This window comes from Plecotus auritus (genome assembly GCF_963455305.1).
Source record: "Plecotus auritus genome assembly, chromosome: 9".
NCBI lineage: Eukaryota > Metazoa > Chordata > Mammalia > Chiroptera > Vespertilionidae > Plecotus > Plecotus auritus.
The window spans coordinates 127557064-127701242 of record NC_137783.1 but is presented as its reverse complement, the minus strand read 5'-3'; the positions used below and the strand labels follow the sequence as shown (position 1 = coordinate 127701242).

The 144179-nt window shown below is 38.7% G+C and overlaps 2 protein-coding genes and 1 pseudogene across 8 annotated transcripts; all 3 read right to left on the bottom strand.

Moving 5' to 3' along the window:
* Positions 1-23097: 23097 nt before the first annotated feature.
* Positions 23098-54737, bottom strand: SLC17A6 (solute carrier family 17 member 6). Its single transcript, XM_080640482.1, has 12 exons — positions 53807-54737; positions 50862-51114; positions 49132-49250; positions 39726-39840; positions 38219-38306; positions 37579-37665; positions 34572-34714; positions 29788-29937; positions 26882-27014; positions 26382-26492; positions 25767-25894; positions 23098-25068 (listed from the first exon to the last, which is right to left on the bottom strand). Exons 1-12 carry the CDS (start codon positions 53890-53892, stop codon positions 24733-24735), a joined length of 1749 nt encoding a protein of 582 aa, XP_080496608.1. The 5' UTR covers positions 53893-54737; the 3' UTR covers positions 23098-24732.
* Positions 54738-73094: 18357 nt separating this feature from the next.
* Positions 73095-138601, bottom strand: ANO5 (anoctamin 5). 6 transcript variants are annotated; one of them, XM_080688139.1, is made up of 23 exons: positions 138071-138572; positions 131417-131463; positions 125181-125228; positions 124480-124521; positions 122204-122317; positions 121481-121516; positions 117651-117719; positions 115099-115383; positions 110654-110767; positions 107564-107679; positions 105454-105588; positions 104986-105091; positions 104838-104898; positions 100763-100914; positions 97233-97307; positions 94779-95001; positions 92593-92762; positions 91836-91933; positions 88339-88469; positions 83603-83808; positions 81295-81473; positions 78906-79011; positions 74638-76779 (listed from the first exon to the last, which is right to left on the bottom strand). In XM_080688139.1, exons 1-23 carry the CDS (start codon positions 138108-138110, stop codon positions 76558-76560), a joined length of 2775 nt encoding a protein of 924 aa, XP_080544265.1. In that variant the 5' UTR covers positions 138111-138572; the 3' UTR covers positions 74638-76557. The 6 variants fall into 6 exon arrangements, with proteins under 6 accessions (XP_080544264.1, XP_080544265.1, XP_080544261.1 ...); XM_080688138.1 differs by lacking the exons at positions 74638-76779; positions 124480-124521 and adding an exon at positions 73095-73972 and having other exon boundaries at positions 138071-138601; XM_080688135.1 differs by lacking the exon at positions 124480-124521 and having other exon boundaries at positions 138071-138601.
* Positions 138602-140257: 1656 nt separating this feature from the next.
* LOC308233721 (ferritin light chain-like) lies at positions 140258-142478 on the bottom strand (annotated as a pseudogene). The gene is made up of 2 exons: positions 141886-142478; positions 140258-140311 (listed from the first exon to the last, which is right to left on the bottom strand). The product of its transcript is annotated as a ferritin light chain-like (transcript).
* Between the last annotated feature and the right edge of the window lie 1701 nt (positions 142479-144179).

Genomic DNA, 144179 nt, shown 5'->3' with positions numbered 1-144179 from the left:
CTCCAGGAATAGAAGCTATTGTTTTTCATTAAGTTTTACTCCAGAATATAAAACATTACCTGGTTTATATATATATTTTTTCTTGACATGTAAGGAAATACATGTATCAATATAGTACACAGTGAGGGAATGTATACTTTGAATAAAATAAAATCTAAAATTACAATATTATAAAAGATTCTTCAAAATTAAACCAATCATAATAAAGTTGAATAATTTTTAAGAAGATAAAATTTTATTGAGCATAGTCTGCACCTAATTAAACTTTTCTCCCCAGAGATGTTCTCATGCATAGGAAGAACCATTGGAACAGATGCTAAAATGAACTATCAGATGTGAGAGTGTGTGTGTGTGTGTGTGTGTGTGTGTTGGACTTTGTGAGCCTCACTTCTCAGCTTGATGGAGAAGACAGTGTGTCTTTTTGTGGAGACCATACCAGAATGTTTTTGAATTATTAGGACTTTTGGTAAAGTGTCTTTTGTACAGGTGAACTGTGCTGAAGCTGTGAGTCTGTCACCATCCTCATTAAATAAAATAGTGAAAGATCAAATCCTCATGCAGGTAGGGACCAGAAGGGTTCCAACAGCTACTTTGTGGCCCACAGCGATCCAAGTTGTCCTTTGAAAACATTGTCTCCTAAGTGAACAGAAGGAAGGAGACAAGAGTTCTTCAGCACTACAGAGGATGGAGCAAACAAAAAGATACGTAGTGTGAGGCTTTCAGAACAGTGCAGCTTAGCTCGGAACACGTGAGATGCCGCCTTTCTTCCTGCGGGCTGGGGGATGGGAGAATGGAAGCAGTCGCAGAAGCACGGAGATTGACATCCATAAACCAAAGCTCTCACAACAAAAAGAATAGAATTTGAGGGCAGGAACATATTCCTCAATCACTGTCAAAAAACTATTTTAAACAGGAGCTTTATGGTTCTCAAGCCTGGGAGACTTACTGTATTTAAAACCTTCCACAAGCTGTGTTTCCCTTCCATGAATTTTTTTTTTTTTTTTTTTTTTTTTTTTTTTTTACTGAAAGTTGCTGTTTCTAAATTTTGGTGAGAGGCAAGAATCTGTTCAGCTGTAGCTCATTTGCAGATTATAACAAGGAAAAGATTAGTTGTTTCACAAATACAGTTTATCATGAAAGGTGCTAACTCACAGAGATAAATTAGACGGATGTTTGTCTTTATTGCCATGAAGATGAAAAGAGTTACTTGGAAATAAGCTGCAAACCTCCAATCAGAATGCAAGTGGAAATCAATAATTCATTCCCATACATCTTCCTGCACTTTGCTGGCAATTGCAGACAAAATTAACAACAACCCTGACAGCCAAAAAGAATGACTCTACCACGTTTCCCCAGGAGGCCTACACCATTTCAGTCCCAGGGACATAGTCTCTACATCTTTCACACCTTTGCTCTGGGTACTTATGAGTCAGCTATTTCCTGTGACAGCTTTATCTATAGTCTGGGGAATTATTATTTTCACATAGCCAAAAATAATGCTTCTGTTTGCAAGGAGCGGCCATTTTGTGGGCACAGCAGAACCCAAACTCAATCTAATTAAATTAGTCAACAACATTTATCAGCTGTAGGAAGAGGCATCAACACTTCACAAGGTAGGTGGGCTGCAGTAAATGCGGGGTCATCAGGGGTCATACGCAGAGATCACTTGATTTTCAAGAACAGAGAGCCATTACAACGAATCTAGATAAAGTAGAGTTACAGGGGTGGGCAAACTTTTTGACTCGAGGGCCACAATGGGTTCTTAAACTGGACCGGAGGGCCGGAACAAAAGCATGGATGGAGTGTTTGTGTGAACTAATATAAATTCAAAGTAAAGGAGCGGAGGGGAGAGCAAGAGAACCGGATAGAACAGCCGGAAATGGCCCGCGGGCCGTAGTTTGCCCACGGCTGGTTTAGAATAAGGTTAAAGGGAAGCAATCTCATAACCACCTAAGGAGGAAAAATGGGGAAAATATGTCCTAGCTTAACTAAAATGTCAGAAACCGCTCTCTATTTCTCTTGTGGTTGTGTCATAGAAAGAGAATAGATTCCCTGTCTAAAACTTAGTTCAGGTGTTGAAAGTGATAATATCACACACTCTAAGAGACTATAAAAAGATTTATTGTTCACATAATAAAGCTTCCTGGGGAGAGTAGGGCAGGGTCTCAAGCAGTTCCAAAAATGGCTTGAGAGAGCAGGGATGGGCAAGTGGCTTTGAGGCTTACAGCAGTTAAGGGGTGGAGCTAGCGTGAGGGGTCTCAAATTGGGACTTTGCACTAGTATGAAGGGAGGGAGCACTGGGCTCTCTTATCAGTGTTTCTAGATGTGGGGCAGAAGAGAAAAGAGAGGGATACTTGAAAGTTGGCAGTAGACCAACATAAAAAATGTGCTCAGACTCTTTATTACACTGTCCCTCCCCCATTGGGCCCAAATATTCTGTGATTTCAGATTCTCTCTGGACATCTGTTCTTTTATCTTTTTTGAGGACCCGCTCCCTCTGTAAGTCTCTTATTTTCTGTATGTCTCTCAGGGCTCTGTTGGGGATGGCAAAAACTATAGCCATAACTCTCAGTGACCTTTTAATATTAGTGTCTATCACCACGTAAAGGACTAAACCTCTGCATTAAATTCAGGAGTGAGATAAACAAAAGGAGACAGGGAAATAATAACACAAAGATAGAAAGAATGAATCCCATGTTTGGTTTTTCCCCAACCGAGTATCTACTCTGGCCCATTAGATTCTGTTCAATGAGGTAGTCAAGTGGTTCAAATATGGCCACTCAAATGCCCTCTCTCTGAAGGTCCTGTGGTCAGGGTGAATTTTAATTAAAAGAAGGCTAACTTAGGAGTGCTTCAAAATACCTTGGTGGTTTCCTTTAACGAAGCCCATACTTTGTAAATAAACCCTGTAATAAACCCTTTTCATTTATTTTGTTTGTGCTGGTTCCAGATACAAACCTGGCTATGTATATGCACACATAAACATACATTTTAAATATACTCATATATTTAAAGCAATGACTAGAAACATCTGGAAATTATTGCTTAAATAAAAGCAAGTGTTAATTTGTTTTTCCACATTATGTGAGATAAGCTCAAAATTTAAAGTGCTTATTTGATGATCAGGAAATACGGTCCATTGATAACAAAGCCAAATAATAAACATCTCCATGGTTAGCCCTGACTTCTTAAGAGATTAAACCCTAGTATATCATGTAGGCATCATTGTGTTAATCAGAAACACCATTCTGAACATTAAAAATGCTCAGGTGCTTAAATATTTATTTTATCTCACTATATCACTGTGTGTAATATATCTGATTTATAAAATTTCTGTTTTTTATTAAATATGTTCCCCATAAATCCAAAGAATAGGCATATTGTTAAATTTTATTATCACTGACACTGTCAGATGACCTAAAGTCTTACAGAAAGACAAAGACAAGAAATCAAAGAAAACTGTTGTCATATCCAGGCTCAGGTGCGGCCCTCAGGAACATTGTGAGTTTGACAAGGTCTTGGGAGCTCAGACTTCACCACCTTCTCATTGTGTGCCTAACATCCTGTTTTTCTTTCTCAAAACTTACTCTCAAATCTTATTCTTATTCAGATTTTATTAATTGATAAAACTTGAAATTCCATCTTAAGTAATTTATTCTAATACTCTCCTCTATGTTTCCTTGTGTGTTTTTTTTTAATTTTTGGAAAATACAATAAACTGAATATCTCTACCAAAATTTTTCATGGATAAACACTTATTCTTCAATAACTTCACACTCCAACAAAGATGTTTCCATTTCTCTGAAGTCACATAAGTGGTCCTTAATCAGCCCAAGAACTTGGCTAAAATTTTATCCAAGTTACAGTTTAATAACTGGATTTTCACAATCCATTATGTTTTTTAATCTTCTTTGTATGGGCCCATCAAAGACCCCCAAGAATCTTGTCACTTATCACTAAATTTCCAAGTAATAGCACTGTTTGTTTTACTGGTAACCTTTGTTTACTGAGTACTTAACTATGTAACAGTCTCTGCCCTAAATCCTTAATGCAGTCTCTCACATTTCATCTTTACGACCACTATCATCCTACTTCATGGAAGAAGTTTTTGAGGCCCCAGAGAGGTGTTTTGCACAAGTTCTATAGCTTTTAAGTGGCTGAGCTAGCGAAAGGAGCAAATGTATATCTGCTTCACATGTGAGATGGTGCACTTCTGGGTTGTCTCATGGTCCTCATAACTGGCACATGTATGTTTAATACATAGATTTTAATATCAATTACCAGTTCATCCTGATAAAAAAATTGTGGAAATTGTTAGCAAAGAAATATTTTCTGTGTCAGTGAGACCTGGATTTCTCTTCTTTATTTCAATTGTTTTTGCAAAGAAAAGCAAAAGTGCCTTGTGGACCAAAGGACTAATTGTGAAAGTTCTCTTGATCATGATTTTATAGACAATGCCATTCACATCAAGTGGGCTTGGAAAATGGCAGAATTTTAAACTGTCTTCATCAAACCTTTCCTTTAAATATACAGTCTTTTCTAGTATTTAAAGAGCACATATTGCTGTGGTTCTTAAGCTTATCAAAAGGTCAGACCAAGATAAATTGTAAGTGGAACAGAGGAGAAATGGCAAGGGAAAGGAGGAGGGATTTGAAGCAGAGAGAAATAGACCCAGCGGGAAGACATTTGTATCATCGGGGGATAGTCAGGGTTGATTAATATAAGGAGGAAAGCAATCTAATTTCTATAAATGACCAGGACTGGAAAGGCAGGTCCAAGCACAGTCCCTCCAAAGCTGTCTTGCTTACTGTCTAGGAAAAGACCCTGCCTGAGAAGGACCTGCGCCCTCCTCCTAAGCCCTATCTGTCATTTATTGGGCAGTCTTGCCTGCAGGGTCCGCATCTTACCAGGATATCCAAGACCACAGAGCCCAGGAAGCAGCAGTCTTAGCATCAGGATATTTTTCTTGTTTTACCTTTCTTGGCTACTTTTTATATTATCTGTTTGTTTCTCTGAATCTCCTAGACATAAAAACCTGAATGGTTGGCAGTTTCCTGATATCCCTTCTGCTCCCCATTCTTCCAAAATGCATATCAGATTTTTAAAAAATATATATTTTTATTGATTTCAGAGAGGGAGAGAGAGAGAGAAACATCAATGATGAGAGATAATCATTGATTGGCTGCCTCCTGTATGCCCCCTACTGGGGATTGAGCCCACAAACCAGGGATGTGCCCTTGACCAAAATCGAACCCAGGACCCTTCAGTCTGCAGGCTGATGCTCTATCCACTAAGCCAAACCAGCTAGGGCCATATCAGCTTTTGGAGCTAATTAGATTTCTCTTCAGGTTCAGGTGTAGAGTAGAAAATTCTTCACCAATATTATCATGAGAGGTTTAAGCAAGATTCCTCTTTCTCCCTCACCTCATCATCCAATATCCATCAAGAAATCTGTTAGAATTTCCTTCAGAATATTCTGAAACTCTAACAGCTTCTCATCTTTACTATGGCTACTTTCTTCAAGTCCAAGCCCCATTATCTGTCATCTGCACACTGCAGTAACCTAACTGGTTTATTGTCTCTGTTCATGCTTCCCCTACAATTTATAAGAGCCTCATATCTTATTCTGAAATTTAAGCCAGATCATATCACTTCCCACTGAAAACCTTATGATGAGTTTCCCTTGGCACTTACCCTAACATGCATACACATCCTGGTTCCCATCTGCTTCTCCAGCTGCGTTTCATCCCAGGCTCCACATTCCCAATGAGCCCCAGAAGCACTGGCCAAGCTCATTCCCATGATGGAGATCGACACTTGCCCTCCCTTCTGCCTGAGGTACTCTTCTTCCAGATACTTTCATGAACAGCTGTTTCATCCTTCCAGGGCCAAGATCAAATACCACGCCCTACTTAAGAGTCCTTCTCAGAGAGGCATTGTTCACAACCCAATCTAAGGAAGAACTCCCCCCTCTCCTCAATCCTCTCTGTCTCATTACCCTCTTTTATTTTTACCCTAACATATACCATTCTGAAATTGTCTTTTTTCATTATATTAATTTTCATTGAAAAGTATAAGGTGTTTTCATTTTTTAAAATGTACTTTTAATTAAATTTATAGGGGTGACATTGGTTAATAAGATTATATAGGTTTCATGTGTATATTACTAGGATATATGATCTCTATATTGCATTGTGTGCCCACCACCCGAAGTCAAATAATCTTCTGTCACCATATAGTTGGCCCCTGTTACCCTTTGCTACCTCTCCCCACCCCTCTTCCCTCTGGTAACCTCCATACTGTTGTCTGCATCTATGAGCTTCAGTTTTATCTTTTTTACTTATTTATTTTTAAAAAATATGTCTCCTGGACATGTAATAAACTCTATGCCATACATACATATACTTGGAAAAGCACCTGCTGATGTGTGGTCACAGTCAATATTTGTTGACTAAATGGAAGGCAGACTTTATACTTGGATGAGGAGGAAAATGCTTTCTCTCTCTGAACTTCTATCTCTCAAGTCTGGCGTGTGAGGTGGGTAGCTGTTTTTGAGCACAGCTGCAGGATAAGGGGGAAAGGTGACCTCTGCCATGGGAAAAAAGGCTAAGAGCAGGGCAGGAAGTTATCCCTAGATCTTGCCAGGAAATCAGACCTGTAATGAATGTGGGACATCCTATAAGAGATGCCTAAGGATTTCCCAAGCCCTATAGCCCCTAAATTTGCCAGCCCAGAGGTTGTCAAGTGTGAGTCTGAGGGCCAAAATGGCCTGGAGATATTTTGTTTAGCTCACATTGTTAAGTTGCCTTTATATTTGCTGACAAAAAAAACCAACAGTTGTGAGATGTCACAGAAATACCTGGATTTTTAACCTCTCTTGAAAAATAGTGACATTTCCACATAGCTACAGTCAACTGGAACCGAGAAACTGCTGCCCCTTTTCAGCTGGTCGTGGTGGGTGTTCCCTGTCAGCACATCCCCACTAGCCTTCCTCCTTCATTTGCATATATGCTTTGTCCTTATAAGCCTTTGAGTTTCTAATTCCAGTTGAAAAATTGTATTAAACTCTTCCATAATCCTGGGTCCTTTCTCTGATGAACCTTTGTAAACTCTTCAGTTTGCCTTGAGCTGTGCTGTAAGTAAAGGAAAGACTAGAGTGGCAGCTGGAACAAAGGGACAGGCCACTAGGGTTGTCCAGAATTCATGCCAAGCAATGTACGCTGACACCAGGCAACCAAAGCAAAAGGTGTCCCTTTCAAATTTCATTGGCCTCATAATAATTCATTGGCCAAGAGCAGCCCATATGTAGAGGGTGAATGATGGGTAAGCAATGCCCAGTCAGGCCAGCATGGTGAGAGCAGGAAGAGTTCGAGCTGAAACTTTTAGTAACATTGGGTAGATCAGTTCTTTCTCACCAAATGCAATAGAAGCCCAGTCAGTGACTCAGATGGATATTACAGCCCAGGGGAAGCCCCCCAAAATGAAAGTTCGGCATTGAGTCAGGAGTAGACTTTAGGTTTAACTGCTGTGTGACCTCATTAGAACTCAGAAGCAGAATGACTTAGAGGGGTTCTGTTTTATTGATTTTTGGGCAACTTACCAGTTTCATATACTTTGAAGATCTCACATTGAGATATATACCATTGTTGATTCTTAAGTAAATACCTACTCTAAAGAATAGCTCTACCTCCTGCAGTGACTGAGTTGTCATTATATTGAATTGCTTCACGGAATTTCCTGAGTGATGTTAAGCACAGACTAAGACACAAACCACCAAGTGGAAGAAGTCAGACTCATGAATGATTTGTGATACCAGTCACACAGCCAAATACACTTGTGTTATGCTCTGGTCTCTGGTGCTCATTTTATTTCTTGCCCTTTGATCTAGTACTTCTGCCATCTAATTCTTGAGGGGATCGACAGCGTGTCTTGTCAGACTGACTCCTTGTCAGCAGGATGGCTGCATAGCATTTCTGTGATGTCTTCCTTGTTGTCCAGATTGCAAGTTAAGTGGGACAACCATTTGCAAGTCTCAGTACCCACAGTAAAGGGGAGAAATCGAGACATTGAATAGTTGCTTTCTAGTCACTAATCACACAAGCTCTTAAACACTTAAGACCAAAGGGAGGTTGTTATGAGTTGTATTGTGTGCCCCCCATCAATTTATATGTTGAAGTTCTAACCCCCAATACTTCAAAATGTGACCTTATTTGGATATAGAGTCACTGCTGATGTAATTAGTTAAGATAAGGTCATACTGGACTAGTCCATAAGCCAATATGAGTGGTATCTTTATAAAAAGAATATTATGTAAAGAGACAGACATGCACACCAGAGAGAAGAATGCCATGTGGAGATTGGAGTTATGCTGCCATAAACCAAGGAACTACCCAAAACTAGGGGAGAGGCCTGGAACAGATCATTCCTGAGCACCTTCAGCAAGAATATGACCCTGTCCACACCTTGATTTCAGACTTCTGACCTCCAGAACTATGAGACAATATACTTTGTTGTTCTACTCCATCCAGTTTATGATACTTTATTATGATAGTCCTAGGAAACACCTACAGAGGTGTTCTGAATCCCCCTCCACTTGATTCTGTATTTGTTACATGAGAAGTATAGTTTGGGTTCTGTGTGAACATATGAAGATAAATAGGATGTGATTCCTACCTTCAGTGATTTTGCTGGGGAGTACAATTTTTAATTTTTAGAGTATGTTTTTATTGATTTCAGAGAAGAAGAGAGAGGGAGAGAGGGAAAGAAACATCATTGATGAAAGAGAATCATTGATCAGGTGCCTCCTACATGCCCTCCACTGGGGACTGAGCCCACAACCCTGGCATGTGCCATGACAGGGAATCGAACCATGACCTCTTGGTTCATAGGAAGATGGTCAACCACTGAGCTGGGCATGGGGAGCACAAATTTAAGCACAAAGAATAAGACACTAAAAATTAGGACTACATGAAAATAAAAGTATCTTGCTGCCAGAGAGCAAAGAATGACATACCAGCCTTGTAGACCCATCCCCCTCCTTCTCAGTGCTCCCTCTCTCCTCACCCCACGCAGCGCTTCCATGAAGTCATGTGGCTGCTCCTGCACACATCCACCCAGGGGTGCCCCTATGAAACCCACCGTACCTGAAGAGCAGCTCTGTCCAATTGACCACACATCTTAGGACTTATTTCCCTTGGGTTTATCCTATCCAAGAATGAGTACTGTGGTATATCTAAATTAGCACTAGTCCTGGGTTCTAGCCCCAAATTGGACAGATCAAAGACTATCACTAAGTCTCAATTTTCTGTTTTGTTTTATTTGAAAAAATGGGAATGAGGACCCTTCTCCATTCTATGTCACAGCACTAGAGTAAGGATCAAATAAGGGAGGATGTCTGAAGGCATTTAGCAAACCTGTAATTTATCATAGTTACTAATGCTCTAGTATGTTTACATCCAGTTAAATACTTTCCTTTTACTGGGAGCCTCTTGCAAAGAGCTCTACCAATTCACCCAAATGGACGAACAGATCTACAAAGATCTGTTCGTCTTAAAGATCTACAAAGCTTGCAAATCAAGTTTATCTTTCTTGATGTTTACCACAATTCACAGAGCTATGCATTGTTAAGCCTGTTTTGCAGATGAGGATACTAGCTCCAGAAATGAAATGGTTTGCTCATAAGTGGTTAGAAGTGTGAAGTAAAGCCAAATCCAATGCTCATCTCACAGTACTTGGCAACCCCTAGTGAGGGGGGTGTTTTTGATTACCCAGCCCTTTCTATGTTTTTAAAAATAAACCCTTAATACAGGCAACTATAATGTCCACCATTACTGATGAAGCACAATTTTGACAGTGACAACCCTCTAGTGATACATCAAGGTTTTATTTATGTTTCCAGGCACATCATAAAGAATCATGTCTGTCCAGAAAGGAGAAAGAAATACAATGAAAAAATGTGCAAAAAAATGATGGGGATATGGTCAGAGCTTAAGTTGAATCCACCATTAAGAGTCTATTGTTCCCTGGGTTGAGTGCATTGATTTCCTTGAGAAAAGAGACTAACTTAGTTGGGTATACCTCTGGAATAAATCTGTCCCTAGATATGAGAAAAAAAATAAAGTAAAAGATTGAGACACTTTGTCTTCTCTTGTGTATAACCTTGAATTTCAGACAGTATTTTGAAAAAGAAGAGAACAAAAATGTTATCTCATAAATATTGCCTGTAGTTCTTTCTGAGTAGTTTTGGAAGCCAGAGACAAATAGATCACTCTACCTTGGAATGATTATGCAAGGGGCAGAAAGCGTGAATCATGTACTTGTGAATATATTTTGATTATCCACATCTGCTCTTGGGTTTGAGTTGAAAATAGGTAGATATGGAAGGAAGGAATATGCCAGGCCCTTTTCTTGACATCTGGAAAGCATCATTGTCCCCAGGGCAACCATCCCTCCTCCACCCAAGTCTTCCATGGCACTCTTGTATAGAATCTGCTCCTAGTCTCTCCCTACTCCTTGCAACATTTTGCAAGACAGATCTGATAATCTCAGCCCCACTAAAATGCCTTTAATTATATGATAGCATCTGAACACTTTAGTCTGCCATTTAATGCACTGCACAGTCAGCTTAATTGTCCCATGTAGGCTCATATATGCTCCTAAGTACACTTGATAGTTCACCACACCACCTGTTCACACCTCCAAACTCACCATGAGAGCTACACCTTCAGGATCTGCTAATGATGTAGCCTCTGCCTCTGTCTTTCTTCTACTTATAAGGTGGGCAAACATCTATTTCACTTTCAAAGTCTAGTTCAATGTTTTCTCTCTGTCTTTCTCTGACTTCCCTGAAAAGAATAATTAATTTAATATGGAGGATACTATAATTTTGCTTGCATACCAAATATGCCATGCATTCTTCCATTCATTATTTGTTGAGTTTCTAATCTACGTTTAGTTGTGGATGCACTATGAAAAGCAAAAGATATGGATTATATAAAAAAAAAATTCAGGGAGGAAAAACTGGCAGCGGAATAGACAGACCTGTCCAGAGCCTTGTCCCAGAGCAGATAGAAAGAACAGCTGAGGGTTGCATGGGGAGTATTTGTTGGTGAGATGAGGGACAGCTATACTCCAGGAGATGGTGGGGGACTGCTGACGGGGCTCCCCTGACCGGGCACCCCCACTGCTGCTGGGCTCCCTCCCAGAGCGACTGGCTTGGATGTGAAGACCGCGCCATCTTGAAGGGGAAAGTGGATGTTATCAGAAGCCTGAAAATCTACAATTGTGGAAACCACTGAACAGCTGCGAACCCCAGAGCACCAGTCCCCAATTGACGCAAACACGCAGATTCAGAGGAGCTCTACACTCCACCACGGATAGGTCAGATTTCACCTGGGATATGGAGAGAGAGAACTACATAACCAGACACTTGGAGAAGAGAGACCATGGGGAGACAAAGAAACAGCCTGCATATGAAAGAAAAGCAGGTATCACCAGAAAAGGAAGTAAACAAAATGGAGGCAAGCAACCTGCCAGAGAAAGAATTCAGAGAAATGGTCATAAGGTGGCTGAAAATCATGGAAGACAAATTCGACAATATGTGTAAGAACCAAGAGGAAATGAAGAAGAACCAAAAAGAAATGAAAAATGACATTGCTACTGTAAAGAACTCAATAGAAAGCATCAAGAGTAGACTAGAAGAAGCAGAGGACCGCATCAGTGAGGTAGAAGACAAGGTAGGAAAAAATACCCAAGTAGAGCAGCTTCTAGAAAAAAAAATAAAAAGCAGGAGGAGAGCCTAAGGCCATGGTTGGCAAAATGCGGCTCACGAGCCACATGTGGCTCTTTGGCCCCTTGAGTGTGGCTCTTCCACAAAATACCATGGCCTGGGTGAGTCTATTTTGAAGAAGTGGCATTAGAAGAAGTTTAAGTTTAAAAAAATTGGCTCTCAAAAGGAATTTCAATCATTGTATTGTTGATATTTGGCTCTGTTGACTAATGAGTTTGCCGACCACTGAACTTTGGGACAACATGAAACAAAACAACATCCGCATAATAGGGGTTCCAGAAGGAGAGGAAACTCAGTAAGGAATAGAAAACCTATTTGAAGAAATAATGACAGAAAACTTCCCGATATAAGGAAGAAAAACCCCACACAAATCCAAGAAGCTCACAGAGTCCCAAGCAAAATAAACCCCAAAAGACCGATGCCAAGGCACATTATAATTAAATTGGCAAACACCAATGACAAAGAATCTTAAAAGTGGCCAGAGAGAGACAGAAAGTTACCTACAAAGGAACCCCCATCAGACTAGCTACTGATTTCTCAACAGAAACTCGTCAGGCCAGAAGGGAATGGAATGAAATATACAAAGTCATGCAAAGGAAGGGTCTGAATCCAAGAATACTGTACCCAGCAAGGCTATCAATCAAAATTGAAGGTGAAATCAGGAGCTTCACAGACAAAAAAGGACTAAGGGAATTTATTACCACCAAACCAGCAATGCCAGAAATGCTAAAGGGTCTCCTATAAAAAAAAAAAAAAAGAAAAGAAAAGAAAAGAAATAGGAAGCGAAGAAGGGACACAGGGGTAAAGAATAAAAATGGTGACAAATAAGTACCTACCAATAATAACTTTAAATGTAAATGGATTAAATGCCCCAATCAAAAGACATAGGGTAACGGATTGGATAAGAAAACAAGACCCATATATCTGCTGTCTACAAGAAACCCACCTCAAAAAAAAAAAAGACGCACACAGACTGAGGGTGAAGGGATGGAAAAAGGTTTTCCAGGCAAATGGAACTGAAAAAAAAGCTGGGGTAGCAATACTTATATCTGACAAATTAGATCTCAAAGTGAAGGACATAACAAGAGATAAGGAAGGCCACTTCATAATACTAAAGGGAGCAATCCTACAAGAAGAAATAACTCTGGTAAACATATATGCACCCAATACAGGAGCACCCAAATACATAAAAAAAGACTTTAATATCCCACTATCACCATTGGACAAATCCTCTAAACAAAAAATCAGCAAAGAAACATCAATCCTAAATAACTCACTACACCAGATGGAATTAATTGACATCTTCAGAACATTTTACCCCAAAGTCACAGAATATACATTCTTCTCAAGTACACATGGGTCATTTTCAAAGATAGACCATTTGTTGGGTCATAGGCAAAGTCTCTTCAAATTCAAGAAGATAGAAATTATATCCAGCATCTTTTTAGATCACAGTGGCATAAAACTGGAAATCAACTACAATAAAAACAATCCAAAAATATCAAACACATGGAGACTAAACAGCATGCTATTAAACAATGACTGGGTTACCAGAGAGATCGAAGAAGAAATAAAAAACATCATGGCAACAAATGACAATGAAAACACAACAATCCAAAATCTATGGAACACAGCAAAAGCAGTCTTGAGAAGGAAGTTCATAGCTCTACAAGCATACTGCAAAAAACAAGAAACAATGGTAATAAATTACCTAACCCTACAACTCAAAGAGTTAGAAAGAGAGCAACAAGAAAAGCCCAGTGTAAGCAGAATGAAGGAAATAATAAAGATCAGAGCAGAGATAAATGGCATTGAGACAAAGAAAACAATACAAAAGATCAACAAAACCAAGAGCTGGTTCTTTGAAAGGATAAACAATATTGATGAACCTCTAGCCAGGCTCACCAAGAAGCAAAGAGAGAGGACCCAAATAAACAAAATCAGAAATGAAAGAGGTGAAATAACAACAGACCCCACAGAAATACAAAGGATTGTTAAAAAGTACTATGAACAATTCTATTCCAACAAAGTGGACAACCTGGAGGAAATGGACATATTCCTAGAAAAATATAACCTTCCAAAACTCAATCAGGAAGAATCTAAACATCTCAATAGGCCAATAACTATGGAAGAAATTGAAGCAGTCATCAAAAAGCTTCCAGCAAACAAAAGCCCAGGGCCAGACGGCTTCACAGTGGAATTTTACCAAACATTCAAGGAAGAACTAAAACCTATCCTCCTCAGACTATTCAAAAAAAATTTAAGAGGAAGGAACACTTCCAAGCTCCTTCTATGAAGCAAGCATCACCCTAATACCAAAACCAGATAAAGACAACACAATGAAAGAGAATTACAGGCCAATATTCCTCATGAACATAGATGCCAAAATCCTCAACAAAATTCTAGCAAATCGATCCAGCACTACATCAGAAAGATCATACACCATGACCAAGTAGGATTTATCCCAGGAATCCAAGGATGGTACAATATCTGCAAATCAATAAATGTGATACATCCCATAAACAAATTGAGAGATAAAAATCACATAGTCATCAATTGATGCAGAAAAAGCATTTGACGAAATCCAACACCTTTCTTGATAAAAACTCTCAACAAGGTGGGAATAGAAGGATCATACCTCAACATAATAAAAGCTATATATGATAAACCCACAGCTAACATCATACTCAATGTGCAAAAACTAAAACCATTTCCCCTAAGAACAGGAACAATACAGGAATGCCCACTCTCACCACTCCTGTTCAACATAGTACTGGAAGTATTAGCCATTGCAATTGGACAAGAAGAAGAAATAAAAGGCATCCAAATTGGAAAAGAAGAAGTAAAGCTGTCCTTATTAGCAGATGACATTATATTGTATATAAAAAACCCAAAAGACTCCATCAAAAAACTAATAGAGTTAATAAATGAATTCAGCAATGTATCAGGATACAAAATTAATGCCAAGAAATCTATGGCATTTCTATACAGCAATAGTGAACTTATAGGAAGAGAGACTAAAAAAGCAATCCCATTTACCAATGCAACAAAAAAATTAAGATACCTAGGAATAAACTTAACTAAGGAGGTAAAAGACCTATACGCGGAAAACTACAGGACATTGAGAAAACAGATAGAGGAAGACGTAAACAGATGGAAGAACATACTATGTTCATGGATTGGGAGAATCAACATCATTAAACTGTCCATACTACCCAAAGCAATCTATAGATTCAATGCACTCCCCATTAAAATACCAATGGCATATTTCACAGACCTAAAAAGAACTCTCCAAAAATTCATCTGGAATAAAAAAAGACCCCGAATAGCCACAGCAATCCTGAGAAAGAAGAACAAAGTAGGTGGGATCTCAATACCAGATTTTAAGCTGTATTACAAAGCCACTGTTCTCAAAACAGCCTGGTACTGGCACAAGAACAGACATATAGATCAATGGAATAGAATAGAGAACCCAGAAATCAACCCAAATCACTACACTCAATTAATATTTGACAAGGGAGGCATGAACATACAATGGAGTCTAGGCAGTCTCTTCAATAAATGGTGTTGGGAAAATTGGACAGATACATGCAAAAAAATGAAACTAGACTACCAACTTACACCATACACAAAAATTAACTCAAAATGGATACAGGACTTAAACGTAAGATGGGAAACCATAAAAATACTAGAGGAATCCACAGGCAGAGAAATCTCAGACATATGCCGAAGCAATTTCTTCACTGATACTGCTCCTAGGGCAATGGAAGCTAAAGAGAAAATAAACAAATGGACTAAAATAAAAAGCTTTTGCACAGCAAAAGAAACCATCAACAAAACAACAAGAAACCCCACTGTATGGGAGAACATATTTGCAAATGTTATCACTGATAAAGGTTTAATCTCCAACATCTACAGGGAACTTATACAACTTAATAAAAGGAAGATAAATGATCCAATAAAAAAATGGGCAAGGGACCTAAATAGAATCTTTTCAAAAGAAGACAGAAGGAAGGCCAAGAGACATATGAAAACATGTTCAAAGTCACTAATTATCCGAGAGATGCAAATCAAAATGACAATGCTGTACCATCTCCCACCTGTCAGAATGGCTATCATCAACAAAACAACAAAGGACAAGTGCTGGTGAGGATGCAGAGAAAAAGGAACCCTCATGCACTGCTGGTGGGAATGCAGACTGGTGCAGCCACTGTGGAGAACAGTATGGAGTTTCCTCCAAAAACTAAAAATGGAACTCCCATTTGACCCAGTAATCCCACTTCTAGGATTATATCCCAAGAAACTAGAAACAACAATCAGAAAGGATTTATGCACCCCTATGTTTATATCAGCACAATTCACCATAGCTAAGATTTGGAAACAGCCTAAATGCCCATCAGCAGATGAGTGGATTAGAAAACTATGGTACATCTACACAATGGAATACTTCGCTGAGGTAAAAAAGGAGTTCTTACCACTTGCAACAGCATGGATGGAGATGGAGAGCATTATGCTAAGTGAAATAAGCCAGGCAGAAAAAGAAAAATACCACATGATCTCACTCATTTATGGAAAATAAAGAACATTATAACCTGATGAATAAAAAGATAGATACAGAGGCAGTAAAGCACCAAACAGACTGTCAAATTACAGCGGGAAGGCTGGGGAGTGCTGGGGAGGGAGGGAAATAGATCAACCAAAGGACTTGTATGCATGCATATAAGCACACCAATGGACACAAGACACTGAAGGGGGGGTGGGATGAGGGCATGCAACAGGGGGTAGGGGAGGCTGGGGGAAGGTCAATGGGGAAAATAAAGGAGATATATGTACTAATATATGTAATATTTTAAACAATGAAAAAAAGATATGGCCATGGCATTTGTGGGTTAATTGAAGAAAAAATATTTTAAGGTTGAAGTCACAAGCAAACAAATAAATGCCTAATTGCAAATATTGGCAAATGACATGTAAAAGTGTTCTGAAAACTATAAAATGGTGTACTTACAAAAGGAATGAGTATAAATACATGTTGATATGCAGAATTTGCTGCCCAAATAAGAGAATTTCTCCCTCTCTCTCTCTCTCTCTCTCTCTCTCTCTCTCTCTCTCTCTCTCTCTCTGCTTGGATGACATTCTATACTTATTTTTATTTATATCCATATTTATTTGAAACTACAAGTTTCCCAAGAGCAGAGACCTGCCTAATTTATTTTTGTATTTACACAGTACAATTAATAGGCCTGCACACAGTTTAATAGATGTTGAATGTAGTAATGATGGGCAAATATAGCTCTTGGAAAGATGTCTTAGTATGCTATATTTAAGCTTTGCTGATTAGCACTTCCACATAATAAATAAATCCCACTTTTTCTATATGTACACCCACTAACGTTTGAGTAGCTTTAACATTAAAGTACTTACCAAGTTCTTTCTAGCGTGCGTCTTGGCAAATACCATTTTCTCTTTCTGAAACTTTCTTCCTGTCATGCTCTTCCTGGCGAACTCACACTCACCTTTGAGGTCTCACATTACTTTTATATGTCACATCCCAGAGGGAATTTTCCTCAATCCATAGATTGGTCAAGTTCCCCGTTTGAAATTATCAAAGCACCTATACTTCTCTTTCAAAACATCTACCGTATCACAACTGTAATTGATTTTTCTGTTCATTTCTTCACTGTCACTCCCACTGTATTTAGAGTTCTATGAAACATAGAATTTAGTATTTTTCCCCATTGTATTCCTAGTACCTGCCACATAAAACATTCTCAATAAATACTTATTGCTTGAGAAACTCTCTAACTTAATGAGAGTGGTTCTCAATTATCTCAAAAGCACTGTTGTGAATCTCTAGAAGTAATTTCACGCTACCCCTCCATTACTAACTAGTTGGGTAAACTTTAACCAGTCACTTCACTTTTCTAGCTGCAGTTTTCTTGTCTACAATGAGTGGGTTTAAGCAAGCATTTCCATCATTTTCAATGCCAGGACTTTATAATATATCCCATTAAAATTGTAAAAGTTGAGTGTGACCTGTTATTAAAACTTAGATTCATGCTTTCACATAAGGATTTCAACTCATTGCAGGGTGTTTGGTTAATGAATGATCCCATGATATTCTCAAATCCCAAGTTCTCTAAGAATATGCAAGGTGTTCCCTATGAGCCAGGAAGAAAGGAGCATCACAGGATGAGAGGAGCCTCCCATTTTGGCTGTAATGTTAGCTCCATTCCTAATTTAAGTCAATAGGAAAGTAGGCAGAAAGTGAGCATTTAGTCTTATATTTAGTGGAATTCTGAGGGCAACTATAATACTTTTTCATGTTGGCTCGAGGAACTCAGCTATTTGTCAGCAAGAACAAAGTCAGAAAATTTCAGAGCTTCAGAGTTGGGAGGATCTTTAGAAATGATCAAAGCTAACCAACTCCCTTATTTTCCAGGTGGGGAAGCTGAAGCCCAGAGAGCTAACGTGACTCACCTTAGATTATATAAGGGGCAGTGGCAGATCCAGGGCTTGAACCCAAACAATTATACTTTTTCTGCTACCCCACTGCAACTGGAATTGAAAGAGTTAATATTCCTTTAGACTAATGATGTCATACTAATTCCCACACTGCATTCGTGGGCAGAGATATGTCCCTAACACCCCCTTTTTAAAATCTTTGAGAAATAATCCAGCAGACTCTGACAAGATATGTCAGAAAGATGGCTTTCATCGGTGACATTTATTCTCAGGCAGACTTTTGTTGGCTCTGTGCAGAAGAACTTCATTTGGATTCATAACCCTGCTCATAAATGTGAAAAATTCTACCTTTACCTTGACTTTGTAAAATAAAAACATTCTCCCAAAGTGGTTGCATTAAATTATATAGCTTCTGAAAACTGTCAAATACGCTTGAAAATCATGATATTATCTTCAATGGCAGCCCAAATATTAAAAAAAAAAAAAAACTGGAGAGAAATAAGACTTGTGTTCACTGGAGAAAATATTTTCTCTGATTTTTGCTTGCTTTTCCATTTTACAATAGAGAGAAGTACCATAAAAATATAATAAAATCATATATAAATTCTAAGAATAAGCCAATATTATTTTCTCATATTTGCTTTATATTCAAAATTTAAAAATAATAATTTTGGAGCTTCTTTAATGCTTTTCCAAAGTTCATTCTTTCTTCCTCTCCAGATGCAATCACTATGAATATTTTTATGTGTATCCTTCGAATTCATGTCTTTATCCTCACATTGTTAGAATTATATATTATATCGTACATATAGCACCCTATAGTACCTATTATTCTGTGCCACATAAAATCTATAAAATACAATTGGAAAAATAAGTTAGGTAACCAACCTGAGTAATTTTTTATAAGAATATAAATATCTCAAGATAGTTTCCAAAATGGCCCATTGTGATGAATCTGACATTGAAATTATAATTGAGTTAATACCTTATATTTACTTAGCATTATGGGAAAGGGGGGGGAGTCACATTTGTTAAACTCTTACTAATGTTCAGGGTGCTGAGCTAACTACTTGATATATTATTTTATTTCATTGCAAAAACAGCTATCAATTTGATATTAGAGTGCCATATTATAGATGAAAAAACTGAGCCTCAGAGAAATGAATTTACCAAAGTCACACAGCTACTTAACAACAGTGATGAAAAGCACAAGGTCTGGAGACAGAGGGCTTGGGTTCACATTTAAATTTACTCCATTAGCTGTGTGACGTTGGATAAGGTACTTAACTTCCCAGTGCTTCAGTGCCCTCATTTATACGATGGAGTTAATAATAGCACCTAAAACAAAGATTTGTTTTTTAAATATTTTTAAGATTAAGTGATTAAGTATAAATATAAATATAAATAACCATGAGATCAGCCCCTAGCTGGTCTGGCTCAGTGGAGAGAACGTCGGCCTGTGAACTGAAGGGTCCCAGGTTCGATTCCAGTCAAGGGCCCACGCTGGGGTTGCAGCTCAGCCCCCAGTAGGGGGCATGCAGGAGGCAGCCAATCAATTATTCTCCCTCATCACTGATGTTTCTATCTCTCTTTCCCTCTCCCTTCCTCTCTAAAATCAATAAAAAATGTATTTTTAAAAAATAACCCTGAGAACAGTTTCTGGTGATTCATACCACATATGAATAATTCCTATCATTATTATTATTGAATCCCTCATTCACTGCCTCTTTTAAAATAAAGTCAAAGGTAAATAGCAACTAAACAAATAAATAATGAAAAAACAGAAACCAAATAAAACTGAGGAAGGGAGAGAAAAACATCAATTGAGCCAAAAAGTGTGTCTCTAAAGCTTCTTGTGGAGACAAAGGAGACGTGGTGGCCCCGTGCCCTTTCATACCTAATTACTGACAGTGCTGTAATGCATCAGGACAGCATTCTTTCAGCTCCTAGAACTGCAAGGATCTTCATCTACTGCACATTGAGCAGAACAATGAAACAGGTCCTCAAATGTGATTTAACAAAAGTGGAGAGGTCCCTTCATTTTGCCTGTTCTTGGTGAAAGCCGAGGAGGTGTTCATTCAACAAGAGCTGCTGAATTTGGATAAGGGACAGGGTAATATATCCAGATTATGCAGCTTTTAGGTGCCTGGCTGTAAAGAGGGTGTATGAAGAGGGGAGAGCATAGAGAAGCTTGAGCATTTTAAGGAACTGAATAGTATAGATCAACCTACATCAATAAAGTATTTTTGATAGCAGCTGAAAGACAATTCAATTTTAAGGTCTTGCATGAGAATAGAGAGAAAAATAATAAAAAACCCTCACCCTGATCATTACATCAGTATAGTAAGAATGAAATATCAAAAGCCACTATTTGTTGTTAAAGCTGAAGGAGGCAGCATGTACTTAAAAAGGGGTGGAAGGAGGAGGGAAAATGGATAGATTATTAGAAATCCAGGGGAGAAACAGAAACAAAAGCAATTTGAAGAACTGGATGGAAAATGTGTTTAATCAGTTCAGCCCATCCATCTGCTCTCCTGCAGATTCAGACACTGGAGAAAGCTGATGCTGATCTCCCCTCAAGGCCTAGCCTCCCTGCTGCATGGGGATGTCTGAGGCTGGGGAAAGCATTATCACCTGAAACTTTTTTTTAAAATGACAAGGAAGCACCTCAATAGCAGCCCAGCCTTGGGAGTTGAGGGGTTTAAGAAAAATCCTTCCTCAGGGGATTGCAAGGGCCGCATGTCCAAGAAGAGTCTCTTGGTCACACATGTGTGGCCTGGTTGGGCACAGCTGGACATGCTGCAACACCTCAGGGAGGAGACTGGGCTTTAAGGTCCATGATGGTAGAGACTGGATCTGTTTTCTCACCACTATATGCCCAGGGACTTCTTCCACGATATCAGTGCTTAATAAACACCTGTACTATTGAGTGAAGAAGTGAATGAGTAAATCCTAGAAAAGCCAATAACCGGTAGTACTCTCTATAGACAAACACAGGAATAGTAAACTATAGATAGTACCTTAAATATCCATCATGATTATAAATGTTAAATGTATATATATGTGACTTTGCGTTTCCCCCATGCAGAAAGAAAAAGAGAAAAGGGTGCAAAGAAGAAAGGAATTAGATAAACAAATACCTTGAATATTCATAAGTAAGGAATTAAATAAACAAATACCTTGAATATTGCTCATGGTATGTAATATTAGACTACAGAACTCTATTACTCAAATAGAAATATTCACATGCTGAGATGTCAAATGGAAAAAGTAGGTTGCAATAATAGAGCAAGTGTGAGTTCAAATTTGCAAATTACAAAATATATGTGAGTTTTCTGTATATATGGTTTTTATAGAAAACACTAGAGGCCCGGTGCACAAATTCGTGCATGGGTTGAGTCCCTCTGGGTGGCCGGCAGGGATCAGGCCAAAATCTGCAATCCAATGCCACCTGCAGCTCCTACCTGCTGCTCCTGCTTATCCTGGCCCCACTGTGCCTACTGCGGGCTTGTGCCCAATCAGTCCCGATCGGGAGAGACTTGCGCTGCTGTAGCAGCACTCGCCAGCCATGAGCCCTGCGTCTGGTGCCCTCTCAAGGGGAGTGGCCTGCGGGGTCGAGCTGAAACCGTCTCTCTGCCATTCCCCGAGGGGTCCCAGATTGCGAGAGGGCGCAGGCCAGGCTGAGGGACCCCACTGGTGCACAATCAGGCTGGGGAGAGACCGGGGGAGGGCTCCAGGGCATGTCTGGCCCATCTTGCTCAGTCCTGATCAGTTGGACCCCAGCAGCAAGCTAATCTACTGGTTGGAGCATCTGCCCCCTGGTGGTCAGTGCATGTCATAGCGACTGGTTGGCCAGTTGACTGCCCCCTGGTGGTCAGTGCACATCATAGCAAGCAGTTGAGCAGCCTTAGCATATCATTAGCATATTACGCTTTGGTTGTTTGGTTGTTCTGCAGTTCGGTCTATTTGCATATTATCCTTTTATTATATAGGATTCTGTATACATGGTTTTAACCCTGATTATGTCTGAATCGCAAGATTATTGATTAACTTAATTTTTTTATTTTTAATACTCTTCTTTACCTAACAAAGGTCCCCTCTTACCCCATACTACATTTATAATCAGGGGATTAACAAAATGATTTAAAAGTGAAAATACTGGCGCTGAAAGAAAACCCTTTATTGCATCCTTGCCTGGGATTGTGCAAGTGGCAGCTGTCACTCAATAGCACAGAGGGGAGAAAAGTGAGCCCTAGCTGGTTTTGCTCAGTGGATAGAGCCCCGGCCTGCAGACCGAAGGGTCCTGGGTTCAATTCTGGTCAAGGGCACATACCTTGGTTGCAGGCTCCTCCCTGGCATGGGTTCTGGTCGGGGCATGTGCAGGAAGCAACCACTTGATATATTTCTCTCACACGGATGTTTCTGTCTTTCCCTCTCTTTTCCACTCTCCCTAAAAATCAATGGAAAAATATCCTCGGGCAAGGATTAACAACAACAAAACAACAACAACAACAACAAAATCTCTCTACAGAACCATATCTCACACAATTTAAAGAATGCCATGTTTCTACATTAAATCTCAAGTGACTAAAATAATGTTCTTCTTGAGCCTAGATTTGGCTTCATTGGATCATACACAAGCTAAATGCACATTAAAGCTACAACCTAAATAAAATCAACCCAAATTAAAGTATTACTTTTTTACAAAAGGATAAATAGAGCATTTTATTAACACTTTTTTTTTGCAGCAACAAAATGATAGCCCACAGCTTTTCATTCAATACAACAAAAGCTGTGATTACAGTACACCACTTTGAGACACAAAGCAAAAGATATGGTTTGCATTTTTAAAACAGACTTTATGTTTTATATTTGCAGTAGCAGAGCCTCCAGTCACTAGCACAATACAATGAACAGATCAAATATCCAGAATAGACAGTTAAATACACCAATAATATTTTGAGTTGAATTGGGAAATGCATTATTATCATTTTAGAACATGAAAATGAGGTCTGATGTTATTTTATTAAAAAGAAAAAAAAATCATTCCAACCACCCAAAAAGCTACCACAAGCAAAATAAAGAGAATATACAGACAGGAAATTTTATGCATTGCACTTATTGCTTGGTACACAAATGTTGCAATTACTTTTGAGTTATATTAAGAAGTGACAAGCAAAATGCCTCTGCCCCCATCTAAAATTCTATGACTCTATGAAAGTAGAAATTGCTATCCCCTAACCCAACATTAGGTGTATGCTATTTTTTTGTGTGAAGATTGTTTATTATGTTTCTGTGTATGGATATGTATAAGATATACAGATATATATAGATATAATTTTAATATAATTTGTTGTCCTATATAAGACAAATATATTTTAAATGGGACTTTAAATAATAAAATTATCTACTTACAATCTCTCTATTAAATTTATCTTTTTATATTATATATAGCTCTGTGGCACAAGTTTTATATAGCATTTAATTATTAAGGAAGAAGAATATCTTAACCATTTTCTATTTCTTTTGTTGTTAATATTGCATTTTCAGGGCTCTATTTCCATAGTAAATTTATCATTAGATTCTTCATGGTGTGTGCATCTTTTTTTTCCTAATTCAAGTTACAACCTGTACAAAGTTGTAATAAAAATACATTGAAGTCTTTTTCTAATTTTTTTTGCAAAAAAGTTATGTGATATGCTACATGAAAAGTCTGATTTATTAAAATGTGAAGTGTTTTATACTGTCAGGTAATGAATGGAAGAACATGAAGCATACCCCACACTTCACAAGTTCTCTTTCACAGATATGTGTTTGTGGCCAGCATTTCATATAAACCACTGCAAGACATTCCTTTTGGTAACCAACAAAATAACCCACATTATGTAATAGTAATTATTTAGTATGCCTTGCTAGTTGCTAGCCCACAATGTTCTTCTCTAATTGAGAGATATTCCAACTTCATGATTTACACCCAATAAACGTTGTCAACATCTGCGGCAGCCGACATGACAGCATTACACTTTTTGGTGTGTTTTTTTAAAACACAACTTCTGCGTGAGATCTTGCAATACAGAGTAACAAATATATAAGTGCATTTGACATGATCAAGTAGCTTTGGCTTCCTAACTTTTGTAGGATGAAATGTGCCAACTGTTTTAGCTGTGCTTTATTAAATGGTGATAAGTTTTAGCTCATATAAATCCAATGAGTAACTACTTGTTTCTACAGTTTTTGATCAGTCAACCTTGAAAGCACAAATGCAAGAATAGATGACCTGAATGGAAAAGATGGAATTTCACAACTTCTACAGATTGCACTTGATGGTAACTTCATGAGTTTGTTTTCATTTCATTTTTTACAGCAAGACTTGCCTGGTTGATATGTTTACATGTTCACACCACATATTTTAAAAATGTTTGTGCAATCACAATTAAGTTAATCACAGACACTAAAAATAAATCCAGCAATTAGTTTTGTTATGAATACTCATCTCGGTCCTTATAGGTGTATGTGTCTTGTCCTTCTTCTTGTACAAATTCCTCTTTCTTTTCCCAGCCGTTGGGCCAACCTCCATTGGCCTGTGTTGTGGCACCATAAGACTTGGTGGTACCATAATTAATATAATTTTGAGTAATGTCCCCTGTTTCTTCATCAAGTTCATCTTCATGGATAAACCCACATTTTTCTTCACTGGTTTCCTCAGGGTCTGCCCAGGGTTGCTTCTCTCCTGAGGCAAATATTCCATAAAATATCACTCCACCATAGTGGACAAGAGCAGCAATCAGGAAGACATATTGCCACTCCTCGCGTGACTGCAGGGACAGAAGTGACCAGGTGAGAGCAAACTCCCCGTGTGTGAGACATCTTCCCTAAATGTTCCACTATCGCGCTTTCCATAAAATGCTAACCGCAGGGGAAACCCCTCTTCTTGATTATATGAAGCAAATCCTGTGACAGAAACTTTCTATAACACTGTAACTTTCATTACTTTAAAGATAATTTAAATCTAATGTTATGAAATAATTCCAAATATATCTGTGGTCGCCTAATTTTAATAATATTTATCATTGATTTGCTTAATATCCCTTTCTCACGCATTTATTTTCCTCTAGTAAACCATAATTTTGAAGTTCTACACATAAGGACAAGTAGCTGATAATTATATTCTTCCACTGATAACTGCAGGGGGGTCTGAATTGAGGTTTGTAAATAAAGCTCAGGAGATTTCTGCTTGCCTATTTTAATAAGCTGGAAGCAGAAGGTTTTATTTGTTAACTACATCAGAGGCATCAGAAATATTTCAAGGTGTTGAGAAGCATGTTGCTTATTGGTTGGGAAAGAGGGCTCACTCAGAGATCTTAGATATTTTCTTCTGAGCCTTAATCATCTCCCCTACTCAGAAGTGTGGAGAGTGGACCAGAAAAGAAATGCCAATGAGAATATATTAACCCTTTCCCCAACCATGAGAGAGAATCTTCTACAACTAATCATCTCTTTTGTTCCAACTTACCTTATTCTTTGTCATTGCACCCACAATGATAGGGCAAACCATTCCTGACAATGTGCCAACACCATTCGAAATGCCCATTAAGATGCTGGCATATCTTGGAGCAATATCCAGGTGGTTAACATTGAAACCTGAAATACATGTACAATCTTTAACTCAGAGAATCCCAAGCCTCTTAGAAATGCCTATAAAATATTCTCTACCATATTCACCACCCTCCTTAAAAGACACTAGGTACACAGCAGGTACTTAATAACTACTTTTTGCTAATCTAGCTCAGGGATATAATGAGAATAAAAGGAGGTATACTTTCTTATATTATGCTTAAAATGTGATGCTTACTCCACAGAAGGAGATATGTTCTCATAACCAAAAAATAAATAAATTAAATAAAAAGAGTAAGAAGGGGGAAAGTGGGTAGTAACAAGTCTAAGTAATGATTTCTAAATGTTTTATTATTTCTAATTTAATTTTTAGTGAAAATATGTTGAGTAAATATTCTCAAGTCAAAATATTTAAATAGGAAAGTAGAATATATGGAGATAGATGGATAGATCATCTTATTATCACCAGCCAAAATGAGATGTCACAAGTACAAATTTTAGAAATGTATGTTACCAGATATAGCAAATCCACTGAATCCCACTGCGAGTACCAGGAATGAGATAGCTACCCCTCTAGTGTGAGAATAGCCAACGACCAGGAGCAGGGTTGCTTCCATGCCAAAACCTTCAGAAACAAACACATGAAAACACTTCAGAAATTTGTGTAAATTTTTCCAATGAGCTAAAAATGCCCTTGCAAACCACTTCTGGCAGTCTATCTTAAAAATAATAATAACACTAACAATTTATACACAAAGACTCCTGAAACCTTCCTTGTGCTGAATAAAAATATCAAAACAACCTTCAGTTTCAATGGTGGCAAGGGTCAAGTTAGTTATACAGTTATTTAAAAGTAGGAGCTATGAAAATCTAAAGTAAGATAGGAAAATATTTATAAATGAACAATGAAGACACAAATGTAATGGCATATTTGATATAATTAGAAAAAGTTACTTATGCAGATTAGAACTTCATGAACTAAAAATATGTTTTTAACATCACATAGGTACTTACCACCACAATTCATGATCTTTCTTACTGTAGTAGTTGAAAGAATTTGCCTGCTTCTTAGAAAGTCTGCAATCTGCCCTCCAATCGGCACAATAATTGTCATTACTAAGTGTGGCACAGCAGACAGCATGCCAACCTGGTGACAAGAGGGGAAAAATATACACAATTGTAAGTAATGTGGGCAATTTAATGGTCTTCATTTTCTTGAACCTCATCATTAAACTCTTCATGGGCAAAGGCAGGAAGAATTCTGTCTCCAAATGACCACTTACTCATTCCTAGAATAAGTAATAACTTGAGAATAATGAGAAAAGCTAAGTAATTTTATTTGGATCCCTTTTTGTGTTCCGGAGGAGAATACTTTTCTTCTGTGCTATGAGTCAGTAAATTTTGAGTTTATGAATAAGCTACCTTGAATCTTATCATGGAGTGATTCACATTATGTATAAGGCACTATTCTCTAGAAATTATGGAAACAGGAAGTATAAATAAAATGCATTTTAATTATGTATTACCACATGTGGACTTAGTAAATTTTAAATAAAAACATATAAGGAGGTTTTTTACTATGTATACTTTGAAGGACAGTTCCTGACAAGTGCTGGATAAGTTTATTATTTGATGTAACTATGTCTTTCAAATTAGACTACTGAAGGTGTGAGATAAAGATTGTGTTTCATTTTCCAAGTTGTATAATGTAGCGCCATGACCAAAGACTTGGGTTGTTTGGACGATTAATTACAATGGTGAATGACTCTAAAATAGATTAAATGTCCAAGCTATTTAATTCTCTCTTTCACTTTGGATAGAAATGTTTTATATTATCATTATTATAGTTTATTGTAGAGTTTAGTTCCTGAATCATGTCAGCCTAGATCCAAAGCCCATGATCTATTTCCTCCATCACCTCCTTTACATGTTTTTCAGGGAAGTCAAGAGTCTTTTTTTGTTGTTGTTACCAGTATAATCAAAATCATCAAGCCAATCTGTGTGTGTAGAATTTATCTATAATTTTAAAATATAATAAGTGAATCAAATCAACCCATCTGGTTATTATATTTAGTTGTTGTAAAATACCATTGTTTTCACTCATGCATTTTCAGTTAATTTGGATCTCCAGGGCCAGAATACCATGCAGTTTCATTAACATCAGTTGGTTCCTTCACTCTCCCCGAGGAGACCTGACTTTATTAATAGCCTCTCAGTGTCATAGTTGGCCTAGATTATGAAAATGGACTCACACCTCCAGCAGCCTTTGTTGAGAAGTGTAACACCTCTCAGCGCTCCCAAAGGCTACTCTGCAGCGTTTGATCAGCTACAAGGAGAAGGGCCTTGTCTAAAGCAGCATTATTCTTCTCAATAATGGAGGAAACAGTTTCCTTAGAAACAGGGATTACAAAAGGGCTCTTAGAATAGCTACTCCTAACTCAGGTTTCCTTCACTTCCAGGCCTCAGATAATCTTTCAAGTAGAGGCATAATATGAATAGTGAGCCCAGCTGGACTTATGTAATGACATGAAGAGAAATGGCAAGTCCATTGCTAGCACAGACAAGTGTATTCAGGACAGCAAAGGGCTTGGCACAGAGATGGCATTCAACAAATACTTGCTAAATGCCTAAGTTAATATGTGGTTTACCTGAATTTGAATGGCACAGTAGAGGGAATTGAAACAGTCCAAGGATCTGGGCTTAAAGTTGATTCTGTCATTTATTACCAGCTTGGCTTCAGGCAATTTAAATATCATCCCTAGCTTCTGGTTCTACATCAGTTCAAGAGAAATGGTGATAGTTCCACCCTATTCAATCACACAATGTTGTTCATGAATATGAAAGGACCTTGGAAATTTCAAACCCTTATATAAATGTAAGGTAGTAGTATTATGTTCATTTTATCCTTATAGAAAACCTCAAAATTATTATATGATCATAGCTATGAATATATGCATAAATACAATATCATTTAGCATACTGTGCTGTAATTGGTAACTTCCTCCTTTTTTTGGGGGGGGGGTGTTCTACACCAACAAGCTATGAATCCTTGAGGACAGAAAACATATTCTTATTTCTGAATCTAACACAAAGGTTCACATATCATGTTCAACAAATGTTTGTCAAATGAATAAATTGGAGAAACATCATATAAGCATGTTTTCAGATATTTTTTGTTATCCTCAAAAATTTTAGCCAGATGAATTTCTGAGAGCATTGACAAAGAGTAGATTGGTAATAGCAATTCCACCTTAATGAAGTTCTTTTTCATTCACTGTTACATAGTCTCTGATATGATATTTAAAAGAAGTTATGTTTGCCCTGGCTGGCCAGTGTGGCTCAATTGGTTGGGAGTTATCCTGTGCACCTTAAGGTTGTGGTTTGATTCCCAGTTAGGGTACATGCCTGGGTTTCGGGCTCAACTCCCCCGCCCACCCCGCTCCCGCCCCCCTGCCCTGGGGTCTGTGCAGGAGGCAGCAGATGGATGTTTCGCTCTCATGTCTCTCTCTCTCTCTCTCTCTCTCTCTCTCTCTCTCTCTCTCTCTCTCTCTCTCTCCTTTCCCTCCCTCCATGCCTCTCTCTAAGCATGTCCTCTGGTGAGAATTAAAAAGAAGAAATTATGTTTAATTGCAGAAAGAAGGCAACACTGCTGCCCACCCCAACTGAGATGTAAGCTCCAAGTGGGCAGGGAGTAGGTCCCTTTTGTCTGTATTCCCTGCAAAAAAAAGAGAGCAGATTCTAGCAGATATTTGAAGGCAGTAGATAAACATCTTGCTTAGTCTTGTTCCCCAGAAGTTACTTATTAACCGAATATATAAATAACTCATGAAATTTAGAAGATAAAATCTTGGTAAAGAAACTTAATATTCACATAAATACAAAAAATATGCACTAGTTACACAGAGATAATTTTTACATACCTTGCTGATTTCAAATCCAAAGACTTCCTCAAAATATGCTGGCTGACTAATAAGCAATAAATAGAAAGTCCAGCTTCTACAGAAATTTGCGACAATTATTGCATAGACTGGCATAGATGTAAAAAATTTCCTCCATGGAGTCTTGAATTTCTGAAATCCCAAAAAGAGACCATTCTGACCATTTAAAATATATTCTAACTTACATAGGAATGATAGGGGCTTTGCATTTTTATGATATGTATGTTGGGGCATGAGTGGGAGGTAGACAAGAAGTAGTGAGTCATTAATTGCAACAGTCCAGTTAACCTTAGTTATATGAATAATCATTAGAAGAGAAAAAAATATTAGCCTCATATTTTGATTAAATTATTTCAGTGTTGGGGATATACAAGATTCCATATTTATATAAAACTAATTCCAAAAGCACAGATCTCAGTTTTTAAGATTTCTTTCTTTTTTGCAGTGATAAGATCATGCCTCAGCTAAAATTCACTTTGACCTTGCTGTTATCCAAACCAGTGACCTTGTTGGTATCCAAAATATTTTGACTAGAATATTGAAAATTCAATGTACTTAGTAAAATAAAAATGAGAAAAATTAAGAATGCAATAATCTAGACCCTATCTAAAGATGATGATACCACTACTTACCTATAAACACTCTTGCTAGTCAATGGATATCAGTATCAATTCTATGACACTGGGGTGCAAGGCTCTATAAAAGTCACATGATGTACATTTGGTTAAAACATTTAGCTTTAACCCAGCATACCATGTGCACATCATAACTACAGTCATGCATTGCATAACAACGTTTTGGTCAGTGGTTTACCACATATACTATGTGGTCTTATAAGATTATAATAGAGCTAAAAAAATTCCTATTGCCTAGTGACACCGGAGCCTGATACATTACTCTCATGTTTACAGAGATGCTGGTATAAACAAACCTACTGCACTGATAGTCATATAAAGGTGTAGCATATCCCTGGATGGGTGGCTCACTTGGTTGGAGCATCATCCTGTACACCAAAAGGTTACAGGTTCGATTTTCAATCAGGACACATACCCAGATTGCATGTTTGATCTCCTGTCAGGGCACATGTGATTTCTCTCTCTCCCTCCCTCCCTCAAAAGTCAATAAAAACCTCTTTAGGTAAGGATTAATAAGAAAAATGTAGTACATACAATTACAGTAGTAGACTATGCCATTTAGGTTTGTGTAAATGCACTCTATGATGTTCGCACAACTAAATCACCTAATACCATTTTTCTCAAAATGTATCCAGTCATTAACTAACACATGACTGTAGTTATTTATGATATTCAAGACATTCAAAATTAACAACCTAAATATGATTGGCTTTGCTTATAATACCCATTAAAAATTGCATCCAGAATACTTAAAGATTCTGTGTTTGCCCAAATGTACAAGTATCCTCCCCCAAGACTAATTTTTACACCATAGTCTCTCATATTTCCAAACACTTTTCAATTACTTTACTTTGAACACCAAAATACTGTTTGGTGAAGAATCAATAGACTAAAATAATTTTGTTTAATTCTAGCTTGGGATCCTTGACCTGACCAAATGAGTAAAAGAGGAGGCACTCATCAGTGGGATATAAAACTGAAAGCAACAAACAAGACAAACAAAAACTCCTGGACACAGACAAAAACTCCATATGGTGGTTACTATTGTCTGAGTCTATGAGGAAAGGAGGGTGAGGAGGGGTAGAGGGAATGGAGTGTATAATGACCAAAGGAGATTTGACTTTGGGTGGTAAGCAATGCAATATAGAATTGTACACTTGAAACCTGTATAATTTTATGTCATCCCAATACATTTAATAAAAATTTAAAAAAGAGGAGGCAAACATGCTTTTATACAGATTTAGTAATTATTTCTGGATGTAGAATCCCATCATTGCTTTATTGATTGTGATTCTAATGAATCCTTTTAAAGGTCACTTTAAAAGCAATATAGTAGAATGCTATACTGTGGTGATCACAAGTATAATATATAATATAAAAACAGAATCAAAACAACACAAAAGTCCATCCTCATAATATGTAATGAGTTCTATGGCTTTGGATAAAAAATGTTAAGTGTCAGCATTATAGATGGGTTCAAACAGTGCAGGGTTTTTGTTTTTGTTTTCTTCTCCTTCAAGTCAATATGTTCTGGAGAAATGGTTCCAGATGAATATACTTAGTCACTGATAATAAAAATGGCCGAATAAGGAATGTCTGCATTATAGATATTTGTATAAGAAATAAGTTTAGAATATTATTAGAAGTAAATAACTTTTTCTTGCTCGACTGGTGTTTCTTTTATTTACATCATGACCTGAAGGACTTTATTCTTCGGGTTGCAAAACACTTCATCAAACATAAGAGAAACGTATCTAATTTCATACCTTGAAACATGGTTGGGGCTGCAGGAGGGTTTATGGTATTCTGATAACATTCTACAGCTACACAGGTGTATTTAGTTTATTAAAATTTAGCAAGCTATTTGCTTATGATTTTGTTCATTTTTTCTGTATATATGTTATATTTAATTATTTTTAAGAGAGATTTAAGAAACATTATAGTCAGCTGCAATGTGTGTGATCTTTAATTGGATCCATACTCAAAATAAATAGCTATAAAAGACATATGAATATAGACTATCAGGGGTGGGCAAACTTTTTGACTCGAGGGCCACAATGGGTTCTTAAACTGGACCGGAGGGCTGGAACAAAAGCATGGATGGAGTGTTGTGTGAACTAATATAAATTCAAAGTAAAGGAGCGGAGGCGAGAGCAAGAGAACCCTCCGCTCTTTCGGCTCCGCGGGCCGGATAGAACAGCCGAACGGGCCGGATCCGGCCCGCGGGCCGTAGTTTGCCCACGGCTGGACTAGGTATTAGAATTTGCACCAGATATTAGAAATTTAAATATCTAGGTATTAAATAATGTTAGGAAATTATTTTTAATTGTGTTAGGTATGATACTAGTACCTAGATTCTGAAGGAGAATATTCTTGTTTTCTAGAGATACATGTGAGATATTCATGAATAAAGGTTTATGATAGCTCTTTTTACTTTGAAATTATTCAGCAAAAAAACTGAAATAAGTAAGATAAGATGTTAACAACTGTTGCAAGTATGCAGTGGGTATATGGCTGTTCTTGCATATTAAATTTGTTCACAATAAAAAAGTTCAAATAAAATATATGTTCTGTCACCAGCTGATCTCATTTTGAATAATTTACCTTGAAGCTAAAGTATAAAATATCAATAAGTTATAAAAATTTATGTTTAGAAAAGCAGTAAGTTATAGAAAATGGGAATTTTGAGATTATGCTCTTTTATGAATCTGGCTGTTCTTTTGGAGGTTATTTCAGAAAAATTTAGGCCTGATCTAGACACACAGTATCTCAAGAACCGGTAAATAAAAGAAGCACATTTAACTAATGAAGACACAGGCTGATCAGGTTGTTTTGGGCAGAAATTGAACCTAAATTCTGAACTCATTTCAGATCAACCTACTTTTAGCTTCTGCTCACAGCAACTGTGGCTGGTGGGCACCAGAGCACACTGCCAACACCCACCCCACCCCCACATAACCTCCTATCTTCTGAGTAGCCACCACCAGAAAGAAATTATCAATTCATTTACGGAAGGAAACAGGAAGGGGAAAGTTTTAAATGCCAGTCTATTCAGCTCATGGAACAGCTATAAGGTAAGGATTATTTTTAAGTACTGAAGTTTAACTTCTGGATAATATCCAACATGGAATTTTTCTTATTCATTGAAGGTCAAGATGCATGTCCTTAGTAACAATGGGCGACCGACCTTTTACCTAGAATGAGATGTCAAAGACAGGCCTTCTCTAACAAATGAAGTAGAGAAGCAGAGCTGGAATAATATACAATTTGAATGTAGGGAGGAGAAACATAATGTGTAAGGGGCATTGGTTCCTCAGCCAGTGAATGTTACCTCCCCACTCAGCATAAGGAAGTTGAGTTACTGATTAAATGCTGAATTACTAAACCTGTCTAAATACATGACTTTTAGTTTACTAGATCATAGTATCATATGGCTACTACTACTTACTATTTATGAATTATTAATGTCACATGTACTAAAATAGTTGCATTATTGACATACAACTTCATTTCACTCTCTATAGGCAGATCCTGTCCAAGAAGCCAAATCATAATCAGGAAAAGAGCTTTACAACATTATCTATATAATGATCTCCACAACAATGATCCTGAAAATGGATTATATCAAAAAAGGATTATGTTAAGAATATTTTCACATCAGCTATCTGTTATCAGCATTCTAATGCTTTATGATTTACTAAACCACATGTAATATAAATCATATGTATGAAACCTACATTTAGACTATTTAATGAACAAAAAAATCGCCTTTTCCATGACTATATTAGGTGATTCCATGACTATATTTGGCATTTCCTACAATCTAAAATTAACTATTGGTTGAATTTGTTTAAATTATGGACCATATTGAGCTGTTTTTAAAAACTCACTTAGGTTTATAGTCATAGCTATAACACAGGGCAAATTTGAAAATACTTAACAAAGATAAAGAAAAAAAATTATAGCAATAATTCCCAAGTATATCAGGGAATATGGATGGAGTAAAGAAAATACTCATGATTGATACCAAATTAGTTTTGTTGAATAGGGACTCATAAAATAATTTGGTTGGTTGAAGGGAGATGAGATGGAGAATAGGAATAGAAATATACACCATAATAAAATTCTTACTTCCATTGCACCTAAAAGATTTGCACTCTCTCCAATGCTTTCTTCTATGTACCTACGTTCTTCATCTGTAATAGTAGGATGCTTTGCAGGACTCTCATAAGACACCAAAAGCCAAAACATGTACCAGACCATCCCAAAACTTCCTGCAAGCAAGAGTTCAAAAGGAGCAAGTCAAAGAAAACCATTATAAATACTTCCATTTAACAGTCATTTGCTGAAATAACACTATAAAAAAAAAATCTCACGCCAATCATATTCTACAGAATGTGAATTCAAGTTCATGTTTCTACAACGGACTTTAGTCACCTCCTCTTGTCTTTTGCCACCAGACTTCAATCTTCCTGAAGGGTGGTGGTCCTGGATTTACCTCTTTGTCTCTTTAAATAATGCTGATACACAAGAAACTCACAGCCAATAATTATTGAAGGGTGTGGTCTGGAACACATTCACCCATCCAACAAATATTTATTGAGAAGTTACTTTTCCAGGCACTCTGTTAAGGGACAGAAATATGAGGAACAAGACAAAATCCCTGTCCTCAAAGAATTCTGTGAGGTTAATCCTTTTGTTATTGGCCTGTCTTGAATATACAAGAGTGGTCTGCATTTCCAGAGAAAAGAAATGCTCCTTTACCTCTTCTGATAACATTTCCAGATCTAGAAAATAGACTATTAAATAAAATACAGAAAATTATTTCAGCCTTGAGTGGCTATTGTACATTTAAAAATGGGCTTCTGTAATTAATATAGGAACATTTCCCACTTTATGTGACTGAATACCATATTATTTGCAGGGTATGCTATTGTCTGTTGATCATTTTCTGGGGGCAGATGGAAGTTATAAATTTCAGTACAATAAACTGTTTGCAAATTCTTTTCATCCCCTTCTTTATTTATCTCTTTCACCATTAAACAAGCCCTTATTTTGTGATATAAATGTGGACACATTAACAATACAAAGAATTTCAAGTGATTTATTCTTGTTTCCCAGCAGCTGGCCATTTCATTCTTGCCTCAGGTTGTTCTTTTTCCCTTGGGTAACAATCCCTGATCCCCATATACCTTTTTTTTTTTCTTGCTCAGTCTCTCAGTGTCCCTTAATACCATAGTTTCTGATGTGCCAAGCTTCTTTCAATTACTAAACATGACAGTGAAAATCCGATATAGTGTACTGGTTATGGAATATGGCTCTCCCAGATTCAAATCCTCACTGTGTCACTCATTAGCTACATAATCTGATCAGGAACTGAATCTCTCTAAACCTCCACTGTAAAATGAGATAATAATTCATTTTTTATGAGATTGTAGCAAAGAAAAGTTAAGGCAGATAATGCACAAAGCCACTAGCACAGTGGAGGGCTGAAAATAAGAATTCAATAAGTGGGAGCTCTTGTGATTTAGAAATAATTACCATTACTCCTCTCTGAATGCATCTGAAGTGCCAGATATGCAGCTAATTGCTTTTTACTGGATGGAGCAAAAGAAGCTTTACAGTTGTAATTACCTGAAACATAGTTTATCCTGGTATTGTTATTTATTAATGGGTGTATTATTTTCCATAAGAACAACTGTAAATCTACTTTTGCCCCACCCTGTATGCATTATCTTTTTAAACCTTAGTCACTATACAAGTCTTATCTTACTGAGTTTTAAAATATCAATATTAAATGCGTGACTCAAAGACCCAAATTTTTTTGTTATACACAGCAACTGAGCAGGAATTATGATAGGATATTTTCAGATTACCTAATATTTAAACTTTGAACCATTCAAGGATAAACATAAAATAAGTTATAACTTGAAATAACGTGACTGATTTTCATACATGCTTTGTGGAAATTAGTCTCCTTACTTTAAAGCCACACCGTGTTTTCAATCAAGTAATGGACTAGGTACACGTCAGAGGATTTAATGGATGGCCCTCCCAACTTGTACTCTATACTCTAAAAATAAATTCTTAAAACTTCTTTGAATTATGAACTCTTAAAAATCTAATGAAAGATATAGATTAAAATCTGATAAAATGATCTCCCCAGGAAAAAAACAATGTACAAATGCATGCATGGCTTGTAATTTAGGGCATTCATAAATGCAAAAGCCATCCAGGGCTTTTGAGATAGACTAAGAGCCCTTCCTATAAAGTATATTTAATAACACTCTACAAACATAAGGGTTTGCTCTGATGAGAACATTTCAAAATGGAAATGCATCGCAACAAATTTGGAAACAGACAGATAACTATTCTGCTCAACCACATGGCTTCATTAATCTTTCAGGTTCTCATGCTCATGCTCAGAGATGGTATTAATCAGTGATAATATCAGTTGGAATCCAGCTTTCTTATGTTTTTCCTTTCCTCATTATTATAAAAGTGTCTCTCAAAGAGAGACCTTAGGGGGACTTTCATTGATAAGTTTTCAGCTTCTCGTTACAAAGTAAACAGAAAGGGAGTTTGAATTTAGGGTTTCTTGTCATACTTTTTATTTCCATTTGGGGGCCTAATCTCTTTTAATGCAAAAGAAATGAGGACTCAAATGTGCTACTGCTACAAGGGACTGCCAATATTTCTTCACAGAATTGAATTGTTTCATTAGCATTACTATCGCCATCCAGCTCTCTAACCCTATTCAGTCTTGAGGAGGCACGATCAGAGAAATGACCAAGGAAACAGTAGTAAGAAAGAGAAGTGGGGGCTTCCTAGCTCTTTCCTCTTATTCAGCTTTGACTCAAGAGCTAACTTAATTTTATTATTCATAATCAAGGGCAATATACATCATACATCACAAAGGTTCCATCAGCAATGTGTTTGCTTTTTAAATCAATAAATAACAATGTAGGAAAAATCATAGAGGTAGAACATTTTCCTTGATCTTCTCAGAATATAAGGAAAGAACTTTTAATAGAGGAAAAATAAGTAAGTAAACACAGAAGTTACATTTAGTGACCTATCTCATTGTTCTAGCTTATGCAGATTTCTTTGAACTCTAGTGTAAAGAAATGTAACATACCATAGACGTAGAATACTGAAGACCAGCCCGTATACTGTACAAGAATGCCAGCTAAAGGCATTGCAATCACAGCTCCAGCGTAGGAACCTAAAGTAGAAGGGAAAATAGAAAAAAGGTAAATGAAATCAATAAAAATTTTTGACTTTATTTCATGTTCCTTGATTCACTCACACAAATATCCACTTGTACACTTGAGTACATGCACACTCACACTCATACACTTCCAAGCACAAATATACGCCTACATATTTAGCCAAGAATACAAGACTACACAAGTAGATATAACTTGCCCAAGACACAACAAAGATTTAAAAATAATAAGACTACAATAAAAATTAAGACTATAATAAAAATAATTCATAAACAAACTTGAAAACCTAGATGATGTGGATGAACAACAACAACAAAGCCCTCCTCCAAATAAAAACAAAACAAAACAAAAAAAAACCACACACACAACAAAGCACAAGAAGAAATGCAGGAGACCAATAAGAATTAAAGAAATTGAAATGTGGTCCCAAACCTTTCCTCATGTACACACACAGGCACTCCCCCACTGGTTTTTCAGGCACCCTTTACTAATTTAAAAATCTTATTCAAACACTTCCTAAACCTTCACCCATTGGCGCATAGTATTTACCACAAAAGGAGGTGGTTGCCAATCTACTTCTCTCTAGAGGAGGGGCCCATTTGCTCCATATTCCATGACAGGCTGGGTAGGTGACACCCTGTGAGGGAGGAAGATATATATCACCATTTAGGATCCAGGGTCATTGGGAAATAGGCACATTCCCCTCTCTGACGCAGTTTCCTTAGAATGGGCACAAGGGAAAGTTGCTATTTGTGAGACTTTGCTGATTCGCTGAAATTCCATTTTAAAACTTTCAGCCCAGACCAGGTAAGGCATGGCCTCTTTTTAGCGACCTGTTCAAATTCTCCCCACCCTTCAAGTCTGACTTCTACCTCAATTTTCTTCTGATCAAGGCAAAATGAGAGATCTTACACTATTCAGTTCATATGTAATTCTGAACAGTTTGGAAGACCGTTCTGTGAGGCATTAAACTCAGTGATTCTTAATATAAGGAATCCAAACAAAGGAAGCTAAAGCTAGATCCTTGAAGTTCACACTTCCTGAAAGTAGTGTCTAGAACTTAAGACCCTTAAAGCATAGTCAGCCCTCTGCAGCCACAAATTCTACATATGCAGATGCAACGAATCTCAGCTTGAAATTTTTAGGGGAAAACATGCTACATTTGTTGCTGATATGTACTATGTAGTTGGGCCTACCATGGTTGTGTCTGTACCAAAAATGTATACACTTGTTTTTCTTGTTATTATTCCCTAAACAATAGAGTATAACAACTATTTACATAGTATTTACATTGTATTAGATACTATATTTAATTTAGAGATGGTATAAAATACAAAGGAGGTCTGTGAACATGTTATACCCAAAGACTACACCATTTTAAAGGACTTGCTCATCCATGAAATTTGGTATCCAAACGAGGGTCCTGGAATGACTATAATTCTCCTTTTTCTATTATTTTGATCCTATTAATCTTTCCTTGTTTTTGGAGAGAGGAGATTGTTCTCAGTGCCTTCATACTTATCAGACTTATCTATTCCCACCATACTCCATAGAAAGAGAAGGGGCAACAGGTAGGCCAGCCTCAAGTTTTTAAATGCAATTCTTTCAAAGACAGTAAGCTGATGGAGCAAAAATCAGTCACTAGAGTTACATGCCCAAAGAATATATTCAATAAAATGCATTAGTGAAAACTCAAATAATGATTCAAAACCAATTGAGAGACTTGGTATAAAAATCCCCAAAATTCAGTGTTATGGTCAGCAAAGAATACACTCAAGAATTTTTATTCCAGCATATTTAAAAAATGCCTGTTTTTTTTAAAGTGAATCACTAAACATTTCTTTAATACCACTCAATTCTAGAGAAGGGGAAGTAAGCAGTCACAGTTGTAATTTATCATCATTTAAAGACAAAATATCTGATTGCCTAACTTTGTAATTTTTTACATGATATAGACACAACCAACTAAGACATATTTATTTGTAGATCAAGACAAAGATTGCTGGTTCTTAATAACATGGCAACCTTAGCATGCTGTCATCCTGCAGTTGCATACCTCAACAAGTCCCTGCAATATCCTAACAAAGATGACACATCCATAATGCACTCTGGCTGCTGATGGAATTAGCATATTCAGAGTAGAGGTGAGAAGTATGGCAGCTCCAAAAACCCTGAAACACAGAAGGAGTTAATAGATCTAAATTTCTCTGGTTAAGTTACTCACAAACAATTTTAAAGTAGAATGTTTTTTCTCAAAGAATAAAGTACATTCTGGACTTGGTTGGCTCGAGCCATTGCAAACAGATTTGCGGACTAACTCGAAATGCTAGAAATACAAGCAATAAAAGAAGGATCTAATAAAACTGGTTATACTTACTTGTATTTATTGTCTTTGCAGATGTACGTACAAATTGCAAATATTTAACGAATCAGTGCATATGTTTTTGGTCTGTATCTCCATCTACAACGGAAGCTGCTTAAGGGGTAGAGTGTGTTTTCAGATACACTGTTATATCCCCAATAATATCTGCCAGGCATATAGCAGATACTCACTGAAGAGCTATTAAAAAAATAATAAATGCCTAAATGGAGCTGTGCCTTACATTATACAAGTATTTTTAACATCCTTAAATCAGTATATTCATAAAATTTTATGAATGATATCATATTGTAAATGCCCCAAGAGATCACATGATCAGATCCCACAGCACGTTTTTGTTTTTTGCTTTTTAAAATATTTTTATTGATTTCAGAGCTGAAGGGAGAGGGAGAGAGAAATAGAAACATCAATGATGAGAGAGAATCATTGACTGGCTCCCTCCTGCATGCCCCCTACTGGGGATTGATCCTGCAACCCGGGCATGTGCCCTTGACCAGAATTGAACCCAGGACCCTTCAGTCCTCAGGCCTATGCTCTATCCACTGAGCCAAACTGGCTAGGGCAGCACATGTTTTTATAATCGAAATAACTCTATTTCTTAATATATATGTCTCTATTTTCTCAGTTTTGTTTTGTTTTGTTGCATGTGGATAGGTGGGGAGATGATGTTTGAGTAGCATCTCTAGATGCATACATATACATTACAATTCAAGAAAAAAATGCTGAAAATAGGATGCTCGGCCTTTTAGCCATCTACAAATAAAAAGTCCATTTTATCACTTAAAACATTTTTAATGTTCATACTAAGGCAAGAAAAACATCCCCCAACTGAGTGATTTTAGAAATATCCTCTTGCATGGAAGGTTTGTGACATATTATCTCTAATGGGCTTCGCTATGTGTTCTATGCAAGTTTTCTTAAGTCACACATTGAGCCCTTTACTAGTACTCAGTCAAAATTGGTTGCCTCAGAGAACCTCAGATTCGTCCAGAGGCACGTTGAAATGTAACTGTGGAAGGCTTGAGCTTCTGTAAGGAGCTTTGATCGTTATTCATCGGCTACTGAGATTTGAATAATGACTTTACGAAGGGTTGAAGAAGATAAGCTCCATTTCCATGAATCATAGACTAGACCTAGCCAAATACTTTCGTTTACTTGATGCAGCCTCAGAGGTTTCTCTCCAGCGAGGTAAAGGGTGACTCAGGAGGGGAAAGTCCTGTTCCCTTTCCCTCTGTTCTGTCCACTGAATAGGTATCTTTGTGTTTGTGTCAAAACGTAATTTATTTCCTAACTGTTTGACACCAGATAGAAACTCTCTATTCCTAGGAATAACTCTTCCCATGAAAATGCCACACACCCAGTGACGTTAAACTTCTGCCAAATATGGATTTATTTTTCAGAAAATAAATGCAAAAATCCCAGAACCTGTCTTGTAAAATAAGAATCTAAAATTATTATAATGATTGCTTTTAAAAGTATTTTAATCCTTATTTATTCCTTTTGAATGAAAAAGATTATCACCTCTCTTAAGTCTACAATCTAAATGTTCTTGTGTGCCATCCCCAGAACACCTTGGGTCCTTTAAGGCTGCGAGGAAGTAGGAGGGAGTCTATGGGGCACGTTTGCTGGACCTGGTGTTAAACGGTGCGTGTTCCCAAAGGCCAGTGAGGCAAACATATCTTCCCACTTTCCTAGGAGTTTGGATGTGGTACCTGTGCAGCAGAAAGAATGAAGGTGGAAAGGATAAACGGCACAGGAGTTCTGGTCGCATGAGTAAGCTGTCCGGGTGCTGGCAAATGTGTGCTTTCTTTCTGAACATCCATCCCACTTTGTTTATTATCATTGATAATAGTGAAACTGACTGCTCAGGGCTTTAAGGATAAAGAGAACCAAAGCTACATAATGCTACAAGATTCTTGAAAGTGTTTATATGAGTTATGCATCCATTCGATTCAGCCCTTTCAATGAATTCTTTCAAACTGTCATCTATAAGCCAGCTGCATTAGAATTCACTGAGTGCTCATTAAAAATGTAGATTTCTCCCTCCACCCGCCCCACCCCCCCAAAAAGAAAATATCGTTTCACATTGAAAGACAAAGGAGAGGAAAGCAATGTGTGTGTATGCCTGTGTGTGTGCCTGTGTGTGTGTGTGTATGCCTGTGTGTGTGTGTGTATGCCTGTGTGTGTGTGTGTATGCCTGTGTGTGTATGCCTGTGTGTATGCCTGTGTGTGTGTGTGTGTGTGTATGCCTGTGTGTGTGTGTGTGTGTGTGTGTGTGTGTGTGTGTGTGTGTGCCCAGTATGGGAGGCTCTATATTACTAAAGAGATTACCAAAATTGAGACTGATACAGAAATGCTGGGAAAAGGAAAAGGAAAAGCTGCTGTTGAAAACCTGCCCCATGTTCTGCCTGATGATAATCCTTCAGTGTGTTCCAAAGTGAGTTAGCTATGGGATTCGCAGTCATATCCTTTTTTGATGAGCCATAGCCACAAACCCCCTCACATATCAAGCCCACCCCACAAGGATTTGCCCGGAAGAGGTGACAGAGCACCGGTGACTTGTCACTTCTATGGATTATATCCATTTTCCTGGGATCAATCCATCAATCTCCATTTGGGCAGTGGCTTGTTACTAACAGGGAACTAGTGTCCTGCACCCCAGGTGTGGCACTAATCCTTTCCCAGAGCGTGTGCAGGAAGAGAGTGATTCAGGCTGTTTAATCTATTTAGTCTAATCAAATCCGTGCTCAGGCACCTCCCTTTGTCACATCTGATGCCCTCACTCCCATATTAAATAAGGACTACACGAGCACACCAGCCCTCGGGCTCCCTTGGTACATCATTAAGTTGTAAAAATGACTTCATCACTCATGACAGAGAAATTGGACAGCCCCCACAGTGGCATATGGTAGAGGGGAAATTATTCCACCAGCTGCCCACCTGACTCTCCCCTCCCTCCTCTCCAGGGGCTGCCATTGTAAGATGTGGCCACAGGGGAAGCTAGAGCTGGTAAGGGGTGAGAGGAGGGGAAAATGAAAGGCCAGAGGAGCTGAGAGAAGCTCATGTCAGCAAACCACCTGCAAGCCCTTAGGGACCCCTCTCCCTCTCCATGTATCTATTCATCTTGTGGAAAGGGCATTTCTTTTGTCGGAAAAAGGAAGGCCTCTTCTGCATTGCCCTAGATACCTAGCCTATAGGGCCTACAATGGGAAGGCAGCTAGATGAGTGAGACAGAAATAGTCACCTCTGACCCTAAGAGACTGAATGACTACAGACTGTTTTCCATCATAGCAGGATAGTGGTCCCTTGCAGCAGGCTTTATGTTTATGGTCTGAATTATTTTCTCACACAAAAGGAATTTGCAAATGTTTCTCACTGGAAAGGTTAAGGAACCCTAGCTTGCAATTTACTTCAATGTTGCAGAAAATAAGTAAAAGTACAGAGGAAAAAAGATAACAGATGATAGATATATAGATGATAGATAGAGATAGGTAGATGATAGATAGATAGATAGATAGATAGATAGATAAGCAGATAGGGTGTATTTGTATGTGTATGTGTGTTTGGCGATAAGACTTAAAATTTCCAATAAATAAAACACACTTTTATTGTTTTATTCCTATGAAGGAAAAAGAATAGCTCCAGCAAAATCGTTTCTTTTTGGGCTTAAAATATGAAGGTGTTGTGTTTAAAGTATCTTTGTTTCTCTCTTTCTGGAAATCACCGGGGAATTTTTCATAATTAGGTTAGCAAGAATATTTACATAAAACATATCAAATTTCCTTTTTATAAATGCAAATGCACACTAATAAACAGTTTTAAAATCCATCCATTTGAATCTGTGCATGTTTCAGTATAAGTTCTTCCCTCTTTTATATTAGTGGTATGAATTAAATTGGACCATTTGAAATCCCAAGGAAGAACCCTTCTTCTTTGACAAAAGGTCTAAACTACCCCACTCCCCCAGTCATGCTGGAACCTCTACAATCTTCTAGGAGTCCAAATTGCCACAGGGGCTGAGTAGGGAGGAAAAGTTCTAAATACCATGTTTTCCTCTCCAGATAATCACACTCTTTGTTTAAGTCGTTATCAAGTTTGGATATTGCCTTTTGTAGAGGGAAGAACAGAATCACTCACGTTGTGGCGAGCCAGTACACACACACACACACACACACACACACACACACACACACAAACACAAATACTGTACTAGTGTGTTTCTCCTGCCACAAAAAATCTAAGGATCTCGTGGGCCTACTAAAAGCTTCTCTCTTTAATTCATGGATTTCTGTCCAGGATTTGGGGCATGATAGATTGTAGGCACTGATCCAGAGAACAGATGGCTCAGCCTGATGCTGAAAGTGAACTTTGAGATGAAGTCCATACTATCAGGCAGAGATGTTCAGTTTCAAGGTAGATGTGGCTGTGGTCATGTACTATGGGACATCTGTGTTTTAGTCTCAATCTCTCTGTGACTTGGGCCCATCACTTACTCCCTGAGTCTCTATTTCCTTTCCTGGTCTTTAAAATGAGAGGATTGGATTCGATGAGTCCTGTCCAGCTCTCATAAAGGGAGTGCACTCTATGGGACAGACATATGCAACCCTCAGTCTCTTCAAATAAAGAATTATTTTTCTTTAGCAAAATTCAAGTTAGAAACCCAAGAGATACCCTGAAAGACAAAATGTTGCAATAGGAACTGAATCTTCTTTAAATAAAGAATGGGGCAAGAGAAAAAAAATAGTAGCTTCCAACAAAGAGTTTAACTTCCAGCTTGTGGATTTCTTAGTGCATTTATAATGCCTGGCTAGAATTCAGACATTGCATGCACTGAAGTACTAACACTCTCAATACCCTGGGCTGAAGATATTTTTTAGGACAGCTATTTATGAGACATGACATTTCCAGTGAACAATAATATTAATAGTGTATAAAGGAAAACAACTTTAAAGGCAGAAATATGACCTGAAAAGAGGCATTTTTATCACAATAAAAATAATCCTTTGTATTACTAATACTTAAGGCAAATTTAAACACAAGTAATGCTGAATGTTCATAAGAGCTTTTTTCTTTTAATGTCTTTTCTGTATTTAAGATTTTATTAATAATGAATGACAACAGCAAACAATTATTGAGTGCCAGACCCTTGTAAGAATTTCACACATGTTCTCTTATTTAGCTGTCATGATAACCATATCAGGTAGATATTTTGGTTAGATATTTTCCCTTTTATAGAAACAGAAACTGAGGCTCAAAGAGGTTAAACAATGTGTAATGCCATTCAGTTATTAAATAGCATATTTAGGAATCTGAACTCATACAGTTAGCTTTAGAACCTATATCCTAACCACTATGCCATAATTCTTTTCTTTTTAAGCCACAAACATTTTGTTGTGATGTTCATTTTATTTATCAACAAGGATCTATCATGGGCCAGGCACTCTCTGAGATGTTAGGTATAGAGCAGTAAAAACATCATGGACAAAAACATTTGCTTTGTCATGAAGCTTACTTACATTTTATTGGAGAAAGGCAGATATTAAAGAGAAAAATAAGTAAAATATTGGAATGGCAGGTGGCAGTGAGTGCTATGTAAAACACTAAAGCAGGGTTGGGAAATGAGGAGGACAGGAGCAGATTAGGGGCAATTTTTAAATAGGGTTTCAGTAATATTGCCACCTTGAATAAAGAGGCAATTATAATCTGTGTGTATAATATCATCCATTAGAAATGTCATGTTGGCCAAACTTCCTTTGGTAATTCTGACCTTCTTTGATTATGCCTACTGCAAAATCCTGTTTTTTCTCACATTAAATATTTTCCCAGTAACGTTCCTCCTCACTCTCTCAATGCAAGGTACAGGTAGTCCTTAGCCATTTCCCATTTGTAAATATCTGGATTACTGGAAGCTCCATGCTGCATTGTTTAAAGGTAAAGTTAATTGTCCCCAACACCTTCCAATCACTATGTTAAATGTGTTCTCATCTGAAAATAGTACAGATCTTGTGAGGAGTCTTTCTTTGATTCCCCACCCTAAGGCCCTCCATGGAGGTGAGTAAATTCTCCTGACCAGCATGTACAATAGCCCTTAAGGAAAGACAAAGGGAAAAAAATGATGCATTTTTGAGTTTTCTCTTGGGAATTGAGTTTTCTCTTCCCGGGACTCCCTCATTTCCTCCTCTCTATGAGCTGGAAAGCAAGAATTCTTAGAATTTGACCAGAAAAAAGAACCAAGAACCTGTATTCTGTCCATGAGGGGCTCCTTTTGCTTCATCCTTAAAACAGAGGCACCAAACCATTGCTGTTTGTTTTTCATTGAGAACTGCCTGGAGCCCTTCTCTCTTGAGGTGCTGTCTCCACACACCTCAGTTCCTCTATTCTAGTTCCACCCAGCACAGTGATGGCAAACATTTTCCAAAGCAAGCTTCTTTTATTCCCGGAGGGAAAGGAATCTGTCCCCAGTATCCCACCCATGGGGAATTTTATTCTATTATTAAATGATCTATAGGGAGAATCTTATTTGAATGGGCATCAATACTTGTAGGTGGAAAACTGGTCTTGCTGTGTTGTTTTTACTGTGTTTGAAAGTGATTATAATAGAAAAAACATACACTTTTCTACCCAATTCTAAAAATCTCTCAGATTTTGTGTTAAAACAAAACAAAACCCTTCTAAGATTAAATTCCATGTAGCAGGTATAAGACTAATTAGACAGTGACCAAAATGTTAATAATAGGTGACTCTGGGTGATTAAATTATTTATAATTTTATTATAATTTCTTTTTTATATATTTTTGTTTAGTATGTAATGATTTTATAATTAGAAAATGAAATGTTACATATTTTTAAAACCTGCTTTCACAGGAGGCTTCAACTATATTTGTAATGTTTTGTTATATTTTTTAAATGTAGCAAAGATCTCAAAATCCTAAGATATAAGGCGAAGAGCTAGTCAATGATTTTCCATCGGTTCATAATATTTTACAATGAACTTTAACTTAGTGTTCTCAGTCTTGTAGAACACAAAACACTGCGTGTAAAAATATTAAGTTCCTCTCCCTTGAATACCCATTTAAAGGTAAGGTGTATACAGATCCAAATAAGAATTTTAAAATTCAGAAAATTTCCTTTGTGGAAAATGTACCAAATAAATTAGAACCTGAGTCAGTATTAGTCAATTCTTTGCTAAACATGACACAAATGATAGCAATGAGCTTGCTTTAAAAAAAAAAAGCAACAACAATGACAAAAACTAACAGAAAAACCTGTTTATTGACTGCCCAGTCTTACAACCAGGAAAGCTGGGACATCCCTGGTGCTGTTTTCTTGGCAGGAAAATGTTAACATTGTAACATTTGGCAAGCTGGAGGCTTTGACTCTGAAAACACTTACAGGCACAGCCATTATATTTTCATTTCACATTACTTTGAGTTTCCTGTATCATTTTTGGGTTTTGGTGAATTTTTTGTATATTTATCCCTTGAAGTGAAAATATTTCATGTATGTATTTGGAGTATCTTTCTGGGGAAGTTTAGTTTGTTTTAGAAAATATTTTATAGGAAAAAAAGAAAGATTCAAAACACAACGTATTAGGGACATGAAAGCCAAAAATGTAACAGGTTCATTACCAGTAATGTTTAAGGGAATATTTCCTTAGCTTTTTCTAATATAATTTTTCTTTGATTTATCCCATTTATAAAATTGAGCCCTCTACACAGTTAATGCCTTTCATTTTAAACTAATTCCTTTCTTTTTTAAAAAAAGAATGTTTGTCTCTTGTTGGGTCTAAGTGCTAGCCATCCGTAATGTCAGAGTAAAAACAATATTCAAAGGGCACTGTTCTTAATTGATTGTATTCTCTTCTTAACATTTTGAAGGATTGCCCCCAAATATTCACTCTAGAATCATTAAGCCTAAAATAAATTTCCAAGAAGGATCCTAGGCCTTGGAAACGACTGGGAAACCTTGGGAAGAAAGACACCTCTGGGAATGGGATGTAGGTAAAAAAAAAAAAAAAAAGGTGCTGGAAGTGGCCTGGGATATTTCACTGAGAGATGAAGAGGGACCAGCTTACAAAAACAGAGGAGCTCAGGCTAGAGAGGTGCCGATTCTAGATTACTTGCCACCTTTTGGGGGCAGGAGGGGAGAAGTCATAGGTACAGGGTCTGATGCAAGACCCAAAGTCTCTATTTGGGGTCTCTGTGTAGCATTACCTGGAAGGGCGAGTATTCTTTATCAGTTCAACAATTCAGATTTAAAGAGCACTTAGTTTTATTTGTCATGATTCACACAGTGAAGTAAATGAAGCCGTCTCTCACCCTTGGATGGCTGTGTTCTTTGATACCCCCACCCCACCAGTTCCTATGCCCCGGATTTGGGGTGCCTCTCCGGGTGGCGCTTGGGGCAGTCCTGGGGGCTGCCACTAAGCCCTGGGCTCGCAGCCACCACGCTGCAGCAGCCCCGCTGGAGGCCGCAGGCCGCAGGTGGCGCCGCCTCCACCCCGCCCCTGCTCAGCGGAGCTCATTAACAGGTGGAATCTTCCCCCCACCCCGCCTCCCCGGAGCCTGAAATCCCGCCTGCCTCCATAGAAACAAATCCTTCAGACCTAGAGCCCCATCTGGGCGGGCGCCCCGACCGGGCTTTCCACCGCCCTGCCGGAGGTCAGCGCCGAAAGGAGCCGGGGCACCCGGGGGACAAGCGGGGGAGAGCGCGGCACGTGACGCCCCACCCCGGTGTGCATCTGGCCTCACCATCCCAGCTCGGTCTGCTCGCCGCCAGGCCGCAGCTCCTCCCAGGCCTTAAGGCACGTCGACTATTTTGCGAAGGGCGGATTCAGACAGGGCGCAGAGGAAGCAACAACGTGCGCCCTCCCCGGAGACCCCAAATCCTTTAGGGCGCCTTATTCTGGAAGGAGACCCCAGCAATTCCTGCTCCGAGAAAGGGGTGCCAGGGAATTAGGAGACCTGGCCCAGGAGTTCCCAACCCCCGCGGGGCGGTGTTCCCTGCCCCGAGTCTCCGCTGCCCTTCTCTGGGTACCACCACCACGACCCCGAGCCGAGCCGGGGCCCGCTGGGCGCGTTACCTGTTGGCCGCCAGCCGAGACGCGATGTAGCCGCCAGGAATCTGGGTGATGATGTAGCCCCAAAAGAAGGAACCGTGGATCATCCCCACGGTTTCCGGGTCCCAGTTGAATTTGGCTTTCTACGAGAGTAGGAAAAAAATTAAATAAAATTTAATGTACAAAACTGGGGTGGAGGGAGAGGGTAGAGTCAGCGCGTGGGCCGAGGCTCACTTTCAGTGGTTCTCCAGCCCAAGAGCCCCCATCCCTCGGGCACTCTCTGCATTCGGGGCGTGTGGGTGACTTAATTTCGTTTCTTAACAAACAGAACCAATACCTTCTTGTAGAGAGGAGATGTCGCTTTTAACTGAAAACCCTTACTCATTTGAAACGTTTTGTGATTAATAGAAAAGCTAGACCCCCTAGCTTTGCTCTGGGAACCACGTCAGGTGGGTGGGAATTCCCGGACGAGTGAGGAAAGCTTAGGGTTCCAGATTGGGAAATTCGGACTTCCCAGGAAGAGATTCCGTTAGCCCGCTGGGGATAGAGACCCTGGCGGGGCGCATTTATAAGACGCCAGCCAGTGCGGACAGGAGTGGAATGGCTTGGAGAACGAAATCCAATCCAGGAAATTGTGGGGAAGGAAATTGGGGAACTTGGGGTGGGAGGTGCGGAGGTCGGTTGGAGGAGTTAGGAAGGAGGATGGTCCCAGCAAAACGGGGATAGGCATGGGCAGGAAGGACTAAGAGTAGCCCTGGGGATTTGGGGAGTCAGCGGAGAGGGAGGTGCTGCTCAGGGGTGGTCACGAGAGCCCAGAAGGGTGTACCTGAGGGTCAGGGCCTAACTTTGCCATCGCCAGCCTGGGCGGCTGCACCAGGCGAACTTCAAAGTAAACCTAGGCGAAATACCTGCAGTGGAAAGGGGAAAGCGCACTTCTTCCGCCTGAGCAACTGGGGCCCCCTTTCTCCGTTGGAATAAAATTCTGAAACCAAGCACACTTTGCAGGGTCTCCCGGAATCCCCTGGGCCGGTCAGCGCTCGCTGCTTCCCCTCCAAAGCGAGTGCCAAATTAATCCTCCCAACCCTGGCCTGGTGAATGGTCGCTCAAACTCCTAAACTGGAAATACAGACCCACCGGTTTCTGTGACCTTGACAATGACCCTTCTCTTCCTAGGGGTCACTCAACACACACTGTAAGATCAGAGGACTGGATTCCAGAGACCCCAAGATGCCCTGGGTTGCATCCCCTCTCCTCTCCCCGCCAGCCAGGTTGAGTTGGTTTATTTTTCGGTTTTGTTTCATTTTTTATTATTAAAAATGTTTGGAGGAACTCGGCGGGAAATTATAACTAACATGCTGCTTCATTCCTTCAAGTAAAAGAAAAATACTTCGATTTTGAGTCTGCGGACATGACTAAGCCCAACTTCTTGCATGAAGTTACTCTTCTCAAAAACCTAGTGAGCTAAAATAAATAAATAAATAAAAATAATTAAAAAAAAAAAAAAAAGCCTAGTGAGCTACACGGTGCTTTTCATTTTGCAGGTGAGAAAAGGAAGGCCCAGAGGACAGAAGCCACTTGCTTCAGGAGCAAAAATGGCAGGTGAGGATGATCCCAGAGGCTCCACCGTGGAAAGGGCCCGAGGGGGCACCCAGGCCTTCCTCATTCAGTGTGTGTGTTGGGGGTGGGCGTGGGGGGAGTAACCGGGCTCTAACAGGGGATGTGGCTTAGCGCAGCCACGGCCAGCTGTCGCCCACCTCCTTGATGACCTTGCCCCCTCGGTGGATGGTGCTGTTGTTGACCATGTCCACGATGGCCACGCCCAGGTTGCAGCGGATGCCGAAGGAGATGCAGAAGCCCAGGCCACTCATGATGGCGATGATGTAGCGACGCGGCAGGCCGAAGCACGTGCAGTCGCACAGCGGTGCCTTCTTCTCAGGCACCTCCAGGGGCTTCCCATCCTCCGTCAGCTCAATGGTCTCCCCGGTCTCCTGCTTCTTCTCCAGCACCCTGTGCGGCAGAGCAGGGGGCGGGGGAGGCAAGGACGCCTCAGGTTAGGCACCCCAGACGCCCTCCTGTCCCCAATTCCCAGGGCCCGGCAGGGCTGAGGGGAGCGGCGCTGACCCACTCCCCGTCCCCCCCGGATGAGGATGCTCCGGACTCTCCAGCCTCTGCCAGTCCCCTCCCCCGGCAGCATCTCTTCAACTTTAGCACCGCTGGCCTCAGGCCTCCAGGCCCCCTTCCCCCGGAGCCACCCCCGCAGCACCTTGATTCACATGCACCGGCCGCTTGCTTGGGCCTAACTTTTTTTTGCGGGGACTGCAGTTTAGGAGGATTACCCCAAAGGCGCCTTCTGAGCGCCTTCAGAGCAACTGTGTAGGCGCCTCCCCGCCGCAGTGCTTTACCCGGGATTTTTTTATCCAGCTGCCCAGCTGCGGGCCGGCCCAGCCGAGGCCCCGCACCCGTCCTACCCCTTCCTTCCTGAAAGTTAAAGCTTTCCAGGATGGGAACCTCGCGATCCCGCCCACAAAGGAGCCCGGGGCCTCCAGGGACTAAGGCCTCTCCAGTGCGGGGCCCACGCGGCGGTGGTCTGTGAATGAGCCGCGCGCTCTCGGGCCCCTTCGTCCAGCCCCCTGTGCCAATTCAATGTTTTCTCTCCGGTTACACATCTTTTTCCTCGTTACTGGAGTTGCAAACAAAGGCCTCCGCAACATATGGCCGACACCTAAGCCTCCTACTGCCAGACATGAATAATTAATTTTTCACAATCTTGCGTCATTACTATCTCGGTTACAAACACCGAAAAAAAATGTCACCGGCCCATTTCCAAAGGTTTGAAACGCGACTCCCAGGTATAAAAACGCGCCCCCAAATCAACTCTGGTAGGATGCTCCATACCCAGGTAGAAGGTCTCACATTTAGTTTTTGTTTTGTGTTTCTTTTCTTTCTTTCTTTTTTAAATTAGCGTAGCCTCTCACCAGATTTCACCCGTCTGATTCCTTTTAGGCTTTTGTCCTTGGGGAAGGAGGTAGGGAAAAGCGGAGCGACAGAAAGGTTTTACTACAAGCCCATAGTGTTGTTCTAGTCCACCATTTAACTGTGAAATTTCTGTGGTGTTTTTTTTTTTTTTTTAAAGCATGTGAATGGTAACATCGCCATGGACCCTTGAGGTGAATACTCTCAATATTTAAACAAAGAGCCTCCCCGTTTAAAATGGGCAGCTATTTCCAATCTACCATATAATTGCTTTTTTATGCGTGCCTTTTCAATGATATATCCAGACACAATTGTTTCCATACACATGGGTAAAGCAAATGAAATTTTAATATCAATTCTAAGAATGCATGGCTTGGGAGATGGCTGTCAAGCAATTGGAGGCTACCAGGGGAAAAAAAAGTCATACTTCCAAATTCTGTAAGTAATACCTGCAAATAGGTCACAAACGTATTGTTGGCTCTGTTCATGCTTATTCCTAAAGTCCAATCCCAGTTGTAGAACATAGGGCAATACATACTAGGAGAAGAAAAGGGAACTAATGAAATTTTATTTTTATTTAGCTTTCTATACTCATATTGCAAAGTCCAACTCTGCACCTGACCTTCCCACCTGATGGCAGTTGGGCAGGAGAACAGCTCTTTCCCACGCAGCTGCAGCTGCGGGACTGCAGGGCCCTTGCGGTATGCACTGCCGCATTGGTGCTTGCCCGAGCCTGCATGAAGCCCACCGGAACCAAGGAGATTTAGAAAAGGGGGAGGCACATTGGTCCATTTCTTTACGTTTCCTATACATTTCCAAAGGCTGCAGTTGCCCAAATGTGAAAATTAGCACTCTCTTGAACTCGTTTATCCTTTCATTGCTGCCCTCTCTTCCTGATTTGGCTCATATTAAGAAAAAGTGTAGTCATTATACATCTGGAAAGGCTATAAAGTGGTGGAATTGACAGCATAATTAGTGCAATGACCATAGGGAGGATGAAATTATTATTTTTTTAAATTTCCAGTACTTTCAAAGTCATTTAACTGGTTATTATTACGGTTTTTCTTATAAGTAATGTGACCTTTCCCATACAAGAAATAGACTTCTATGAGAGGTCAAATAATAAATATATACATATACATTGTTCTGGGTGCAGAGAGAACTGCTTTCGCTATCAATTATTGATATGTTTTGATTCTTCTTCCTTCTTTAAAGGAGAATGATTCCACTGGGGGATTCGCTACTCAAGTGGTTTTAAAGCTAAGATCTAAATTTCTTTTTTGCCATTACTCTTTGGAATTTCTTGATTCATTTTTAAAGGGTTGTATTTTTTATTAATTTGTCTGGATAAAAAACATTAACTTGGTGTCACTATAAGCACCAAAAGAAAGGGTTTTTTTTTTTTTTTTTTTTTTTTTTGAACAGGTACTGGTCATTTTTCAATTGTAAAGAGGATAAACCCTGGGCAGGAAAGGATGAGAATCTGCAGGCATGGAAACAAAAATCACACACACATGCACAAAGCAGACAGGTTCATTTAGTGCAACATTCCTGAATAAACAAGCACGTTTCCAGAGCAGCTCCGCTCCAGCAATGAGCAAGAAAAAAAGACTTTCCGATCATATTACAATCTCTCTAAGCAACCTAACAACGCGGTTTGCGGAAATAGCCCTGCAGATTTTTGCATGCCGAGCCCCAGGCAAATATGGGTTTGCTTTCCTCTTACCTGTAGATCTGGCCGAGGGATTTTCCAGCAAGATTCTTTAGCCCCTCTTTTCCGGGGGTCAAAACCCTTTGTTTTACGGATTCCATTCTTGCAAAGACTGGTGTCGGGCTCTTGCCAGATTTTAATAGTGATCGCTATAGAAGGCGAGAATTGCGCATATTGTCTTAACCCCTTAAGGTAGTTGTGGGGTTTTTCTTCTCAGCGGAATGGTATTGATGTGCCTCCAGCAAGAGTGCCAGTGAGCAAGGGGAGGGAGAGTGAGAACAGAATACAACAGAATAGCTGCATGCAACCCACGGGTTTCCTAATAGGAGAGTTGGTAGACACAATCAGAAAGTCTCATTGGAAGGGGAGGTTCCGGTGGCAAAGGGCGCATGGTATTTGGGCGGGCGCTGATGAGTTCTTGTCCTGGAAGTCAGTCCACTGAAAAACGATTTAAATTCCTGGTGCTGAAGCCTTATTGCTGTCCAATCTTCTGGCTTTTTAAACAGAAGGGTGGAAATATCACAGAACCCTTGTGTAAGGACAAAGGCAAAATAAAAGCATTTTTGTAAAAATATGTGTATTTGCTATGAGGAGCAGAGCACTTCCAAAACTCATGGGAACATCTTAGGTCTCAGGTGAGCAATGCTGCTATTCGTTTTGTCTCCTTCCCATGATCTCCTCCCATCACACCTGCGCAACTCTGTTCTGCGGTAGAGACGAATTAAGATGGAGAAAGCTCGCTGCTCTTTGAGGACGTGAGTAAATAACAGACGCACAGTTCTGATTTGGGCAGCTTCAGGGAAGATTTTTTTTTTTCCCCAGCCAAGCTGACTGCGTCTCCTTCGCAGCGCCTTGGGGGCGCGGCTGGTCAGAATATTTCAGCACCACGGACAGAGTTCCAGGAAATGGGAATGCTTCTTTTGGCTGACCAGATCGCCAACTTTTTGGGGAGCTGGGTGGATCGCCCTGAGCAAGAAGCCTTCTGGGATCTTCAGACATGAATGCTATGGAGACCAAGTGGGAAGATGTCATCATCGCCCGAGTTTGTAGGGAGAATGGTGCATTTGGCGCTGCAAGGGAGGAAGACTTTATAAAAAATTGACAAGTGACTTTTCTAATCTACATTTTGCTCAGCACGCTGACAAATCTGTTGTAAGGAAGGAAGATAACAATGTATTTTACTTAAGTTTTTGGTATTCTGGGGGCACCTGGGATCCCTTGGATGTAAAACATATGTACACAAAATGCATAATTATATTGCTCTTGCTTTTTGTTTTAACCCCTGAACAGAAGGAAGGAAGGAAGGAAGGAAGGAAGGAAGGAAGGAAGGAAGGAAGGAAGGAAGGAAGGAAGGAAGGGAGGGAGGGAGGGAGGGAGGGAGGGAGGGAGGGAGGGGAGGGAGGGAGGGAGGGAAGGAAGGAGGGAGGGAGGAAGAGAGAAAGAGGGAGAAGTGGGAGGGAGAGAGAAAAGAGAGAAAGGGAAAGGAGAGAAAGAAAGAGAAAGAAAAAAATACCTGCAACCTCAATGACCTTGGTTAAATAAAAGACAGGTGGTTTAATATATATTCCTTGGAATTTTATGATTCTTCACTTAATTCACAGCACACTACTGAGATATCAATATACTGATGAAATTTGTGGCCATACATCGTGCTTGTCAATAAATAATTACTGATGATATTTTCAAGATTTATTTTAAATTACATATATTTCTTTAAAATAGGATTTTTTCTCATTTTCCCCTAAAGCAGAATTATAGAAATTCATGTAAGACTTGATTTCACATATATAGGTAGAGCATCAATGAATCTATTTCATTAAGTAAAGCAAGAAAACTATGCTAAATTGATGTTAATTATTAATGCATTTGACATGAATCACAATCCTCTTAGATGCAATTCAGGCAAACGATTACAAAACAGTTTGTCCTTAAACCACATTCTCAAGGTTGAAATCTTTGGATTTTATTTAAATCAACAGGGGGAGTAGATTTTTCTTAGGAATCCTGGGACCAAATCTCAGAAGTATGAATCTAAATACAGAATCATGGAAGAATGTTCCCTGAATAGGGAACATGTACACTGTATTCATATCCATTGTATTATTTGGCCTATAATAAATAGCTGAAAAACAATGTCAAAAATAGCTAATACTATCTACCATTAATAAATTTGATAGTCATAATATAAATATGTATTAAATATATATCTTCTATAAAATAAGAAATCATATTTCTAAACCCCTGGAATGCCTGAAAATAGTATCTATCCCCAAAGGTGATCAAGAATGAGGAGAAAAAAAATAACCAACATTAAACTACCTCCTTCCAAACAAAAGATTCAAGCTAGGCAGGACATGACTCATCTAGGTGTTTTACAAATTATCTGTTTTCCAAATCATTAGTGACCAAATTCATTACATGTCCCTAAATGATTTTAGGGACACCCATGATTCTGAAATTCTGAAAAGTTATGCAAAAAAATAGAGGTTAAATATATGTGAAGCTTAGATGGCGATAAAAAGTGATCTCCTAAGTGCACCCCAAATGTCTAGAGATCTAAACCACCCAGTTGCTAAGTCTGCACTATATATAGCTCACAGGGCACCAAACAATACAAATCCAGCATGAAAGCATTGTTTCTAGAGTAAAATAATTACATTCACCTTTATTGAAATAAATGTCATCTGGATCTTTCCTCCATTCTCTGAATAACTGGGTGGGTGCTTGAATAAGAATAACTGCTGATATTGATGTATTCTTTCTGAAAATATTCATTTAGTGCCTAGAATTGCACTAGATTCTGAGAATGTCCCCTGAAAGATTTCATAAGATACATGGGAAACAGACAAATTACAAATAGTTAAGGATAAAATTGGACAAGAAACCCAGCCTTGGAGTGAAAGTACACAGAAAAGATTTTAGGAGGTGATGTTTCCTTGTCTGTCTTAAGAGAAACCTAGCCCTAGGAAGATGGTGGCAGCCTTGTGGAACTGAGTGGGGATAGGGGGTGGTATTTGGAAAGCATCCTCACCAGAGGGGACCTCTTGAGCAAAGTCACAAACAAATGGAAATGCTGTATGTGGAAAATTACAAGAATTGCTACTAGGCCACCTGAGACCAAAGAATGCCATTTAGGCTATTCTTAAATGAATAGCTACTCTCGATATAAGAGACATATATTCAGACATTGCTTACCAACCCAACAAATTTTCTTCAACTGTGGTTCCAAAATCCAAACACTGAACATGTGCTTTTGTGATTTTAAGTTCATCAGATTTATCTTTATGAAAGGAAATATTAGTAGCTATACATATGGTATTAATATAGTGATACTGAAAAAGCCTTTTCTTCTCTGGACACTCTCCCTTATCCCTAATATCTTCCATTCAATTTTAACAGTGCTGTCATTTGAATTATTAGACACCTCTTCCTATAGGAGAATTATCCCCTCTTCCCAAGCACTCGAGGATATTTTTCCATTGATTTTAGAAAGAGTGGAAGGGAGAGGGAGAGACAGAGAGAAACATAAATATGAGTGACACATCGATTGATTGCCTCCTGCAGATGCCTGGACCAGGGCCCGGGATCAAGCTTGAAACCAAGATATGTGCCCTTGACCAGAATCAAACCCAGGACCCTTCAGTCTGCAGGCCGACACTCTATCCACTGAGCCAAGCCAGCTAAGGCTCTTGCCAAGCACTCTTAAAAATAAAAGGAGAGGTTTCACTGACTAAAACTAATATGTGTAGCATATTAACATTTACAAGTGACTTTCACTTACATGATTTCATTTATTCCTTGCAATTATTCTTCAAAATAAACTAGTTTTATTCTAATTTTATTGAGGAGGAAAATGAATTTTAATGAATTGCCTGAAGTCATGAAACCAGCAATGAAGAAGCAGCATGTGTTAAGAGTAGTTTCTCACCATTAAGATCTTGTTAAAATACAGATTCTGATTCATCAGATCCACAGTGGAGCCCAAGATTCAGCTATTCTAATATTTCCAGGGCCGCTTGCCCATGGATCTCACTTTGAATATCAGCAGTGGAGAGTATGAAATGTGAAATCAGCTGACCTGGATTTGGGTCGTGACCTGGATTTGGTTGCTGATTATCATCCCTGTGACTTTGAATCAATCACTTAACTTTAATAAACTTCAGTTTCCTAATTCGTACAAATTAATGCTTTTAGTAAGTGATCTCTATCATCACTTCCACTTGTAAAATTCTATGACTTCTTCATTAATGTCTTCATTAATGTAATACCATGTTTTCTTTGTTCCTTTTACCTCAATATTTTCTTATTGTATATGGTAATAACCATTTTCTAAATGGTTAATAATGAACTGAGAAAATTGCCAATAATATAGAGAAATGTGCTTCTTTCTCAAAGTTCAATCTTCTTATATGTTTAAAGAAGAGTAAATTTATTGTTTGTTATACTATGAGTAGATGTTAAGTTTTATATGCAATTGTTTAAATAATTGCTTCATAGTATTCTTTGAAATTCACATAAGATATTACCTAATAGCACTGTAATGGGTTTTCATTTGTTTATGACCTTGTGTGAAGAAATACTTTGGCGAGACCATTTAAATATCTTGCAAATGTTGCCCTCTGGTGGAAGGCTACATTATTATTTTAGGAGCAATTGTAGTATTTCATTATGTAATTAAAACTACTATTTTCTTTCTTCTCATCCTTCTCCCCTTCGTCCCCTTTTTTTCTTTTTCTATAATCCCCTCCTCCTTCTTTCTGAGACTTGAATAATTAAAATATATAGCTAAAATATAAAATATCTTTGTGAGCTATATATTTGCTATTGCCTGACCAAGTACTAAATGTCTTTTAGAAATAACTGCTTTTTTTATGAGAATTCCTCAGTTAACCAAAGAGTTGTTATATGAAACATCACTCCATTAAGAAGATTTACAAATGGCAAAGTAATAATGTGGAAAAATGGGTTAAGGTTTCTAATCACAGTAGAATAAATTGTGATAATTGTGTGATTATTTCAAAATTGGTAATATGTTTAATAAGTTTCCTTTTCACTGAGTGTGTGTATGTATATGCACATATACATATATAAAGCATCATACTTAATGCTATTTAGAAATATTTCTAAGGTGTTTTTAAGGAAAATTTATTTCAAAGAATATTTCAAGATTTCTAATTCTGAAGTTACATTCTCCATTTATGATTTCAATAAATATTCACTCAAGAGATATTTGCATCTATTATAGGTTTGGTCCTTTATGGTATAGTAAACCAATTAATTCAGCAGAGTTTTATAGCTTTTTATAATAAATGTAGAGAGTGCACATTACTAAAGAGAAAAACTGCTTTGAAAATTTTACAATATGGTTTTATTTGACTTTGAATTTCTAAATAATGTACATGCTACCAATCCTACACATTTTTCAGGTTGAGGCTATACAAATAAGCTCTAGGATTCATCTGTTAATTTTTTCTTATCAGGTATTTTTAAGGAGACAGTTGTTAGGTCAGCTTTATTTCACTTTACTTTTAAGTGTTAGCCTCAGAGATATTTCCAAGAAATTACCATTATAAAATTTCTTGAGAGCCAAAGATAGGACAACAATTGTTCATCTTACACACATCTGTGCACATAATGCCTAGTACTCTGCACTGCTATATTTAGTGACCTAGTATAAAATAACTTCTGATTTCTCTGTGATCTGTCTGGTTAAAAATCTGAAAGCAGAAAGTTTTAAATAAATGTACATTGTAATTATAAACATATATTTAACTACCAAAAATGTATGTTTATAGTTACATATGCAATGTGTTGTATCTGTGTGTATCTTACGCTGTATATTTTACCATTAGAAAGATTTGTCCATTTAATTCCAGTTCTTTATTTCTGTATTCAAGGAAATAAAAACCCTATTCACAGCACGCCATTGAGCCTTGGGAAAACCCACCTTTTAAATGAACGGAGACCAAATACTGTTTTTTTTTATTGTTAGAAAGTCTTTTGTTTTTATTTTTGTATCTCACACTATATACATAGAGTAATATAATAAAATCAGAGAAGGACTTTGAAAGCATTAGTGTCTTTAAGGTCTCAAAAATAGTTTCCTAAAGAAAAAGGTTTGATTATATAAAAGAATGTTGGGGAAAATTACAAATAGAAAAGAGATGCAACTTGTAAAGAGAACAAAAGAAATACTATATACGTCAATATGAAGAAGACCATGGCAGAGATCACCATGACTAAAGGTATTTTACAGATAAAGAAATAGATTAAATAATAAATAAGACATAATATTTGGGGGGTGGTATGATGAACTCATGTCTGATTAAAATGTCTCTCTCTTCCTAGGTTCTATAAAATCCTAGTTTACTTTCATCATCTTGGGTTACTGATTCCCTCCCTTGGGTACCATATGCTTGTCATGCCAAGTTGTGGAATACTGTCTTCCTTGAAGAAAAGCAACTAATATTATCGAAATCTCCCTCTTGGCTGCAAGCACCTAGGTATTTTCTGTTTAACTTCTTCACACTATTTTCCAAGTTACTTAAACTGTCAGAGACAAAAGGTGGGGGGATTTCACTTCTAGAATATTTAGAGTGACATTTTCCAAAGTAAAGATGTGAGTACATAGTTAGATAATAGAACAGAATAATTAAAATACCCAATATTTTTCTGCTATACACATACTTTAATCATAATTTTGGAGAAGTAAAAACAATAACAACAAAAATATAATGAAATACAGTGGCCATTATATATTTTTTCTCACTGCTGCTCTCTAGTGGTCATAAAAAGGAAAGATTTATTTGCCTTGAAAAGGCTGACCTAAAGTAGGTTGATTTAAATTGTTGAAAAGTAAACAGGTAAGCATGTTTCGAATGATATTCATATTATATGTGTAGCTCCTTTACTAACATAAAAAATAAAATGGCAGATAAATTTGTGTTTAAAGCTTGTGCCACAACTTGCATATTTTTTTTGTGCTTGCCTGTGGGACTATTACACTGTGGTAAGAACCATAGTGGGTAATTCTTATTGTCTCTGAGACTGGGTATTCAATGATTTATTGAATAAATAAATCCCTTCAATGATTTATTGTAGAGAAACAAAGGCAGAGAATTATCAAATCATACCTGAAACCTGCTTAGTAACTAGACTATCCAAACTTTTGAGTCAATTAACCCCTTTTAATTAATAGTTAAGCCAAATTTGAGCTGGAATTGATATGTCACCTTAAATGCACTTGGATAGATAAATGAATGAATGAAATGAAAATGGATAACGAGAGTCAAGTTTTAGACTATAAATTTAGAAACACTTGAAAGAGGGTAGGGTCATATAGGAGTAATCATAGAACATAATATTAGAAAGATTGAAATCATGAGCCTCAAGCCTCCAAAATATTTTCTTATGATACTTAATATTATAAAGAATTTTCCCAGATTTTCCTGACACATGCTCATTGGTCATCAACTGTTACGAAACTGCCATTCCAAGTTGATTGCCCACTTTTCCTGTTTAGTGTTCTACACACTCCGATGAATCAGAGCACTGTGTTACTCACCAAAGCTCCATCCCCTGCTCTTCTGCCCTATGCTCACCTTCACTCTTCTGATAATGCCATTTCCCTTTCCCTCCACTCATCAGTGTACACATTACTCATCATTCAAGACCCAGGTCACATGCGTTCTCTTTAAGGAAGTTCTTTCTTTTATTCACTCACTGGAAAATGAGATCCAGCTCTGTCATTGGAAGAAATGTACAACCTTGGATAATGTAATTGCAATTAATGGTGCTTTAGTTTCTATTTTTAAAAATACATTTTTATTGATTTCAGAGAGGAAGGGAGAGGGAGAGAGAGACAGAAACATCAGTGATGAGAGAGAATCATGGATGGATTGGTTGCCTCTTGTACGCACCACATTGGGGACCAAGCCCGCAACCCAGGCATGTGCCCTGGTCCGGAATGGAACCATGACCTTCTGATTCATAGGTCAACACACAACCACTGAGCCATAACAGCATGGCTGCCTTAGTTTCTTATCTGTTAGATGGAATAAGGTATACCTACCTTTAACAGAATCAATTAAAAAGTGCATGCAATCCACCTTTCATAGTGTCTGGCACATAATTATGTAGTAGATGAGAGAAATTGTTATATTGGGGTTATTATTTTTTATCTAAACCTCTTATATGACATTTGTCACTTCCTACTCTTTGAAAATGGAGACCATATGTGCATTATGTGCATTTTCCATAATTCTTGCCATAATATCTGACAACATAATAAACCATGAACAGGGATGAATAAATCAATCCTCTAATCTTTATTACCAGGCCCCCCTTGTAGCAAAAGGAATTGTATTAGTTTCCTAGTGCTGCCATAACAAATTACCACGTTAAAATAACGGAAATTTGTCCTTTTACAGTTTAGGAAACTAGGCGTCCAAGCTCAAGAAGTCAGCAGGATTGGTGCCTTCTGGGAGGGAGACATCATCCCATACTTTTCTCTTAGGTTCTAGTGGTTGGGAGCAATCCCTGTAGCTCCTTAATTTACAGATGTGTCACTCAGATCTCTGCCTTTGCCTTCACATTGTTTTCTTCTCTGTGTCTCTCTGTCCTCTCTTCTTATAAGACCAGCAGTCCCAGGATTTGGGGTCCACTCTAACTCTGAAATGATTTTATCTCAAGGCCCAAATTTCACCTCATGACCCATATAAGGTCACATTCTGAGGAAGTAGGTTCACAGGAATTTTGGGGAGACACTATCCAACCCACTACAAATATGTATGTCTCCTTCTCACTTATAAAAATTTTAATGAATAATATAAATTTTAAAGCTAGACTGCATAGGTCCAGGCCCTGCCCCACTCTTATTGGATGTGTGGCTTTTGTTACATTACTAATTATACCCAGTTTCAGTTTCTGCATAAGTGAAATGGGGATTATAATATTTACTTTAAAGGGCTTCTGTGTGGGTTAAGAGACAATCTTTATAAAGGTCTTAGTGTAGCCTGATTGTTATTAATCAGTCAATCAATGTTGGCTTCTTCTTTTCCTTTTACAGGCAGGTCTCTCTGCCTGGAAAGCTCAGGATCCTCCCACTTTTTACCTAACTCCTCAACATTTGCATCTCAGGTTAGGTATCACTTCCTCAGGGAGGCATTCTCTGACATCCTCAAGAAAATCTAAAAGTCCTCAATCCTTCATTTCAGCCCTTGTCACAATTGTATACTGATTAATTATTGCCATCAAATAATAATTAAATGCATTTTAGGTAATTGTCATTTAGTATCTGGCTCCCCGTGGAGCTACACACTCCATAGGGACAGGAACTCTCGTTAGTATGATAAGAACTCAGGTTGCCTGGGATTGAATCCTCCTTGGGTAAATTTCTTCTTTTTTTTAAAATATATTTTTTATTGATATTTTACAGAGAGGAAGGGAGAGGGATAGAGAGCTAGAAACATCGATGAGAGAGAAACATCGATCAGCTGCCTCCTGCACACCTCCTACTGGGGATGTGCCCGCAACCAAGGTACATGCCCTTGACCGGAATCGAACCCGGGACCCTTCAGTCCGCAGGCCGACGCTCTATCCACTGAGCCAAACCGGTTTTGGCTGGGTAAATTTCTTAATCTGCTCAAGTCTCAGTTTTCTCATATGAGGTGGCTAAAATAACATTACTTACCTCAAGCAAATGTTGTGAGGATTAAATGAAATCCTTTATGTAAAACACACAGCGCACAGGGCCCGGCACATTCAAGTGCTTAACAATTGTTAATTAGTATTAATAGAATTTTTTCAGTCTCTGGCTTCTAGTTGGGTAAGTGAAAGAATGAACCAGGTTCTCTGCCAAATCTAGGAGTGCAACCTGGGCCCCAGAATAGTGTTGCAGTTCAGTAGGTACCAGTGGCCTTGTGCTCATCAGCGATTTTCTCGAACCAACCAGGCATCCTCAGACTACGGCCTGCAGGCCACATGCGGCCCGCCGAGGACATTTATTTAGCCCGCCGGTGCTGCTGCCTGTCCTGCTTAGCAGCCGACTTGTCCCGGGCCCGCAGTGCGCATAGGAATTTGTTCATAGTTTTTTTTTGTTTTTTTTTAAACTATAGTCTGGCCCTCCAATGGTCTGAGGGACAGTGAACTGGCCCCCTATTTAAAAAGTTTGAGGACCCCTGGGACAGCTCAACCAAAGCGCTGCCTAACACCACTGCCCCCAAATAATTTCCTCTATTACAACCTTTTTATAAAATATTTTTCTTTCCTTTTAATTTAGGGTTGGCATATGTTATTATATTAGTTTCAGGTGTACAACATAGTGATTAGATATTTATATACCTAACAAAGTGTTCACCCCAATAATTTTAGTACCCACCTGCCACCATTCACAGTAGTTACGATATTATTGACTGTATCCCCTATGCTATATTTATCCCCCATGACCATTTTAATTACAATTATTGAGGTGTCGTTGGTTAATAGGATCACATAGGTTTCAAGTGTACATTTCTATGATAAAAAATCAACCTTTACCATCCCATTTAGAACCAGAATTTTGTAAATAGAAGGTTAGAGAATTCAATCTGTTTGTAGCCCTAGGGGGCTTCTTGGAGATGGAGAAAGGCTTCTGGGAGGGCAGTGAAAAGACCAGGCTATACAAGTCTGGTTCCTATTGGTGAAGCGTGGCTTTGGGCAACAGCGCCTCAGTGTGAGGAGGGCTGGAGACTCCTCAGGACCTTGCAGCTTCTTAAGTGCTTCTCTACAGTCTAGGGAAAAATTATGTTGCATGGACATAAAAAGTCATCTTTACAATTGAAAATTATTTACCACCCTAAGAATAAATGGGTGTTCTGGACCAACTGTGCTCATTGAAGAAAGCATGCGATCTTTTTTTTTTTTTTTTTAAATATATTTTATTGATATTTCACAGAGAGGAAAGGAGAGGGATAGAGAGCCAGAAACATCGATCAGCTGCCTCCTGCACACCTCCCACTGAGGATGTGCCCGCAACCAAGGTACATGCCCTTGACCTGAATCGAACCCGGGACCTTTCAGTCCGCAGGCCGACGCTCTATCCACTGAGCCAAACCGGTTTCGGCAGCATGCGATCTTTATTTCTGCATGGCCTTTACAGCATAGTGACAATTCAGTGGCACAGGTTTGCCATCAGACTGACCCAGTTTAAAATTCTGGTGGAAATGTCACTTCCTTTTTAAAGTGAGTCATGAATCACACAGATTTGGTGGGGGTGGGGGGGGGGGCTGACAGATTCCTCTCACGCCTCAACTCCCAGGGACTGTGACTTATATTTCAAGAGTGAGTCAAAGATTCTAAATGTACTGGTAAAATATCAGTGGTGTGTATGTATGTATGTATGTGTGTGTGTGTGTGTGTTTAAATCTCAGTCAATTCTGTGCTGATGATCTGCAGACCTTATCTTGAACAGAAAAAAAAAAATCCACACAAAAACGAATAAAAACCACCAAACAACAGCAAGGGAATGACTGCTGCAGACACAATGTGGTGTCAACATAGAAAAAGATACAGATATACGTGAGTCCTTGTGGCCGACTTGGCCAGTGGACTCCTCCACTGACATTGGTGGCAAACGGCCACTGCCCTCACCCTTTGAAGTAGACATTTGAGTTCTGTGTTCATGACTGCTCATTATCTTTTGAATTGCCTGATGCAGAAGCGAGGATCTTGTAACTGGGCATGCAATCCGAGCCCCACCTCCCCGCCGCCCTCATGGAAACCACCTGAGAGGAAATCTGTGCTGCAGCAGAAATTATCCACCAGCTTGATGGACACCAGGGTCCGTGTGGTTTCCATTTGTTATTGTAGATGGTTGGTGGTTGAAGTACCTGGTTTTTGGTATCACCGGTGGCTGTTTCCTAGAGGTGGTTTGCCACTAAAGGTCTTGTGTCCTCAGGAACCTGCTCAGGACCAGGCAGACCTGGACTGCGGGTCATCCAATGGGCTGCGGACACATTGTCAATGCAGGTTTTGTAGGAAATTCAAGTGTCAATAAACCAAGTTTCTGGAATTTCGTGCTAAGCAGTGGCCACTGGTAGAAGTTTTTGGTGTGTTTTGCAGTCGGATTTTGAAATTTTCTCCTAGAGGCTAAAGTGAGTGGGGGTCTTTTCCCCCCATCCTTCCAATAGCTTCACAAGCTATTGAATACACTGTAAATTACTTTTAAGCTTAAACTAGCGTGAGTGAATTTATTATCTTCAATTAAGGTTCCTGACTAATACACCCTCTTCCTGCTTCAAATACCACCATGACAATTAGGGATATAGAAGCCATCTCATACACGAAATGATGAAAATGAGAATAAAAGCCAGCGGTGAAGCATCGCAGTGTGGAAGGAAAGAATGATCTGGTGTTATTGCTGGTATAATTAAAACAGCGAGAAAGTCCTGGAACTGCCTATCTCTAAGACATCTTGTATCTTCGATAATAAATCTCTAGTTTCAGGCCATTATACCCTGGTTAAGTAGCTATCTTAACTTATATGGGTTTAAGTTAATCATGCTATTTATGTAACCTTTTTTTCTCACTAAATCATACTCGACTTCGTATTTCTCTGCCAATAATGTAGATTGACAGTGTCTAAGGATGGTAAACCCTAACTTGCCTTGGATGTCCTGTCCTTTTTTTCCCATTTAGCCTCATTCATCTGTGTTTTGAACTGTTTTCTAATGTGGTTTTTGTTGTTCTATGTCAGTGGTTGGCAAACTCATTAGTCAACAGAGCCAAATATTCAACAGTATAACAATTGAAATTTCTTTTGAGAGCCAAATTTTTTAAACTTAAACTTCTTCTAATGTCACTTCTTCAAAATAGACACGCCCAGGCCATGGTATTTTGTGGAAGAGCCACACTCAAGGGGCCAAAGAGCCGCATGTGGCTCGTGAGCCGCAGTTTGCCGACCACGGTTCTATGTCATACTATTTGTTCAACATTTGAATAAAATATGAGTAAGGACAATGTCATATTTGAATATGGTATTGATAAAACTATAGATATAAAATAGTTTTAAATTGTTAAAAATTGCTATATAAAAGCTGGTGGATAATTTCTGCTGCAGCACAGATTTCTGTACAACTAAGGAATTATGTCATATCTTTTTTTGTTCCTTCAAACTTTATGTCCTGACTCTGCAGATTTGTCCTAGAAGAGATAGGTTAGAACATTTTATTATCTCTTGAAAACAAGGAATGAGTCAGTTATCAATGGTGAGAAGTTTCACTGGGTTGCTCTGATCAGATGATTAGAAGAGGAAAAAATAATAATGAAGGATATAAGAAAGAAGAGATTAATGGAAACTGAAGGTCCAGTATGAAAAGCGAGTGATTAAGAACATACATTGCCTGACTTGTTTTTAAGTGAAACCCCCTTTGTCCTCTTATTTAAAAACTCTTGCAGCTAACCCTTGTAATTTTCCCCCTTCAATATGTTGGTGATTCCATAAGAAGCACAGCGACCTCTATAATTCTAGGAAGAACATTTTGCCAAGATAAGAAACTGTGAGCAAGCATGCTGCTTCCAGCCCACTTCTCCCTTTTCCCTGGAATCTTCCTGCTGCAAGGACACAGCTGATGCAGGCATTTCATTCCCACACCTCAAGCCCTGCTCTCTCAGGATCCATGATCCACCAGAGATGCACCAAAGCCACTTGCTGCTGACACACCGGAGTTGTCTCTCTTAGTATCTGGAACCTGAAGACACCCTCACCACAGCCCGTTAGTATCCCTGCTTCTCCTTTACTGGCTTTTTTTAGCATCTTGCCTCTTGTTTTCTCACTGTTTATGAGAATAACAATTAATTATATCTGTCCCAGTATATCAACTTATATCACAAATATTCCAGGGCAGCCTTCACAAATCCTTTGTGTTGGAAATGAAATCTCCAACTACATAAACTACTTTTTAAAAGCAGATAGCTAATTCATCTCATTTTTGAGTAGGTTTAAAAACAAACAAACAAAAAACATTGGCCCCATTGTTACAGATTTGAGAAACTACTTTATCCCTCTGAGCCTCAGTTTCTTTACATATGATATAAAGATAGCAATCCCTATTTTACAAAACTGTCTAGACAAATAAAAGAAATAGTACATAATATGTAAAATGCTTGATTTAGCATAGTGCCCAGCACATAATCAAATGCACATTTCTCCCTTCAGATCCCCACTATCCTAGCACTTTGAGGTTTCTAAGAAAGGCTGGTTTTGCCAGAGTACAGGAGTGAGGTTGGAAGTATTCTTAGAAAATTTTGTGACAGATAGCGTAGCAATAAAAGACTCAAAGTGTCTCAGCCTGGGGACAAAGAAAGCTTCCAGGGATAGGAGATGCCATCCATTAAAATGACCTGCTCTACCAGAAGATAATGTTGGACCATTATCACTACATTTTATTTTTCAGAAATTCCTCCTGTACAAATACATGAAAGTGGGCACATAGTGGAAAATATAGCATAGTAATTAAGAACCAGTCTTCTTAGCCCTGAACCTAAATCCTCTTTCTGGTCCAGGAATACTAAGTACCAACTGCACATTTATTGAAAAAAAATCTATGTATAAGCAGACCTACACAGTTCAAACCTGTGTTGTCCAAGAGTCAACTGTAGATTTATTTCCAAGTATTTGTGTGATATGTTAAGTCAACAATGAAAATATGGTGAATACATTGTTCATTATTAAAGATACCAAAATAATGCAGATATTGGAGTGAACGGCATGATGCTAAGTGGCATGATATGTCACTATCATTGTTAATATTTTTTAAAAATGCATTTTCATAAAAATTAAAAAACCACAGTCCTCTTTCTGGCATTTATTAGCAATACCTAGATAGGTTAGTGTACTTCTGTGACTAAATTTTTTCATTAGTTCAATGGGATAATAATACATCAAAAAGAGGATAATATAAGGATGATGTGTTTAATGGTAAGCACACAATAAATAATTATGTTCCATTCATTCAAAAAATGTAGATGCATAAAGGTGTATTGGATATAGTCATGTAATTTTCTCCTGAACCAAGAGTCTTAGAGTAAGACGTGTGAAAGACAAAGCAGACTTTGTTTTTGTAGCATCAATTTTGTGGCATTGTTGTCACCAAATTGCTACTTTATGAGAACTACAGTTTCTACAATGGAGACCAAGATAGATTTAGGTACTTCCTGGCTCTGTAGAATTTTTCATTCATCTACATTATCCTTAATATTGGATATTGTTTTGGTTAGTTAGGAATACCAAGTTAAGAATCAGAAGCACAGATTTAAACCCCAGCTTGGAGAGACCTATGGCTATATATTTAATGCCCCATGATATTGGTGGTGTAATAATATCTACTTCAGAATTTTTAAAATTTAGTTGATGCCATTGACATATATAGATGTTACCCATCTGAAGTTGAGATGGATGAGTTTTGACAAATGAATACCCATATACAAAAAATTAAATAGGTACACCATAACCATGGATTTCCTTTATTCCTAAATCTCCAGTCATGCCTTTTTCCTGTCAGTCCCACTTCTACACCTAGCCTTGTGTCCTTGATCCATTTTTCTGTAACTATTCTTTTGCCTCTTCTAGAATTTCATATTATTGGAATCATACAATATGTACTCTGGTATATGACTTTCACTCAGAATATTTTTAATATGTTTTTATTGATTTCAGAGAGGAAGGGAGAGGAAGAGATAGAAACAATGATGAGAGAATCATAGATAGGCTGCTTCCTGCAACCTGGGCATGTGCCCTGATTGGGAATCGAAACATGACCTCCTGGTTCATAGGTTGATGCTCAAGTACTGAGCCACACCAGCCAGGCATTGTATGTATATGCCAGTTTATCTGTTAATTGTTGTTGAACCTTAAGGTTATTTATAGTTTTGGGCCATTATGCATAAGGTTGCCATAAATATTTGAGTATGAGTCTTTGAAGAATATATGTTTTTATTTTCTTGGGATTACTAGGTCATATGGCAAGTACCTATTTACTTTTTTAAGCAAACTGCCAATCTGTTTTCCAAACGATGGTAATTGTACCATTTTATATTCCCACCAACCACATATGAGAGTTTCAGTAGCTCTATCCTTGCCACCTTAGTATTGACATTTTTATTTTTACTTTATTTTAGCCATTCTAGAGAGTGTGCAAAGGTATCTCATTGTGGTTTTAATTTGTATTTCTCTGATTACTGATTATGAATACATTTTCAAATGTTTATTGGCTTTTTTTACACAGGCTACTCTGTTTTTTTGTTTGTTTGTTTTTTCCCCTTTCCTAGATATTTGTCCTATCTGGCTACAAGTCTCCTTGTGTCTTATGATTTTCTGATACTTTCAATAATTTTGAAAAAATATTTTAGCTAATCTTTTAGTGGTTTTCAGGATTTCAATGATCTGCATAAAGCTCAAATATTACTGGAAGCTTAATTTCTTATTTCTGATTAAAAAGGGGATGAATCTAACATGTTCTATTAAAAATAATGTTTTCCAATGCTTTCCATGAATTTCTCTTCCTAAAATTGATTTTTTCTTTCATTTTCTATTTACATTGCTGTTCTCTAATTTCTTTCAATGCTTAGCTTGTGTTTTTTGTTCTCTTTAATAGCTTAATTTAAGGCTCTACATTTTCCCTAAAAACAACCCACAAGTAGTCAGTGCACCCACAAAATTTGAGCTATACAGTAATTAAAATTATTTTTGAAATTCAGTTTTGATTACTTTGATGTTATTTCAAAATATGTTATGTACTTTTCCTAGTATCTTCTTCTTGTTGTTTTCTATATTCATTTGATTGTGGTCAGAGAAAATGATCTGATAGATTTTAGTCTTTTGAAATTTGCTGAGTCTTTTTTAATAGCCTGGTGTTTGGTCAGATTTTATAAACGTTTAGAATGTGCTTGAAAATAAATCCTATTTTTCAGTTATTTAGTACAACATTTTATGAAGGCAAATTAAGTCTTTTTTTTAAATGCATTTTTTATTGATTTCAGAGAGGAAAGGAGAGGGAGTGAGAGATAGAAACATCAATGATGAGAGAGAATCATTGATTGGCTGCCTCTGGCATGCCCGCTGACTAGGAATTGAACTTGTGACCTCCTGGTTCATGGGTTGATGCTCAACCACTGAGCCATGCTGGATGGGCAAATTAAGTCTATTTTTTAATCACATTGTTCAGATGACCACTAGTTAGAAGCTTTGTTGGCTTGTCTAGATGGCAGTTTGCATAGTGTCAACCTGGTTAACTGGAGCTGCACTTACCAGTAGTCTTTCTAATATGGTGTCAGGTTAGATTTGCGAGAGGAAGACAGAAGTGCAGCAGCAGCTATTTCTCTCTGAAGGTCTTTGGGACCAGATATGGTGAAGGACATACAGAAAAGGAACCATCTAGTGGGCTCTAGCTCTTTCTCACTTTTCCAGTCCATGTCCAGGTCTTTTGGACCAGCAGTGGCCCCAAGCCGATAAGTGTGGCTGCAAACTCATAGGAGTAGCTCTATGGAAGCAGCAGTTTTCCATAGACTTCTTCAATAGCTTCCTTCTCAGACTCACATCAGCACTTGAGTATCCATGTCTGCTGCAACTTGTCCACGTATGGCGGAGTTTCAGGAGAGCTGAGGGGTGTCTTTTCTCTGACCCTCCAAGTCTCCCTTCCAGCCATCACTTCCCAGTTCCTCCCGCAATTTCAAAAGACCTCTTCCATATAACAAATTCTTTATTCTACAATTTTCATAGTAGCTTTGCTGTCCTGATTAAATCCTGACTAGGAATCTATTTGTTCTTTCAAATACTTAGAATGTGATGTATTCACCTTAATTTCTGGTTGGTATTCACTTTTTCTTTTCTTGACTATATTGATGAAAGCAAATACATTTGATCTTATTTTCCCTCTTTTTTTAAAAAAAATATTAAGTAGAGACTACAGGTCTATGGCTCTTAGGGTATAAGATTTCAATTCTGCACAGGATTAGAAGACTTCTACAAATTTGAAAATCCTGAGTCTACATGACTTGGCATACTTCCCTAATGGTTGGAGTGGTAAATGAATGTTGGATATTATTTAAAAATGCTTGAGGCTAGAGAATTTAGTATTTTTATGAAATTCTCATCAGTCTTATACCCCTGAAAGGTAACCCTGAACATGGGGTATATTTTTATGACAAATGGCTCACACACTTACCCTATGTATTAAAGAATATGGTTTTGTGAACTAATGTCATCACAATAAATTCAATTTTTAAAAAAAGATACTAGCCCACCTGGCATGGCTCAGTGGTTAAGTGTCGACCTATGAACCAGGAAGTCATGGTTCGATTCCCAGTCAGGGCATGTGCCCAAGTTTCAGACTCCATCCCCATTGTGGGGTATACAGGAGGCAACCAATCAATGATTCTTTCCCATCACTGATGTTTCTATCTCTCTCTGCCTTCTGCTCTGAAATTTAAAAAAATATATTTAAAATAAATAAATAAACAAACAAACAAACAAACAAACAAATAAATAAATAAATAAATAAAAGATACTAGTTTCCCAGCTGGTGTGACTCAGTGGTGAACATCAACCTGTGTACCAAGATGTCGCTGGTTCAATTCCCAGCCAGGGCACATGCCTGGGTTACAGGCTCAATCCTTGGTGTGGGGCGTGTAGGAGCCAGCCCATCAATGATTTCCTGTCATTGATATTTCTATCTTTCCCTCACTCTTCCTTCCTCTCTCTCTAAAAATTCAATAAAAACTTTTGATTTTTAAAGATACTAGCAAACTATAACACTATGTCAGCATAACATTCTTCAGATATTCTGTAACACTGAAGACGGTTTTAAGGTTCCTCTCCCAGAGGGTCTTTCTGCTTTTGAAGACCTAAGGTAGGACAAGGGATATGCATTTCTCACAAGTAGCCCAGGGAAGTCCAGTGAAGGTGGTTGTGGATTTCTTCTGGGGAAATACGGGAATGGAAGGAAATTCAGAAAATATATTAACTTACTATTTATGTCGTTGGACCTTTCTGTTCACCTCTATATCACCTCACAAAACAGAAAAATAAAGAGGCAAAACAAAACTACTACCATCTCCATTTTTGTGTGCCTTCCGACCTCTATTTCAAGAATTTGCAATTCTAAATGTAACAAATGTAATTCTGTGAATTAAACATGTTGCATGTAATGCATTTTAATGTTTCTAACAAAAAATGACTTAAAAACCTCTTAAAACACTCAAATTCAGAAAAAATTATATCAACATTTTACCATGAGAACAAATTGAGTTCATGTCAAAATATAGTTTAAAAATAAGGATTACTTTATTCACTGAGTGAATGTGAATCTCTTAGGATTTGTTACTTAATAGCAACTTTCCCTGCATATCTGCATACCCACTTCCTCCCACAGGTGCGCACACACGTACAAATTGGAAGAAAAGAAAAAACAAAACTTATTTTCTTTGTCAACTGCATGGCACATATTCACTCACAGAAAAGAAATATATTTTGGAGTAATGAAAGCAGGTGTCTCACACACACTGAAAGATGCTATCTTTTTAAAAAATATGTTATCATGAATTTTTAATGCTGGAATAATAATGCTGGAATAACTGACATACTTAAATTGTTACACATAAAGGAAAAGAGTAATAATTTGTCTAGAAAAAGATAACAGAATAACTACAATGAATCATAGTAGCAGACTTGTAAGCCTGGCCAATGGTACTTCTTGCAATGCTATTTTTCTTAAAACATTAATTGATAAAAACTATTACTAATTAAAAACAAGTAGTAGAGACGTTTTTTCAAAACAATACATTCACCTTTCGAATGAGCAATACAAATTCCTCACCCTCAACTGGAGTCAATCAGTAGAGATCCAGGGCTACACATAACATATGACACCACAAAATCACTTGGAATCAGTTTTACTTTTGACACATAATAGTTTCCAACTTGAAATTTCTTTGGTTTTTCTCTCATCCTTATTCGATGGCTAAGGAAAGAGACCTTCCTTTTACCCCTCCCCCGCAACAGCTGCACCATGACACCTTACACAAACAACTCTCTCCCATGGAAACATGCAGTTTCATAAGGAGAGGACTCTTTTATCTCCTTCTTCCTAGGTTCCTCTCCTCTTTATCATCTTCTTTCCTTCTTCTCCTTGGTAATTTCCTTAATGGCTTAGATAAAAAAAGAATATTAAATCCAGGAGGAGTCACGAGATACAGCAAAAATAAGGAGTATTCCATTTAAATAAGATACTCCATTCTTGATGGATTACTCTAAAGTAAATGTTTTGAAGTGGATTCTGCTTCTTATGTTCAAAGAAAACCTGATGAAGGTAAGGATTAGAGATGACATTTGAAAAGAGTTATGTATTTTTCAGCATTTGCATTTAAAATTATGTAAAATAAAATCTCAAATGTTTCTTGGAACATTTCTAAAAAAGTAACTGTGGGTTTGATTGGATGATAAACACATCTGCCATGCTGATAAAAATCAAATTACATTTGACAGCTATGTGCTATTAATTCAGCCCTCCCATAATAACCAATAGTTTTAATTAGATAAGACAAATTTATCTGAATGGATGTGGCTCTGGACTTGGACTAGAGAGTTTTTATGAAAGTGATAGATATACTTAAATTTCATTTTAAAATCTGTGAAACTAGGAGAAACTCTTTGTAGCAGATTGAAACATGAATACAAAGTATTTATCAATATTTTAAAAGAAAAATACCAACCAATCATAAAGACTAAAAATTACTATTTCTTCTCTTATCTTCCATACATCCTAGAAATCTAAAATTGAGTTGGTTTAGGATGGCAATGTACAGACAACCTTGTGAGAGAAATATGTTTTTATTTTCTTACAATCCAGCTCTATAAATATTGTTAGGCCACAAAAATTAAAAGCCATAAAAAACAGTTTCCACATTCTAATTTTTATTAACACCTAAGAAGAAACAATATGAGCTGTGCATAATGTACAACACCGTAGTAATGCAGTTTTATTTAACAGGTCAAACATACTGCATCTGTGGCTTACTTCATAGTAACACTGACTGGATTTCTCAAGCAAGAAATATATCCCCTCCACATGTGAAATCATGCTTCAACAATGAGATCATTTCAAATTACACAAAAATGTTCATAAAAATCTACCTAGTGGATGACAAATTATTACTGCCAATATTGGGATAACTATCTCATAGTTTCATAAAACTCATAATCCTCAGATCTAAATGCTTAATATTGATCATTGGTTAATACTACCTGACATATACTTAATACTGACAATTCCACAAAATATATTAGCATCAAACAATGAAACACCACTTAAAATTTTTTTTCAATAACGTTTCTTCTTTTGTGTGCAATTAAAAAATACTATTCCTTTGGAACTTAAGTATAATTTAAAACTAGAGATTCAAGTTGACTTGTATCTCTCATTCTATAAGGTTAAAAATATATATGCTATATATATAGCATTTTTAAGGGAAATAAGAATAAGAACAAGTGTATATGTGCCACAGACCTAAGTATGAGAGTAATAATTCAACTTTTTTTTAAAAAAAAAATTTAGCTATCAAATTCACCACCTCATTCTGATTTAGTTGATCCACTTCTGTTGTTAAACTCTGTGATTGATGTCAAATCACATCAAATCAATAGCCAACAATACCTCTGGGTGTCAAAGGCATAGGGATAAGGCACTGAACATTGTGTAAAGCGATGAATCAATATAAAGGATTGTAAATGCATTAAAAGATTTGAGATTACTTTAAACAAAAAAATCAAATTCCATAAACAACTTGTGCCTAACATACAAATAGCTAATGCTCAAACAAGCTTCATGATGAAAAAAGGCATTGTAGAAGACAGATAATTTTTTAAAATAATTCAACAATTTTTATATTAAGATCAATAAATTAATCAATATGCATTGTTTTGAATTTCTTAACTACAAAGAAAAGACATTACTGCTTTAAAATATCTTTCATTTACTCAAAGACCTGAAGCAATCTAATAACTTCTTAATGCTCTTTTCCAGATAAAACAATCCAGTCTTCAAAGTATTTTTACCAAAACGTTATCTTTAAACAACTGAATTGTTATTCTTTTGTTGAAACCCAAATGTTCAGTCTATTGAAAAAGCAATTTTGCATTTACCTGAAGGACTACCTGGGATTCTTATGACAGTTTCACTTATTCAGGACAACTTCAGAAACATACCCTCGCCATGATATTTACCCAATATGCTTAATATGTGAGTCTTCTTATGTCATCTGATTTTGGTTTTTCATTTGCATAGTCTGAAATGGCAGGATAAATATGGCTTTTTAAGCCCCTTCACTTCTTTTCTCTTTGTCCCAACATTTTTCTTGATGGGAAAGTGATATGAAACAACCCAGTAGAAGACCATGAAAATGTGCAGATGCACTGGAAGGTGACGGGACAGCCCTAGTCCAGTGCTGGATTATAAACTGCAACATTCCATGATTTTCCATATTCTGATTCCACATGCACTTTTAACAATCATTTATAGAATCCCAGAAAACAATATCTAGGGAGGGCCCAGCCAATGGAGCAGAGAAGGTATTCTTCTGACCTCACAAAGTTGGCCTCTATAAAAGTGTACAAAAACTTTGAGTTAAAAAAGAAGAAGAAGGGATAAAATTGACACATGGCTTCTGGCCTCTGGCCCTAATCTAGGGAAAATGTGAAGCCAGATAGGCTACCAGCTGCTTACTCATGTTGTTGACTAGATTGTTGATTTAGCCAGCTCTACTTTGTTTTCCTGAATTATGAATTCCTTGGCAAATTCACTAGAATCAATTGTCAAGTTCTCTTTTAATTTCTGAAGCTCAAAGTCATGGAGAATCTTGACTGTCATTAGCCTTTCTCGCTTAATTCTTTCCAGAACATCTTTTGGAACATCAGGGATCATCCAAGCCAACAAAAACTTAACTAAAAACACAACGTGCTAGAAAAAACATAAAATAATACTGTTAGAATTGTCAAATGTTCAGCAGGAAGCTCTTACAAATAATTTCATTCATTCAATAAACTGTGCTCAATGCAGGAAGTACCAGGAAAATAAAAAAGATGTAGCCCCTGTCCTGGAACTTTCCTACAAAGACCAATAGTAAACAAATAAATACATTCTAAAATATGTAATACAGAAATTGAGGTTGAACACGTTATTGAATATATTCTTTTTTTCTATGCTCCTTCCTAAAAACCTAATAAAATACTTGAAAATGAATTTTAGAAGATAATATAACCAACAAAGACAAAAAGAAGGGAGGGAATAGTAATAACAGACTCCAGAGTAGAGAAAGCTGGCACTTAAACTTGCAATGGTTCCCTGGCCCTGGTAGGGATGTGGGAAGGAGGCAACCAATCAATGTGTCTCTCCCACATCAATATTTCTCTCTGTTTCTCCCTCTACCTTCCACTCTCTCTAAAAAAAATCAATGGAAAAATATCCTCGATTTGATATTTACCAAATATTAACCAAAAAACCCCACAAAAAAAACCCACAAAAAAAGTCATAAAGACTAGGGAATCAGAATGGTATTGCATTTGCATTTTAAAACAACACTGGCCCTAACCCAGGGAAAAGCTAACAGAAAATAGAGCAATGTCTTTAAAAAAAATCAGGATACCGAAATAAAGATGGTTAAACATTTTTCAGGGAAAAGGACTTTCAATCTTGAATTTTGTACCAATTAATCATCGATAATGAAAGAACATATGTTTTTATTTTTTAAATATATTTTATTGATTTTTTTACAGAGAGGAAGGGAGAGGAATAGAGAGTTAGAAACATCGATGAGAGAGAAACATCAAATCAGCTGCCTCCTGCACACCTCCTACTGGGGATGTGCCCGCAACCAAGGTGCATGCCCTTGACCGGAATCGAACCTGGGACCCTTGAGTCCGCAGGCCAACACTCTATCCACTGAGCCAAACTGGTTAGGGCAGAACATATGTTTTTAATATGCAAGTTTTCCAAAAATGTAATTTTCCTCAGCAAATTACTGAAAGATGTACTTCATTAAAAATAAGCTATCAATCCAAAAATGGGAAAAACATAGATTGCAGAAAATATAGTAATTAATATAAGAGAAGGTAAAGAGAAATCCCAAAAAGACAATGAGTCAGAGCCTGTAATAATTACAAAAATTAGTAAAAATAATGAATAAACAAAAACAAAAATATCAAAAGATTCCTAGTGCAATTTACCAGACTAAAAGGTGATGAAAAATGTAGGAATGAAAGAGTGATAAAGAACAGATAGAGAAAGAGAGGAAGGGGGGGGGGGGGCATGTGGAGGAATACTACATAAAACTGCTCTCTTTTCTTTATCGTGCAAAATTATTTGATTTTTTAAAATCACTTACATATAGAAAACATAAAGAAAAAGTGGTTAGACTTTGTGTGTGCTTGCATTAGACTTTTCCATTATTGAGATTCACCGTAGAGTAAAAAAGTGCCTTACACTGACTTGTCTCTTCCTTATTGGCTTTCATGTCTTACGATTTGTAGCTCTCAGTTTGTGTCTTAGTCAAATACCACCTCTGTATTTGTTCTTTTTTATTGCGTTTCTTATATCTAAACTTATACTGGAAATTCCACAAGGGAGAAACATAATATAGTGGACAGAGCAGAGTCTTGGGAGTGAGACATCTGGCATCAAAACCCAGGTTCAATATTAGCTGATTATCTTTAAACCAAATACCTTATTTTGATAAGTCTCAGATTCATTTTTCAAGAGCAAATAATAAAGTCAAACTTACAAGGTTATTATAGCCTCTGGAACCAATATGTAAAGGTATTCAGTAAAATCAGTAGGTCCCCTCCCTTTTTCCTGTCCCTCAAGGGATGTAGCCATATTTTTTTTCTTTTCTGTCACCTTGATAGTTAGTAAGTGAATAACAGGCACTCATTATACTGAAAATACCCCTAAGTTGCTTTTTATGACAACAAATACATCAAAACAATTTATTGAGATAATGCTACTTGTTTTCTGAGCAGATATCGTTAGAAATATATGGCTAAAGCGAGCAGAGAGACTAACTAGAATGAATGCTAAGAAGGGCTTACCTCCATGACTATGATGAAGGTCATTTTGGCAGCAAGGACGTGCCAAAATTGCATATTATGAGAGTATTTCTCTTGGTGATCAGGGGGATACCTGTGATCTCTATACCTGAAAAATATTTATACAAAAAGTTAGCTACAGATTCAAATAGAAAGACCTCTTAAGAGACTCTTTTAGTTGACCTCAAAAGTCAAGTCACAGTAAGATAACTGCTACCATAAAACATTTATCTGCCTTGCACAGATAAAAGTCATGGCCAAATATTGCTCACATATAGTATTCAGGGGTGGGCAAACTTTTTGACTCGAGGGCCACAATGGGTTCTTAAACTGGACCGGAGGGCCGGAACAAAAGCATAGATGGAGTGTTTGTGTGAACTAATATAAATTCAAAGTAAAGGAGCGGAGGGGAGAGCAAGAGAACCAGATAGAACAGCCGGATCCGGCCCACGGACCATAGTTTGCCCACGGCTGGGTAGCAGGAGACTTAAATGAAACTTCTCTCCTGTCCTTCACAGACAGTTATTGCCATCTCCATTCCCTCCCTTCCTACCCCTTAACACAGGTCATTCTACCCATCACTCTGGTGAAACCAATTGTCTGTCATTAAACTCAAGGAACATTTTAATCCTCATCTTATTGTATCTTTCAATAATAAAACTTGACATTATTAATGATTTCTATTTTCCTGAAACTCCCTCTTGGCTTATCTGACACTGCATTATATTATTTGGGTTTTATTCCTTACTATCCTTCTGGAGTGTTCTTAGTGCTCAACTTTGTGAGCTCGTTGTTTTCTACAAAGTTCCTAGAGATTGATGTGCTTCAAGGTTTTAGTCCAGTGATGACATCATGAAATACAACACAAGTGTCCATGCTCTTAAAGGCTATGCTATGATTCCTCTAGATGCAAATATGAAACATATAATGCTTCTGTCTATCTGTGATGCAACATTTTGCTGTTTCTTTGCTGGAATCCAAAATTAAGCAATTGGTTTAAGAATTAAGGGGCCTTAATGTTTATTTTATCAATACAGTATAGTATAATATAATCTCTATATATAAAACCCTAATATGCAAATAGACCGAACAGCAGAACCACCAAATAACCGGTCACTATGATGTGTGCTGACCACCAGGGGGGCATGTGTGAAACATGGCAGGCATCAACCCAGGTGGGATGGTGGAGCCGGTGAGTGTGGGAGCCAGATCAAGGCGGGGAGCCAGTCACTGTCATCAGGGCGAGCCTCTGGTGGTTACTGAAAATTCTTTGCTCCCGCACACTGCAGTCCCACCAGGCACTCACACCAGCTGCCAGGGCTGGAGCTGCTGGTTGCACCCGCTGCTGGCACCCAGCGCCGGCCCTCATCACTTGGTGCTGTCAGTGGGTGCGAGCGGCAGCTGCTGGCCCCAATCGCCCCTGAGGGCTTCTCCACCTCCCCCTGCTCCTGAGGGGCAATCGGTGCAGCAGCCACTCCTCCCACTCACTGATGGTGCTGGCCCTGCTCGCACCCACTGCTAGTGCAGGCCCTAATCGCTCTGTGCTATCAGTGGGTACGAGCGGGGCTGGCGCTGTTAGGGGACCACGGGCCGCGGTGGGAGGGGCCAGGCAGAGGTGCAGAGGATGGGCCGAGACCTGCCCCTGTGTCCACTGCAGCCTCGCAGCCCACAGTTCTTTTCAAGGTGCACAAATTTGTGCACTGGGCCCATAGTATAGTATAGTATGGTATGGTATGGTATGGTATGGTATGGTATGGTATGGTATGGTATGGTATGGTATGGTATAATGTAGTATAATATAATATAATATAATATAATATAATATAATATAATATAATACATTATATTATAAACGTATTACATATAAATCTTTAAATCCTAGAGTAAAAAGATCCTCACAGGATACAAGACACTAAGTGTAGAAAGAGTAGGTTTACAAATCCAATTTCACACTCACTGCATAAAAGAAACTCTTTACATAGAATGGATGGTGAAGCAATCATATTTTTGCTTCTTTTGCAGTTTATCTTATTTTGAGGACTTATAATTAAGGTCAAGTAAATTAGATGCATGTATAACATAATTATACTATATATATTACACCTTGGAATCAAAGGGCATTTGTTGGTGAGAAATCTTTCCAATAAATTTAGAAAATAAAAAACAATTCAAAATTGACATTATCTTTACCCATAATATTTTCTTACTTTGGGACATTCAACATTTCCAAATCAGAATCATAGAATGTGTGAATTTTAAAATTATGCACTTGATTTATCTAGGATTTTTATTGCCCCAAGGAAATCCTTTATGTTCTAAGGCATGAATGAAATATAGAAGTTAGCAATACATTTAGAGGGTAAAATGAAAGCCTAAGAAAACAAGAGGAAACCTGCAAGTGGTGAAGTCTCGTTTGTCCAAAGGCGCAGTGGTGTTTGGTAAATCGGCTATCAGGAATATTGACAGGCTGTTATTGACATATCCTTTCAAAGGTTCACTGGCATTTGATGAGTAGGCATAGAAGTAAACTAAACGAGGAATGATGTCCGATGTAAATGCAACAATAAAAGCCTAAAGGATAAAGCAAGAGGGAGATCAGGAGCAAGCAGTCTAGTTTTTAACATATCTGATTTGTTCCCTGGCTGGTGTAGCTCAGTCCCATGTGCCAAAGGTTGCTGGTTGGATTCCTGGTCAGGACACTGCCTGGGTTATGAGCTTGATCCCTGGTGGGGGCATGCAGGAGGCAGCTGGTTGATGTTTCTCTCACACTGATATTTCTCTCTCCCTCTTCCTTCCTCTCTCTCTCTCTCAATCAATAAAAATCTTTTAAAAAATGTCTGATTTGTATCTATTCCAGTTCCATGTGCCATATGATTGAAATGATATTTAAAATCATGATAATATGAGTCTTTGGCCTAAAATATGAAATACCACATTTACAGTATATGATTAGTAGTCCAAGATGTCATAACTAGAAAGTGACTAGGTTAAAATCGAACTTAAGTGTACCTGTTTCCAAAAAAAAAATGCTCTTTCCACTCTGCCTTTCTATTTCCTATATTTCTCATTGTTGCACAGTGCAGTTCCAGTGTCCTTAAACAAATTCAGTTGCCTGGATCAACTCATCAACTCCCAACTCCAAAAGCTAGGACAGTGTGTATGTGTGTATGTGTGTGTGCATGTGTGTGTGTGGAGGAGTTTGGTGGGGAGGGAATGGAGAGATACAAGACCATGAGCTAGTAGATTTCCCATAGTTAAACGCAATTAATTTCAGTATTTTACTTCATAGGAATGCTATTTTTCCATCTTTTCCTAAGCTCTAAATGGTATAAACAACATGTTTCTTTTAGGGTTGATAAGTCACTTTAAACTACCTGGCTCTATATCTACATTTCTAGTGGTAGATTTTTAAAAACCTTTTAACATTACTTCTATAGCTACTGGTCCATTCAGGTTTCAATCACTAAATAAATTTTGGCAGTTATTATTTTCTAAAAAATTAATAATTTCAAATAAATTTGAGACTTATTGTAATAAATATATACACAGCAGTCTCTCAATGTTCTCACCTGTATCTTATAACTCTTTTACATGTTTGAGATTTTTGGAGTTTTGCTTATTTTATTTGTCTTTTCAATGAGTCAATTCTTGATTTACTTAGCAATTATATTGCTTTTTGTTTGTTTTCTAATTTGATTATTCCTGTATATATCTTTATTAATTCTCTTATTACTGGCCAGGGCAAAGCATTTACTGCTATAAATTTTCTGAACCTGTGATTTTAGTTGATTCCTTTGTTTTCATTTTAATTAAGTGCCCTTGTAATTTAATTTCTTCTTTGTATAATTTTTTTATCCTCACCCAAGTATATATATATATTGATTTTGAGAGAGAAAAAAATCATGGATGTGGGAAACCTGACTGGTGATTGAACCCATGTCAGGTATGTGTCCTGCATGGGAAATGAACTGCAACTGAACCACCTGACCAAGGCAGGCGAATTTATTTTTATTTCTATTTTTTAATAAGTGCTCCAAAGATATAACAGGCAAATGTTGTGTATTTTCTATTTGTAGTACACAACTTTACACATGATCAATATTTCACTGCACCCAGAGACATAGAAGCATGAACAGAAGGTTAAGCCTCAGAGGGAAGGCAGGGGAGGGTGGATGGGAAGAGATCAACCAATGAACTTGCATGCATATATGCATAACCACTGGACATAGACAATGGGGTGGTGAGGGTCTAGGGTGGGGGAGGAAGGGGAGTGGGCTGGAAGAGGTTAACAGGGGAAAAAGAAGGATGTATATAATTCTTTCAACAATAAAGATTTAAAGATTTAAATAAATAAATAAATAAATAAATAAAAGGGATGATGTTTTATAAAAAAAAGATTCAACTGTATTATTCAAATCCTCTATACCTTTACTTGTTTCCTGTTTATTTTGTCACATGTTATGAAACTGTATTATGTTATTTTAATGAGAGTGATTTTACAATTTTCCTTGTATTTCTAAGAGTTTCCATGTCACAGATTTCTCTCTGCTATTTACTGTATAAAAGTTAAGGGATATTTTACCTTTGTGGATTGTCATTAGATGAAATCAATGCAAATAAAGATTGAGCTAAGCATCATTCACATTTCCCCATCCTCAAGAAAACAAAATACGTTACCCCACCAAAATAGGTCCACTTACATTACTTGCAACAGAAAGAACAGCCATTGCATGAAGAATATCTTGCCAAACACCTATGCTATGAGCTTTAGCTGCTACAGGTCTCCTGTACTGAGTAGTAAGTTTCCAGGCATCCACTCGAACCTCTATAATATTATTCAAGAGAGCAAGAAGAGGAGCCAGAGGAAAAGAGGCCACAAATAAGGTAACAAATCCAAACTGGATAACTGTAGGGAAAAAAGAAAAATTTGCAAACTCATTATTGTGGAGTAGAAAAGAGGGAACACTGTGCCCAACTCCTGCCACTTGCTGCATTTTAGAAGGATCTATACCAGCAAAATACTCCAGGTCTCTTTCCATCTGCCTACTTCCTCCTCCCTACAAAAAGCATAGTGATGTATTTGCTTGCTAAAACAGGAAGGAGAAATAGGGCATGCACAGCTCAGTTCTGTCTTTGCTGTTTCTTTTGAGATCTGCTAACCTAAAGAAAGTATCTATTCTTCTTAGATAAGATATTCTTCTTAAAACACAGTCTTTTATTATCCTACTAGAGGCCCGGTGCATGAAATTCATGCACGGGGGGTGTGTCCCTCAACCCAGCCTGCACCCTCTTCAATCTGGGACTCCTCGAAGAATGTCCGACTGCCCTTCCAGATAGGATCGGGCCTAAACAGGCAGTCGGACATCCTTATCACAATCCAGAACTGCTGGCTCCCAACTGCTTGCCTGCCTGCCTTCCTGATTGCCCCTAACCGCTTCTGCCTGCCAGCCTGATCACCACCTAACCACTCCCTTGCCAGCCTGATTGATGCCTAACTGCTCCCCTGCCAGCCTGTTTGCCCCTAACTGCCCTCCCCTGCAGGCCTGGTCATCCCTAACTGCCCTTCCCTGCAGGCCCGGTTGCCCCCAACTGCCCTACCTTGAAGGCCTGGTCCCTCCCAACTGCCCTCACCTGCTGGCCATCTTGTGGCGGCCATCTTGTGTCCACATGGGGGCAGTCATCTTTGACCACATGGGGGCAGCCATCTTGTGTGTTGGAGTGATGGTCAATTTGCATATTATTCTTTTATTAGATAGGATAGAGGCCTGGTGCACAGGTGGGGGACAGCTGGTTTGCCCTGAAGGGTATCCTAGATCAGGGTGGGGGTTCCCTTGGGGCATGGGGCAGCCTGGAGCCTGGGTGAGGGGCCTGTGGTGGTTTTCAGGCCAGCCACGACCCCCGGTGACCCAGGCGGAGGCCCTGGTATCTGGGATTTATTTATCTTCTATAATTGAAATTTTGTAGCCTTAAGGGGAGGCCAAGGCAGGCCAGGGCTGGTGGAAAGCTTGGCTTCCTCCATTGCTGGGGAAACCCAAGCCTCCTGCTCTCTCTGTGGACGCAGCCATCTTGGTTGGGTTAATTTGCATATTCACTCCTGATTGGCTGGTGGGCATGGCTTGTGGGTGTAGTGGAGGTATGGTCAATTTGCATATTACTTTTATTAGATAGGATATAATAAAAGGGTAATATGCAAATTGACCAAACAGCAGAACGACCAGAACACCCGTGGCTCCTCACCCCAGCTGGCCCACCTCTGATGGCCCCCTTCAGGCGGGCTGGCTGGACCCCACCAGTGCACAAATTCGTGCACCAGGCCTCTAGTAGTCTATAGGTAGGCCTATGTTGGTCCAGACCAGTGGTTGGCAAACTCATTAGTCAATGGAGCAGCAAACTGCGGCTTGTGAGCGGCAAGCCGCAGTTTGCCGACCACTGGTCTAGACTTTCCACTGGTACAGCCATAGTAGATTTACCAGAAAATCAAGTTTTCTGTCTTGCTAATATGAGTACTTTTTCAGATCAGGGATATGACTGATTCATTTGTATACTTCCAATAGCCAGCATGTGCTGGGTATATAAAAGTACTCAAGTATAAGCCTTATAAATTAACTAGAGACCCGGTGCATGAAATTTGTGCACGGGTAGGTTCCCTAGGCCTGGCCAGCGATCTGGACTGATCTGTGGGGCAACCGGCAGGATGATCGGAGGCCCCCACTGGCACCCGCCTTGGCTGGCCTGGCACCACCTGCTCGCCAGCCCTGCCCCCTGCTGCTACTGGTTGCCTTCCTCTGTGGGGCGGCCAGCAGGGTGATGTGGGGGGGGGGGGCTGCTAGCACCCGCCTTGGCTGGCCTGGGGCCTGTGGGCTGGGGGCAGCTCCTGTGTTGAGGGTCTGCCCCCTGGTGGTCAGTGAGCGTCACAGTGACTGGCCGTTCCACAAGTTGTTCTGCCATTTGGTCGATTTGCATATTAGGCTTTTATTATATAGGACTAGAGGCCTGGTGCATGAAAATTTGTGCACTCGTGGGGGTCCCTCAGACTGGCCTGCACCCTCTCACAATCCGGGACCCCTTGGGTAGGGTCCCTAGGCCTGGCCTGAGATCAGGGCCTATCAGGGCTTTCCTTCCCTGGGCTGCAGGCAGCTGGCCCCACCCCCGCCACTGCCACTGCTTGCCATCTGTGCAGCGCTGCCGCCCTCCCCTGCCACCAGTGGCCTCCCTCTGCAGGCGACAGGCTGGGGTGTGATGGCTTGGCTGGCCTGGGCCTCCCTCTTTCTTTGCTGGGGAGTAGGGCCAGCCCTGCGAGGGGCTGTCTGCCTACCTGATCGCCCCTAACCGCTTGCCTACCTACTTGATCACCCCTAACCACTGGCCTGCCTACCTGATCTCCCCTAACTGCTTGCCTGCCTACCTGATCATCCCTAACCACTGGTTTGCCTACCTGATCACCCCTAACCACTGGCCTGCCTACCTGATCTCCCCTAACCACTTGCCTGCCTACCTGATCACCTCTAACCACTGGTTTGCCTACCTGATCACCCCTAACCGCTGGTCTGCCTACTTGATCACCCCTAACCACTCTGCCTGCCTGCCTGATTGTCCCTATCTGCTTGCTTGGGGGTGGGGCCAGCCCGGCGAGGGACTGTCTACCTACCTGATCACCCCTAACCACTAGTCTGCCTACTTGATCACCCCTAACCCCTCTGCCTGCTTGCCTGATTGCCCCTAACTGCTTGCTTGGGGCAGGGCCAGCACTGACTTCCGGTTGGTCAGCCTCCGGTTGTCACTGGTCATTAAGACCCAGGGTTTTTATATATTAGGATGCTTTAAGTTTTGAAGAAGATAATAGATAAAAATTCAGTGTAAAACAAGCTACTTGAGAATAAACAATAAAATAAATTTTGTAAAGCATTGGAAGTATATATGAATTATATGTGGGCAGAGGAAATATACATTTTCTGGAAAAAAGTATTAGTTAAAGTCCTGATTCTTTCGGATATCTTGACATCTTTTTAAATAAGTTTTACTCTCCTCACTTGGTAAGCTGGCTTCTCTCCCCATTTTTGTTATTTTGTTTCCAAAAATGCTTAGAATAAAAAAAATCATGCAGTTTGCAGTCTAGGCTTCCCACATGAATAAAAAAATAATAAGATATACAGGAATGGCTCTAAATTAAAGGAGGAAATAATCTTCCACTAGTCCTCTATTTTTAGATGAATCTTGAGTATTTCTGGATTTCCTCTTTTCTTTTAAAATTTTCTCATGAAAATCAGACTTGTCATCTACTAAACCAAGTGAACAAATTGCCTCATTTCCTGACTCTTCTGATCCAAGAAATACGAAATTAAGAAAAGTAGTATGTAGAAACAGCTTACACTTTCCATGTTCAAATTTTAGATCTTAAACTCTTTGTGAAAGTGGAAAATTAAACTATCCACATTTCAGGATCCTCTAAAATAAAGTGCAGTGAATAATAACTACTCTGTAAGATGTTTCAAGATTAGAGATAATGTATGTAAAATATCCAAGTAAATTAATTGTACCACAATAAACGGGAGTCAATCTTATGAATCCTTGATTTTATATTTTAATCAGTGGTAATCTCTGATGCATTTACATACAAATTTATTTGAAACTTATACAATTAAAAATTATAGCCTTATCACCCCATAAAGCAAACACTACCTAAATTTGGAGCCAGCTACACAGAGACTTCTTTCTATTTGTCCTCAAGTTACCTATTTCAATCCAGGTGTCATAGATATGTACTATAGTGGGGAATCAGTAACAAATTCAGGCCATCTCATTCATTGCACTGTGATTTTATGGGTCTTAGAATAAGTTAAAAATTGTCTAACCAGAGAAGCAGAGAAATGTCACTGAGAGGAAGCACTCTGAGTAGCTATACAGGTAGTCTCTCTATCACTCTCTCCTAAAATGTTACCTGAAGATCTCTGTTTAATCCTTAGAATATTTTATTACTTTATTGTGTTCAATTTGGGTTTCCCTTGAATAACTGCTTTTAACATTCTTCTGTTCAGCATGAGTAAAAGAAAAACTAAATGTATGTCATTCACTGGAAATGTTTTTCAACTTATTCTCTCTCAGCTGCCACAGAGGCAAACAAAAGGACAAACAGCTAATTTGAGACAGGCATTAAAAAGTAATCTTTATTTTATTTTTTTCAATATTAACATTCCATTGATAGAAAAATATATCTAAGATGGGTGTTTTAAAACTAAACTTTACTCTACATTCTGTTTGGTGGGTAAAGTCAATGTTGAACCAATTTTTTCTATACTCATCCACCTATCTTCTCTTCCACTGTCCAATGATTTATTGAACACCTACTATGTCCAAGGCAGGAAGAAATACTAAGGGATGAAAAACACTTATTTTACTCAGCCATACTCTATGTTTCAAACAAGTGGTTGAAAATTACCTGTTTCTAAGTATTCATAGAATAGTCCAAGACTTCCAAAAGTTTCAAGGTCATGATCCTGCTCCCATCGACTGTATAACTTTTCAGAGTTGGTCCGAGCTTTTCGGCGTCTCCACCAATTCAGAGCCAAGCTGTTGGAAGTGAGAGAAGTAAATACATGAAATAGTGTTTTAAAAGGGTTACAGAATCAGATCTAGAAATTGAAAGAAAGGTTAAGTAATTTAAGATCACAGAGCAAGTAGAGCTAAAGTCCAAATCAAAATCTAGTGTTCTTTTCACAACATGTGCCAGAGTCAAAAGTTCTTTATTGGAGTGATTAAGAAAACGTAATAACCCTGAATCTTCCCATGGAAATACATTTACCCAGAGACAGTTCTGTTAAAGAGCGCATAAAGAAGAGGATCACCATAGGACTGTTTTTTTCTATTTAATTTACTAACCTTTTTCTTTGTTTGTATATATCTTTTTATTTTTTAAATTTATCTTTATTGTTGAAAGTACTTCAGATATCCTCCTTTTTTCCCCCATTTACTCCCTCCACCTTGCACCCACCCCTCCAACACTATTGACTTAAACATTTGCTAACAAAAGCACCATGATAATAGAAGAATTTCATCTTTTTCCAGAGAAAATTTCGCATGATTACTTAAATCAAGCAAAAACTTCTAAATCATATGGATAACTGGCTTCTTGAATGTTTCTGAAGATCTGTTTTCCCATTCTTTATGATGGTCAACTGGGTCATCAATTCTATAAGGGCTATGTATATGCATATAAATTCCCAGGTTAATCTCTCCCCATTCTCCCCTCCCCCACCTTCCCTCTGAGATTTGTCAGTCTGTTCTTTATGCTGTCATGATACTAATAAAAACACTCAAGAAAGTGAGAAACTGGTTAAAATAGAAATAGAAATGACAGCAAAAACACAGAGGTTTATCTAATCCATGAAAATATATGCAATATTCCTAAGCAAAATATGACCTAACTAAATTCCGTATTATATAAAAAATAAAATCTTACCTAATAATAGACAAACATGTAAATTGACCATACCTCCGCTACACCACCAGCCAATCAGAGTGATATGCAAATTAACCCAACAAATATGGCAGTTAATTTGCATACACAAGTGCCAAGTGAAAGGGGGCGGGACGCTTGCATCATCACCATGGCGACGACGCAGGCATTCTGCCCCACTCCCAGTCTCTCAGGGCCTCTGGGCAGCATGGGGAGGTGGGGCTGGAGCAGAAAGAGGCGGCTCCTGGAGCAGAAAGAGGCAGCTCCGGGGCCTGAGCGGAAAGGGGCTGGGCCGGAGTGGAAAGGCGGTGCCGGCACCCAGGGAAAGGAAAGCTCATTCTAGCATGAATCTTCGTGCATCGGGCTTCTATAGTGTCCTTCCCACTGTCCAACTGGTCGCTATGATATGCACTGACCACAAGGGAGCAGATGCTCAACACAGGAGCTGCCATGACTCACACTTGACATTTTCAGAGAAACAGCCGTGCGGACCTGGCTGACAAAGCAACACTCAGCTTCCCCCAAGTGGGACACAGGCCCCACCACCACCCTGGTGCGACAGCCCACCAAATCACAGCCAATGCTACTGAGACCCCATGGCCAGCCTGGAAACGGTTGCTGTGGGCGCTGGGTAATGACATCACGTAGCAACGCCTGGCTTCTTCTCCCTAGTGACTAGCCTCCTTGCAGTTTCTTCAGTGAATACAACTTGCTTTATACCCAGGTGGAAACATTTACACTTTAACCAAATGTCTGTGAAGTATTTTCCTGTGCCTCATCTCATTTGATCCTGAAGTAAGTATATAGGAGACTTGGTGCAATCCTATTTTCTTTTCATTAGCCGGAAAACGGAGATTTAGAAAGCTTAGAAACTTGACCTGACTGAAAAGAGGAAATGGTGGACCTTGGAAATGACTTCAGGTTTTCTCACTGCACAGAATATAGTCAAAACACTGCTGCAGTTAAATATTTCACCCTTTGTTCTTCCTGCATGATCTACAATAATATTCTGCTTTGTGTTGATATTTACTGCTGTGTTGCTGATAATTACTTGAAAGAGAAGTTGGGGTGCTTCATTGGGCTGGAAAAAGTTTAGCTAAATCAGAAAGCAGGTCTAATTAAGCAAGTTTATTCTATATCTATAAAAGGCTAAGTTGACTCGTGCATGCACGATACATATAAAACTCTTGCTGGCGTCAATCACACACGTGTGTTTCGATCTGTCATTGTCAATCATGAATTTGGTTGACACTTCTATTATTATAGAGAAAGGACGAATATTAAAGTATTTCTTCTAATTAATTTCCTTCCAATATGCAAGAATTTGTGCACCGGGCCCCTAGTAAAATGATAATGTTGGATTACTTTAAGAAACAAGAAGATTTTTTTATTGTATTAATCAATCATTTATCAATCAATGTAATAAACCACACTAACAGATTTAAGAATACAAAATCATGTCAACTGCTGCAGAAAAATACATTTGATATATTTCAAGCACCTATTTATAAAAAAAGGTAGAAAAGAAGGAAATTACCTCTATCTGATCACAAGCATCTACCAAAATTTTGGGCAAACATCATTCTTAATAGGGAAAAGTTAGAAACATTCCCTTTAAAACCAAGAACAAAATAAAGAGTGTGCATGATCACATTTAAAACTCTACTAGAGCCCTAGCCGGTTTGGCTCAGTGGATAGAGCGTACGCCTGTGGACCAAAGGGTCCCGGGTCCGATTCCTGTCAAGGGCGCATACCTCAGCTGCAGGCTCCTTCCCGTCACAGAAAAAAAGGGGACATCTGTAATACTTTCAACAATAAAGATAAATAGACACTTTTAGCCCACTTTATACTACAGGTGCTAAACAAACCTGACACTGTCATTTCCTAACTAGGAGCCTTACAAGATTACAGGCTTATGATTCTTTCTCTTTTCACCCATGGGAATTTTCATCTTATATTTGGTATAAACTGTCATTTTGGTTTTCACTTTTTAAAAAGTATTCGTTATTGCTATGCTTTTGGAACAGAAAGCAAACCTTTCATGTATCAGTATTTCATTCATGACCAATTTTTGCCTAAATGTGTCCATGAAAAATAGATACTATTACAGAGTTCAATTTGTGAATACATAACATGCAGAATAATCTACAGAGGATATAACACACAAATCTTCCTAAAAGGGCCATAACTACCTTTCCCTCAACTTCAACTCAGGCAACAGTGATGCATATTTAAAGGCCTGTAATACCTTAATGCAGTGGTCGGCAAACTCATTAGTCAACAGAGCGGCAAACCACGGCTCCGAGCCGCAGTTTGCCGACCACTGCCTTAATGCATTCGACTGTTGATTAAATGTGAAGTTTCTTTTTCATTGACTTAAACATTTGCTAACAAAGGCACCATGATAATAGAATTTCATCTTCCAGAGGAAATCTCTCATGATTACTTAAATATAGCAAAAACTTCTAAGTCATACATACGGATAAATGGCTTCTTGAATGTTTCCGAAGACCTGTTTCCCAGTCATTATGATGGTCAACTGGGTTGTCAGTTCTATTAGACAGCCTCCAGGGTCACACTAGTTAGAAGGGGAGGGTGAAAAGAGAAGTGAATGATGAAAGACAAGACTTTTGCAGTGAAATAAACCCAGAGGATCAGAATCTGAAGATTTGGGTTGAAATGGATACTAATGGGATATAAAGTGATATTTAGCTCAATAGTCCAAGCATGATCACAGACCAGTGATCATGGGATAGCTGCATTAGATTCAGCTTTGTTAATAACATTTGTGGATTTCATTCTCAGAAAATTCTGCATCTTTATGTCTGGGTTAGGGTAGAAGTTGTTATTTTTCTCCAGGTGATTTGGATGCACAGCCATATTTGCAGACCACTGATCTGACCTAACTCACTCCCATGGTGAAGTCCTCTCTGCTATACTTGGAGAGAGTTATCATTCTTCCTTTGCAGGAAGCCTTCGGGAACATAGAACTCACTTATTCCATTTTGCAGCTCATTTTTTGATACCAACAATAAGCACAAAATAACTTCTTGCCCTAAAGGAACATGGATGTCTATTAGATGACAGAATTCTAAAACCAAAACTCTTCAGACAGTCAGTATCTTATACTTCTCTTCCAATTTGAATAAATTTGAGTTTGTGCTGGGCACAAAAAAGGTATTTTGTTAACACTGAGTTATTAAAACCACAAACCTCACTTCTCAAGAGAGTTCTTACCTCTTCGCTTCTCCACACATTAAACAAATATGTGTACTTTCCGGGATAGCCCACAAACTTCCCTTTGAAGAAAGCTAAGTAGAAGCATGATGAGTAAAAATTTACAAACTGAAACAGGAACATTTTCAAGGTCAGGCTGCTTTCATACTCCTGGTAAGTTCGAGGGATTTCTGGTAAGTAAAAAACACCAATGTTTAACAATGCACTTTCCCTGGGATAAGTAGATATCTAGTCACATTTTTCTGAGAGCCTGTTGAAATATTTCCCACTCTGGTCATAATACACCAATATTTAGTTAACTATACACTGAGTGGCCAGATTATTATGCGTTCAGAGATCATAATAATCTGGCCACTCAGTGTAGATTTGTGCTAGGCTGCCTACTAGAGACTTTGTGTTGATCTAATATGCTAAGTGTCCCTCCCTCCATCAACCAGCTGCTATGATGTGCAATGACCACCAGGGGGGCAGATGCTCAATGCAGGAGCTGCCAAGATGCAGTGACTTGGCAGCAACAGTTCTCAGGTGACACACCCTGAAACCAGAGAGGAGGAAGCCCGATTCCTCGCGGGGCTGGGGCCGCGTGTTTCACCTTTGGCATTGGTTATGTTGTTGCTGGGGCACTTTCGGCTCCAAATCTGGTTTACTGCACACTTGCATTTGCGTTCCACACCCTGTATGACAGCAACTTTGCAGAGTGCCCTCTCGCACTCCGGGACCTCTCAGGGAATGTTTGATAGCTGGTTTCGGCCAGATCCCCACAGGCCAGGCCAAGGGATCCCACCTGCCGAAGTGACCCCCCTCACTCTGCAGACACCTTTCGAGACACGGCACCACCCCAGATGTGGCTGGCCAGGGAGGGACCGTGGGAGGTTGGCTCCAAGGGGTGTCTGGCCCATCTCACCCAGTCCTGCCCTGTTGGCCACCTTCTAATTAATTTCCTTTCAATGTACCTGAATCCGTGCACCGGGTCACTAGTAGCTATAGGAAATTTTAAAGTCATGTCACACAAATGGTGGCAGTAATAGCATATATTTTCCTTCTCTTTATCATGATCTATCATTTAATAAATTCCAAAATAAGAAAATATTAGATTCTCTTCATGCCACAGTAAAACATCACTAGGCATAAAAGAGCATGTTTTTCTGAGCTGATGATCTCCCAATCCAACCAAATCCATGACTTTTTCAGTGATGCTGAAATACACATATTATTTTAAAGACACAGATAACACCTCCATTTTCTTGAAATTTAGTTGCATTCTTACAAAATCTCAACAGTGAACACAAGTGCTTTTTCTCTTAGAAGAAAGCTGGTATTTTTAAGTATTTCACTTTTGGGTGTTATCTGCTGTGATATTTTTGTTGTTGCTAGCAGAAAAATACGATTAAAATTGAGGGAAGAACTCCAAATTGGAGGGTCATATTTAATGAAAGTGGCTTCCCAGTGCTCACTCCAGTGCTGGGTGGAAGAGGTGTTCTATTGGGTCACATTGGGCCTCTCAGTGGACAGGTTTAAAGGAAGTGCTCCTGGACAAAGAGCACTCAGAGAAGAAGCTGAGGCCTTGAGCTGAGTCTCCGATCTATTTCCAACTTGCTGGGGCAAGATCAGGAGCAATTATGCTCTGTGCTATTCTCCTGGCTCAGTCTCCCACTTCACCTGTGACCACTTCATCTGAGACCCTTTCACCTGTGATGCCTTCACCTTTCCTCATGGCTTTAGGAGAACTTTAAACATATTAATCAGAAAATAATCTAGATTCTAAGACACTGCAACTGAAAAGAGAGGCACTAAATTTCAGATTTATTAAGGAGAAGCTGATTGTTCTCATGATGTTTTTAAAAACCAAATACCTTCTAAAAATCATACACATGACATAAAAACTCTCTTTGCCTTGAGAAAAGTGAGGATTTTACTTAGGATTCAAATAACCCCATGAAAGGGCAATTAAGATAAGAATACACAAAGAGACCTACAAAGTCCTAATTCTTCTTTTTAGTTTGTCCTCTTGCTTCCATTATGATGGCCTGGATATAGCGGTTAGGGCATTGTGAAGTACCAGGCTATGGGTCTACCTATGGAACCAAACTGCCTTAAATTAGCAATTGGGGGATGATCCATAATGGATGTGCAGTGTTGCTAGGGACCCTTTTTTCAGAGCCATAGTAAAGAGTCAGTCAGCTTACCCATCTTTGTAATCCAGGCAGATATCTTTTCATAAAAGAAATTCAAGATCAAGATGACAATAAAGTTCAAGCATGACCCAGAGAGTGCTGTAGCTATCTGAGGAGTGAGAAAACTTTTGACATGCTTTAAGGATGCTTCAGTTTCCATGAAGCTGGAAAATGTAGCAAAGACTGACAGGCGGTACACAATCACAGCCACCAAACAGGCAATGACAAGAGACATCTGCAGAAGGAAAATAGGATTGGTCACTCTGGTCCTTGTATCTCTATGCTGCGTATACTATATCTGTAACATACTGTTCTCTTCATCTCATTCTGTTATGCTTAGCAGCTCTGACATGGAAAGAAAACCAAGTATCTCTCAACACCAATGGCAGGAAATGAACACTAGTAAGGTAAAAGGGTTAGAGGTAAGGCATATGGTACCGAGGTAAGTCTAAACTAGAAAAGTATTCATGGTCCATATGCTAGCAAGAGTTAGGAAAACTAGCCAGAAGGCCAAATTCTGCCTGTAGTCTTACCAGTTCTGGCATGGCCCTCGAGTTAAGAATGTGTTTTGCCTGACTGGTGTAGCTCAGTAGTTGAGTATAGACCCATGAACCAGAAGGTCATGGTTTGATTACCAATCAGGGCATGCCCAGGTTTCAGGCTCAATCCCCAGTAGGGGGGCGTGCAGGAGGCAACCAATGGATGATTCTCTCTAATCATTGATGTTTCTATCTCTCTCTACCTCTCCCTTCCTCTCTCTGAATCAATAAAAACGTTTAAAAAAATGTGTTTTGCATATTTTTAGGTTCTAAAGAAAAATAAAGATAATTATGTGCCAGTGACTGGCCCACAGAGCCTAAAAGACATCTGGCTTCTTTAGTAGAAATGTTTGCCAACTTCTGCTCTAGATTGTAGTTAAACATGTAGCATGAAGATGACTTAACTTTCCCAAGAAAAGTACATTTAAGGATTGTATTTCATTTCCCCTCAGAATGTTGCTATTCGTAACCTGCTAAACCAGACAGTTTAGATATTTGTATCTGTTTGGTATAAATTTTGTATACTTCTGATATTGCAAAAAAACAAAGATCTGGGGATGGTTTTATATCAATGATTGGAGAATTTTACTCTGAAAGTTGAGGATCTGAACCAAATTGAATAAATAATAGAAATAAAAGACAGAATAATCTTTCTGGAACACCACTTCAGAATATTTCTCTAGGAGTGTCCCAAATTGATTGTCACCTCCTTTATTCTATGGTCTTTCTTTAATGATTTTTATATTATCTAAGAAAATGCAAATTTAAAATAGAAAAGTCAATACTTTCAATAAGAAATGTTAAAGGTAAGAAATTATGGACTGGTGAAGTTAAGCTGTAGTCTACAATTGCTAATTTTTTATACTTCAACATGCTAAACTCTCAGAGGGTAACATACTTCTTCTAAAATTAAAGTCTAACTATAAGAGGGAACACATTTGGAAAAGGGAGGGCAGGAAACAGATTATGGTGATCGAGGAATCCATTAGCTTAAAGGCATGGAGAAAACCTGATTCCCTCAAAATGGGATATGATGATTAAATTCTTCAAGTAGATGAAATAACATTTTTCTTTTGTGTTTTCTTCTCTTTGTGCAAATATTTTAAGTGGAGATAAAGATAAAATAACGATTAAAAAAACACACAAAAAACTAGCCAAATAATCTGCAACCAAATTGGGAAAGATGGAGGGACAGGCTCTAAGATAAAGGACTTCTCTCTCACCCCAACTATTTTTCCAAGGTTCCAACTATGGTGCATCCATGTAAATTATAGTTTATTTTATATAAGAGCTCTATTCAAGATAAAGACTGGGGAGGGAAAAGGAAGGAAAGGACTTGAGAGCTATTTCAGATTAAACTGTTGAGATAGTCCTAATGTGACTTGCCGGAAGATAAATCCAGCATGTCATAAATGCAAGAGTTTCATCAAAAGGTGGATGGAACTTGGGGACTCAGCAAGGGCTGAATCACATATATTGTTGCCTGTTGGAAGTGGCTGAGGGCATTTCCCCAAACCTGAAAAGGATGCATAAATGATGGCTTGCTGCCAGATAGCTGAGGGCATTTCAATCTACATGTTATTGCCTCCTACCTGCCAAACACCTGAACAGCCTTAGGCAGTTCCTCCAATCTGACAATGGATTCTGTATACCAAATCTTACCCTTTGATATGTATATCTACCTTGCCTTAAGACAATTTGTGTTAATAAAAAGCAAGGGGCCCAGAGGGGCAGGGGAACTTGGTTTCTTTAGCTAAGCTCCTCTGGCCCCCCAAATGCCTTCCAAAATTATGTTTCATCTCTGGACTCTTGATTAATTTACACATAGCACCTTCTCCAGATTCCTGAACCCCTTCTAGATGCCGAGAAACACACACCAGCAGTGAATGCATGTCAAACTGATAAGATTTTTTTTTTAAATGTTTACCCATAATGTCACTGTGGCTCCTGATAAGAAGTACCATGGAATCCGACTCTTCAGAGGCATGTGAGGCTCCATCTCCTATAATTTTGAAGAAATCACAGCAAAATTCAGAATCTACCCACAATTTTGGGATTCCAAGTAGTAGTCAAAATCACAAAGCTCAGTTAAATAGGAAACCTCCAAAAAGGATCCAGTCCAGCACATTGGAAGCTACATTTTAGTAATGGTCCCTTCCCTTTAGGTAGAATACTTCAGGGCTCTTAGCTGAGACATTTTACATGTGATATGAGACATAATGGGTACACACTATTTCCTGGATGTTGAATTAGAGTGGTATTCAAGTAGATAGGAAATAAAGTCAAAATCTGAGGGCAGTTGCTTAAGTATACACTTTAATGATGGCTTAATTCTATTAGAGGCCTGGTGCACAACATCTGTACACTGGTTGGCGGGGGGGGGGGGGGGGTCCCTCTGCCTGGCCTGCACCCTCTTGCAGTCTGGGACCCCTTAGTGGGATGTCTGCTTGCTGGCTTAGGCCTGATCCCCTGGCGGGGGGGCATCCCTCTCGCACTGTGCTAAGGAGTGGCGCCTCCACTGTGGGAGCACACTGACCACCAGGGGGCAACTCCTGCATTGAGCGTCTTCCCCCTGGTGGTTGCATCATAGCAACCGGTCATACTGCTGTTCGGTCGATTTGCATATTATATATAGGTTTTATTATATAGGATTCTAACTCAAATGAATTAAGTTGAATTGCATTGCTCTGTAATTGCTCTGCATGATATTAAATAGGATGCCTTCTTTTTATTTATAGGACTTCACAAAATTCAGGGGCCCAGACTTTTCCATTTTTATGCATGTTAAGTCATTAATGGAAGTTGTTAATTATATCAGCTAACATTCTTAGCTACATAAAGAGTTAGATTTTACCCAAAACAATACTGCCATATAGTAAAAAAAAAAAAAAGCAGAAACCTAAATCATATAATTTTTATCTAAAATAGAAGATTTTGCATTTTTTGGTATGTTTTCAGGGCAGACTGAGTGGAAACAGAAATCAACAGTAGAAGAGGTTGTCTGAGAGCTCTACTGAACCTCAGGATGTGTGCATGTATGTGGATGTCAACATATGAATGAGTGTTCCCAATATGGACTCAAATGTGAGAGTTCTGGCTGTACTTAACCATTAATAAAGCATAGCAAATAAAAAAACTTCTGATTACAGCTAAGTGGATAATTACAGCTAAGTAATAAACCATTTCATGGAAACCATTACAGCTAAGTGGATAATTCACAGTGAACCAATACATACTGTTTTATTCAATTGGTTTGAAAGTATATGTGGCTTTCAGGTCAAAAATTTTTGGCAAAGCCAATAAGCCTGCCTTTATTTTCTATTTTATCCCATGGAATATGAATAGATATATGCTGGGGAGGACCAGCAGCCCGTGAATGATGGATGCACAGATTACTCTGACACAGTTTCACTGTGAAAGAGAGGGCTAAGGGATGGCCTGGCCAAAGGGACCAGGCAGCCTCGATTGCCTGCCTTGTTAGCCTTTTATTATAACAGCAGTTTGAGATAAAGTTTACCTTTAAGATACAATCAGTAGGGTGAGTACTCTTGAGAGGACACATGCGTTTACATTGTCCTCTAGGCAAAGGCATTTAGAGATTAAGCATAAGGATTCCAGTAAACACCTGGCGGTGGGGCGGGGCGGGGGGGGGGGGGGGAGGCGAGGAGGTGGTGTCTGCTCCTGCACAGACTTGTTTGGAAAGATCAAGGAATAATTAGGGGCACCGCCTTCAGCACTCCCCTAAGTCAGAATTCAGATAAACAGGGCAGGTGGCCTTTCACACACTTCCCTTTTCTCAGAATGTCCTCCTTACAAACTTTCCAACCAAGTCTCATGTGCTCCCCTATAGATATACATAATATCATTAGTCTGACAATATCACTTATGATATAATTTTATAATTTCAAACTATTAATTTCACTCAAGTTGTTAATGTATTTTCTCAGGTGTTCTTCCCCCTTTATTCATTTATTGAATTTTGTAATGTTTCAATGCAATTTAATAAATGTTAAATGAATGCCTAAATTATGTAAAGAATTTTGAGTATTATGCTGCAAGCATAGTGTCCTGAACAGAGTAGGGAATGCTACTGAAGAGATTGTGTTAAACATATTATTTTCTGCCTTTAATAGCATCTGGTAACAAAGTGGTTACAGATTATGGAAATGTAGGGACTCTAAGAGTATGCAGCCAAGAGTCTGGTGTTTGATGGCAAAGTACCTTCTATTTTCACATGAAAAAAGGTACCAACAAGTCAAATTACTCAGTCAACACATAGCTGGTTTGCCATTTAAGGTTCCCAAAATACAGACTTTCACCTCAAATAGCAGCGTAATGACCTTCCTATTATAATCAATTAAGAGAGACTAGTTGAATAAAACAATCATCATAAGCCCACTATCTTAATACAATACTAATTTAATTTTTGCATATTAACTTTAGTTCCATCCTATCTAATAAAAGAGTAATATGCAAATTGACCATCACTCCAACACACAAGATGGCTGCCCTCATGTGGTCAAAGATGGCTGTCCCCATGTGGACACAAGATGGCCACCACAAAATGGCCAGCAGGGGAGGGCAGTTGGGAGGGACCAGGCCTACAAGGGAGGGCAGTTGGGGGTGATCAAGCCTGCAGGGGAGGGCAGTTAGGGGTGACAGGCCGGCAGAGGAGGGAAGTTGTAGGCGACTGGGCCTGCAGGGAAGGGCAATTGAGGGGGAGCCAGTCCTGCAGGGGAGAGCAGTTGGAGGGGACCAGGCCTGCAGGCGAGGGCAGTTAAGGGAAAACAGGCTGGCAGAAAAGCAGTTAGGCATCAATCAGGCTGGCAGGGGAGTGGTAAGGGGGTGATCAGGCTGGCAGGCAGAAGCGGTTAGGGGCAATCAGGAAGGCAGGCAGGCGAGCAGTTGGGAGCCAGCAGTCCTGGATTGTGAGAGGGATGTCTGACTGCCCGACTAAACGGGCAGTCGGACATCCCTCGAGGGGTCCCAGATTGGAGAGGGTGCAGGCTGGGCTGAGGGACACACCCCCCTGTGCATGAATTTCGTGCACTGGGCCTCTAGTGTATACATATTTATACACATATTTAAAGCCCAGAGCATACACACTGTTTTCCATTTTTTTAAATTGCACTTGGTATTAAAATAATGTCTTTCATAATATGATGCCTTGGATTTACTTCAAAATAATCCAATGGCCACAAGGAGTAGGTATATAAATAAAACAAGATTGTCCATGAATTAATATTAATTAAAGCTGTGTGATGGGTCCATCCTGGAGTTCATGTTACTTGTCTATCTTCTTTTGTATGTGTTTGAAATATAGAAGTAAATGAGTTTATATGATTTATATGTTTGAGAATACTTAAAGGCAAATTAAAATAGACATCATTATTTGAGAGACAACTTACAGCAATGTGCCCATTGAGATAGGATGCCCATTTCAGTTTCCTAATCTACCTGAGTCACGGGATTCATTTTCCTCTGTTTACACATGGCTTCAAATTCAGGCCTCAGCTGAAGCTGCTGCTGCTCCTCCTCAAAGTCCACCAGGTCCCACTCATACTCTAGTCTGGCTTGACGCTGTTTCCAAAACTCCAAAAACAATGTGACTATAGGAAAACAAAGTATAAAAACAAATATAATTAAGAGATGGAGAGCCCTAGCTGGTTTGGCTCAGGGGATAGAGCCTAGGCTTATGGACTGAAGGGTCCCAGGTTCGATTCCAGTCAAGGGCACATGCCTGGGTTACAGGCTCGATCCCCAGTAGGGGATGTGCAGGAGGCAGCCGATCAATGATTCTCTCTCATCATTGATATTTCTGTCTCTCTCTCCTTCTCCCTTCTTCTATAAAAATCAATAAAATATATTTTTAAAAAAAGAGATGGAGAAATACAGTGAATAAGAAAATAACTCAGTTTTCCTCTATTTTGATTTATTGTATTTTTAAATGAACTTATTGATATAACATTGGTTAATAATAATAAAACTACATAGATTTCAGGTGTATAATTACATGATACATCATCTGTACATATATGTGTGTTCACCACCCTAAGACAAGTACACAGTTTTCCTCTATTTTTTGATATGTTTTTATTGATATATTTTAATTTTTTGATATGTTTTAATTTTACAAAGAGGAAGGAAAGGATAAAAAGGGAGAGACAGACAGACAGAAAGACAGACATAGATGTGAGAGAGAAATATTAATCAGTTGCCTCCGGAACTCCGTCCAGGGATCGAACCGAAAGCTAGGTTAGTGCCCTGACTGGGAATCGAATCCACAACCTTTTGATGTTCAGGATGATACTCCAACTAACTGAGCCAACTGGCCAGGGTCTCTATTCTTAAATATCCATTTGGTTGTATGATAGCAATTCTGTCACTATTATTTGATGATAAATTTATAAAATTCTTAATGTTAGCATAATTATGTAATAACATTAAAATGACTCATATATAAAATTTTGAGTTAATTCCTTAGACAACAGTCCATGCAAGAAAAAAATTCAGGTTAATTACTGTCTCTCTCTCTCTCTCAAGATAATTTGAAGGAAAAAAACTTAACTTTTTATTAACACCTAGATTTTGTTTGTAAAATCAGTCTTTTACTGAAATTAGTCTTTTAGTGAAATCATTCAAGCATTATATCTTAGTGAAATTTAAGAAAAATGTAAAAGCCATTGTATAACATATTCTCTCCCCTCTCTCTAACATATGTATTTCATATTCATTGCAGCATTATTTGCAATAGTGAAGTCATAAAACAACCTAAGTGTCCATGCATGGATGAATGGATAAAGAAAATGTGGTTTATATAAAGAATGGAATAATATTTGGTTATTAAAAAAGAAAATCCTGCCATTCTGCAACAACATGAATGGGCCTTGAGGATATTATGCTAAGTAAGATAAGTCATACAGAGAAAGAGAAATACTTATGGTCTCACTTACATGTGGAATTTAAAAAAAGGGCAAACTCATAGAAACAGTACAGTTTGGTGGTTGGTGATGGTGGGGGAAATGGGTGAAAATGGTCAAGAGATATAAATGTCCACTTATAAGACTGGCAATTTTGGGGGATATATAGTTAAAACTATATAGCATTGTTACTATAGCTAAAAATAATGTGTTATATATTTGAAAGTTACTAGGAGTCAATCTTAAATGTTCTCATCACAAAAATATCTGTAACTATATGAGGTGATAAATGTTAACTAAACTTACTTATTAATCATTTCATATATATCAACTCATTATATTGTAAACTTTAAACTAATAAAATATTATATGTCAATGATATCTCAATAAAAGTAGGAGGGAAAAGTGAAAGAGACATAAATATTCAATAATAAACAACTAGATAAAGTGTAATAAGTTCATAAAAGGTAACTCTATTCAGTCATAAATACACACACACAACACATACACATATTCATTTTACAAAAGGAGTCCCATAATTCATGTTTGTTCTATATTCTATAAAAAAAATGGCTTAAAATAAGTATAATGTTATACCATTTATGTAAAGTTATATGAACATACATGCCCACACAGATAGGATAAAAGATTCTGAAAAATCATGGCCAAAATAATAATTCTATTTCTGGTGATTTTAACCTAATTGTCTTTCTGTTTCAATATACTACTTGAATTTCCTAAGATGGGTATTTATTTTCATTATAAACATGCCAATTAAAAAAAAAAAAGCACTCCTACCCTTCAGTACAGAGCTTACGTATGCATTATTTTCAGGTTTCAATCCCTAGGACGAGTGTTGTTTTCTCATATCCACTCTGCCAACTTACCCTTTGATTCAATTTAACTGTTAACTAGTATTTGTACTAAAACAAACATCCTGAAAGTTCTGTTTTCATGAAATTTGGACAAGATCCTCAAAAACCAAAGCTAAATCAACTTTGCTACAATAAACTTTTCTGAAAAAACTAACTGAAGATAGCACCTCCTCAAAATACAGTGTTGCTGGGAGCTCCACATATGGTTGCTCTTCTATTTGTGATGAAATACAGAGCTGGTGTAGGTGCACAATCTCTCTTAATGGAAACAACTGAAAATTACTAAATATGTTTAAATTTGCGCACATATCCTTCACTTCTGATTCCAATTAACAACAGAGGCAGGATTTGGCAGCCACATAATGGAGTACATCTCACAATTTACCAAACTTGGGGTTGCTGGAGAACTGCAAGATTTCTCTATCAGCTCTGCTCGTTGAACCTGGGTGGTCGCTCTAGACCAGTGGTCGGCAAACTGCGGCTCGTGAGCCACATGCGGCTCTTTGGCCCCTTGAGTATGGCTCTTCCACAAAATACCACATGCGGGCGCGCACATACAGTGCAATTGAAACTTTGTGGCCCATGTGCAGAAGTCAGTTTTCGGCTCTCAAAAGAAATTTCAGTCATTGTACTGTTGATATTTGGCTCTGCTGACTAATGAGTTTGCCGACCACTGTCATAGACCACAGCAGCCAGGCAGTAATGACAGAAACCCTTCAATCCCTCTGCTGCTCATACACACCAACAAATTTTGTTGTCTTTTTGCCTGAATCAAGCGACCCTTTGTCCTTTGCCCAGTTTTTAGGTACACATATTTGTGTTTGCTAAATATATTTTTATTATTCAGGAAAAAAAGGATATTTTTTTTTTCCCAGAGTCCTCTGATTTTGGGGCATGTTTTAGAAGTCTGCAGGACTCCTCTTACAGAAAATACTTTCCTATCTGATGCTAGGAGCAACTTCGTAACACTTCTACTTTCCATGTAATATCCTGGAATAATTCCAAAATTAAGGGTTGTTCTACTTCCAGATCTATTTGAAAGTTTTTATCAAATAGATCTGAAAGCTGGCACTACAACTAGCCACAGGGAACTTAGATTTAAACACCAACGTATTAGCCCTCTATACCTTTTTAAAATTCTTATTCAAGTTTGTTTCCATGATTCAATTATCCGCTAGCCACCAAATATTTGTTTATTCTCTCCTGAATTAACTACTTATTGACCCTGCTTTTTACCACAGTTTTGGGAAACAGTGTGAGCTGAATACATACGAAGCTTAAAAAATTATGTTGTCTTCTGCCTGACCAGCATGGCTCAGTGGTTGAGCATCAACCTATGGACCAGGAGGTCATGGTTGGATTCCCTGTCAGGGCACATGCCTGGGTTGTAGGCTCAATCCCCAGTGTGGGGCGGGCAGGAGGCAGCTGATCAATGATTCTCTTTCATTATTGATGTATCTATCTCTCTCTCACTTCCCCTGCCTCTCTGAAATCAATAAAAATATATTTTAAAAAATAGTGCTGTCTCTCAGAGAAAGGAGTAGGTGATTAATAGAGGCTTTTTTTCTTATTTTTTGACCAAGGATCAAGGATCAAAGACCACTGATTTGGAAGCCGTCAGTGTATTGATGCTAGATACAAATACCTGTATATAAAATTATCTTTGGTATGTTATACAGACAGGCCATATACCACAAAACATGGAGAAAGCTATTTTTTATGTGACTATATACTCACCCCAAATTCCCATGAATATTGCAAAGAACACTGTTGACTCATTATCAAATAAATGAGAGAACTGTAAAAACAAAAATAACATCACAAAGACAATTTAGTCTCCAATGCAAAAGGAGGGAAATTACATTTTACCAAAATACATACATACCTTTGAAGACAAACACGTAGTATTTAGTCTCCAAAAATCACACAATAAATCACAGAGTGGGCACATGATAATCTGACCTCCAATCTCAGGGTCACAGACTTCAATGCTGCAGAGGGAACAGCAAAATTACTTTAAAAGTAATGTGTGTTTGGGTGAGAGTCCAAAGCTGTTCTGATCAGAACAACTTTTCATACAGCTTCTCATATGGCAGAAGGGGGAGTGAAGCAGCAATTTCTTCAAGTTACGCTTTGAAGAGCAGAATCTTTAGAACTAGTCCTTAAAAACAGATTTTTTCATAAAGCACCTAGTGAGGGGGTTTGCTTGGGTCTTTTGTCAGAAACATCACTCATCTGCTGCCATAAAGAAACATTCTGAAACAAATGCCCCAGGAAAAGTAATAATACCAGTTCCAATTAGCATAATAAGATCAAGACATTTTCTCTACTTTGGCAACTCAGCTGCACTTACCTGGTTGTGCTAGAATGCATGGAAAATAAGCCATAAATAAAACAAGCTAAACCAACTATAGCTGCAAGGACCAGCATTTCTGTGTAAAATCCGAGAAAGACAAAATACATGCCAATTTTTTCTCCATAATAATTCCTGTAAAAGAGGATAAAAGTAGAATCAGAGGTTGGAAGAATTACATAGACCAGACAGTCTTTGTTTTGCATTCAGATAAACCTCTATTCTAATTTTGGCTCCACAATTTTCTGGATGTATAATTTTGGTAAAGTTACTAAACTCTCTGAACTTTAGCTTCCATGCCATAAAATGCAGGATGATGTTTATCCAAAGAATTGGTGTAAGGATTAAAAGAGATAGCATATCTAAGTAGGAAGACAACTGAAAGTTAAGTTTTAATTTTGATATATAACACAGGAATTGGAAAAGTTTCTAAATTTAAAGAGTTTTGCATGTTTGAAATGAAATGGAGAACATTCTGCAATGTAACTTCTAGCACTTAATTTAACAAATCAAAATGACATGCACAATCTGCACAGACTTGTGCTTTATCTCTCTTTCTGAAATTGAAGAAGTTACTCTGATCATCTATTAAGCAAGAGTGGTTGTCTTTACAAAGCTCCATTTCCCCCAAGTTTGGATCTCTGATGGATACAGTACTATAGAATTGTGAGGCAGGCAGCACACCACAGGATTAAAAGTGACTGCTCAGTAAAAGTTCCATAAAATATACAGTTCAGCTCTTGCTTACAAAGAGGTGAGGAGTAACAGCATTACTTGGCATAAATGTTAAAGTCTGACACCAAGCTTTTTGTTGTGGCTGTTTTTTTAAACCCAGTAACCCTTAAAGAATCCTTCAAGAAACTTGAGAACATAGATCAGCTCACCAAATCCATAATTTCTTTCCAGTTTCATACTAGCATGCTATTTATAAATCTATTACAGCACATAATATGAAACTAGTAATTTCAAAAAGAAGGCAGATCTGAACATAAAGGCATAACCTTAATTTCCCAATGAGAAGATTTTAAAATTTTTTCCCATAGTCATTATTAATTTTATTTAACTTCCTTATTTTTAAAGAATTACATTTTCCTCCCTTTCAAATAGCAAGAATCTTATTTCTTGAAAATAAAAAAAAGGTCTCAAGAAATAAAGTTCATATAATGATTTACAGAAACGTTAGTTTATATATTCTAGCTATCTTTTATTCTTAAAAGTTTCTCTTATTTGCTTAGAGAAAACTGTTGTGATAACATTTCAATTGATTTGGATGTTTGCATCAAAATCAGTCTTCTAAAAAGGATGCTGTACAAGCATGGCAGTAGAAACATTAATCACCAAGTGAATTGTTCTAATCTGATTATACCTTTACTGAAATCATAGTAGGAGGCCCCTAACATCCTGTATGTATGTAGTATTGTAATGGTTTGAAGCAGAAGCCTGCAGCCATAGTCTTCTTACTTAGCTAATAAAACTAAGAAATTGTCTGAGAGCATGTAACTCAGACAGGCTCAGACACTAAGCTTGTCAATTGCCTGAGCCCAAAAATGAAAGAGGAAAAAAAAAAAGAGGTTATAGAGCAATTGTCTTCACACACGCACCCACACACGCACACACACACACAGCTATACCCAACCTTTCTGCTATCTTCTAAATTCCTGGACTGAGAGGAAAACAAAACAAAAATATTATGTATTAAGCAGTAAGTGCTAGCTCCTGTGCTAAAAAACGTATCTCATTTAAGAATCAAATAACGCCAAAAGGAAAGTACTAGTCATTCCCATTTTACAGATGAGCGTCATAGAGGTTAAGTACCTTGAACAAGTTTAGATAGCTTCTAGGAGGGAGAACTTAGATTTGAACCCAGCCTACCCAAATACCAAGGCCCAACCTCTGAGCCACTGAGCTATCTCTGCAGGATGGTTAATAGCATCTGGTAACAGCACTGTGTTCACAAAGGAATGACTAAATGATAGTGTAGATACAAAATTGGGAAGGTGTAAAATGTAGTGGGTAAGAGTAGTAAAAAGAATGGAATATGATGCCACTGTAAATAAAAATCACATTATCAAGTTTTAATCATTAGTGTGATCTTATGTAAGAAACTTACTTAATCAAGTCTAAAGGCTGCTCCTTGTAAAAGTAGGAAAACCGAGCCCAATTCTGGAAAAGTATGTACCTCTGATTGGTAGGATTAGGAGGTTCTGATGGCTTCCAATATTGACCCTACAAATATTCAAGAAGAAAGTACATTAATGACCAAGCAAAAAATGAGGGTGAAAAGTAAACCAACACAGCTTTTATGAGGTTAGTGAAATATAAAAGAATTTTTTACCCTGTTTTTAGACTGGGATTTTCATGTGAAAATGAATGAATGTGAAATTATTTACTAAAATCTATAATCCTATATAATAAAAGGGTAATATGCAAATCGACCAAACAACAGAACGAATGGTCACTATGATGCACACTGACCACCAGGGGCAGATGCTCAATTCAGGAGCTGCCCCCTGGTGGTCAGTGTGCTCCCACAGGGGGAGGGCTGCTCAGCCACAAGCCGGGCTGATGGCAAGCACAGTGGAGGTGGCGGGAGCCTCTCATGCCTTCGCAGCAGTGCTAAGGATGTTCAACTGGGGCTTAGCCCCCCCTCCCCTCAGGGAGCGGGCCTGAGCAGTCAGTCGCACATCCCCCGAGGGCTCCCAGACTACTAAAGGGCACAGTTCAGGCTGAGGGACCCCTACTCCCCACCCCTGAGTGCACGAATGTCGTGCACCGGGCCTCTAGTAATCTATAATAATAGTGATTTATTTATTAAATTCTCACACCCAATTATTTAAAAATGCAAGTTTAAAGTTTGAGGCTCTGGCTTTACTCAAGCTGTTCTTTTCACCAGGAGTACCCTTTCTTCTCTACTCAAATCCAACATAATATGCACAGCTCAGGATGCATATGAATTATATACCTGGCTGGGACTTTAGAAATAAGCTAACATTTTTATTGTAGAAATTAAAAGATAAACCCCAAGAGCAGTTAAATAGGTGATTCGAAGTCATACTGCTATGATAGGAATCCCCTCTAGGGAACCTGTCTTGTCTGCACTGATATCCATTTCCCAAAGAACTTAAAATCTATACAACAAACTTTAGCACTTAGCCTCAGTACTGCTTCATGCTTAAGTTCTCTCTCCACTGTTAGGTATTATACAGGGTTATTAACACCCCTCAGCAGAACACGGCCTACACAGCTGTTCAATACATTCTTTGTAACTGCTCACCTAGACAAGTGAACTGCTCAAGACAGCAATAAATAAAAACACAATTTATAATTAAGCACATGTGAATATCTCTATGTGATAATGTATAACATTTTATATTATCCAGATCCCAACAGTTTTCTTCTTCTGTAGCTAATCCTACTGAATCTTGAGGACTGAAATAGAAAAAGAAGCAGCCTATCTGTGTATCTGGAAAAATTATTCTTTAAATACATAAAAGGAAAATCCAGCATATAAACTTGAATTCAGGGGAAAGGGAAGAAATAAAAAGTAAAATTAACAGTAAATTAAAGCTCTCACTAACAATGGTGCAGTAACACTGGTTTTCTAATAAGCATTCTGGAAGGCTAGATGTATGGATTAACATTTCTGGTGACTGAGGATATTTATCTTTTTTAGTTTGGCTTTATGACTTGGGATTAGGAAGAGGAATTAATGCCCTAAAAACAAACAATCCTCAAAATCTTCAAAGAACTGAATGAGCCCTTATGTGAGAAAAGATTGACAAAATAAATGCATTGCCAATGTTTATTAACCTACTATAGATCTCTCTATTTATGCCCATGGCATTTTTTAGAATCCATAATCTGCTAGAATTTATTTTGCCTCAGGAAAAAAATATGGGGGAAGGAAAGGGGCAAGGCTTGGAATGGTGGGGAGGATGGTGTCACCTGAATTGATACTCCTGTTGAAAACTGTATTCATTTTGGAAAATTTTGCTGTACCCTTATAGGAACCATACCACAGATAATCAACTAACCAATACTGAACTGACTAGAGTCAATTAGCATGTTGCTGAATGAATACTGACAGAGAACAGCTGGCATAACAGTGTAAGTCCCAGAACAGAGAGAGCTTGGCTTTGGGTTTTTCAAAACTACTACAACAACACTGCCTTCAAAAACATGAGCAATGACTTAGATGCCACCTGTTTAAATGGAAATACTTGGTTCTTATATATTCCTAAGGAATGTGTTTCTCCAACAGAGAGCATGTCATTAAAAAGTCTTCTATAAGTATCAAAGAGTAAAACAGTAATAAAAGAAAAGAAAGTTCCAAGAGTTGATGTCAAAATAGTTCATATATGTTTAGTCATATGATGTCTACTTCCAATGGGTGGTGATATTTAGATATGTAATATCTAAAAGGAAAGTTTTCCCTCAGAAGCCCCCAGAAACTAGGCTGTCAAGATTTCAGGTTTGGTTGAGCGGGGTATCATAAAAAATGTCACTTCCTTGTTGATCTTATGAAGCTCAATAATTTTGCACAATGATCTGATGGCCTCAAAGAATAATTCTTCTGAATTTCAGTTATTTGTCTGAATCTTTCTTATGGACTGAAGTCTTTAGCTTGCTTTGAAGTTGTGTACATGCTTTATTTCCCATAAATTCCTAGTCTATGAGTGATTCATTGATGTCTTCCAATGATACCTAACACAATGCTTTATATATAATTAAGACAAATTATTCCTTTGATGAATGAATATATGCATGCATTAAGTGCAGTCATATAATTCAACTCCTTTACTGCTTTAAAACTTTATGATAAAAGATCTGATGAATTAAGATAGAAATTCCAAATATTATGCTCTAAAATGTTTTACTATCACTGCATTTTCAACATGGGTCCTAAAAAAAAAATCATGTGCAAAAGTAATAATTTTCCCCAAATGAATTTATTTCCATTAAAACTTCAGTGTGAAGAGGCGCTAACTTTGTTTCAGAGTACTTGTAATTATAAATTCTTTCTCTGCCTCCTCTCAGCTTGGAACTAGGGTACCTTTGGGGATTTTCCCAACATGTGAGAGAATTAAGCAACCTGTCAAAAAGAGAAAGCAAAGGGAAGATTCTCTCTCCCGATAAGGCAACCTCTGAATGTGTAAGAAGGAAAATGGGCTCAGTATTTCAAAACCAAACTAAGACTTACATCATGGAGTGGATAGGCAGCTGAATAAGTGTGAGAAGTCAGCAGTCTTTCAATCCCAAACCTTTTCTTCCCATCTTCTATGCCAAAAGGACATCGTGTAAGAATATAATAAACCTGTAAGATAAACATAAAGAGGCACACATTTCATGACTATGCTTTCCACATTTTTGTCAACCACAATTTAAAAATGTCTACTTTGTTTGAATGTAGATAGGGGCTCTGATTACAGAAAGAACATTCCCTTTGTTGTTTTGGGGAAAGAGGTGGAGGGTGGGACTATACGGAATTTGCAGGTATTTCAGCTCCTGGGTATGAGAGCCTCCTATTCCCTTAGGGAGAGTAAAGAGTGAATCATAACTTATTTTGCTTCTCCTCTCCCACAATCCTCTGGAAGTCTATTGTGCCAGAATTCCTGCCACAATTAGGGCTTCAAGTTGGAGTCTAATGTCACCACCATCAATTCAATTAGGGGAATATAGAGTAGAACTGATATTTGGACAAGCTGTCTCAAATACTTCTTCATTAATTACTCTGTTTATTTCTCTGTTATCTGAATTTATTAACTCAGATGATCATCTCTCTATAGTTATTGTGAAATCACTCATATCTTTATATCAGTTTTCTCCTCTATATACTGTAGACTTCGGTCTCTTCTGCTCTTGCATGTCTGTCAATTCAATCTTACTTGCTTTTTGTGTTTCAGCAACTTTTCAGAATTTCTGCCTTTCTGATTGTTTTTTATATCATCATTATTTATATTAGTCTCTTAAACTGAGTATTTAGTAGGGGTGAGTTCAATTAAAATAGGTTGTACTTAGGACAAATAGGAAAAAAGCCATCCACATATAAAATTTAAAAATTGTGTGGGACTTCAGATATTTAAAGTTAATCTAGTACACTAAAAACTAATACAATGAACCCACCTTGCGTGGCTCAGTGGTTGAGCATCAACCTATGAACCAGGAGCTGGTGGTTTGATTCCCAGTCAGAGCACATGCCCAGGTTGTGGGCTCGATCCCCAGTGTAGGGCATGCAGGAGGCAGCCAATCAATGATTCTCTCATCCTTGATGTTTCTATCTCTCTCTCCCTCTCCCTTCTTCTGTGAAATCAATAAAAATATAAAAGAAGTTTTATATTTTTGGATAAAGACAACTAACCCAGATGAACACTTCAACTACCAGTTGAATTTGGGATGAATAACGTGGCAAATGGTTCTGTCAAATCAGACTAGGAGGTGGGGGTTATGAATATTCTTTAAATCTTATGAGTAAGGGTGGTTCTCTATGCAAGCAGTTTCCCAGAATGAGAAGAGTGGGGGTTTTCATTAACTGTCCCTGTTTTCCAGGACTACAGAATGCAGATAAAGTTCAACATTGTCCGCACTGATACAAAAATAGACAAAGAGGTCAAAGGCATAGAATCAAGCCCCTCAGAAGACCCATGCCTACATAGATATGTGTTATAACAAAAGTAGAATTGTAAGATAGTATTAAAAAAGAATGAGTGTTTTCAGTAATTGGAGCAAGTTAAATGACTATACATATGGGGGAAATGGACTCCATCTCACACCACACACAATTAATTCCAGGTGGATAGCAGTTCTCACTGTGAAAATCAAAATAATATAACTCCTAGAAGATAATGTAGGAAATTAACTGCATGATCTTGATGGTAAAGTTTAAGAGCATTATTCATAAAGTAAAGGCTTGAGACAGTGGACTACATTGAAATTAAAAACATCTGTTCAGCCCTAGCTGATTTGGCTCAATGGATAGAGCATCAGCCTGTGGACTGCAGGGTCCCTGGTTCGATTTCAGTCAATGGCATATGCCCAGGGTTGCAGGCTCGATCCTCAGTAGGGGGCAAGCAGGAGGCAACCAATCAATGATTCTCTCATCAATGATGTTTCTATCTCTCCCTCTCCCTTCCTCTTTGAAATCAATAAAAATATATTTTAAAAACAAAACAAAGAAAACATCTGTTCATCAAAAGAAACTATTAAAAAAAAGGAGAGAAGCACAAAGTAGGAAAAGATCAATAAAATATATAGTGAATGGAAATATATAAACAGTTGTTACAAATCAACAAGGGAAGACTTAATTTAAAAGCAGACAAGAGACTTTAGCAGGGATTTCATAGAAATGCTTTATCTAAATGACCAATAAATATATTCATGGAGATCAATCTCCTTATCAGAGAAATGCAAATTGAAACCATAATAACGCATACACAAACAATTTCCATACGAAACAACACAAATAAATGGAAAAAAGCTCATACAAAGCTAAGTTAACCATCCAAATAAATGCTGAGACAAATGCTGTATGATTCTTTTTTTTGCTTATTTCTTTTAATTTAAACTGATCTCTGCTATGAGAAGTTAGAGTTGATCTCTGCTCCGGAGAATGGGAATAGTGATTGGGAAAAGGCACTAGGGTTTCTGGGGTTTTAGAAAGATTTTCTCTTCTGATGTGGGTGGTGGTTTACATGGCTGTGCATTTTGTGATAACTCAGTGAGATGTACATTTATGACTTGTGGGTTCATGTCTATTTATGTTACTAGGATTCTAAATTAGTATATCTTTTTATAAAGCAGGACAGTGCAGTATGTATAAAATTTTAAATGTGTATGCATTTAGATCCAGAAATTTTATGTGGTATCCATTTTGCAGAAAAATTTACATATATGTTGAAATATGTAAATACTATGCTGTAAAGGGCAGAATTATTTGTAATATCAGAAAAGTTGGAAATAAACTCAATGGCTGTCAGAAGTGGAAATGTTTAATAGAATTATGTTACATTTAAATAAGATGTTACAAAATGAAGATTGTGAGGGGCATATGTCACATGGTTGTGAATATATTTTTAAAAGTATGAAATTCTATACAAATGTAAATGCTCTTGCAATACTGTTCAATCTATACATACATAAACTATAGTATTTGGAATGAAGTTAGTAAGGAAAGGACTTTTCTGCATTAACCTCCCAAATAACTTACTCAACAGAACAAGAATAGCATTGCTCTATGAGGGGAAATTGTTGAGTTTTAAAACTAAATTAACCTAAGGTACCGACACTCTTTACAAACAACAACTAAAGATGAATGAACACTGACATTTCTATTCCTGATCAAGTTCCTAATTTGTCCCTACAGATTCACTGGTCTTTTGTTAGCAACTTTTCAATGTAAGAAGGATATCTGAAGTACTTTACAGTTTACAGAGTATCTCACCTACATTCTTTTATTTCATTCTCCCAATATTTCCAGTATTATCATTATCTCTATTTTAAGAGAGGTTACATATTTAGAAAGAAGTGGACTCATGACCATGACCTGAAACCAGATTTTCTGATTCCATGCCATGTGCTCTTTATTTATTTACCTATAGGCTGCCTCCTAGGTTTGTTGTTGTTATTTAATCCTGGTAGAAAAGGGGACACAATTTTTAGTTTGTAGATTCATACCATTATATGTTAATTAATTCTAGGCATTACATTTTGTTTAATACTTCTGTCAGTGAATTATTAAAAAATAGAGGTAAAAACTAGAAAATTATTATTTTTAAATCCTTCTAAGACACTTAAAAGTACTGAACCTAAAGGGAATGAAGTCTCCAATTGCTCAGGGAAACAGAGTAAGTAAAATCAAGAGAAGGGTCTTGTGATTGTTAGAACTCTGGTGACTACATTAATATGCAATAGAGAGAAGGGGTAAAAGCAACAAAGAACCTGCATTTTTCCCCTCTAAAATCACACCAATAATAATAATATCTAACACTTACTGAGCACTTACTCTGTTCCAGAACTTTAAAGCCTTTCATACCTAAACTCAATTCTCAAGGTAATGAGAGGTAGGTATTATTCCTATCTTAACACAAACTATGGCACAGAAATGTGACTCTTTAGAAGAGAGGTTTTAATGGTGAACTTAAAGATCCTAGGACTACAAATGAAGAGGAAATATTATTATTGAAAAGACTAAAAATGGTCTTAATGAAAAGAAAAAGTTCTGTGGTTTCTCAAATGCTATCTATATATAAATGCTATCCATTTCTATTTGGAACAACCAGTGTTCCTCCAACTATGCACTAAATTTACAAAACCAAACTCTAAGATCATAAAGCTATTTTGCAAAGATCTTATAAAATCTAAGTCCTGTTCTCAATTAAATGCCTTTCCCAGCATTGCATGATGTCTCTTTCTTTACTATGTTTACAATGTCCACCATTCAATTTTAAACAACAGTTTGAGAAGTAGGGAGGTTAACACACTTAAGTGGAACAAGTGAAATTTCAAACATGCCCAATACCACTGAATAAATTTTCAAAATTTTCACAGAAGCACCTGCTGACACACTATTGCCCATGCACACATATAAAGGAAAACACAGGCACACATCCCTTACTGGAAGGGATATGCCCAGATGGCTTCTCTACCTACAATTCTGTTTCTTGCTGAGGATGGAAAGAAGCTTGACTTGTCCTCAATGAGGAAGAGTTCCTGGCGATGTCTGCTAAATTGGACAGTGAAATATTCCGGATCAGGATGCTTCACATTCCTTGGGAGCTTCAGAGGTCCAAGAATGAAGTGAAAGGGGGCTTTCTCCGGTCGGGGAATATCACTCTCCTTAATAGGCCTTTTGATTCCCAACACTTCAGCATAAGTAACTAATACCTCCCAAGGGGCATGGATCTTTACAAAGTAAGTTTTTCCATCTTCAGAGTTCTATATAAAAAGAGGCAAAATAAAAGAAAGCTTACTAATATGTTTATTACCGAGCTAAATAAGGAAAAGAAACAATTATATAAAAACACAAAGATATCACAGCATTTTTCAATCTACTAAAATTCAGCAAAACTTTTAGAAGAGCAAATGCTCAAGACAGTTATATACTGTGTGTGTGTATGTGTGTGTGTGTGTGTGTGTGTGTGTATGTATGTGTATATATATATATATATATATATATATATATATATGTTTTACATAGAGTGTGTCCCAAAAAATGTATACACATTTTGAATTAATTATTAATTCCAATGGGTTAAATCTGAAAAGAAACATCAATTGAGTTATCAGCTGTAAAGTATGTATACATTTTTTGGGGACAGTGTGTGTGTGTTTAAGAGACAGAGACAGAGAGAGACAGAGAGAGACAGAGAGAGACAGAGAGAGGTAAATAGATAATATTTTAAAATATATATTTCAGTGTCAAAGTATACTAGCCTGAAATCCACAGATACATATGTGTCTGGGAAATCTCTTAAATATTGATTTAGCAACTAGTCATGTGCTCAGAATTGTGCTTAGGGTATATGTGGAACACTTAGGAAGTATAATATGCAGTCCCTCTTTTTTCCTAACTTCTATGTATAGCCTAAACTTAGAGCATGCATAGCCTACACTCTTTTTTTCTGCCAAGGGCCATTTAGATATTTATAACATCACTCGATGGCCATACTATCTAATAAAGAGGTGATATGCAAATTGACTGTCACTCCAACACACAAGATGGCCACCCCCATGTAGTCAAAGATGGCCGCCCCATGTGGACACAAGATGGCCAGCAGGGGAGGGTAATTGTGGGCGATCAGGCCAGCAGAGGAGGGCAGTTAGGGGTGACTGGGGCTGTAGGGAAGGGCAGTTGGGGGTGACCGGGCCTGCAGGTGAGGGCAGTAAGGGGTGACTGGGGCTGCAGGGGAAGACAGTGGGGGTGATCAGGCCTGCAGGGGAGGGCAGTTAGAAGGGACAAGGCCTGCAGGGGAGGGCAATTCAGGGGGAACCAGGCCAGCAGGGGAGGGCAGTTAGGGGTGACTGGGCCGGCAGGGGAGGGCAGTTAGAGGCAACCAGGCCTGCAGGGGAGGGCAGTTGGGGGGGGACCAGGCTTGAAGGGGAGGGCAGTTAGAGGAGGGGAACCGGCCCTGCAGGGGAGGGCAGTTGAGGGCAACCAGGCCAGCAGGGGAGGGCAGTTAGGGGTGACCAGGCCTGCAGAGGAGGGCAGTTAGGGGTGACCGGGCCTGAAGGGGAGCAGTTAGGCGCTGATCAGGCTGGCAGGGGAGTGGTTAGGGGCAATCAGGCAGGCAGGCAGGCAAGCGGTTGGGAGACGGCAGTCCTGAATTGTGAGAGGGATGTCCGACTGCCCGTTTAGGCCTGATCCCACTGGGTCTAAATGGGCAGTTGGACATCACTTGAGGGGTCCCAGATTGGAGAGCATGCAGGCTGAGCTGAGGGACACCCACCTACTCCGTGCACGAATTTAGTGCACCAGGCCTCTAGTACAAAATAATCAACTTAAAAATTAACCTGCTATATTTGATAAAACATTTAATTAACTCACTCCTAATGCTTTGACAGGGCCACACAAAATCCCAAACCCTGACCTAGAGGAAGTACTTGAGATAATAAGGATTCATTAAACAGAAGAATAATTATGTTATAGTTATAGAGTGTGTGGTATAATACATATTTATTACTTCAGTAAAAAACAGGGATAGATAAGAACTAACGAGTGTTAATTTAGAACTAGAGAGTATTAGAGTTTCATAGACAGAATAGAAAACTTAAATATGGCTTTAAAAATAATTTTGAAGGAAATTCTATAAAAATAGTAAATGGCAGTGGGTTAGAAAAAATTTTTGTCATATTCATGAGCAGAAACGTTCCTTGGCTTAAATATCAGTTGTACTACAAATTAGCCAGGCTAACTAGATCGGATGCCAGATTATAGCCAGCTTACAAAATGGCAAAGATATGAAACAAAAACCACTTCACTTTCTTCATATCCTGAACAGATTTATTTACGTCTATTTGTGAAGTGTTCCACTCATCATCTCACAGAGCAAAAACCAACTTACCTGAACAACCACAGGTATTACCATTTGTAGCCAAAAAAACTAATGCATTGCTCCCAAGACAAGGTTTATCTAGTCAAAGGCCAGAGTAGAAGAAAAGAACATTTTAACACAAAAGTTCTGGTATAAATGAACTACTTTTACCCTTTTGTCTTCAATTTCCAACTCAAGACCTGTTTTTCTTAGGTTTTCTTCAAACTTTTGTCTTCTTTCCTATGGAAAAACGAATCAATAGAATTATGCAGAACACTTCAATTTACACCGTGATAAATAGACTGGTTACATAATGAAGATGCCTCCGACGGTCCACTGCCCCTCCTATGGTTTCATATAAAGTACTCTATATAGTATCCCCATCTCAATGTTATGTGCTGCTTTTCACCGGGACTTTAACCCATAATATAACTAGAAAATTCCAATATATCTAAGGATAATCTCCAGGATGTGTGCAGGATCTCTATCTGAAAAAAAAAAAAATGCACAAAACTTTACTAAATAACAACAAAAAATAGAGAAACAGATAATGCTTCTAGTTGGGAAGACGCAGTATTACAAAGCTATCAATAACCTTCAAATAAATGAGATAGATAATACAATTTTAAACCAAAATATCATGACTTTTTAATCTTAAAGAACAGAACAGGTTAACTTAGAAAAAGTAAAATTAAATTAAATGCAAATAATCACTTGTGGGCTTCAAAAGTATGCACTGATTGCTGAAAAAACTTTTGGTTTTTAATTATGATTTCATTGTGAAAATTTCATAATAATGGAAATTTTAAAAGGCTTTGCTAGGAAGTTAGAGGACACTCATCGTCAAATGGATACCTTGAGATGTAATCAAACTTTACAAGGAATAAAATATTATTTTATATCTTTATTTTTTAAATATATTTTTATTGATTTTAGAGAGAGGAAGGAAGAGGAAGAGAAAGATAAAAACATCAAATATGAGAGAGAATCATTGATCGGCTGCCTCCTGCAGGCCCCACAATAGGGATCAAACCCACAACTCGGGCATGAGCCCTGACCAGTAATCGATCCATGACCTTCTGGTTCCTAGGTCAACACTCAATCACTGGGCCATTCTGGACCAGGAAATGTTATTTTAGTATGTCCTTTCCCTCCTCTTCTAATGTTTACTATATGTTCACTACATCTCAGAACAGGCCTGTGATAATGGTGCAAGGTCTCCTTTCTCAGCTACCCTTTCACAGCTGCCCATCTCCTATGTTACCAAAAAAAGACAAACAGGAAACAAAAAAAGGAGAGGGACATTAAATGTATTGAATGTATTGTATCAGGCTTTGGACAGTGTGGCTCAACTGGCTGAGCGATGTCCTGCATTGAAATGTTGCCAGGTAGATTCCTAGTCAAGGCACATGCCTGGGTTGTGGGCTCCAGTCTTGGTCGGGGTGATTTCGGGAGGCAGCTGATCCATGTTTCTCTCTCTCTCTCTCTCTCTCTCTCTCTCTCTCTCTCTCTCTTGTTCTCGCTCTCGCTCTCCTTTCCTTTCCTAAATAAATAAAAACCTATTTTTAAAAAGTCTTAAAAATATTGTATTAATATTAAAAAAGTGAATAATCCTCATTGTAATAACAAATGCTTTTGCAGGTGATATAGTCACCACTTCTCTGAGTTCGAGGAAATAGGATTGTTACTTCACAGACCATTAAACACTACTTTTATGATGAATCACTTTGTAATGTGTATAATTAGGATTTCAAAAAAAGATTAAAATTGCTAGAGCAATAATCTTTTTATTACAATCTATTCATTTATCTAGACCCGTGGTGGGCAAACTGCGGCTCTCGAGCCACATGCGGCTCTTTTGCCCCTTGGGTGTGGCTCTTCCACAAAATATCACGGCCTGGGCGAGTCTATTTTGAAGAAGTGGCGTTAGAAGAAGTTTAAGTTTAAAAAATTTGGCTCTCAAAAGAAATTTCAATCGTTGTACTGTTGATATTGGCTCTGTGGACGAATGAGTTTGCCGACCACTGATCTAGACAACCTTAATTCACACTAACTTATATAAAAACAAAACAGGACTATAGTCAAAGCTGAACCATCTCATTCTAGGAATAATTCTCATTCATTCATGAACAAGTAAATATTTTTAAAGCCCCTCTGCCCATCTCATTAACTGATGCATTTATCATGAGTTTACTTTTTTAAAATAACATTTTATTTTTTTATTTAGACCAAGTGGTGATATTTTATTTATTTATTTTTATTGAGATCAAGTGGTAGTATTTGTTCTTGCTTTTTTTTTTTAATATGGAAGAATTGACAGCACATTTGTTTGTTAAAAAAAAAAAAAATAGCCCAGTAAAGAACAACAAAAAATATAATTTAAAAGAGAGAAGAAAGACTTGCAAGAGCAATATCCCTAAGCCAGCATATGGAGAAGTTAGTATCACAGGCTTGAAAGTGCTCTCCTTAGAAAGACCTGCCTGCAAGAGTGGCACTCAGGTCTGGGAACCTGGCTTTCGGGAGGGTTCCCACAACTCCCAGAAGTGATAAAAGTTGCTCACTTTACCTTAGTTGTTTATACAAACAATGCAGTTTATGCTAATCATTTGCTTTCCATCTGGGACTATGACATGTTAGTACAGGGGTGGGCAAACTTTTTGACTCGAGGGCCACAATGGGTTCTTAAACTGGACCAGAGGGCCGGAACAAAAGCATGGATGGAGTGTTTGTGTGAACTAATATAAATTCAAAGTAAACATCATTACATAAAAGGGTACGGTCTTTTTTTTATTTTATTTCAATAGTTTTATTCATTTCAAACATTTTAACAAGAAGAATGTAAATACTAATTATTATAATTTGAAACTTCAAAAAATGGAGGAATCATAGCACAATAACATACCTTATATTAAAGATGGCAAAGGCAAAATAAAATTGCCTGACAAAGGAAAGGTACAAAAGCCTTTCAAATTAAACTTAAATATAATAAAATAATTTAAAACTAAAACAAATAGAAAAGAACAAAATGTGTAAACAGTAAATTAAACATTTTCTTTAGTGCAACTTCCAAATTATGCCCGGGACGTAGATGTAGATGGCATTGTAGACTGGGTTGAAAGGTTTTTGGTCTTTAAAACATCAACTTCAGTGGGAACAGTGTTGTTGGTCTCCTTTTTAGCTAATGCTCTGATACTGTGCTCTCCAGGGGCGTGTCTCCCTACATCACCACGATAACGTGTCTACGCATTCCCAGGGTGATGTCGGGGGACGCGTCCGCGGGCATTACAAGGAGCCTCTGGAAGATTGAGAGGTTGTTCCTTCTACTGAATGGGCGGATATAAATCCGCCCACTCAGAAGAAGGAGCTGCGGCCCTGTTTCCCGACGTTGCCATGTTAACACTGCTGCTGGTGAAGGAGCGGAGGGGAGAGCAAGAGAACCCTCCGCTCTTTCGGCTCCGCGGGCCGGATAGAACAGCCGAACGGGCCGGATTCGGCCCACGGGCCGTAGTTTGCCCACGGCTGTGTTAGTATGTGCTAGGCAGAAGGTGAGAAGGTGACCAGCCCTCAATAATATCCTAGGGCACTTAGTCTTTAATGACAATCCTAGTAGACAACACTTCACATGTTACCCAAGGAATTAAGTGCATTCTGTACCACTCCACTGAAAGAAAATTCTTGTGAGCTTGCACCTGGTTCCCTCTGGACTTTGTCCCATGCTTTATTTATATTATTTCACTGCAATAAAACATGGCCATTGCATATGACTATATACAGTGCATGTGTATCCTTCTAATGAATGACCAAACCTGGGGGTGGTATTGGTGACTCCTGAACAGTAGGCAAGAAGAAATGGGAACCAGGGTATAAGTGGAAGTGTTGGCTGTAGGCAGAATAATAGTTTTCTATGATAACAGGAAGAACAGCGGATTATGGATTATGCAGGTGAAGATGCTGGTGAATGGACAGATGTGATGGGAATTTAGAACTTCGCTTCTACTTACTTCAGCTTTCCCAGTGAAGTATAAAAGTGTGGTCAGCTAAGCTTGAAAATGGGGAGGAGGAATTGGAGGTGGAAGGAGAGAGAAAAAGTTGTAAAACAGTCATCCAGGAAAGTAGAGAGCAAAATAGAATAAACAAGTAAAGTATGACTGTCAGACAGTGTTAAGGACCTAATATTTATTGAGCATCCATTATGCTTCAACCACTGTCCTAGGCATTTGGGTATACAGCAACGAACAAGACAAAGTCCTTGGTCTTATGAACTTAATTTATGGTGTTTGACACAGCAAATAAGTAAAAAAAATAAGCAAATTCAGAAAGGGACATGTTATAATGAAAAGAAAATAAGATAAGGAACAGAGCATAATCTAAAGGAAATTTCAGATAGAGTGGATTAATGAAAACTGAAATGAAAATTGCATACAAAATATACATTATGTTTAGACATACAACTCAAATTTTAGAGGTAACATTTAACATTTAAGGTAAACTATATAAAAATAGAAGAAGTAACTTTTAAGAGGAAAAAGAAGTTAGTCCAAAAAATAAAACTGATTTCACACATTCCTTTTTAGGCTGCTTATTTTGTAGTCTTCTTAACCAGGTTCAGCTTTCAGTAACACTTCGGAGGCCCCTGACTTTTGCAATATAATTCATTGGGAACATACCTGTCCAATTACAGAATTTGCTTCTATTATTATCATTTCTTTCACATAAGTACTTACTATCTTTATGTCCGCTTCTTTCTTTACGTCATCAACATAGGAAAGCACAAAATCAATTTGCCTAATCCCATCTCGGAAGAAGATTGAGTCTTTGCTTTGTTTATCTTTATCAAACTGGAGGAGACATGAATGACAGAACAGTTTTATTTTCAAATGGCAAAAACATGATATCCTTAATCAGCTAAAATTGGGTCATCATCTAATTTTTTTCAGTCCTAAAATGACAGTTGAAGACAAGTAACCAGAGTTTTCATCAACATAAAATTATGCTTATTTTAGAAAATGAAGTTCCATAAAGGAGATGTTTATTAAACAACAAGGATTCAAGATGAAACTGAGTATATTAACAACAAGCATACACAACAAAAATGATGAAATTATACCCAAATATAGAATGAATATATGTATAAACTGATCCCAAAATGCATATTCAGAGAGAGACTTGCTATCTTCATTAAACAACATGCCAATTAGTTCAACAAATAATGAATGGTCACACACTACTTTAGGATTAGTTAATGAATCTCACTATATTATGATTTCATAAAATTGCCTATTCTGTGATTTAATAAAATTGCCACTCTCTAATTCAACTTTTGAAGGGTTCAAATAAAATCAAAGTGCAGTAAAAAATTAGGAAGCAGGTAGCTTGCGGCTGGCTTCATTACAAGTAAAGTCTCATGCAAATCTCCTTCCAACATCAATTTCTTAGGTGAGCCAAAGCCAATCCTTTGTTTAAATTTGTGTTATTGATTCTCTCAGTATAATAATCAAACTTTCAAATTCAACTTTCACATGCTGTATAGTTCATTAGTGCCTTCCCTTTCAAAACCACAAGGACACTAGAGAGCTTTAGAGAGAAGGAACTTCATATTTGACTAATTCTCTTTACAGTTTATATGTAATACTTGGAATAGCCCCATATAATACTTAGAATGATGCAATCAGATAAGGCAGTGGATGTCAGTGATCTCCCTAACTCTGTGATGCAAAATTAAAATATAGACAACTTTCTTGTATCTAACCTGTGAATGAAGAACTAGATTTTTTAAATTTTCATAATTGGTGTTTATATCAGTTTGTGAGTTTATTTTATGGTGCTCTGTGCTGTTTTTCAGTCAAGTCAGGCCACACAATCTTCCCATATAAAGGAATGAGTGTAGATCAGTCATGTGCAAATAAGACAAAAATCTCAGGTATGATCTGTGTTTCATGAACAGAGTAACTGCATTTTATCTATATGAACACATAGTTGATGTGTCTGCAAAATAAGTAGTTTCCAATGCATAGAAGGAAATGAGTGAAAAAATAGGTTAACAAAAATATTTAGGGAGTCTAAAGATTAAATATCAAAATATAGTAACTCAAATGTTATGTCTGAGTTCTCTATGCCCCAAAAGAATTACATAATCATCTCCCTTTTCTGAAAAGAAAGTAAAAAAAAAAAATGAGAAAACTCAAACTGTTATACACTGATTATAAATCACTAAAAAAGTAAAAGTAAACAAAATAAACATTTGAGCTCTTTTGTAAATCATAGTATTAGCATGAAATTCACTGAAACTCATGGAAGCTAACTGTGGCCAAAAGAATTAATTAGAATAAATATAATCAAAACAAAAAATAGAAGGGAAAAACAATAATCATTTTGCTCTAAATCTGTGACAGCTATTTTGCATGGTATTTTATAAAAGGAAACAACATATATTTAAAGGTGCTCTCACTATTTGAAAAGCTAAATCTAGGTCCATGGAGAGTTCTGGTAACAGAAAATATGCACATAGAAATCAATAAAAATCACAGAGTATTTGACTATTAAGAAATAAACAAGTAGCTACAAGAATAATGACTCCAATTATTTTCCTGAGGGTTCGTTCAGTCAAAATGGGTATATACACTGAGTGGCCAGATTATTATGATCTCTGAACGCATAATAATCTGGCCACTCAGTATGTGTGTGTGTGTGTGTGTGTGTGTGTGTGTGTGTGTGTATGTGTGTGTGTGTGTGTGTGTGTATATATATATATATATATATATATATATATATATATATATATATATATGATACACATACACATTTTTGGGAAAAGGTTGCATAGCTTTAATCAGATAAAAAAATTAATAGTTACCATTCTAAAACTTCAATTGCCCGGGGAAGAGGAATCAGTAACAAAGACCCCCACCCCCAAATCAATACAATTCTTTGGGATAAAAATGACTTAGACTATCACTGCAGCTATCCAAGCACAAGCAGCAGCATTCAGCACTGCTTTTACCATAAGACGTCGCCTCAGGAACAAATTGTATCTCTTTGCAGGCTGTGAAGCAATCGATAGAGTGTTAACAAATCCTGCCCAGGATTAAAGAAAATATTTCAAACATCATGGAGGGACCTGGAGAGTATTAGGTTAAGTGAAATAAGCTAGTCAGAGAAAGACAAGCAAGTACCACATGATTTCACTTATATATGGAATCTAATGAACAAAATTGAAACAGACTAATAGATAGAGACCAGACTGACAGCTAGCTGTCAGAGGGGAAGAGGCTAGGAGTTCTCTCTCTCTCTCTCTCTCTCTCTCTCTCTCTCTCTCTCTCTCTCTCTCCCTTTCTCTCTCTCTCTCTTTCCTTCTCTCTCTCCCTCCCTCCCTTAGTCTCTCCAAAACCAATTAAAAATTCCTTTATTTTAAAAAAAGAAATCAACACTTGAAACCTATATAATCTTATAACCAATGTCACCCCAATAAATTTACAGAGAGGAAGGGAGAGGGATAGAGTTAGAAACATCGATCAGCTGCCTCCTGCACACCCCCTACTGGGGATGTAGTGGCAACCAAGGTACATGCTCTTGTCTGGAATCGAACCTGGGACCCTTCAGTCTGCAGGCTGACACTCTATCCACTGAGCCAAACTAGTCAGGGCTTACCCCAATAAATTTAATTAAAAAAAAAGAGAAAGTATAGTACTGATCATTGCTTACCAATCCTGCTTCACTGAGGAGAAAGCTGGTCTCTCTGCTGCTCATGCTCTGCAATTAGCACCATAAGGAAGATACAATGCTGTTAATAATGATGCAAGTGGGAGCAGATAATGTTCAGCAACAAAAGCTCTAGCTTCTTTCTGCAGAAATACTAAACCTGCAATTCAGGGGAGCTCTGAAACTAAGTGCAAAACTGTGTCTATATATGTGTATACATGTGCATGTGTATTCATGCAAGTGTGGGTGTATATATGTGTATGTTTGTGTGTGAAGAGAGAGAGCTTGAGAGGGAATGAGAATTTTGGAGGTACCTTTATCAAATCATAGAAAAAAACAACACCTGAGACACAAGAAATGGTTAAGAACCACTATATTACAGAGAAATAGGATCTCCATTCTTTTAATGATGCTGAATTCTCAACAGGACCAAAACAAAGGGAAGAATCAATGGATTATTTTAGGCCTTTCATACATTTGATGACATTACTGAAACAGTGGGAAGACTGAGCCTAAGTAAATAAATACTCAAAATCCTATTTCACTGATATGTGATTCTATCTGCCTGTGGACCTTGAATGAATTCCATTAACTCAGATAGCAGCATTGTTTTGGCTACAACCCTCTAATGTTACTATGTTGCATTTTCACTTTTATTCAGTTCAATGTTTTGTTTTGTGTTTTCCTGGAGACTTTCTTTGACCCATGAATTGTATAGAAGAATGTTGTTTAGCTTCCAATTATTGGAGATGTTCCTGTTAATCATTCTGATTAATTTGATTCTATTGTGGTAAAAAGAAAAACACTCTATGATAAATTATTTTAAATTTGTTGAGGTTTGTTTTATCTTGGTATATGCTCCATAAGTACTTGAAATGAATGTGTATTCTCTTGCTGTCAAATGGAATAGTCTATAAATGACAATTATATCCTGTTGCTTGATGTATTAAGTTAATCTATATCTTTGCTGGTTTTCTCTTTAGCTGTGTCATCTATTGTTGAGAAAGTAGTGAAGTCTCCAGTTGTAATTATAAACTTGTGTATTACTGCTTTCCATCCTATTATTGTGCTTCATATATTATGATGCTATTACTTGGTACATATAACTTACCTGTATCTTAATGTTGGATGGACACTTCTAGTAATTCTGTAATGTCCTGCTCTTTCCATGGCACTTTTCTTTGCTACAAAGTATACTTTATATATTAATTTAGCACTCCTGCTTTTTATTAATGTTTGTATATATTTTCAGCCATAATGTTTTTAATCCTTTAACTTTCATGTTTTTAATGCCCTTTGCAAATCTGTCTTTCAATTATTGTGTTTAGACTATTTACATTTAATATAATTGATTAGGAATTACTTCTGTCATTTTATTTTTTTGTTTTGTTTTCTGTGTTATATTTCTCTCTTTTATTTTGCATGACTTCCTATCAGTTATTGGAACTTTCTTAATAATTCCATTTTGATTTATCTAAGCAGTTTTTGAGTGTATCACTTTATGTATAGTTTTTTAAGTGGTGGGTTTTGACATTACATTATATATACACAAGAGGCCCAGTGCATGAAATTAGTGCACAGGGGTGTGTGTCCTTCAGACCAGCCTGCACCCTCTCCAATCTGGAACCCCTCTAGGGATGTCCGAGGCAGACGGACATCCCTCTCACAATCCAGGACTGCTGGCTCCCAACTGCTCGCCTGCCTGCCTTCCTGATTGGCCCAAACCACTTCTGCCTGCCAGCCTGATCACCCCCTAACCACTCCCCTGCCAGCCTGTTTTCCCCTAACTGCCCTCCCCTGCAGGCCTGGGTCCCTCCCAACTGCCTTTCCCTGCAGGCCTGGTTGCCCCCAACTTACCTCCTCTGCCGGCTTGGTCACCCCTAACTGCCCTCCCCTGAAGGCTTGATCGCCCCCAACTGCCCTCCCTTGCAGGCCTGGTCCCTCACAACTGCCCTCCCCTGCTGGCCTGATCGCCCACAACTGCCCTCCCTTGCAGGCCTGGTCCCTCCCAACTGCCCTCCCCTGCTGGCCATCTTGTGGTGGCCATCTTGTGTCTACATGGGGGCAGGATCTTTGATCACATGGGGGCAGCCATCTTCTGTGTTGGAATGATGGTCAATCTGCACATTACTCTTTTATTAGGTAGGATAGAGGCCTGGTGCATGGGTGGGGACCAGCTGGTTTGCCCTGAAGGGTGTCCCAGATCAGGGTGGGGGTTCCCTTGGGGTGTGGGGTGGCCTGGGTGAGGGGCCTGTGGTGGTTTGCAGGCCGGCCATGCCCCCTGGAGACCCAAGCAGAGGCCCTGGTATCTGGGGTTTATTTATCTTCTACAATTGAAACTTTGTAGCCTGGAGTGGAGCCAAGCCTTCTGCTTGCTCCATGGCAGCAGCCATTTCTATTGGGATTTATGTATCTTCTATAATTGAAACTTTGTAGCCTTAAGCGGAGGCCTGGGCTGGCCAGGGTGTGTGGAAAGCTTGGCTTCCTCCATCGCCGGGGGCAACCCTAGCCTCCTGCTCTTTCCAGCTCCGTGGCTGCCGCCATTTCTGTTTGGGTTTATGTATCTTCTATCACTGAAACTTTGTAGCCTTGAGTGGAGGCCTAGGCCGGCAAGGGCAGGCGGAAAGCTTGGCTTCCTCCATTGCAGGGGAAACCCAAGCCTCCCTCCTGCTCTCTGTGGCCGTAGCCATCTTGGTTGGGTTTATTTGCATATTCGCTCCTGATTGGCTTGTGGGTGTGGCTCATGGGCGTGGCTTGTGGGTGTAGCGGAGTGATGGCTATTTTGCATATTACTCTTTTATTAGATAGGATTACTTATCACAACCCACAATATGTATATTTTACCTATCAGTGAAGTATATAACCCTCATGTCCATTTATATCCCCAAACCTCTTCATTATTATCTTAACTATTTATCTGTATACATTGAGAACATCAGAAATTGTTAAAAATTTTTACTTCAATTGTCAAGCATAATTCTGAAAACTCAGAGGAGAAAGTCTATTGTATTTAGTCATATTTCTACTCTTCCTGCTTTTTCCCCCCTCCTTTCCCATGTTACAATATTCATTTTATTATTTATTTCTGTTAAAGAACTTACTTTGGCCAATCTTTTAGGGTAGATGTGCTGGCAAAAGTTTTCATTAGTATTCCTTCTTTTGAGAATGTCTTGATTTTCTGTTGATACCAAAGGGTACTTTCATTGGCTATATAATTCTGGATTGGCACTTTTTTGACCACTTAAAACAATTGTAGCACTTCCTTGGGTTTCTAATGAGAAAGCTACTGTAATTTCAATTACTTTCCCCCTATAGTTAAGGTGTTTTTTCTCACTGCTTTCAAGAATTTTTTTATATTTAGTTTTCTGAACCAGTTTTAGTTCAATTGATGTGAATTTTTTTTGAGTTTTTCCTGTTTGTAGTTTCTTCAGCTTCTTGAATCTGTAGGTTTATGTATTTCAACAAATTGAGATATTTCCAGCTATCCTGGGATTTCAGTAACAAATACAAGATCTTTTGTTATAGTCCTATAGGTGCCTGAGGCTCTGTTCATTTTATTCAATTTTTTCCTCTCTTCTGTTTAGATTGGGTATTTTCTATCCTATCTCCAAATTCAGTGATTCTTTCTTCTATCCATTCCATCTTCTGTTGTGTTTTTTCTAATTTCAGTTATCTATTTTTCAATTCTAAAATTTCCCATAGGTTCTTCTTTAAACTTCTGTTATATTTTTGCTGAGACTTTCTACTTTTTTATGTTTTAAGTATGTTCATAATTGCTCACTGAAGCACTTGGATGATAGTTGCTTTAAAATCCTAATCAGATAAGTTCTAATATCTGTGTCACCTCAACATTGGTATCTATTGCTTGTCTCTTCTCATTCAAGCTGATGTTCTTCTGGTTCTTGGTATTATATGTGGTTTTTCTACAGAAATCTAAACTTGTAGGGTATTGTGGTATAAGATTATATATTTTATTTAAATCTCATGTTTTACTAAAACTGAAGACTTACTACTAAGTCTTCTCTGACACCACTCTGATGGGGTAAGTGGAGAGATGCCTTACAACCTGGTGGGGGTAAAATTCTAGGTTTCCTTCTCAGCCTCTGTGGATATGAAGGGTTGGTGGAATGGTGGAAGGGTTTCTCATTACTACTGGGTAGAGGTGGAAGTTCAAGCTTACCCTTAGGCCTTCACTGATCCCAAACTGTCTGGAAAGATGCCTCCTTACTGCTCCCTACATGGCGTCCACTGTCACCATGGCAGGGAGTGGTGTGGGGATGGCTTCTCTACTTCTAGACAATAATGGTGAAACTCATGGCTTTCCACCAGGCTATCTCTGACAACAACCCAGCACAAATGAATTGAGCACCTTGTTACTACTGATGTGAATGAAAGTCCAGGCTGCCCATCAGCTCCACTGATTCCATGCAGATGAATATGTGGGAAGGACACATTTTCATAGTACCTACCTTTTCCATTGATAAACCCTAAAACTGTCTTTTCTGATTCTAAATATATTGTAAATCAGCTAAAGTATGAATATTTCAAATCAGACTATCCTTACTATGTCAACAAGTCAATAGTTCAATTTCAGCAACACTAAAAACTAAAACCCCATAAACTATGGCATATGATATTACTAAAAAGATATAGTTGAATTTTTCTGAGTTTGACAAACCAATTGTAAAGCCTTAAAAATGTGAGCAAAATTTTTTGAAATAAAGTCCTATCTGAGGTTAAAGGCAAGGAAGCAATATCCATTGCTCTTGAAATTTGCAAAGGGATAAGGAACAGCATAAATATGACAAAAATTATTTTTCTGTTATAGAAATTTAAGTCTAGAGTATATATGAATATGAAAAATAAACACAGAAGCAAAGAATATAAACTGTAACTGAAGTTAACTTGAGAAATACATAAAAAATCTGTGAGGAGTATATTATTATTATGCCAATATGAACAAAATGACAATATATTTATTATCACGTAAACTAGTTCAGTCTTATAAAATAAATCTTTCCTCAGAATGCCCTAAAGAAATGGAAACTTGAATTTTTCATGTTATTTTCTAGATAATTGTCTTGATTCACTTACTCAATAAAATGTTCTCAATATAAGATTATATCACTTTAGTTGTGGAGACTATTTTATGACAGTGGTTTTCAAACTTTAATGGCAATAAGAATCACCTGGGTGCTTTTTAAAAATCATGACTTCTTAACCTTACTCTGAAGTGTTCTGATTAGTAATCTGAGGTTGGGCCCAAAGGTTTGCATTTTGAAGGCATTTTTCATATAATTCTTATTCAGGTGGTCTACAAGTTATACTGTAAAAATTACTGGACTATATGATTTCCATAGTCTCTTCAGTTTTCATATTCTGTTTCAGCATTTTGGTCATTGAACTTTTAAAGGAATTGCAGAACTTCTGGGAATCTTTAGTCAACCAGTTTATCCTGCTAACTAGCACACAGCCAACCTACTCTGATAGACTTTCTTTCCCAGGGTGGGAATTTCAGTCATTCCTAAAAAGCTATTTTTAAAGAAATATTTTTGTTGTCGTCTTTTTGGTCATCCTTAACCCAATTCAAGGACACGTACCAGAAAGACTACTTTGTCTGAAGTACCTTCAGAATGCTTACATTCTGTATACGAGAAATCCTAATTGTTATTATTTTATATTCTGTATACGAGAAATCCTAATTATTAGTTTATATAAATAAAATAAGGCTTTTGGTTGAGAAAATTCTGTATTTTTACAAGTAGTATTTATTTTTATTATTTATTATTTTATTTAATATGTTTACTTAACTCAGGTTGAATTACTGGAACTTTGGCACAGTCATCAATAAGCACTAGTCACATACTAATAATTGTAACATAAAAAGCTTTCACATATTATACCGGCATTATACTCTATCAAAGTGTTAAGGCAAGTACTATTATCTAGCATATCAAGTCTTAGCATTCTGAGTTTATTTCACAGGGATCCTGAAAACAAATCCAAGCTTGTGTTTGCTCCCTTATAACATCTAGAAAGACCCAACATTAAATCTGCATGAAACATGGTATTTGCTTTACTTAATAAAAAATGACCAGGTTAGAGGACAAAATAGAAAGAATGTAGTATGAGTAAATATCTGAAGGACAAAGACCTAAGGTATTCATATAAAGTACATTTCTAACCTAGTCTTGGTTTTGCATTCTGACTTATAGGCTGCTAGTATATATTTAACTTACCTCAGTCATTTCTAAAACAAAGCTTGTGTCCCTATTGAGTCTTCTTTCTAAATTAAATAAGAAAGGAAAAAAAATGTTAAATGGTCAATTGATCAGAATATGTTAAGAGTTTGCATATAGAGAAAACAAGAATTCAAAAATCAAACAAAAAGTTCAAAGAAAAAAATACTGAAATAAAATGCCCCAAATATTCCTGGAGCTAAGTTGTTCAAAACAGCCTCCAAAACAAATCAGTGCCCAAAACTGTATATAATCTAGGAGAAAAGAAAATGCCGATATGTAGGATATAATGGCACCTACCAAGAAATAAACTTAACTCTGATAAATGCAGTTATTAAATACATAGGCACAAAACTGCTGAGAGGAAAATATCCTATAGGGGTGTCCATCGCTATCTCTTAGTTCTCACCATGTGAGATTTAATATTCTATCAGCATGTTTTCCTGGAGTGGACCCAAGTTGGTTGCAAATAAGCAATTTAAGAATACAACATAAGCCCGGCCAGCGTGGCTCAGTGGTTGAGCATCGACCTATGAAAGATGTCATGTTTCAATACATGGTCAGGGCACATGCCTGAGTTGCAGGCTTGAACCCCAGTGTGGGGCGTGCAGTAGACAGCAGGTCAAGGATTCTCTGTCATCACTAATGTATCACAATTAAACTGTTTACACTGAATAAAGTTTCCTTCTTCACTGCACCCCAAACTGGGGATTCCTGTTGATGGTACCAAGGACCATGAGTTGACACAAAGTATTTTAAAATTCTATTTTTTAGAAGAGAAAGTTTTTCAAGCACCTCCTTCCTCTAGTTATTTTTGCTGGATTTAAAATAAATAAAAAAATATTTTCAAACTGCTATTGGAACTTGATGCAATATGTTTATTTGAGAATGTAGAAAAGAGACCAGGTTATCTCCTATCTCTACTAGTTCTCTCTTATGCTTTGCTTTCACCTTTTAGCTTGCTGCTTTCTTTCCCTAGAACTAACTACTACTTTCGACTAGGCTAACTCTTGCTAATTTTTCACATTATATAAGTTTTGATATCTTCCTTTCAGGCCTTGCCAGAAACCTCCTCATCTGTCCCCTGGATTAGCCTCCTACCTGCTCCCATACCACCTGAATGTAGCCCTCTCTGGCACCTAGCCCAATTACTCCTTCCTCCACAAGACTGAAAGCTACCTGAGAGCCAGATGGAACACAAAGATTAAAGAGGAAAGTGTATTACCTCAGACTATATGCTTGCTCTTATACATAGTGCTCACACACACACAAAATCAGATATTCACACATGTCATAGACCCAGACACATTTTCACACTAACTCACAGAGTATAGAATGTAATAACTATGCATAATCACCAAACCCCTGTCAAAACAGAGGCCTATGTGAAGAATCAGGATTTGAACCCAACCACTCTCAATCAGCTTTTTTTTTTCAATCAGCTTTTTGTTATTCTTCCAACTGCCTCTAAAATGAATGGAAATGACTATGTTCTCTCTAATGTGCTAGAAACCAGAGACATAAAGGGCTTATATCATTGTGAAGAATCATAAAATATGAGCTAAAAAGTAAAGTCAGCCCAAAGACTGAGCTCTAAGTTGTTGCTGAAAGCACATTACTAAGAATACACACTCCAGCAAACCCAGAGCCCAAAAATAGCCCCTGCATTTACCAAATGATCTTCTCAGTTTACATTCCTTCCAGCTGTATTAAATAAAAGTACACTTGACTCACGCAGAGATTAAAGGCACTAACACCCACCCCCCATAGTCTAAGTCTTTGTATAACTTCTGACTCTTCAAAAATTTAACTACTAATAGCCTACTGCTCACAGGAAGCCTGTCACAGTTGGTTAACACATATTTTGTACTAGAGGCTCAGTGCACGAGGGGCAGGTGGTGTTCCTCAGCCCAGCCTGCACCCTCTCGCAGTCTGGGAGCCCTTGGGGGATGTCCAACTGACGGCTTAGGCCCGCTCCCCATGGGACATCCAGCAGTTGGACATCCTTAGCGTTGCTGTGGAGGCGGGAGAGGCTCCTGCCACCGCCACTGCACTTGCCAGCCGTCAGCCTGGCTTCTGGCTGAGCTGTGCTCCCCCTGTGGGAGCACACTGACCACCAGGGAACAGCTCCTGCATTGAGCGTCTGCCCCCTGGTGGTCAGTGAATGTCATAGCGACCAGTCATTCTGCTGTCGGTTGATTTGCATATTAGCCTTTTATTATAGAGGGTTAAGATAACAAAAAGAAAATATTAGGAAAATCATAAGGAAAATACATTGGCAATATTTATTGAAATATATCCACTCATAAGTGAACCCACACAGTTCAAACCCATGTTGTTCAAGGATCAACTGTATATGCAATCAAATATTCATATTATCAAATGATAGATGGTTTGGTTAAATACAATGTTCAACATGGTTGTAAAGATGCAAGCAATTTTACATTCAACTTTAAAACTGTCTTTTCCACCACACCCACGTGGCTCAGTGGTTTAGCACTATGATATGGTATTTCATGTCTTTTCCACCTATGAACTAGGAGGTCATGGCTCCATTCCAGGTCAGGGCACATGCCCAGGTTACAGGCTTGATCCCCAGCATGGAGCGTGCAGGAGACAGCCAATCTATGATTCACTCTCATCATTGATCTCTCTCTCTCTCTCTCTCTCTCTCTCTCTCTCTTTCTCTACCCCCACCCCACTTCCCTCCTCTCTGAAATCAATAAAAATATATTTTAAAAAATAAACCAACAAACAAGTGTTGGCAAGGATGTGAAAAAAAGGGAACCCTCACGCACTGTTGGAAGAAATGTAGATTGGTGCAGCCACTATGAAAAACAATATGGAGGTTCCTCAAACATTTAAAAATGGAACTGCCTTATGACCCAGGATTCCACTTCTGGGTATATATCAAAAACAAAAACACTGATTTGAAAGAATGTATGCACCCTTACGTTTATTGCAGCACTATCTATGATAGCCACAATACAGAAGCAATCAAAGTGCCCATCAAGAGGCGAGTGGGTAAAAATGTGGGTATATACATACAATGGAATATTACTCAGCCACAATAAAGAATGAAATCTTGCCATTTGCGAAAGCATGAATGGACTTAGAGGGTATTTTGCTTAGTGAATAAATCAGACAAAGACAACTATCATATGATTCACTTATGTCTGGAATCTAAAGAACAAACTAAATGAACAAAACAGAAGACTCATAGATACAGAGAACAAACTATGGTTGCCAGAAGCAAGGGCGGTTAGGGGACTGAGTGAAAAAGGTGAAGAGATTGAGAAGTATAGATTGGTGGTTACAAAATGGTCATGGGGCTATAAAGAAAATATAGTCAATAATATTGTAATAACTATGTATGGTGCCAAGTGGGTATTGAAAGTATCAGGGGGGAACACTTTATAAAATATATGATTGTCTAACCACTATGCTGTAAACCTAAAACTAATACAAAATAATATTGAGCCGAAACGGGTTTGGCTCAGTGGATAGAGCGTCGGCCTGCAGACTCAAGGGTCCCAGGTTCGATTCCGGTCAGGGGCATGTACCTTGGTTGAGGGCACGTCCCCAGTGGGGGGTGTGCAGGAGGCAGCTGATCGATGTTTCTCTCTCATCGATGTTTCTAACTCTCTATCCCTCTCCCTTCCTCTCTGTAAAAAATCAATAAAATATATATAAAAAATAATATTGAATGTAAACTGTAATTAAATTTTTTTAAATACATCCTCACTGCAATGCACTTCATACAACCCTAGTAATAACAGAGGTCTTAATAATGGGAAGTAAAGCCAACCCAGCAAGATAATTGACATATTGAAAAACATTTAGAAAAATAAGTGTCATATGAGTGGCCTGGACCTCACCAGTCCACACTACCCTCCTGTACTTGGATTCTGGATCTGTAAATAAAACAGGCAACAGGAATTTGGGCAGGTGCAGTCATCAGAATCAACCATCAAGTGTATATGGTATTCCATATCAATATCCTCTTCTATCTCCACCTAAATTAGAGGCAAAGTTTCAATCACAATGAGAGGAAATATAAATAAATTACAAAGGCCTTTGCCAAAAAAAAAAAAAAAAAAGAAAGAAAGAAAGAAAGAAAGAAAGAAAGAAAGGAAAGGAAGAAAAAAGGAAAACTGAAATTCTTTTTGGAAAAGTTCTAAAACCTTCCTGGGACAGACTCAAGCTCACCATGACATTCCAGTAAGCAAAGTTATCCTGAGGCTAAAGTAGATCACACTTCTAATATCTTAAAGAGAATAATGGTCAATCTCTGCAATGCCATATTGATTTTTTAAATTATATATAGGTAGTTATATACTTCACATTTTTTCCTCCACTCCTTCAAGGAAGGACACATTGTTGTACCTTCTCATAGCTTTACTTCAGAAGGACTGATAAGGAATTACTAAATGCTTCAAGTTAAAAAATATCTATTAAGACCTTTGAATTACTGGAATTACAACAAAAGTAATTCTCAGTAAAGAAGAAAACCATTCAATAAATATAGGGACCTCTAATTTATTATTTTTTACATTTAAAAAATAAATATACTAGTAGGTAGGGACCCCCAATTTTATACATTCAAAAGTCATTTGATTTCTTTTGCATTACTGAACACCAATCATTTTTACTAACAAACAAATATATTGCATCATTTAGCAAAGCCATTAGTTTTCCATTGTTTTATTTCCCTATATCCTTAAATTATTTTTTGACCTAAAAAGGGGGTAGTTGCTTCACACAGAATTAGAGAAAATATTTGCAAATCATATATACAGAATATGTAAAGAACTTTTACAATGCAATAATAAAATGACAAATAACTAAATTTTTAAATGGCAAAGAATTTGAACAGACATTTCTCCAAAGAAGGTATATGAGTGGCTAGTAAGCACTGGAAAAGATATTTGACACATTAATCACTGAAAAAAAAAATGCAAATCAAAACCACATTGAGATACCACTTGACACACACTAGAATGGTGATAGCTAAGATAATAAAAATGTTAGTGAGTACCAGTATGTGGAACAATTAGAACTCTTATACATTGCTAGTGGGATTATGAAATGATGCAGACACTTGGAATAGTTTGGCAGTTTCTCAAAATTTTCACTATAGAGCTACTACATGATCCAGCAATTCCACTCCTAGGTATATAACCGAAAAAATAAAAACAATGTCATACAAAAACTTGTACATAAACATTCATAATAGCATTATTCATGATAGCAAAAAAAAAAAGAAAAGTGAAAACTACCTAAATGTTCACCAACTGATGAATGAATAAAATGTGGAATATTATTTGGCAATAAAAAGGAATAATGCACTGATATAGGTTACACATGGGTGAACTTCAAAATCATTAAGATAAGAAAAAGAAGCCCGTTACAAACAGCCACATATCATATGAGTCTGTTTACAGGATCACACTTCATGCAATTCGTGGAAGAGTAGGCCTTCCTTCCCCTGGCTGCCAGCACTGGCTTCCCTCTGGCACCAGGACCTGGGCTTCATCCAGAACCGTGGGAAAGGACATCCAGTCTAATTAGCATATTACACTTTTATTATTATTGATTATGTTTGCTATATACATTTATAGTAAATAAATGAGTGGCTGCCCATAGGCTGGGAGTACAGAACAGGAGGAAGGGGGTTGATGGGGAGTGTCTACTAAGAGGATTCTATTTGAGGTGATGAAAATATTCTAAAATTAGATTATGGTGATGCTTGCACAACTCTGTAAATATACCCAAAACCATTGAATTGTACGCTTTAAATGGATGACTTTTATAGTGTATAAGTTGTATCAATAAAACTGTTAAGAAAGTGGAGGAGGAAGAAGCAATAATACATTGCATTTCTTGGTGCCTTTGAAGACTAACTAGTAAGACTGCATAGATCTCTTATTACTTAAAAGGATTGTGTCCATGTTTAGATCTAATACTAAACAAGACCAGAAAACAGACTGTTATCAAGGGAACTTAGCGTCATTGGAGATAGTCCCAGAAAAGAGGTGACTTTTTAGAAAAAGGTGTGTACCAAGGTAAAACAGATCCACAGAGTATGGGTCTGTGCAAAGGCCTTAGCAAACAATGAGCAAATATTTCTCCACTGAAGATTCAATGAAAGCTGGTGGTACAGCCGTGTGTTCTAAGTGCCTGCTTAACAATCTCCACCCTTAGGGCCTGCCTCTCCCATAATTAACCAGCATCTCAAAGCTCCAGCAGCAATCGGCGAATAGAGGCAAAAGCACCCACGCAGGGGTCCGAGGTCAAACACCCTAAGCAATGGCTCTCTGTAGGAGACTCTGTTCTACGTGCCTGGGCACCTAAGCTCACACGCCCAGCGCGTTCACCTCGCCTCTCAGCATTTTCCCCGGGCTCCTCGGGCGCACAGAGGTGCAAAAGGAAGGTGATCTTGGAACCACAGGGGTTCAGGGGAACTAGGTCGGGGCTTGCCGGAGCAGCGGAGAAAGCCCTGGGGCGCCGCCCACCCACCCAGGGCAGGGTCTTGCAGTCCCCGTCTTGCACAGGGCAAGCCACTGGGTGAATATCCCTGGGCTCCAGGCAGCAGGGCCGCCCACGTCCCCAGGGAGCCCGACCCTCCTCCCGCGCCCCTCGGCCGGTTCCTACCTTCTTCCTTCACCATTTCCAGGACCTCCGGGTCGCCCATCTTCGCCAGCTCGTTAATGATACTGAACGAGGTGTCGGAACGAGGACGGCCAGCCTTCGAGGAGTGGATACTGAATTTGATCTTGGGCCGCCTGAACAGCTGCTCCGCAGATTCACCCGTCAGGAGGTCCCTCTTCCGCTCGCGGGGGGTCGGGCTATCCCAGAGCGACAGCGACCCGCCCGGGGACTCCGCCGGCGCCGCGATCTCCCGGTAGTTGGCCTTCTTCTCCAGGGGGTGCTTCCACTCGTCCTCCTGGGCGCTGTCGTGCTTATGCTTCTCCGTCCTCTCCCGGTAGCGCCCCTGGGACCCCTCCCAGTACTTCTCCCTGAACGTGAGGTCTTCCTGGTCTCCCAGCTCCGTCGCCTCGCTCTCGAGCTTCCTCGGGTCCTCTCCACTCCTGCTCTTCCGCTGCCGTCCGGGACCCTCCCTGCCCGCCGCGACCTCCAGCCCAGCCGCCGCCCCTCCCTCCGGGGCCGCCATCTCCCCGCCCCCCGGCCGCGCAGGCCGGGCGCCCGCCCCCTCCTCTCCGTCAGGACCTTCCGAGTCTCTCGGCCTCGGCTCCGCCGCCTCCCCTGGGCCAGTCGCTTCCCCTCCCTCACGGGGTCCCGCCGCCCCCCTCCCGCCATCGGGGCCCACCGCCTCTCGGCTCCCTTGGCCTCTCAGCTCCGCTCTCAACAGGCTTTGTTCGTCCCATCCCACCGGGTGGGTCCACGTCCAGGACTCCCGGTTCTCCGGCGCTGCCGCCTCCCCACCCTCCTCCTCGGTTCCCTGCCGACCCGCCGGCTGCTCCCTCCGCCTTTTGTCCTGCTCCTCTGCCATCTGCCCAGCCCTCCGCCTTCAGCCGCGGCACTCGCGGGGAGCCCCCTCCCAGTTGGGGAATTATTTTTTGTCGGGTGAGAAAAAGACCCCCTTCCTTAAGGGGACCCTCCCCCTTAAGGCCAGCGCGCCAAGATTCTAGCAGCCCCCTCCAGCCTGTCCCGCGCTCAGGTGTGAACTTTACTTCTTAGCAGGGCAAGTTTGCTGGACCTGCAACCAAATCTCTTGTCTAATAAGGTTGGGGGGAATGTCACACTTTTTTTTTTTTTTGGCCCTGAGTTCGAATTCAGCCTCTGCTCCTAAAAATTGGGTGGCATTGGCCAAGTTTCTATAAGCTGCCCTATCCTAAAATGATAAGGAAAACAGTACGCACCTCCTTAGGGATGTCGTGAGGAGTAGTGTGGAGTGCACTGGCATAATGTGTTAAAAATGTAGCCGCTATCAAAACTAGGCCTTGTTACTTGGAGCCCCGCCCCACCCACCTCAAAGGGTCTCAGTGCCTTGAGCACTTCAGCTTCCCAGCAGGGTGAATGGTCCCACTCTTCACAGGCTCCTCTGAATTCCTTGTATGTTGTTGAAACCATAACAGCTGCCAGCTCCCCAATAATTAGGAGATATGAAGAATTACCGTCTACCGGGTGAAAATGACATGAGCGATGATGAACTCAGGGTGAAGTGGAGATATGAGATGGAGGGCTTTGAGAGTGTGGAGGATTGCTTGACTTTGAGTTTGGGCCAGGGATGGAATGATTTAAGAATAAGGAGATGACCAAAGAAGACTTGGCCTGCCTTCCTTCCTTCCTTCCTTCCTTCCTTCCTTCCTTCCTTCCTTCCTTCCTTCTTTCCTTCAATCCTTCCTTCCTTTCTTCCTTCCCTCCCTCCCTCCTTCCTTCCTTCCTTCTTTCCTTCTTTCCTTCAATCCTTCCTTCCTTTCTTCCTTCCCTCCCTCCCCCCTTCCTTCCTTCCTTCTTTCCTTCTTTCCTTCAATCCTTCCTTTCTTCCTTCCCTCCTTCCTTCCTTCCTTCCTTCCTTCCATGCTATTCTATCCCTCTCTCCCCTTTCTATGGACTTTTTTGAACTAAGAATTACCATTGGAAAAAGGCCTACAGAAAAGTGTTTTGGTGAAGGTCATGGTTAACTGTAGAACTGGAAATCATCTTTTTTTTTTTTTTTTTTTTTTTTTTCTCTTTCTATCTATACTCTTAAACCTCTAGGAATATATCAGTTCTGGTCACGTAATTAGAGACAAGCAATTCCTTACTTGATACATTCTGGAATTGTGTTTGAAATGTGAGTCAGTCAATGGACTTACATGTAATTACAATAAATCCCTAGTTGTGATGCAAAGTGTTTGGTTTAACCTGTTGATTACTAATCGTTTGATTCTAATAACATGTTTACAACATGATTTGTTTCACGGTATTCCTGTATCTGTTTTATGTTCTTCCTGCATGTTTCCTGTTCTTCTACTAGGCACTGTGCATATTGTGATTCAACAAATGAGTGCAATCTTTGCTTTATATAGATTAAATAAAAGTATTTTTAAAATTGTTTTTCTATTATTTTTCTATCCTATATAATAAAGAGGTAATATGTTAATTTGTCTGTTATGGTGTCCGAGTCATGACCAGTCAATGGGTTGCGCACATACAGGGGCTGGGGGACGGGGGCGGGGACCTCTGCCCCCAGCGGAGGCACGCCCAGGCCTGCCCAGCACTGAGGTGAAGCTGCCTGCCTGTGTCCCTGACCTGGGACGTGACCCTGCCTGCCTGTGTCCCTGACCTGGGACGTGGTGCTGCCTGCCTGTGTCCCTGACCTGGGACGTGATGCTGCCTGCCTGTGTCCCTGACCTGGGACGTGGTGCTGCCTGCCTGTGTCCCTGACCTGGGACGTGATGCTGCCTGCCTGTGTCCCTGACCTGGGACGTGGTGCTGCCTGCCTGTGTCCCTGACCTGGGACGTGGTGCTGCCTGCGTGCGTTCCTACCCTAAACCACGCCCCCCCCTCCCTCCTTGCAACTGACCCAAGGAGAAAACCCAGAGCGGAGAGGCCGGGAGCTGTGGATTCCCAGCGCTTTAGTCACTTGAAAACAGTTCCGCATGGAATGCGAGGTAGCTGTACCTTTGAGAAGTGAGGGGGCTGAACACTGGGCTCCAGTGGGTCCAAGGCCCAAGCATCCACCATAAGAAGGAAAAAAACGGAGGGAGAGGTCCAGAGGAAGGGAGGATAATCTAAGGAAATGTGTCTAGACTCTAGACTTTGCTCAGCCCTCTCCCTCTTTCCGCTGCCTACAAAAGCCCCAGGCCTGGCCATAGTTCTGTCCCACCTTTTAGTCCCCTGTTCTCCAACCACAGAGGAAAGAAAGAAGGACAGAGTCTGTGCTGCCTCCAGAAAGTATCTATATACCTGGTCAGCCGGTCACCTCCCGCAGTGGGAGGCCAGATTGCGATTTAAGCTGCCAGTAGGACATCCTGTGAGGGCTCCCGGACTGAGCAGGCGGGGCAGGCCAGGCTGAGGGACCCCCCCCTCCACCCTGCATGAATTTTCGTGCACCAGGCCTCTAGTTGTTATATAATTATATAAGTTTTATATTTCTTGATTCTGCACCATATTTGAAGTGACATATATGAGAAGACATTTAATGCTCTTGGTTTTGCACAAAATTAAATGGAATATTTATTTTGATGCTGAATTGGCTGATATTTTATCAACTTTCTGTAAACCTTATTAACAAAATATTGAAGGCTTCCTGTGTTCTTTAGATAAAGCTCTGTATCTTAGATGATAAATTTTCTCTGTAGCCTTATCACTGTAATATTTTATATTACTGATCCATTTATAATTTTAGGATATTTTTATGTTCCCCATCACTACACCCTGCCTCTTTTTTTTTTTCTTTTGCAAAAAGCTTTATTGTTTCATTTTGTCCAATGCATGGGAGTGGGCTTCAGGGTGGTTACAAGAATGGCTAGTAGTTTTGGGGAGAGGCTCAGGTAAAAGCCAGACACCAGGGGAAGGCCTCTGGGCTCCAAAGGCTCCTTGTGCTTGAGAGTGAGCCTTTCAAAGAGATACTCGCCCAGCCTGGCCCAGCCAGCCTGCGGAGGTGAGTCAGGTGTCGCCCATCTTCTTGATGAGTTTCACCTCCTCATCCAGGAAGTGTTTCTCCAGGAAGTCACAGAGCTGAGGGTCTGCGGAGGTAGAACCCAGGGCATGCAGCTCCAAAAGGGCCTGGTTCAGGTTCCTCTCCAAGGCCAGGGTGGCTTCCATGCCGTCCTGGGTTTTGCCCACTCATCCTGGGAAGGCTCAGCACGTCCTGGAAGAGAATGCGGCCACCTCACGTGTTTCGCAACTTTAAGAGATGATTAGCGCCCTCAAGCTTCTTCTCTGCCAACTCGAGGAAGAAGTGGCCCACACCCTCGAGAGCCACATCATCATGGTCGAAATAGAAGCCCAGAGAGAGGTAGGTGTAGGAGGCCCACAGATGCAGGTTGGCCAGGTGGTTGACTACAGCCTCCACTTCGGTGGAATAATTCTGACGAACTTGGGAGCTCATGGTTGTTCAGCAATAAGGAGTTAAGGTAGAAAAACAACAACAACAACAAAAAAATACACAAAACAACAACACACCGGTGTATTGGCTGGTCCCGGAGGTGGTTCTGAAGGTGGTGACTGGATAAGACGCAGGAGGGTGGTCGGAGGCTGGAAGAAGGGGCGTCCCTGGGTCTTTTTCGTCCAAATACTGTTAAAGCAAGAGACAGATCTAGACAGCCACCGAGGGCACTCTACACCCTGCCTCTTTAGACCCAATCTTCAACTGTACATTTTGAGAATATGCTCTAAATAATGAATACATGATCTCTTAATGTAATTGAACACAGGGTTAAGTACAACAGTCTCCCATTTATCTTCACTTTTGCTTCCCCCAGTTTCAATTATCATCTGTCAACCAAGGTCCAAAAATATGAAATGGAAATTGTCAGAAATAAACAGTTACTAAGTTTTAAATTGCAGGCTGTTCTGAGTAGCATGATGAAATCTTGCACCCTCCACACCCTCTCTCACTCAGCATGAATTGTGCCACGTGAATTGCAGCCATGTGAATTGCGGCCACATGGATTGCCCCACTGGAGCCTGCCTGTCACTCACCAGCTATCTTAGTTATCAGGTGGACTCTCATGGTATGTCAGTGCTTATGTTAGTCACCCTTATTTTACTTAATAATGTCCCCAAAGCTCAAGATTAGTGATACTGGCAATTGATTATGCTAAAGAGAAGCCTGAAAGTGGTTCCTTTAAGTGAAAAGTTTTAAGTTCTGGACATAACAATGAAAGAAAGGAAAAATGTATGCTGAGGTTACTATGGGTGGTAAGAAAAAAAATCTACCCATGGAATTGTGGAGAAGGAAAAATAAATTAATGCTAGCTTTACTGTTGCACCTCAATCTGCAAAAGCTATGGCCACAGTGCGTGACAAGTGCCTTAGTTTAAGTGGAAAAGGCATTACATGTGTAAGTGGAAGATATGAACATAAAATGTGTTCTGATTGATGGCAATGTGTTGTGGCAGAAAGCATTGAGCCTATAAGGCAGGGGTGGGGAACCATTTTTGTGCCAAGGGCCATTTGGATATTTATAACAACATTCGAGGGCCATACAAAATTATCAACTCAAAAAAAAAAACAAACCTGCTATATCTGGTTGACCATTTCATTAACTCACCCCTAATGCCTTGACCAAATGATTTCTTGGGCCTTCTACAGCCTGTGGGCCAGTAGTTCCCCACACCCTGCTATAAAGACTTCAGCAAGTGACATCAAACCATGTAAAGGATGGTTACAGTAAGATATTTTGAGACAGGAGACCACACAACTTTATTACAGTATATTATTAAAATTATTCAATTTTATTATTAGTTGTTCATCTCTTTATCCTATATAATAAAAGCCTAATATGCTAAGTGTTCAGTCACCAGGTCGTCCGTTCAACCAATCAAAGCATAATATGCTAATGATATGCTAAGGCGGCTCAACTGCTCGCTATGATGTGCACTGACCACCAGGGGGCAGACGCTCTGATAGGTAGGTTAGCTTGCTGCTGGGGTCTGGCTGATCGGGATTTAGCGAGACAGGCCGACATGCCCTGGAGCCCTCCCGCAGTCCCTCCCAAACTGGCCAACCTCCCGCGTCCCTCCCCAGCCCCAATCGTGCACCAGTGGGGTCCCTCGGCCTGGCTTGCACCCTCTCACAACCTGGGACC

Coding starts and splice junctions, on each gene's coding strand:
- SLC17A6 (XM_080640482.1), bottom strand. CDS start 53,892: ATGGAATCCGTAAAACAAAGGGTTTTGACCCCCGGAAAAGAGGGGCTA. Junction 29,938..34,571: donor ATCTTTTAGGTGCAATGGAA/GTAAGAATTTTA, acceptor TTGGGATTTCAG/AAATTCAAGACTCCATGGAG. Junction 25,069..25,766: donor GTGCAATGACAAAGAATAAG/GTAAGTTGGAAC, acceptor CTGTCCCTGCAG/TCACGCGAGGAGTGGCAATA.
- ANO5 (XM_080688135.1), bottom strand. CDS start 138,590: ATGGCGGCCCCGGAGGGAGGGGCGGCGGCTGGGCTGGAGGTCGCGGCG. Junction 105,092..105,453: donor ATGCATTCTAGCACAACCAG/GTAAGTGCAGCT, acceptor TTCCCTCTGCAG/CATTGAAGTCTGTGACCCTG. Junction 79,012..81,294: donor CGAGACTTCACCACTTGCAG/GTTTCCTCTTGT, acceptor AATATTTTTCAG/GTATAGAGATCACAGGTATC.